This window comes from Macaca thibetana, chromosome 7 (genome assembly GCF_024542745.1).
Source record: "Macaca thibetana thibetana isolate TM-01 chromosome 7, ASM2454274v1, whole genome shotgun sequence".
Classification (NCBI taxonomy): Eukaryota; Metazoa; Chordata; class Mammalia; order Primates; family Cercopithecidae; genus Macaca; species Macaca thibetana.
Window position 1 is genome coordinate 125708597 of NC_065584.1, and position 118906 is coordinate 125827502.

The window sequence follows — 118906 nt, forward strand, 5'->3', positions numbered from 1 at the left end:
GACAAATCCTTCTCTCCTGTATTGACCAAAGCTGTAAACAGGAGGACAACGTTTGAACCCTCTAAGAGTCAAAGACAGAGACAAACTGGAACCATTACATTTTTTCTCCAGGTGTTGTGCTACCCCAGAATTAAAAGCCTGGGCACGGTGGCTCATGCCTGTAATCCCAGCACTTCGGGAGACCCAGGCGGGTGGATCACCTGAGGTCAGGAGACCAGTCTGGTCAACATAGTGAACTCTCGTCTCTACTAAAAATACAAAAATTAGCCCGGCGTGGTGGCATGCGCCTGTAGTCCCAGCTACTTGAGGGGCTGAGGCAGGAAAATCGTTTAAACCCGGGAGGCGGAGGTTGCCGTGAGACAAGATCGTGCCACTGCACTCCAGCCTGGGCGACAGAGACTCTGTATTAAAACAAAAAAAAACAAAAAACAAAAAACAAAAACAAAACCCTCGGGCCTAAGAATAAAATTATTAGTACTACAGTTTAACCTAACAGTGGCTTAAAATAGTCACGCAGCCTAGCCACACTATCTTACCACGTGGTACAGCTTCTACGCGGAAATTTTACATTCTTAATAAATGAATTACAAAAGCATTTACCGTGTTACCTCGATTCTGGGACCCAATCCGACTAAAAAGGGATCGAAAGAGTGCGGCGAGAGCTATTGATTGACGTGCATTCCAGCCAACCTACGACGCAAGGAGAGAGCGCGCGAGCAGGACGATACCCAATCATCACTCAGCTGCAGCAGCGGAGGCGGGGCTTGTGGGAACGGCCCACCGCAGGGTTGGCTGACTTGAGAAGCTGCGAAGATGGCGGAGTAAGGCGTGCCGCTGTAAACTGGCCTTTGGGCCGGGGGCGGGTAGCCCCCGGGAGGCCGAGTGCATCTGTTGGACCGTGCAAGGTGAGCCGAGAAGGCCAGTGACGGGGGGACGAGCAGGCGCCGAGGAGGTGGTGTGGCCCAGCCGGGAAGGGTACGGAAGCGCGCAGGAGCCTGTGAGTTGCGGGCAGCCGGCCTCGGCCTCGGCTGGGCGGGGGTTCCAACCTCGGCGGCTCCGGGGCGGCCGGCACCTGCCTTCTGGGTGTGTCGCACGGCCCACTCCTCAGCCCGCCTCGGTCCTTCCCAGTGCCATGCCTTTAGCCACCTTTGTGCTTTCTGCTTGCACCCCCGCGGTGCTGTATCTGGCAGCCGCTGCTTCTGCCATCGATTTATTTTTCGAGGAATATCTTTGTTTTATTGATATACTCCTCGCCTTAGGACTTCGTGCCCCCTCTTTGCCCGTCTGCGGTATCAGTTGAGGCCTGTTGTGGCTCTGAGTATTTTGTGTCCCCAGCTCGTTGACCTTGAGACTTGTAACAGGTTCCCCTTGGGAATTGCATTCGCGTGTGTTTATCGCGGACATCCTGGTGCAACCTTTACTAAATCCGTTGGCTCCCACTCCCACCTGCCAAACTTTTATGATCTGAGTAAGCGGTTCTGGCACTGATGTCCTCATAACCTTCTAATGGCGCATGAATTTTGGCTGATGGCAGGATTTTGATAGAATTCACCGTTTTTGGTTTCCGACCCAGAAGTACAGGAGTTCAGTGTACACTATTGTTTTTATAGACACAGAATGATAGGTTAATGTTATTAGAACGTAGTTTGTGTAAAGCGGTGGGGTTGCAGAGTGTCAACACCGTGAGGCATTTAGTATTCGGTTCTCTTGACTAAACGGGTTGTCTCTTTTTGTAATTTGGATTGTTGTAGCCCCTCATCCGGTCTCTCAGTTAAATTCTAGGAAAGTTCCTGTTACTAGGTTTCGAAATTGATGTGGCCTGTTTAAAACTGGCACATCAGTTCAGTTCCGATGGACACACCATTAGACAAATGAATGTTTTTGGGTATGCGCTTTGTTGGCCTTGGATTTACTAGAGCTGAAAAATAACACAGAAGGACTTCTATATGAGACCTTTTTTATCGCTTTTGTTAGTTTATTTTTTGTTTTTTTGTCTTTGTCTCATCCAGGAGAAGAAAAAAAAGAGATCGGCCAGAGGAAAGGAACTAACCAAACATTCTTCCTCCCTGCCTTACAGAGGGGAGTGGTCATCTACACTAAAGCAAAGTGTCACGCGCATCCCTGTGAAGAGACCACCAAACAGGCTTTGTGTGAGTAATAAAGCTGTTTATTTCACCTGGGTGCAGGCGGACTGAGTCCGAAAAAGGAGTCAGCAAAGGGAGTTAGGGGTGGGCAGTTCTATAGGATTTGGGTAGGTTAGTGGAAAATTACAGTCAAAGGGAGTTGTGCTCTTGTGGGCAGAGGTGGGGGGGTCACAAGGCGCTCAGTGGGGGAGCTTCTGAGCCAGGAGATGGAATTTCACAAGTTAATGTCATCAGGGAAGGCGGGAATCCAACATTTTCACTTCTTTTGTGATTCTTCAGTTGCTTCAGACCATCTGGATGTATACACGCAGGCTTGGGCTCAGAGGCCTGACACAAAGGTCTTAAGTAGGGGTTCATAAACTACTGGAAATTTTATGCACAATTACACATTTTTGTGGGAAGGAGAAGATCCATAGTATAAGATTCTCAAAGAGGACAGTGTTCCGTAAAAGCTTGAGAATCACTGCTCCAAGACTTGACATCTTTTTAAAATTAATGCCAGTGCAGGTAGAGAGTAACTGCTTTCTTATTATTCCTTTTGAATAGTTTATGATATTGATTTTTTTTTAACAATAGCTTGTTTGTTTAATATTGCACACTGAAATTACTAGCACCAGTGAGGGCTATATCCTTAATGTTCTTTTTATTTTTAGGTTCCTTATCACAGGAAGAAAATTTTCCTTGACCTTTAGGTGCTTTTATATTCATCTCAAAAACAAAATTCTCAACTCAGGACTTGGCAAGTAAGTAATTGTGGGCTAATCGTTCCAATACTGTTTAAGCAGCATGAAAACAGGTACATAGAAGTGGAACAATAAGCCGTTAGCTTCAACAGAAGATGAACATGAAAAATGACTATAAGCTATTGAAATTTAAATATTTTATTTTTCAACAAAAACATATTAAATAAAAAGGAGTAATCTTGATCATTTGCTCAAACTACCAATAATTTTTACTGTCTAAAGAAAAAAGACACATATTTAATTAGATTGAAGGAAATCAAATGATTAAAAAAATAGGCCTGGCCCGGTGGCTCAAGCCTATAATCCCAGCATTTTGGGAGGCCGATGTGGGCAGATCACTTGAGGTCAGGAGTTTGAGACCAGCCTGGCCAACATGGGGGAACCCCATCTCTACAAAAAATAAGCAGGTGTGGTGGCATACGCCTGTAATCCCGGCTACTTGGGAGGCTGAGGCAGGAGAATTGCTTGAACGTGGGAGGCAGAGGCTGCAGTGAGCTGAGATTGCGCCCCTGCCTGCGCTTCAGCCTGGGGGACAGAGACAGACTCCATCTCAAACAAAAATACAATTTAAAAAAATATATTACTGGGTGGTTTTATTTAAACAAATTTTGTGTATATTTCAGGTATACAACATGATGTTATGGGATACATATAGATAGTAAAAAGGTTTCTACAGTGAAGTAAATTAACATCCATTATCTCACATAGTTATTCTTTTGTTTTTGTGGCAACAGCTAAAATCTCATTTAGCATGGATCCTGTTTACAGTACAATTTTATTACCTATAGTTGTCATGTTGTACATTAGATCGTTAGACTTGTTCAGCCTACGTAACTGTTCCTTTGTATCCTCTGACCTATATCTCTTCCTTTACTAACTCCCTCATCACTGTTTTGTTCTCTAACTCTGTATATTTGATATTTTTTTTTAATTCACATGTAAATGAGATTGTGCAATATTTTTCTTTCTGTACTCCTGACTCATCTATGCTGTGACAAAAAAAAAAAACTTGCATACTGTTTTCCATAGTGGCTGTTCCGATCTACATTCCCACGAACAGTGAATAATCTTTTTTTCTTTTTCTTTTTTTTTTTTTTTTGAGACAGAGTCTTGCTCTGTCAGCACTTGCTCTGCATCTCTGGCTGGAGTGCAGTGGTGCTATCTCGGTTCACTGCAGCCTTTGCCTCCCTAATTCAAGCGATTCTTTTGCCTCAGCCTCCCAGGTAGCCAGGATTACAGGTGTGCGCCACCACACCTGGCTAATTTTTGTATTTTTTTAGTAGAGACAGGATTTCACCATGTTGGCCAGGCTGGTCTCAAACTCCTGGCTTTATCCCAGCATGCTGGGATTACAGGCATATACCACTGCACCTGGCCAAGAGCTCATTCTTTTTTAGGGCTGAGTAACATATTCCATCATATATATGCACTGTAGTTTCTACGGTTTATCCATTCATCCATTGATGGACAGTTAGGTTGTTTCCGTATTTTGGCTGTTGTGAATAATGTTCCACTGAATATAGGAGTGCAGACATCTTTATGAGGTGGTGATTTCATGTCTTTTGGTTATATGCCCAGCAGAGGGAGTGCTGGGTTATGTGGTGGTTCCATTTTTAATTTCTTTAGAAACTTCCCAGCTGGGCGCGGTGGCTCATGCCTGTAATCCCAGCTACTCAGGAGGCTGTGGCAGGAGACTCGCTCAAACTTGGGAGGCAGAAGTTGCCATGAGCCGAGATCACGCCACTACACTCCAGCCCGGGCTACGGACTGAGGCTCCATCTCAAAAAAAAAAAAAAAAAAAAAAAAAAAAAACAAACTTCCATACTATTTTCCATAGTGGCTGTTCCGATCTACATTCCCACGAACAGTGAATAATAATTCACTTTTCTCTTAAACCAGGCAAATTTTAGAATGAGTTTATTTATTTATTTATTTATTTATTTTGAGACACTTTTGCTCTTGTTGCCCAGGCTGGAGTGCAATGGTGCAATCTCGGCTCACTGCATCCTCCGCCTCCCGGGTTCAAGCGATTCTCCTGCCTCAGCCTCCTGAGTAGCTGGGATTACAGGCGCCCGCCACCACACCCGGCTAATTTTTATATTTTTAGTAGAGATGGGGTTTCACCATATTCAGCAGGCTCGTCTTGAACTCCCGACCTTGTGATCCACCCACCTTGGCCACCCAAAATGCTGAGATTGGAGGTGTGAACCACCACGCCTGGCCGGTATGTCCTTTCTTAATTGACAGTGACATTGTATCTGCAAAATAGGCTTCACATCTGCTGTGTTAGTTTTAGTTTCCTAGGCCTGATGTAATAAAGCACCACAAACTGGGTAGCTTAAAATAACAGAAATTGTTTCATAGTTCTAAATAAAGGTCAGATGTCTAAAACCAAAGTGTTGGCAGGGCCATCCCTCTGAATGCACTGAAAAAAATTTCCAATCCTTCTAACTTCTTGTAGTTCCTTAACTTGTGGCAGCATAACTCCAATCTTCACATGAAGTTCTTCCCGTTTGTGTATCTGAATCCTAATATAAGGACACCAGTCATACTGGATTGGTGTCCATCCTGCTCTGTTATGACCTCATCTTAGCTGCTGACTCTATTACCTGCAATGACTCTATTACCAAATAAAGTCACAGTATGAGGTACTAGGGGCTAGGACTTTTAACATGCGAATATTGGGAGGACACAGTTCAACCCATTAACGCCTACTTGTACCTTGATTATTTATATGAAACCATTCAGTGTGCAACTGCTTTGAGGATTGAAACCTTGTATGTAGTACCAGCTACTCTGGAAACTGAAGTAGTAGGATTGTTTGAGGCCAGAAGTTCAAGGCTGCAGTACGCTGATTGTGCCTGTGAGTAGCCACTGCACCCCAGCTTGGGCAGCATCAGAATTATAGAGACAGAAAGTAGAATGATGGTCGCCAGGGGCTGCAGGAAGGGCAGTGAGAGGGAATTACTGTGTAATGTGTACAAGGTTTCAGTTTGGGAAGAAGAAATGAGTCCTGGAGATGGATTATGGTGATGGTTGCACAGCAGCATGAATGTACTTAATACTACTGAATTGTATACTCGAAAGGGTTAATATGGTAAATTTTATGTGTATTTTATCACAATAAAAACATTGAAAAATAAAACAACCTTTGTATGTATATGTATATGTGTGTGTATATATGATATATATGATTGATTTTATATATATATATCAGTAGTAAGAACGGGAATAAAAACTGATGAGGCAAAATGCCCTTTAGAGTGAGGAAGGCCTTTCCACTTGGGTTTACAAGTTTAAGTTCAAGTAGATGATAATAGAAACTTGACATTGGTATAGCACAATATTTATAGTAATCTAAATACCCATCTGTAGGCTGGGTGTGTTAGCTCACACCTGTAATCCCAGCACTTTGGGATGCCAAGGCGGGTGGGTTCCTTGAGGTCAGGAGTTCGAGATGAGCCTGGCCAACATGGTGAAACCGTGTCTCTACTAAAAATACAAAAATTAGCCGGGCATAGTGGCGCTTGCCTGTAGTCTCAGCTACTCTGGAGGCTGAGGCAGGATAATTGCTTGAACCTGGGAGGTAGAGGTTGCAGTGAGCTGAGATTGCACCACTGCACTCCAACCTGGGCGACAGAGCAACACTGTCTCTGGGAAAAAAAAATATATATATATGTGTGTGTGTGTGTGTGTGTGTGTGTGTGTGTGTGTATAATTTACATATAAAATATATATATATTTTTAATATAATATGTTTATAAAATGTATATGGTGTAGAGAACTGATGTAAATAAAGTACATCAAAGGTAGTACTTTACTTACAAAGTGGTACTTTGTTCTGAAGTGGAATGATCTCTAAGATACATTAACAGAAAAAGCAAGGTACAGAACAATATATAGTGTGCTTTCATTTGTGGGAAATGTCTCTAGAGATGTTGTGTAGCCATAGAATATTCCTAAAAGGATGTGCAAGAAACACTGTTTACCCTGTTTTACCTTATCTCTTGCATATATTTATTCAAATAAGTAATTTAGAATTTTCAAAGGAAGCGCTGAATAAATATTTGATAAATGAAAACAAATTTTTGCTCAGGCAACATTTTACATTGATAAAGTATAGTATATTCCTACCTAGGGGGCAGGAATTGAGCACCTCACCTATTTTTTGTTGTTGTCTCTCGCTCTTTTGCCCAGGCTGGAGTGAAGTGGCACAATCTTGGCTCACTGTAACCTCCATCCCCCAGGTTCAAGCTATTCTGCCTCAGCCTCTTTCGTACCTGGGATCATAGGTGTCCGCCACCATACCCGGCTAATTTTTGTGTTTTTATTAGAGATGGAGTTTTGCCATGTTGGCCAGGCTGGTCTCCAACTCCTGACCTCAGGTTATCCACCCCCCTCAGCCTCCCAAAGTGCTAGGATTACAGGCGTGGGCCACCGCGCCTGGTAAGGTGTTTGGTTTTTTTTTTTTTTAATTTATTTTTTTGAGACGGAGTCTCACTCTGTTGCCCAGGCTAGAGTGCATTGGTGCTTGCTGCAACCTCCGCCTCTGGGGTTCAAGCGATTCTCCTGCGTCAGCCTCCTGAGTAGTTAGGATTACAGGTGCCTGCCACCACGCCTAGCTAGCAAGGTTTTTTTTTTAATATGACAGTTACAAACTAAATTTGATTGATAGTGATAATAGTATTCATTGTGTTTTGTGTTTAGAATATATTCTAAATTCCCTATTTACATAGCAAAGTAAAAAAGGGGCACTAACTCCCACGATACATCATTCTCTCTGTCCTTAGAGGAAGCAAAGTATATTAGTTATTGCTGTATAACAAATAACCCAAAACTTAGTGGATTAACACAGCAACAAATATCTATTACGTCTCTCAAGAATTTAGGAATAGCTTAGCTATGGGGAGGTTCTGGCTTAGGGTCTCTTAAAAGTTTGAAGTCTGGCTGGGTGCATTGGCTCACACCTGTAATCCCAGCACTATGGGAGGCCAAGGTGGGCGGATCACGAGGTCTGGAGATGGAGACCATCCTGGCTAACATGGTGAAACCCCATCTTTACTAAAAACACATACACACAAATTAGCCGGGCTTGGTGGCGGGCGCCTGTGTAGTCCCAGCTACTCAGGAGGCTGAGGCAGGAGAATGGCATGAACCTGGGAGGTGGAGCTTGCAGTGAGCCGAGATCGCGTGCCACTGTACTCCAGCCTGGGCAACAGAGCAAGGCTCCATCTCAAAAAAGAAAAAAAAAGCTTGAAGTCTGATGGAGTTCTATGGTGACATATTTACATGGCTGGCACATTCATGTTTCATTTCTTCCCAATGTAGGCCTCTTTCAGGGCTGTGTGAGCACCCTTATACGGTGGCTGGCTTCTCCCTAAACAAGCAATCTAAGAGAACAAGACAAAAACCATAGTCTACTCTATGACTTTGCCTCAGAAGTCACTCACTGTCACATCCACCTTGTTCTGGTGGTCAGTATTCTGACATCAAGTGGTACATGACAATACTTTTTTTTTTTTTTTTTTGAGATGGAGTCTCACTTTGTTCCTCAGGCTAGAGCATGGCAAGCTCTGCCTCCCGGGTTCACGCCATTCTTCTGCCTCAGCCTCCCGAGTAGCTGGGACTACAGGCGCCACCACCACGCCCGGCTAATTTTTGTATTTTTAGTGGAGACGGGGTTTCACCGTGTTGGCCAGGATGATCTCGATCTCCTGACTTCGTGATCCGCCCGCCTCGGCCTCCCAAAGTGCTGGGATTTCAGGCATGAGCCACCGCGCCCGGCCACACTTTTTTTTTGAGACAGTCTTGCTCTGTTGCTATTCTGGAGGGCAATGGCGCTATCTTGGCTCACTGCAACCTCCGCCCCCCGGGTTTCAAGTGAGCCTCTGTAATGAGGCAGCTCTGCTGCTCAGGGTTCTAAAGGTGTACCTGTGGATCTCTTTTTTTTTTTTTTTTTGAGACGGAGTCTCGCTCTGTCGCCCAGGCTGGAGTGCAGTGGCGCTATCTCAGCTCACTGCAAGCTCCACCTCCCGGGTTGACGCCATTCTTCTGCCTCAGCCTCCCGAGTAGCTGGGACTACAGGCGCCTGCCACCTCGCCCGGCTAGTTTTTTGTATTTTTTAGTAGAGACGGGGTTTCACCGTGTTAGCCAGGATGGTCTTGTTCTCCTGACCCTGTGATGCGCCCGTCTCGGCCTCCCAAAGTGCTGGGATTACAGGCTTGAGCCACTGCGCCCTGCCACCTGTGGATCTTTACTTTTTCCTCTTACATGCTGCTTTTGCAACAAGTGCAAATTCTGCACTTTTTTCCTCCTGATTTGATTCGGGATTAATATACATTTGGCTTTCCTAGGCTTTTAATAAGAACCCCATCTTGAACCAGAAGAGGTTATTTAGCTTCAATTTACAGTTGAGGTGTTTTTTAATGTATATGACAGACTGAAAATAGTGGGCTAGAAAGACTAGTTAGCTGATCGCTATTGATCATTTTTGTAAACTAAAATCATTTAAGCCTTTGACGGGCATCTGTGATGTATTATTGTAAAACTCTTAAACATTTTACAGTGTACAATTCATTGGCATTAAGTGTATTCCACATGGTTGTATAAGCATTACCATTATCTCTAGAATTTTTTCATCATTTCAAATAAACTCAGTACTCATTAATCTCCCCATCTTCCCTCCCACAGCCCCTGGTAACCTCTCTACTCTAAATCTCTATGAATTTGACTATTGTCAGTATCTCATGTAAGTGGAATTATACAATATTTGCCCTTTTGTGTCTAACATCTTTTTGCAGATTTAACAGTTTTTACATTTAGCAACAATGAACTTGATGTACTTTTTAAAAATTTTTTTCAGACAGAGTCTCACTCTTGTCACCCAGGCTGGAGTGCAGTGGCACAATCTTGGCTCACTGCAACCTCCGCCTCCAGGTTCAAGCAATTCTCCTGCCTCAGCCTCCTGAATAGCTGGGATCACAGGCACCCGCCACCACGTCCAACTAATTTTTTTGTATTTTTAATAGCCATGGGGTTTCACCATGTTGACCAGGGTGGTCTCGAACTCCTGACCTCAGGTGATCCACTCGCCTAGGCCTACCAAACTGCTGGGATTACTGGCGTGAGCCACTGCGCCCGGCCTTGATTTAGTCTTTACATGTTTACATTTGGTGATAATGAAACAGTATGTATTTTACTTACAGTTATATTTTATAAAATACCATTTATTGCTGGTAGTTGAAGGTGATTCAGAGTAAGATACGTATGGTTTTGAGTATTATATATTTAGACATCAAATTTGGAGTACAGTGCTACTTGTGTTTATTTTTGTTTCTTTTTTATTTTGATAGGAGCTGCAAGCGAAGATACACTGCTACGTTATTTTTCATTTTTATTTTTTGGAGACAGAGTCTCACTCTTGCCCAGGCTGAGTGCAGTGGTGCAATCATGGCTCACTGCAACCCCAACCTCCAGGCCTCAAGCAATGCTCCTGCTTCAGCCTCCAAAGTAGCTGGGACCACAAGAGGGCACTGCCACGCCCTGCTAATTTTTTATTTTTTCTAGAGTGGGGTCTTGCTGTGTTGCCCAGGCTGGTCTCCAACTCCTGGGCTCAAGGGATCCTCCTGCCCTCAGCCTCCCAAAGTGCTGGGATTACAGGTGAGAGCTGCTGCACCTGGCTCAGTGCTACTTTAAAACACAAATGTGGCCGGGCCCAGTGGCTCATGCCTGTAATCCCAGTACTTTGGGAGGCTGAGGCGGGTGAATCACTTGAGGTCAGGAGTTCAAACCCAGCCTGGCCAACATGGTGAAACCCCGTTTTTACTAAAAATACAAAAATTAGCCGAGTGTGGTGGTGCATGCCTGTAATCCCAGCTACTCGGGAGGCTAAGGCAGGAGAATCACTTGAACCCAGAGGGCAGAGGTTGCAGTGAGCTGAGATCATGCCACTGCACTCCAGCCTGTGCAGCAGAGTAAGACTCCGTCTCAAACAAAAAACAAAACAAAACAAAAAATGTTTTATATGCAGAAAAGTTTTTTGTATCATGCTTGTATAAATCCAGCTTTTTTTGTATCGTGCTTGTAATTTTTTTTCTGGCTATTACTGCTTTTCTGATAATAGTACTGAATTTGGTGTTATGGTTGGTCATTTTCTTTTAGATAATATGTAATCCAAAATACTCTTTTCTTTTTTGTTTGTTTGTTTGTTTGAGACAGAGTCACACTCTGTTGCCCAGGCTGGAGTACAGTGAAGCAATCTTGGCTCACTGAAATCTCTGCCTCCCAGGTTCAAGCAATTCTCCTGCCTCGGCTTCCTGAGTAGCTGGGACTATAGGCACCCGTCACCACGCCCAGCTAATTTTTGTATTTTTAGTAGAGACAGAGTTTCACCATGTTGACCAGGCTGGTCTTCAACTCCTGACCTCATGATCCACCTGCCTTGGCTTCCCAAAGTGCTAGATTTACAGATGTGAGCCACTGCGCCCGGGCTATTCTTTTCTTTATATTTTAGATATTGTTTTGAGTCAGCTTATGCAGAAGTACCTGTCCTAATCTTTCTGTTTTTATTTTGTATTTCTAGGTGTCTCTATGTTGTCTCCTAGAATGGGTAGTCCTGCTTCTTTTACCCAGTTACTTTCCCTATTCTTGAAATGTGGCTATCACTTCTCTACACATTACCTCCATGATTTGGAATGGAAAAGGCCACTTTTCTTTTTGTTCTGCCTCTCAAATTCAACACAGAGGAGCTCCTAGGATTCCAGTTATCCTGCCAACATCTCCAGGAAGAAAGAAGCAACTCGCATGGGTCTTCTGCTGTTTGCTTACTTATAAAGACATCATTTGCAAGCTGAAGGCTGAGTTTCATTTGAAACAGGTGCTTAGGTGGTGGTATTTGTGAATACTTTTCATTCCAAGCAAGAAAACTAAAGAAGTAGCAAGTATGGATGCTTCAGGGTTTTAAAAAAATGTCTTCCAGTTTCAGCCACTACCATGATAAGCACAGTTGAGACTGCAGCAGTAAATTCCAAATATGTCTTTCTAATTTGACGTGAAAGATACTAAAAATGTATGTTTGTATATTTAAATCCTGGCTCATCCTGTGACATAGATTTACTGAATAAGAACAAAGACCCAATTTTAAACAAAAACCTAGGCCGGGTTCGGTGGCTCACGCCTGTAATCCGAACACTTTGGGAGGCCGAAGCAGGCGAATCACTTGAAGTTGGGAGTTCAAGACCAGCCTGACCAACATGGAGAAACCCCATCTGTACTAAACATAGAAAATTAGCCGGGTGTGGTGGTGCATGCCTGTAATCCCAGCTACTCGGGAGGCTGAAACAGGAGAATCACTTGAACCCGGGAGACAGAGTTCGCAGTGAACCGAGATTGCACCACTGCACTCCAGCCTGGGCGACAGAGTGAGACTCCATCTCAGAAAAAAAAAAAAAAAAAAACTTTGGACATAGAGGAGTTGGGGTCAGAGAGGGGAGGATGAGAGAATTTTCCATATAACTCCTTTTCCTTAAGAAAAAGAAGCAAAAATGCCTCATGCAGTGCCATCTGACTCTATGGTGTTTCACATTATATAGTTACATTTTTTTGTAAACGCATAAGATTAACTCTTCCTGCAACCCAAGGTGGATACTTGGATGTGTGATTTTTTTTTTTTTTTTTTTTTTTTTTTTTGAGGCAGAGTCTCGCTCTGTTACCCAGGCTGGAGTGACTGGCGTGATCTCTGCTCACTGCAGTCTGTCCCACCTGGGTTCAAGCGATTCTCCTGCCTCGGCCTCCCAAGTAGCTAGGATTATAGGCGCACACCACCACTCCCAGCCTGATTTCTTACTCTAGATATTAGGTATATTGTTAGGCTGAAAAGGCTGGGACTCAGGTACTTTCCCCAGTTGGGACTGAACTTTCTCATCAGAGAATGGGCCTCAGAAGCAATGTTCCTAAACTTGTGGTTGGGTCATCGTGGAAAAGAAACCTCAAAACAAGAAAAATAATTACAATAAGACATGGATTTTCTTTTTTTCCCACAACAGTTATACATTATAAAGAACAGACTGTCGTAGAAAACTGTCCTTGCTTCCAAATCAGCAGAGGACCATTGTATGTATTGTCAGGTCTTTATATAAGAGTGAAACCTTTATTGATGCTTCTTTGTGAGTAGAGAATAAATTTTAAAACTAATTAGATGAAATTAAGAACAGAGAATACTGGAACATCTCTGTGTTTTCCAGAATGTTCACTCAGGTCCATGAATGCTGTGATGCTGGGAACTTAGGGAAGATTCACCAAAATTTGAGAGTGATAAAAATGACCCAAAATGGGAAATGTTGAGCACTCTTACTATTAGTGAGATTGGTCAATCAACCCATTTGAAATGGGTAAAAATTACTTTTAGTAAAATAATTACATGTTATATATAAAATATTTCTTTTTTTGAGACCTACTGAGTGAGTGATAAAAGCATAGTAGAAATCACTTAGGTTAAAAGTAACTCAAAATTTTCTCTAAGTTACCTACTCAAGTTTTTCTTTAATATTTTGAAATTGTTCAAGACAGAATGGAGCCCACATATATGGGTTCCACTAGTATGTTGAAAATGTCATATCATGGAGAATTTGTACCTTCCAGCTGTCTGTTAACCCATCTTCTCTGTACTTCTGGCACCATTTTTGGTAGGATCATTTGGCAGGGGTAGAGTACCTGTACTTTTGGCACCATTGAAACCAGCTCTGGCCCACTTGTTTGAATAGCTATCAGACTCAGTGTCTCTATATGTTTTATATTTTTTTCATTCCACAGTGGAGAGAACCAGTGTCTAATGCTCTTGAAATTGTTTCTGTATCTTCCATGGTTCAGACCAGATGCATTTAACAAAATGGATATATTCCAGCTGTAGTTGCCCAGTGTTTACTTAATACATCTACATTTTTTTCTTGTCTATTTTGGTCCCCTTGATAGGAAGAGCTATATTTCAGGCAGGACTATACATGGATTTGTGGCCATGCTTCCTTCCGTTCCCTTGCTCTTCCATGTTAGCTGGCAGGTTTTCTTTTGAAAAGTTAAACAACGGGGTATGTGCAATAGAAATATATATATATATGTATATTTTAATACTTGTGGACAAATGTTACAAGTTGTTTAAGAACAACAAAATCACCAATGTCTTCCATTTTGAGATGTGTATAGTTTTGTAAGCATTAGTGCTTGGTAGCATATTGTAGTGCCATGTTAGGGGTTAGTGCATGAGCCTAGTGATTTTAAACTTCAGGATGAATTATTGATAATAACAAATAGTGTAAAAAGAGTGGAAAATCCAAACCTTTTCTTTTTCCATAATGTCTAAATCTGTTATATTCTCCCTGGGGAAAAGAGATTAAGGCCCAAAAGACTCATTTATGAATAGAAATGTGGGGTCAAAATCTGAGATACTATGAGGACATTTCAGCTTTCCATAAGGTATCTGGAAACCAGCTGTCTTTGTGTCTTATGAAACCTCAAGTCAAAATCAGACCCCATTTAATTATTCTGCTTTGCTCTTTTTTCGGGGGGGTTATGGGGGGAGATAGAGTCTCACTCTGTCACCAGGCTGGAGTGCAGTGGCACAATCTCGGCTCACTGCAACCTCTGCCTCTTGGGTTCAAGTGATTCTCGTGCCTCAGCCTCCCGAGTAGCTGGGACTACAGGCACGCGCCACCACGCCCAGCCAATTTTTGTATTTTTAGTAGAGACGGGGTTTTGCCGTGTTGGCCAGGCTGGTCTCGAACTCCTGACCTCAAGTAATCCACCCGGCCTGCTCTTTTCATGTCTTAACATGGCATGTCTTTTAGGTTCATTGTTTTCCTACTCCTTGTATGTCAAGAAATTACATTTTGCATGTCTTGTGGAGATACTGTTACTTGCTTTAGTGAGTGCTTTTCTAATCTGCAGACCATTTACATTTCCTATTTACAGCATGCTGTGTGCAAACACTCCGTAATTTGGAGTATTCAATTATTTGTTAGGGCTCTTCCTATTTCCAAATGTGCTGAATTGTCTGTTGATGAGATTTTCAGACCTTTTCATGAGAACTGGAAATGTAGCTGGGTGGCACCTACCTAGGTTGCTATGTAATAAGTAGACTCTTTCTCTTGGGTATAGTAAGCCTTAGACAGCTTTCACTTTTATCTGCTTTACTTGTGGAAATAAAACAGTTGTTTTGTTCTGAAATAAGAAGATAGCTTTCTGTAGAGAAGGAATTCCTACCTCTAAAAGCTGCCTTGAAAACTCAGAAGTGGCAGTTCTCTGAGGTGATTTTTTTCAATTTCAGTATTAGGGAGAGTCTAGCATTTGCTGACACAGATTCTACATAACTAATGTATGATAGCAAATGCAAAACTATTATAATGTGGTGTATCTTGTGCAGACACAGGTTAGAACAAGTAGACTCTGGCAGCAGATCTCCAGAGACCCAAGTTTAGATTCTCATCGTATATCTGAAGTAGTTACACTCTTGACTTAAGTAGTTTAGTGCCTGGAAGAATCCATTACTGAAAAGCATTTAAATTAAAAAAAAAAAAAAAAAAACTGAAAAGGTAATGAATACAGAATAGCACAGTATATAGGAAAGGATATTTCCTGTTGCAAAAAAAAAAAAAAAAAAAAAGCCATAAAATAAATAGTAATTTTCAAGAGGTAGAATTTTAGTAGCAATAAGTTCGTGCATGTATAGTAATTTGCATTAGCAAGGTTGTACAGTAGAATAAGTGATACTGCTTGAGTTTGTGGGGCTCTGCAATCAAGAGTTGCACACAGGCCAGGTGCGGCGGCTCACACCTGTAATCCCGACACTTTGGGAGGCTGTGGCAGGCGGATCACAAGGTCACGAGATCAAGCCCATCCTGGCCAACATGGTGAAATGCCATCTCTACTAAAAATACAAAAATTAGCCGGGTGTGGTGGTGCGTGCCTGTAATCCCAGCTACTCGGGAGGCTGAAGCAGGAGAATCGCTTAAACCTGGGAGGCGGAGGTTGCAGTGAGCCGAGATCGTACCACTGTACTCCAGCCTGGTGACAGCGGGACTCCACCTCAAAAAAAAAAAAAAAATGCACAAAAGGAAAAAATGTTCTGCATAAAGAGGATATGAAAGGTACTTTCTTTTAGCAGTATGAATGTATATGAATTTATCTTTGTGTGAGAAATAATCGACTTTTGTGTAAGTTAAAGACCCTCTTTGTTTCCTAAATCAGAGGTTAGAGCTGTTGAAATTAAACCTTTATAGTGCTTAACCTGGAAACATATGTACTACAGCCCCACTGAAGCCGCTCTGTGGGTTTTTTGCTTACGATGTTTTAGCAACAGGCATTCATTTTGTAGAATGGTGTACTTTCTGCTTTGTCTCCTTATCTTTCTCCATTAGTTTCCTGGGTACATTTTTTTTAAAGGGAGAGAAGTTTGTGAGTTTAATGTTTTAAAAAACTCCCAAGAACATGGATAAGCTGGACTTCTCTCATGCTTATGATTAGGGAGTTAGGATTTAAAGATGCAAAGCAGAGGGATTGAAAGGAATAGCTAGTGAATATGTTTGGGTGGGCGGGATGTGAAACCTTGCCTAATATAGATGTGTCCTATGGCCTGTGACTGCTTATTCTTCATCAAGGAGAACCCAGCAAACTAGTTTCTTTCTTCAGCTGAGGAACCACACAGCTCACATCAGAATATAATAGTGGAACTAGGGTGACTTCACTCCCTTTCACCTGATGTCTGTCTTGGCCTTTTAGCACCTTGACTATCCCTGAAAAGACTGGGTCTACATTTCCTTGTTTTCCCAGGGGAAAAAAACTAAAAGATTAGTGATGTAGATCTAAGAAATAGTGCCTCTTGAATATTTAATTCTTACATGACAACTAACACATAGGGAAAAGGCTATGTTAAGCTGATTATAGCTCCTCTTTAAATGTCCTATGCTGTCAGTTGGTCTTAGAGACATTGGAATAACCAAGCAATATTCAGGCATCTGCACTCTCTGGGGACAGCGCTACATATTACATGATGTCAGCAGTTCAGTTACTTGGAACAATTAAAGATTACCCTTAACAGCCATGTTAATACTTCTAAATGCTAAAATATACTACGAGTTTTCCATAGTCTTGAAAGTATACAGTTAATTACTTTTCAAAGTTACTGTGGTCTCATGTTTACTCTTCATGTATCTGTGATATGCAAAAATATGAAAGGACTCTTGGCCTCCAGGAGTTTACATTCTCATGGTGCTGTTGGTTCAAGCAAATTGCTTCTAGTTTATTAATGAACATTGCTAGGCTATTAATTATTTCCTATTTGGAAGTATCCCTTGGTGAACAGTTTTAAAAAGCAGAGGGCTGTGATAAAATTTCAGGGTATTGATAGCTTGAGTTTACATTGTATTAGCCCTGTTCTTTATCATTTTTTTCCCAGGGAGCTATGCAGGTAATGCTCATTAGCATGAATCAGAAAAGAAACCATTCTGCCTAAGAGCATCTTAACCATCCCCCTAAACCACCGATACTCTGGATGCTCTCCTGTTACAGTTGTCAGTAAATGGCCGAGAAAATTAACAGCTCCTTAAGACTGTACATCCCTCAATTCTCTTTGTTTGCCCAGAGTTTGTACATCATTCTGTACTCAGATGGACCAGGATTTGCATATAAGCCTTTTAAAACTGATTAGTGGTCCTAATTTTAACATTTTTGTGTATGACTCCTAACCCTGTTCTGAAGCAGCATTGTGATAGATGTGGAGCTTCTACCTGCATTTCTAAGCAATTAACCCAACTTTTGAGTTGAAACTTGCATGGATCCTTGTTATTTCCCATAATTCCTCTGAATCAAGGAGTTTATTTTGCATGCTTATTAAACTCAAACTGGGTCTGATGAAAGTGCAAGCAATAGTGGCAGGCCCTTAACTCTGATTTTAGAGTACGAACATTCTAATGCATGACTCAAAATGTCCAGTGTTGTGGTTACTAGTTATTTTTTATATATGCATTTGTTAATAATGAAGCAATAGAGACTAAAACCAATAGCTTGAATTTATTCAGATTATTTTCATGTTTTAATAAAGGATTTTTCTTCCATTGAAAATGGGAAGAAGATAAACAGGGGCAACCACAAGACATTCAAACTGTCAGGACTAGGGCATAACAGTGCCCACCCTCTAACCACTTGCCTGGTTCCATTAGTCTCCAAGCATGTTTGAAAACAAAAGACAAACTAAGCATGTTGAATAAATTAGCTGCTATATAATCAGAAAGGTGCAGAGTTTCAGAAAGTAAAGTAGAGGATGCCAGTATGGAATATGTAAAATAACTAGATGTGGATATGGGGCTTATGATATGGTTTATGTAGACAAAGTTTGAGGTCTTTTAAAACTGGGATTTGAGTTTAAAAGAGTAAGGGTGCACATATTTCCATTATTTCAGAATTTTCAGATGACTAGGCACATGTTGTGGATGATACTGGTACCAACTAACAATAACCAACTACCAATAACCAACTATAAAGTGCCCCTGCGACAAGGGAGACTTCCTTTTTGTAGAATAGTCCTGAAAATACTGACAGATCTGTGGTTAGTTTGTTATTTTATTGCATAAAAAACAGTTTAAACAAATTTTATAGCCAAAGTTTTATCCTTGATGGGTTTGGCCAGACTACAATTTCTTGCCTAAAGCTTTTAATGCCAGGTTTAACAGGAGAAAATGTTTCCACTTTAAAAGAAGAAAATCCTTGCCATTTATTTGATGAATAAACAAATTTATTGCAGTAGCTTAAAATTTTTTTTATTTTTTTATTATTATTATTTTTTTTTTGAGACGGAGCCTTGCTCTGTCGCCCAGGCTGGAGTGCAGTGGCGCAATCTCCACTCATTGCAAGCTCCACTTCCTGGGTTCACGCCATTCTCCTGCCTCAGCCTCCCGTGGAGCTGGGACTACAGGCGCCCGCCACCGTGCCCGGCTAATTTTTTTTTGTATTTTTAGTAGAGACGGGGTTTCACCGTGTTAGCCAGGATGGTCTCGATCTCCTGACCTCGTGATCCGCCCGTCTCGGCCTCCCAAAGTGCTGGGATTACAGGCTTGAGCCACGGCACCCAGCCTCTTTTTTTTTTTTTTTTTTTTTTTAAACAGTCTCACTCTGTCGCCTAGGCTGGAGTGCAGTGATGTGATCTCAGCTCACTGCAACCTCCACCTCCCGAGGAGCTGGGATTATAGACATACACCTACCCTCAGCTAATTTTTGATTTTTTTTTTTTTTTTTTTTTTTGTTGTTGTTGAGACAGAGTCTCGCTTTGTCGCCCAGACTGGAGTGCAGTGGCCGGATCTCAGCTCACTGCAAGCTCCGCCTCCCGGGTTCACGCCATTCTCCTGCCTCAGCCTCCCGAGTAGCTGGGACTACAGGCGCCCGCCACCTCGCCCAGCTAGGTTTTTGTATTTTTTAGTAGAGACGGGGTTTCACCGTGTTAGCCAGGATGGTCTCGATCTCCTGACCTTGTGATCCGCCCGTCTCGGCCTCCCAAAGTGCTGGGATTACAGGCTTGAGCCACCGCGCCCAGCCCAATTTTTGTATTTTTAATAGAGACAGAGTTTCGCCATGTTGGCCAGGCTGGTCTCGAACTCCTGGCCTTATGTGATCCGCCCCCCCTTAGCCTCCCAAAGTGCCGGGATTATAGGTGTGAGCCACTGCACCCGGCCTGTAGTAGCTTAAAATTTTCTTTGAGAAAATTCCTTATTTTTAAAATAACCCTTGTATAAATACAAGTGATTATGACAAATGATGTAAAAATGGCATTCATGATGTCTGAAACAAGCCTAAATAGAATTCAAGATTAAACTAAATGATTTTCACTGGGCACATTCAAGGTTTTACATTCTATGATTGAAAAAAAATTTGTTTTGAAAACTTTATTTCATATTCTTTCCTGTAGGATTTTGCTACAGATAACTTTGGGAATGAATAAAGTGGAATGGTAACTTTTCAGTGGTTCAGAACTGAATTAGACTTCTTGTGATTGTGATGTTTGGTTTCCATTCAAATATATGAAGTGAGATGTCATATCCTGAATATAGTTTCTCTTCCCCAATTACTGATACCATGTCTGTCAGCCAGTAAAGATTAAGAACAGAGTTTCTCTAAATTCCTCTCATTATTCCACTAAGGCACATTAAAATAATTTTGGGAAACCAGACATCACAGATTTTTCCATGAAGTCCTAAATCTTTAAAGTCAGAATAGGTATCTTAGTTACTGACAGTATTCAGGTTTTTTCCTCCCTTGGTGATATGTCATTGCATCAGTGAAAAAACATATTTCTCCCAGGGGTAAGAAAGGTATTCTGGTAATACATTATCATCAATCCTTAAACAGTAACAGTGTTGGTACTTATCATAAAACCGACTCATCTCTTAAAACCAGAAAGATTATCTTAGACTGTCCTTCACATTATACTTTACTTACTGCCTTGTAAGAATAAGAGTTGCTCACTGTGTTTATTTGCTGTCCTCCATATTCTCTGTTGCACCATTGGTGTATAATGTTGAGTTTCATTGAATATTATTTGAAGTATTACAGAAGGCAGCTTGCTGCTTAATCTATGCATCTTTGGGGTTTCTGAAGAAATTTAATTCTTTGATGTAAAAAGGAACGGTTAAAAGAGTTGGAAACTCTGCACCTGTGTATATATATATTTTTAGCAATAAAGCAGCATGGGCTGAGAATGCACTGAAATCTCATTGCGTGTCGTTACTTGAAATGGGTAATTTTAAATAATGCAGTACATGCTGACGATGGGAGAAGGAGTCTTTCCAAAGACCTGTGCCAAAGTACTCTTCAGATGTCAAAGAACAAAGGACCAGGTTATTCGAGACATAGTTGTAGCAGTTTCCAGTGTGTTGTACAATGGAACAGGCAGCCATTCAAACCTCAGTATGTAATGTTGCTTTTGTAGCCACAGTTTTGGAATACTTTTTCCAACATATATGTAATTGCCTTTATTTTGTGTCTCTATGTGTGTATCCACATACGTGGAGTTTAATAGTATTCATTGAGCACCAACTATGTGATAAGCACTGCTCTAATTACATTAGATGCATTAATTAACTCATTTAATGCTCACTACAGCTCTACAGTTTAATGCTCACTACAGCACTATAGTTTTTATCCCTATTTTACATAGAAGGAACTTAAAACAGATACATTGTTCCAGTTCATGGCTAGTAAGTACCCAAGCCACGGTTTGGTTCCAGAGCCTTCTCACTTACCAGGATGCTATATTGTGCCTCAAAAAAATAGAAAGGGAAGAAGTATACTTTCACTCTGTATTTTGTCACACATCTCTTTTTTCTAGAGTGAGCATGTAATCTGAAAAAAATCTATTTAAAGCTCTCCAGTTTAATTTGATGTAAAGGTCAAGCATTTAATTTTTTTTTTTTTTTTTTTTTTTTGAGACAGAGTCTCGCTCTGTCGCCCAGCCTGTGGAGTGCAGTGGTGCGATCTTGGCTCACTGCAAGCTCCACCTCCCGGGTTCATGCCATTCTCCTGCCTCAGCCTCCCAAGTAGCTGAGACTACAGGTGACCATAACCATACCTGGCTAATTTTTTTTTTCCTGTGTTTTTAGTAGAGGGGTTTCACCGTGTTAGCCAGGATGGTCTCGATCTCTTGACCTCATGATCTGCCCGCCTCAGCCTCCCAAAGTGCTGGGATTACAGGTGTGAGCCACAGCACCTGGTCCAAATATTCCTATGTAAGAAAAGTTTAAAGAAAGGAAATATATTGAGGTGAACATACCCACACATATATTTAAAAACTCCTGGATGAGATGGGTGTGGTGGTTCATGCCTGTAATCCCAGCACTTTGGGAGGCCAAGGCAGGTGGATCACCTGAGGTCAGGAGTTCAAGACCAGCCTGGCCAACATGGTGAAACCTCGTCGCTACTAAAAGTACAAAAGCTAGCCAGGCATGGTGGCGGGCGCCTGTAATCCCAGCTACGCGGGAGGCTGAGGCAGGAGAATTGGGCAGAGGTTGTGGTGAGCCAAGATCGTGCCATTGTACTCCAGCCTGGGCGACAGAGTGAGACTCCCATCTCAAAAAATTAAAAAAATTTTAAAAACAAACAAAAACCAAGGACGACTCACTGTGGTATTTATTAGGTCTTTTTTTTTTTTTTTTTTTTTTTTTGAGACAGAGTGTCGCTCTGTCACCCAGGCTGGCGTGCAGTAGCATGATCTTGGCTCACCACAACCTCTGCCTCCCAGGTTCAAGCAGTTCTCCTGCCTCAGCCTCCCCAGTAGCTGGGACTACAGACGCATGCCACCATGCTCAGCTAGTTTTTGTTTTTTTGTTTTTTGAGACGGAGTCTTGCTCTGTCCCCCAGGCTGGAGTGCGGTGGCCGGATCTCAGCTCACTGCAAGCTCCACCTCCCAGGCTCACACCATTCTCCTGCCTCAGCCTCCCGAGTAGCTGGGACTAGAGGCGCCTGCCACCACGCCCAGCTAGTTTTTTTTTGTATTTTTTTAGTAGAGACGGGGTTTCACCGTGTTAGCCAGGATGGTCTCCATCTCCTGACCTTGTGATCCGCCCGTCTCGGCCTCCCAAAGTGCTGGGATTACAGGCTTGAGCCACCGCGCCCGGCCTAACTTTTGTATTTTTAGTAGACGGGGTTTCACTGTGTTGGGCAGGCTGCTCTCGAACTCCTGACCTCGTGATCCGACCACCTCAGCCTCTCAAAGTGCTGGTATTACAGGCGTGAGCCACTGCGCCCGGCCTATATTAGGTCTTACTTAAAAAGTAAAAGCTTTTATTGTGCTGGTTTTTGCCAGAAAGCATCAACCTTGCTTATAGGACCAAATTTTTGTAACTCTACACATAATCAGACCTGGCACAATGGCTCACAGCTGTAATTCCAACACTTCAGGAGGCTGAAATGAGAGGATCCCTTGAGCCCAGTTTGAGCTCATAGCAAGGCCTTGTCTCTACAATTTTTTTTTTTTTTTTTTTAATTAGCCAGGCGTGGTGACACAAACCTGTGGTGCCAGCTATTCATGATACAGTTGGGAGGATCACTTGAGACCAGGAAGTTGAGGCTGCAGTGGGCCATGTTCACACCTCTGCACTCAGGCCTGGGTGACAGAGTGAGACCCTGTCTCACCACCCTCCCCTCAAAAAAAGCATAAGCAGGCCAGGCACAGTGCTCAAGACTGTTATCCTAGCAGTTCAGGAGGCCAAGGCGGGTAGATCTGCCTGAGCTCAGGAGTTTGAGATCACCCTGGGCAACATGGTGAAACCCCATCTCTACTAAAATAAAAATCAGCCGGGTGTGGCGGCATGCACCTATAATCCCAGCTACTCAGGAGGCTGAGACAGAAGAATCGCTTCAACACCCAGGAGATGGCAGCTGCAGAGATTAGGCCACTGCACTCCAGCCTCGGCAACAGAGCGAGACTCCATCTCGAAAAAATAGAAAAAATATTCTGCTATTATTAGCTTCTGTATCCTCCACCACTCGGATATGTAATTTCTTGACTGTGCTAGTGCCAAAGGCTCTCCTTAGTGGTCTGCTTGCGGCCTTTCCCACCCGTTTTCCACAGGACAACCACAGTGACATTCTGAAAAAGTAAATTTGATTAGGCAGGCCTTCTTTTAAGGACCTCATAGGGCCTTTGTATATATGCCATCCTTTATTAATTCCTATTCATCTTTCAGACCACTGCTGAAACTTCACTTCTACTTCTACTACAGAGGCTTTCTTTCCCTGAACCCCAGACCAGATCAGTTACCTGCTTTATGTGCGTGTATCCCTATGTTCCCTTACTTTAAAACCCTTACTAGAGTCATAATGTTACGTATCTTTTTTTTTTTTAAGATGGAGCCTCGGTCGGGCGCAGTGGCTCAAGCCTGTAATCCCAGCACTTTGGGAGGCCGAGACGGGCGGATCACGAGGTCAGAAGATCAAGACCATCCTGGCTAACACGGTGAAACCCTGTCTCTACTAAAACATACAAAAAAATAGCCGGGCAAGGTGGCGGGCGCCTGTAGTCCCACCTACTCGGGAGGCTGAGGCAGGAGAATGGCGTAAACCTGGGAGGCGGAGCTTGCAGTGAGCTGAGATCCGGCCACTGCACTCCAGCCTGGGGGACAGAGCGAGATTCCGTCTCAAAAAAAAAAAAAAAAAAAAAAAAGATGGAGTCTCACTCTGTCCCCCAGGCTGGAGTGCAAGTGGCACGATAGCTCGCTGCAGCCTCCACCTGCTGGGTTCAAGCAATTCTCCTGCCTCAGCTTCCTGAGTAGCTGGGATTACAGGTGCACATCACCATGCTTGGCTAATTTTTCTAATTTTTGTATTTTTAGTAGAGACAAGGTTTCACCACGTTGGCTAGGCTGGTCTTGAACTCCTGAACTCAAGTGATCCACCCGCCTCGGCCTCTGAAAATGCTGGAATTACAGATGGGAGCCACCGCACCAGGCTTGTAATTTTACATATCTTCATGTGATTATTTGAATGTCTGTCTCTGACTAGATTATAAACTCTAAGGATAACAGTGTGTCTGTTTTTGCTTACCTTTTATCCCCAGCACCTAGCCTAATACTTTATAAATATTTATTAAATTAATATTTTGATAAGTTACTCGAAGTGCTACATAAAACAAAATTAGAGAAAACAGTACTTTGGTGACTGTTTGATGTTTTATCATTCATTATTCCTGTTAACCTCAGTTTACAACCAAAAAAGAGACAAATTGTATATTATTCAGGCAGTTTATTAAACATTACCTATAGAATATTATGATCTGTATTTTACATAAGTTAAAAAATGATTTATTAATATTCATAACAACTGCTCCATTCAGGAGTACTAGAACTCAACATTAAGCCCAACTCTATTTTCAGACCAACCATGCAACTTTAGATCAGAGGACACATGGGACTTTGCATCTTAATTCCTAAATTTACAGTCAAAGACATCTTCAGAAATAAGTATTATGAATTCAATCAGAATCTAAGTTCTTAAGGCAAATAGCTATAAAACAGAAGAATCCTTAGTTTCTCATCTTCTAAAAACAGCTTCACAAATCATTTGGACAATCAGCGTAATGGTAGATAGAAACTGCATTTCCCAAAGCCAGTCTTTCTGAGAAATGACTAAACAGCACCTGTTGTTGAAGACAGCAATAAAGCCTGAACCTGACACTCAAGCTTTGGTACAAGATCAGTTTTCTGGCTTGGACTGGTCAGGAGTCACTTCACTCAGAATCTTCATTAGTGATTTTAAGCGAGTGTGCGTTAGCACTATCTTCTCTTTCAGCTAGGAAGAAAAATAGACATATATATATATCAGGGCTTCTTTTTTTATTTTTATTTTAAGAGACAGGGTCTCACTCTGTTGCCTGAGCTAGAGTACAGTGGCACAATCATAGCTCACTGCAGCCTCAAGCTCCTGGGCTCAAGTGATCCTCCTACTTCAGCCTCCCGATTAGCTAGGACTACAGTCATGTGTTTTAAATTTTCTTTGTAGAGATGGGGTCTTGCTTTGTTGCCCAGGCTGATGTTGAACTCTTGGCCGTCAGTGATCCTCCTGCCTTGGCCTCCCAAAGTGCTGGAATGACAGATATGAGCCACCACACCCAGCTGGATATCTGGGCATCTTAAGCTTAACTATCAATTTGCTGGTCATAAACACCATTTCAAATTTAAGCTAGTTTATATCTAGTAATTGGGAGCTGGCGATGTGTAAATGCATTTGAGGAATAAATTTCTTCTAATTCTAGAACTTTACACAACAACCTAGTGCAAAATAAGATCCTCAGATGTGGCCGGGCGCGGTGGCTCACGCCTGTAGTCCCAGCACTTTGGGAGGCTGAGTTGGGCGGATCACGAGGTCAGGAGATACAGACCATTGTAGCTAACACAGTGAAACCCAGTCTCTACCAAAAATACAAAAACAAAATTAGCTGGGCACAGTGGCGGGCGCCTGTAGTCCCAGCTACTCAGGAGGCTGAGGCAGGAGAATGGCGTGAACCCGGGAGGTGGAGCTTGCAGTGAGCTGAGATTGTGCCACTGCACTCCAGCCTGGGCGACGGAGCAAGACACCGTCTCAAAAAAAAAAAACAAAAAACAAAAAAACAAACAAGAAACAAAAGATCCTCAGATGTAAAGTTTCATGGAAAAAAAGACAAAACATTGCTGAGCAGCCCTGCTACTGTGAAGATGAATAACATGTGGTCACAGAGCTTTATGGAGAGTCTTCTTTTCCAGTGGTGAGAATTTAGCTTTTCTTTTAACCCTTTGTTAACAGTAACAAATGCCTCTCTGATTTTAATATTCTACTAATGGTCTGCAAAGTTAACTCTGGTTATTAGGTTTAGAACAGACAACTGTTGCAATTAGATAATTTTTAAAAGTTCTTACACCTTAGAACAGCTATATTTAGAACAAAATTAAGTGGTGTTACTCAGCAGGGCAAGAGCAGTGGCTTCTGATAATCTCCATTTGCCCCTCCCAGCATGGGATTTCCACCCTACAAGCAAGCTGGGGGCAAGGGCAACTGGGTTCCCAGCTACTGGGGAGGCTGAGGCAGGAGAAGCACTTGAACCTGGCACTCACACCTGTAATCCCAGCACTTTGGTAGGATCACCTGAGGTCGGGAGTTGGAGAACAGCCTAGCCAACATTTTTAGTAGAGATGGTGAAACCCCATCTCTACTAAAAAATACAAAAATTAGCCGGGCATGGTGGTGCGCACCTGTAGGCCCAGCTACTCAGGAGGCTGAGGTGGGAGAATTGCTTGAACCTGGGAGGCGTGGGGGTTGCAGTGACCTGAGACTATGCCACTGCATTCCAGCTGGAAGGCAGAGTAAGACTCTGTCTCAAAACTAAATAAATGTTTCTCTATTTGCCATATACCTTGACAAAAATTTCCAGAGACTTAAGATGGTTGTTTCCTTTATTTTTTTTAATTTTTTTTTTGTTGTTGTTGAGGCGGAGTCTCGCTCTGTCGCCCAGGCTGGAGTGCAGTGGCCGGATCTCAGCTCACTGCAAGCTCTGCCTCCCGGGTTCACGCCATTCTCCTGCCTCAGCCTCCCAAGTAGCTGGGACTACAGGCGCCGGCTGCCATGCCCGGCTAATTTTTTGCATTTTTAGTAGAGACGGGGTTTCACCCTGTTAGCCAGGATGGTCTCAATCTCCTGACCTCATGATCCGCCCGCCTCGGCCTCCCAAAGTGCTGGGATTACAGGTGTGAGCCACCGCGCCCGGCTGTTTCCTTTATAATATTCTTCCTGGATCCTATCCATGAAACTCCTGATACTGCCATTCCAAAGTCATTTCCCATACCAATTATTATTATTATTTTTGAGACAGATTCTCACTGTCACCTAGGCTAGAGTGCAGTGGCGTGATCTTGGCTTACTGCAACCTCTGCCGCCCGGGTCCAAGCGATTCTGCTTCAGCCTCTCGAGTAGCAGGGCTGGGATTACAGGTGCCTGCCACTGCACCTGGCTAATTTTTGTAGTTTTAGTAGAGACGAGGTTTCACCATCTTGGCCAGGCTGGTCTTGAACTCCTGACCTCGTGGATCCACCCACCTTGCCTTCTCAAAGTGCTGGGATTACAGGTGTGAGCCACCGCGCCCGGCCAGTAAGAATTGTTTTTTTGTCGTTTGTTTTTTTCAGATGGAGTTTCGCTCTCAATGGTGAGATCTTGGCTCACCATAACCTCTGCCTCCCAGGTCCAAGTGATTCTCCTGCCTCAGCCTCCTGAATAGCTGGGATTACAGGCATGTGCCAACACGCCAGGCTAATTTTGTATTTTTAGTAGAGACAGGGTTTCTCCATGTTGCTCAGGCTGGTCTCGAACTCCTGACCTCAGGTGATCTGCCCGCCTCAGCCTCCCAAAGTGCTGGGATTATAGGCGTGAGCCACCACACCCAGCTTGTTTTTGTTTTTGAGACGGATATTCACTTTTGTTGCTCAGGCTATAGTGCAATGGCATAGTCTCGCCTCACCGCAACCTCTGCCTCCGGGGTTCAAGCGCTTCTCCTGTCTCAGCCTCTCCCCAGTAGCTGGGATTACAGGCATGTGCCACCACGCCTGGCTAATTTTGTATATTTAGTAGAGATGGTATTTCTCCATGTTGGTAAGGCTGGTCTCGAACTCCTGATCTCAGATCATCTGTCCGCCTCAGCCTCCCAAAGAGCTGGGATTACAGGCATGAGCCGTGGTGTCCGGCCAAGAATTCTTTTTTTTGAGACGGAGTCTCTCTCTGTCGCCCAGGCTGGAGTGCAGTGGCGCAATCTCGGCTCACTGCAACCTCCGCCCACCCAGGTTCAAGTGATTCTCCTGCCTCAGCCTCCTGAGTAGCTAGGATTACAGGTGCCTGCCACCATGCCCGGCTAAATTTTTTTTTTTTTGAGACGAATCTCACTCTGTTGCCCAGGCTTGAGTGCAGTGACGTGATCTTGGCTCACTGCAACCTCCACCTCCCAGTTCAAGCCATTCTCCTGCCTCCACCTCCCAAGTAGCTGGGACTACAGGCATGTGCCATCACGCCAGGCTAATTTTTTGTATTTTTAATAGAGATGGGGTTTCACTGTATTAGCCAGCATGGTCTCAATGTCCTGACCTCACGATCTGCTCACCTTGGCCTCCCAAAGTGCTGGGATTACAGGCGTGAGCCACCGCACCCGACCAAGAATTCTTAATAACTGTTTCTTCACTCTTACAACTGAGACAGTTGAGCAATTACAAGGTGTTTGCAAGGAAGACAGCTCTATGGCAAGATGATGATATCCATTCCCAGCACAAAGGAGAACACAGGAGTGCAGCAGTTGAGCAGCTTTTCCTTTCTTCCTGAACTACACCTTACAGTGTGGTTTTAGTATTTTGCTTTTCGTTACAAATTCGATAGGGAAGGTCAAACCAAGTATAAAGGATTACTGAGCATCATACTATTTCATCATCCCCAAGTCCATTGGTAGAAGTTATCAAGAGTTGTCTGTATTTTAAAAAAGCATACAACCATCATGAAATTTTACCTCTGCAATCTTTTCTGATAGAGATACATTGTGAATATCCATCTCTGATGCATTTACTATGGCTTTTGTTTTTAAGAGATAGCTAGATAGGAAAAAAGAGAAAATATTAGTGTCATACCATGGTTAAGATTATAAATGAACCAAACTTGCCTTCTAAAGAAAATGTGTGTCAAAAAAAGCCTTCTTACTGATTTTCACTTCAAAACTCATGATGTTACAGTGGGCCCACTATATCCACGGGTACAGCATCGGATTCAAACAACCACAGACTAAAAATATTTGGGGAAAAAAACTGGTTTGTGTCTGTATTGAACAGGTACAGACTTTTTCTTGTCATCATTCCCTTAACAATACAACAACTTTGTAAATTTCCTATGCATACTTGTAATGTACATAGCATTTACATTAGCTGTCATTAAGTAATCTGGAGATTATTTTAAAGTATAAAATATGTACTTTTATACTTTAAAAAGGAGGATATCCAAAAGTAATATGCAAATATATTATTTTTTTTTTTTTTTTGAGACGGAGTCTCGCTCTGTCGCCCAGGCTAGTGCAGTGGCGCGATCTCGGCTCACTGCAAGCTCCGCCTCCCGGGTTCACGCCATTCTCCTGCCTCAGCCTCCCGAGTAGCTGGGACTACAGGCGCCCACAACCGCGCCCGGCTAATTTTTTGTATTTTTTTTAGTAGAGACGGGGTTTCACCGTGGTCTCGATTCCTGACCTTGTGAAAAGTGCTGGGATTACAGGCGTGAGCCAATATGCAAATATTATACCATTTAATATCAGAAACTTGAGTGTCCATGGATTTTGGTATCTGGTGGGGTCCTCAAACCACGGATACTGAAGGATGACTGCATTTCCTTGGAAAAACAAATTCAAAAATAAACAAATCGGAGAGGATCTCTGCCTCATCCTACCAGAGACAAAATTATCTCATGGTAAACTAAAGACAAAAACCAGGCTCATATGAATAATTATGATGATTATAAGCTTTACACTTCATCAGTGGGATCCTGTAGCACAGTTTGAAGGAAAGTAATCCCAGTGTGAGACAAAGTGTTGGTCACCTATTCCCAGTAGCTATTCCCCACTTTTTTTTTTTTGAGATGGAGTCTCGCTCTGTTGCCCAGACTAGTGTGCAGTGGCACGATCTCAGCTCACTGCAACCTCTGCCTCCCGGGTTCAAACGACTCTCCTGCCTTAGCCTCCCAAGTAGCTGGGATTATAGGCTTGCGCCACCACGCCCAGTTAATTTTTGTATTTTTAGTAGAGACGGTGTTTCACCATGTTGGCCAGGTTGGTCTCGAACTCCTGACCTCAGGTGATCCCCCCCGCCTCAGCCTCCCAAAGTGCTGGGATTATAGGCGTGAGCCACCAAGCCCAGCCTTCCTCACTTCTTTGTTGCCAACAGAATCCAGATTTTTGCCACGAGCCTCCTGTTACATATTTGCTTTCTCAAATAAAGTGATCATGTGACATAGTTCTGGCCAACAAGGATAAGAAAATTGGTTGGGTATACTGGCTTACACCTATTATCCCAGCACTTTGGGACACTGAGGCAGGCAGATGGCTTGAAACCAGAAATTCAAGACCAGCCTGGGCAACACAGCGAAACCCCATCTCTTTTTCTTTCCTTTCCTTTTTTTTTTTTTTTTTTTTTTGAGAGGGAGTCTCACTCGGTCGCTCAGGCTGGAGTGCAATGGCGTGATCTCAGCTCACTGCAACCTCTGCCTTCCAGGTTCAAGCAATTCTCCTGCCTAAGCCTCCCAAGTAGGTGGGATTACAGGTGCCCACCACCATGCCCAGCTAATTTTTGTATTTTTAGCAGAGGCAGGTTTTCACCATATTGGACAGGCTGGTCTTGAACTCCTGACTTCAGGTGGTCCGCCGCCTGCCTCAGCCTCCCAAAGTGCTGGGATTACAAGCATGAGCCACCGTGCCTCGTATAAGTGAAACCCCATCTCTACAAAAAATACAAAAATTAGCCAGATGTGGTGGCATGCTTATAGTCCCAGCTACTTGGGAGGCTGAGTTGGGAGGATCACCTGAACCCAAGAGGTTGAGGCTGCAGTGAACCATGATAGCTCCAGCCTGTGTGACAGACAGACCATGTCTCAAAAAAAAAAAAAAAAAAAAAAAGATTAAGAAAATTTATGCCGGCAGGGCGCTGTGGCTCATGAGTGTAATCCCAGCACTATGAGAGGCCAAGGTGGGCAGATTACCTGAGGTCAGGAGTTTGAGACCAGCCTGGCAAACATGGTAAAACTCCATCTCTACTAAAAAGACAAAAATTAGCCGGGCGTAGAGGAGTGCGTCTGTGGTCTGAAATACTTGGGAGGCAAGGCAAAAGAACCACTTGAACCTGGGAGGCAGAGGTTGCAATGAGCTGAGATCGCACCACTGTGCTCCAACCTGGGTGACAGAGCAAGACTCTGTCTCAAAAAAAAAAAAAGAAAGAAAATTTATGCTGATGAAAAGGGGGAATTTTCTTGTGTTCCCATACTCTCCATATCCTTTTCCTTCATGTTTAGAATGCTATCATCAATAGATGTAATGACTGTAATTGCAGCAGCCATCCTGAATCCAAGAGGAAAAGGCCAAAATTTCTATTTAATTGAAAAGAATGTCCTGACCTTTTATCCAACTCATTTTAAATATTAAGAAATTAACCAAAATCTCATAATGCTTTTTCAAATTTATGTTAAAAATATGTTACTAAAAGCTTACTACCCTAGCAAAAATGCAATTATTGCTCCTCTAGAACATTTACTTTTGTACTGATTTCTAGAAAAGATATGGGATTACTAACAGCACACATTTACAGGTTTTTTTTTTTTTTTCCTGCTTTAAAGTTAATTCTAAATAGAAATTGCTTAAGAATCTAGAAATTGAGGCTGGGCATGGTGGCTAATGCCTGTAATCTTAACATTTTGGGAAGCCCAGGCAGGAGAATTGCTTGAACCCAGGAGGCGGAGGTTGCAGTAAGCTAAGATCATGCCATTGTAATTCCAGCCTGGGTGACAGAGTGAGACTCCATCTTTAAAAAATAAAAGAAGAATAAATGATCAATCCATCTCAGATATATATTTTGTGTTGGAAATTTGCAATGAAGATCAAATGGTATACCTAATACACAGTGAACAACCCATGGTAAAGGACTGGCTTTGCTAATAAGTTTTATTGTTTAGTCAACCATAACTCAGCTAGAAACATCTATCTAAGCATAAGAAATGAGAAAAAGCAGCTGGGCGTGGGGGCTCACACCTGTAATCCCAGCACTTTGGGAGGACAAAGCGGGCGGATCACGAGGTCAGTAGGTCGAGACCATCCTGGCTAACACGGTGACACCCTGTCTCTATTAAAAATACAAAAAATTAGCCACTCGTGGTGGCGGGCAACTGTAGTCCAAGCTACTTGGGAGGCTGAGGCAGGAAAATAGGAGAATGGCACGAACCCAGGGGACGAAGCTTGCAGTGAGCCAAGATCGCGCCACTGTACTCCAGCCTGGGCGACAGAGCGGGACTCCATCTCAAGAAAAAAAAAAAGAAACAAACGAGAGAAAGGAAACCTTTTAGTTTTATGAAAAATAAGCATTTGAGTTAAGATGTGCTCAAATCTCAGCTCTTCCACCTCTTTGAGCCCTAGGTTTCTTAGACTATACTAAGAACTCAGTGATATAAGCATAATGCCTACATAAACTGGGTTGTCAATGCTTGTTTTGTTTTTGTTTTTGTTTTTTAATGGTCAAGGAAAGACTTCGAAGGATGTTTCCGTTTCTTGTAATATGTAGAAAAGCTTAAAAGTGTAATTTGTTAGGAAAATAATGCAATAGCCAATGTAATTCATGAGAAAGGATAGCCAGTAGGGTAGTTTTTCTGATGCTATGAGGCTACATGATCATTATTTTTACTTTTCTCTGTCTGCTTCATGTTTTACTGCAGAGAAGATTTCTCAGCAGCTACATGCATCATATAGGAAATAGCTACCCCATACATACAGCTTTCACTTCCCAACTTCAACACTAGTACCATCTATATGTAACTGGTATTTCTGGGCCCTATTTCAAATTCCTAGGGTAGAAAACTGGTTGGCTTAGTTTGGATCGGGTATCCGTTTTTCTCTTTTTTTTTTTTTTTTTTTTTTTTTTTGAGACAGAGTCTCACTCTGTTGCCAGGCTGGAGTGCAGTGGTGCGATCTCGGCTCACTGCAACCTCTGACTCCCTGGTTCAAGTGATTATCCTGCCTCAGCCTCCCAAGTAGCTGGGATTACAGGCACACGCCACCACACCCAGCTAATTTTTTTGTATTTTTTAGTAGAGACGGGGTTTCCCCATGTTGACCAGGATGGTCTTGATCTCCTGACCTCATGATCTGCCTGCCTCAGCCTCCCAAAGTGCTGGAATTACTGGCATGAGCTACCATGCCCAGCACCGTTTTTCTTTTCTAAGAGACAGGGTCTTGCTCTGCTCCGCATGCTAGAATACAGTGACACAATCATAGCTCACTGTAACCTTGAATTCCTGGGCTGTAGCTATCCTCCTACCTTAGCCTCCTGAGTAGCTAGGACTACAGGCATACACCACCACACACAGCTAATAGTTTAAATTTTTTGTAGAGACAGAGTCTTGCTATGTTGCCTAGGCTATTCTCAAACTCCTAAGCTCAAAACAATCCTCCAACTCAGTCTTCCAAAGCGCTGACATTACAGGCATGACCCACCATGCCTGGCCAGGTATTCATTCTTGATCCAGTACCTGGGAGTGGGAATCACACATGATATAAATATACAAGGCCCCCCCATTAGAGGGAGACAGAGGCTGGGCACAAACCCAAAAGGTATCTACTACAACATTATTTTGCAAAAGCTTACTTTCTAGAATGATCTTTTTATCTTTTATTTATTTATTTTTATTTTTTCTGAGACGGAGTCTCACTCTGTCACCCAGGCTGAAGTGCAGTGACTCGATCTTGGCTCACTGCAACCTCCACCTCCTGGGTTCAAGCAATTCTCCTGCCTCACCTCCCGAGTAGCTGGGACCACAGGCGGGCACCACCACACTTGGCTTATTTTTGTATTTTTAAAGGAGATGGGGTTTCACTATGTTGGCCAAGCTGGTCTCGAACTCCTGACCTCAGATGAACCCCCGACCTTGGCCTCCCAAAGTGCTGGGATTACAGGCGTGAGCCACTGCGCCTGGTCATACAATGTTCTTTTTATTTATTTATTTTTTTTAAGGGGGCAGTTTGAGATAGGAGGCTTCACTATGTTGCCTAGGCTGATCTCAAACACCTTCAAGATTCAAGGGATCCTCCTGCCTCAGCCTCCTGGGTAACTAGAATTATAGGCACACACCACCACATCTGGCAAAAAGTTTATTTAATGAAAGACTACCCTCTGAATTCTTCCATGGATGCTTCTTAAGATGTGGTATAAGAAGACATGGAAGATAATCATAATGTTATAAGATTATATTTTGGTCCCACTGCTATCTTTTTATTTTTTTTAAGAGATGGAGTCTCATTTTGTCACCCAAAATGGAATGCAGTGGTGTGATCACAGCAAACTGTAACCTTGAACTCTTGGGCTCATGTGATCCTCCCACCTCAGCCTCCCAAGTAACTGGGACTACAGGGGCAGGCCACCACCACATCCAGCTAATTTTTTTTTATTTTGTATAAAAAAATAGGGGTCTCGGCCGGGCGCGGTGGCTCAAGCCTGTAATCCCAGCACTTTGGGAGGCCGAGACGGGCGGATCACAAGGTCAGGAGATCGAGACCATCCTGGCTAACACGGTGAAACCCTGTCTCTACTAAAAATACAAAAAAACTAGCCGGGCGAGGTGGCGGGCGCCTGTGGTCCCAGCTACTCGGGAGGCTGAGGCAGGAGAATGGCGTAAACCCGGGAGGCGGAGCTTGCAGTGAGCTGAGGTCCGGCCACTGCACTCCAGCCCGGGCAACAGAGCGAGACTCCGTCTCAAAAAAAAAAAAAAAATAGGGGTCTCACTATATTGCCCATGGAGGTCTTAAACTCCTGCCCTTAAGCAGTCCTCCCACCTTGGCCTCACAAAGCACTGGCATTACAGGCGTGAGCCATCACACTTGGCCCACTGCTATCTTTTTGTCAAAGACAGTGCCTGACTTTAGCATCTTCTTTGGTACAAACGCTTTGTCTTTTTTTTTTTTTTTTTTTTTTTTTTGAGGCAGAGTCTTGCTCTGTCACCCAGGCTGGGGTATAGTGGCACGATCTCAGCTCACGGTGCAACCTCCACCTTTCAGGTTGAAGCAATTCTCCTGCCTCAGCCTCCCAAGTAGTTGGACAGAATCTCACTCTGTCTCTCAGGCTGGAGTGCAGTGGCGCAATCTCGGCTCACAGCAGCCTCCGCCTCCCAGGTTCCAACAATTCTCATGCCTCGGCCTCCTAAGCAGCTGGGATTACAGGTGTCTACCACACCTGGCTAATTTTTGTATTTTTAGTAGAGACGGGTTTCACCATGTTGGCCAGGCTGGTCTCCAACTCCTGACCTCAAGTGATCCACCCGCCTCAGCTTCCCAAAGTGCTGGAATTACAGGCATGAGCCACTGTGCTCAGCCCACTTTCTCTTTCCTGAAAAATCTTTTAAAATTTATTTGATGGACTTTGTCTCTAAATAAATAAATAAATAAATAAGTGTATTTGATGATCAATATCTAGGTCTACTCACCACACCATTTTGTCACTGGAAAGGCAGAAGTGACCTCTCAAGGCAGCCAGGGCAGCATGGGTAGAATACAGATGGAAACCAATGGGAATCCCACAGGAACCACAGAATAAAAGGTTGTAAGTACTAGGAGTAGGGAAAAACAGAATATGGGTAAGAATAAAAAAATCATGTAAGAAATAAAAAATAACTAGTCTCTGAAGCATTCCTAACACCTAAGTCAGGGTGAAAATTATATTGTAATAGGAATGAGACTGAAAGAATATCACATTCAAGAAAGGGTAACTCACGTTATAATTTAATTACATGCTGGATTGCGGATACCCTCTTATATTCTGGTCAAAGCAGTCATGGATGTATAATTGTCACTTCAGTAGAGAAAGGTAACTTACCCCTAATAAACAGAAAAAGAGCTAACTAATCTGATTAATACTAAAACATTTAAAACTACAAATCACCGTGTAAAATGGCTATCATTATATAAATTCACATTTGTTGAAAAAATAATCATGTTGACTGGGGCTTTACTAAACAAATTGTTCATAGAACTAAAGATTTGTCTTTTGCATATATAAAAAAAAGTTAATGAAAAAATGCCCAGACTAAAAGAGAAAGAAAAAGGAATCCCATTACCCTAGCAAGCCATCTATTTTGCTTTCCTTATCCTCTGAAAAGATTACTGATGAAGAGTCAGATGTTGATTTTAGTTCTCATTACAATTCTTGAGCAAGTCATCATATTTGCTGGTATATAAGACATATTTAAATATTAAAAAGGAACATTTTGGTCAGGCACAGTGGTTCACACCTACTGTAATCGCAGCACTTTCAGAGGCCAAAGTGGGCAGATAGCTAGAGCCCAGGAATTCAAGATCAGCCTAGGCAACATGGTAAAACCCCGTCTTAAAAAATAAATAAACAGCCCAGGCACGGTGGCTCACGCTTGTAATCCCAGTACTTTGGGAGGCCGAGGCTGGCAGATCACGAGGTCAGGAGATCAAGACCATCCTGGCTAACATGGTGAAATCCCGTCTCTACTAAAAATATTAAAAAATAGCTAGGTGTGGTGGCGGGCGCCTGTAGCCCCAGCTACTCGGGAGGCTGAGGCAGGAGAATGGTGTGAACCCAAGAGGCGGAGCTTGCAGTGAACCGAGATAGTGCCACTGCACTCCAGCCTTGGCAACAAAGCAACACTCCGTCTCAAAATAAAATAAAAAAATTTTCTAAAAGAAAAGCACTTTAAGAAAGTATTTCATCATGCATGTGCTAAAGGCAATTTTAAAGTGCTTTGGTAAAGGAAAAATTAATTATATTAATATAGAGTATGCTATGAAGAATTTCTTTTTTTTTTTTTAAGACAGGTTCTTGTTCTGTTGCCCAAGTCAGAACATAGTGGTACAATCATAGCTCCCTGCAGCCTTGAATTCCTGGGCTCAACTGATCCACCTGCCTCAGCTTCCCAAAGCTGGGATTACAGGTGCATGCTACCATGCCCTACTAATTTTTTTTGGAAGAAATGGGGTCTTACTTCCCAGGCTAGCAGAATTCTATTAACAAAATACAACATAAAAATCACATAGCTAGCCCGGGCATGATGGCTTATGCCTGTAATCCCAGCACTTTGGGAGGCCAAGGCAGGTGGATCACCAGAGGTCAGGAGTTCAAGACCAGCCTGGCCAACATGGTGAAACCCTGTCTCTACTAAAAATACAAAAATTAGCCAGGCATGGTGGTGGGTGCCTGTAATCCCAGCTACTCAGGAGGGTGAGGCAGGAGAATCGCTTGAACCGGGGAGGCGGAGGTTGCAGTGAGCGGAGATTGTGCCATTGCACTCCAGCCTGGGCGACAAGAGCAAAACTCCGTCTTAAAAAAGAAAAAAAAAAAAAAACACATAGCTAAAAAGAAATATTCATGTCAATGGATACTAAAAAAGAACAAATAACAAAATATATTAGGTTTATTGGTAAATGAAGTCCCACACCACACATATAGTAATCTTGTGAATATAGGTAACCAAAAAGCAAACTGTGAAATAAAGTGTCATTAATTTGAAATTCCACGTAGGAATTAATTAGTTCAGACAAAGCACAGTACTTATAAACAAATGTCTCAGTGGAAATTAATTTACTGGGCCGGGCGCAATGGCTCACGCTTATAATCTGAGCATTTTGGGAGGCGGGCAGATCACCTGAGACCAGGAGTTTGAGAACAGCCTGGTCAACATGGTGAAACTCCGTCTCTACTAAAAATACAAAATTTAGCTGGGTTTCCAGAAGGTTTTCAATTTACTTTGCCCATATCCATCAGAGGAATAACTATCTATAGTAGCTATAGATAGTAACAGTAAATGAGCATTGACTTCAACTTAAAGTCATCAGCTGCATTGGCCCCTAACAAGAGAGAAAGCCTGTCCTTTGAAGCTTTTTTTTTTTCTTTTTTTTGGATGGAGTACAGTGGTACAATCACAGCTCACTACAGCCTTGACATCCCAGACTCAAGTGATCCTCCCACCTCAGCCTTCCAATTAGCTGGACCACAGGTGCACACTATAATGCCCATCTAATTTTTAAATGTTTTGTAGAGATCGGTTCTTGCTATGTTGCCCAGGCTGGTCTTGAACTCCTATGCTCAAGCAATCCTCCCACCTTGGTCTCCCAAAGTGCTGGGATTACACGTGTGAGTCACTGTGACCAGCTCCTTTCAAGCCAGGTAATACTTCTCCTTTCTACCTATGAAAGTCTGAGATGGCATCTTCTTCCAATAGAAGGCTGTTTCGGCCGGGCGCGGTGGCTCAAGCCTGTAATCCCAGCACTTTGGGAGGCCGAGACGGGCGGATCACGAGGTCAGGAGATCGAGACCATCCTGGCTAACACAATGAAACCCTGTCTCCACTAAAAATACAAAAAAATTAGCCGGGCGCGGTGGCAGCGCCTGTAGTCCCAGCTACTCGGGAGGCTGAGGCAGGAGAATGGCGGGAACCCGGGAGGCGGAGCTTGCAGTGAGCCGAGATCGTGCCACTGCACTCCAGCCTGGGCGACAGAGCGAGACTCAGCCTCAAAAAAAAAAAAAAAAAAAAAAAAAAAAAGAAGGCTGTTTCATCTGCACTGAAAATCTGTTGTTTAGTGTACCCACTTTCATTTTCTGCAGCTTCTGCATCAGTACTTGCTGTTTCACTTTGGACTTTTGTTATAGAGAAGGTTTCTTTCCTTAAATTTCAAGAACCAACCTCTGTTTTTTTTTTTAGATAGTCTTGCTCTGTCACCCCGGCTGGAGTGTGGTGGCACAATCACAGCTCCACTGCAGCCTCGACGTCTATGGCTCAAGCCAGCCTTCCTTCTCAGCCTCCCAAGCAGCTGGGACTATAGGTGTGCACCACCACATCCGGCTAAATTGTTTTGTATTTTGTAGAGACAGCATTTCACCATGTTGCCCAGGCTGGTCTCAAACTCCTGGGTTCAAGCAATCCACCCACCTCGGCCTCCCAAAGTGCTGGGGTTACAGGCATGAGCCATTGCACCTAGCCAACATTTGCTACTTTCAAACTTCTGCAGCTTCCTCACCTCTCAGCCTTCACAGAATTGAAGAGAGTTAGGGCCTTGTTCTGGATTAGGCTTTGGTTTAAAGGAATGCTGTGGCTGGTTTGATCTTCTACTCATACCACTCAAACTTCCTCCATATCAGCTTATAACTGGAGTAGCACTTTTAATTTCCATGTATTTGTTTGTTTGATGGAGTTTTGCTCTTGTTGCCCAAGCTGGAGTGCAATGGTGTGTTCTCAGTGCACTGCAACCTCTGCCTCCCGGGTTCAAGTGATTCTCCTGCCTCAGCCTCCCAAAGAGCTGGAATTACAGGTGTGTGCCACCATGCCCGGCTAATTTTGTATTTTTAGTAGAGATGTGGGTTCACCATGTTGGTCAGGTTGGTCTTGAACTCCTGACCTCATGTGATCCACCCACCTCAGCCTCCCAAAGTGCTGGGATTACAAGCGTGAGCCACCGCGCCCGGCCCCATTTTTTTCTTCATATTCACAATTTGGCATGACTTCACATGCCTTCCCAGCTACTCGGGAGGCTGAGGCAGAATGGTGTGAACCTGGGAGGCAGAGCTTGCAGTGAGCCGAGATCGCGCCACCGCACTCCAGCCTGGGCAACAGAGTGAGGCTCCATCTCAAAAAAAAAAAATCAAACCAACAAAAAAAAAGGAAATGCTGTCAACAGACTTGCTCAACAAGTACATGTCAGTTCCACGCTCCTCAGTCTCATAAAGTCAGGGACTAGAGACCAATCTGTAATTATCAATACGTACCTGCCTTTGAGTGAACCTTCAATGCCAACTAGGAAGGGCGCTTCCAAAACGACGTTATTTGTAACTCCTAGGAACACAAACACGGGTCAGAACTCACTCTGCGGGCCTTGAAATGGAAAATCTCTCCTCTAGACAGACTCATCCCCGCCATAAATGTCAGGAGACTCCCCAGTTCCCTGCCCCATCCCCAGGCCAAGGAGTTATGTGCTTCCAAATTTTCATTCCGTTTTCTTCCCCAGGTGGTTCTCTGCCACCCGGTGGAGAAGGCGGGAACAACCTCTCGGGCTAGCCTCTGCCTTTCCCGAACGCCTCACTGCACTCACTGGAGAAGACCACGGCCCCAAGGGACCGCGACAGGTCCCAGGCGAGGTGCACCGAGTCCGCGAGCACGGCGTGGCATTGTGCGCACTGGAAAACAGCGCACCTCTCAGGCTGCAGCCAAGACGGCAGCTGCGAGACGGCGGCCGACTCCTCAGCCCCCAGCCCTGCGGGGCCGAGCGGCGAGGACCCCTTCACCACCTGTGTATCCCACTCCATGGAGGTCGTAAAAGAAGCTTCGTCAATCGCCCTCTCAGTGCCATCACAAAAGTCACCCTGGGGCGGCGTTGCACAAGGCGAGCGATGCCGCCGCGGCTGAGCCGCCATCTTCTCTCAGCCGGCGCCGTCGTTTCGAATACACGCCAGGCCCCGCCCCAAGCACAGCTCCTGCGTCCTCATTGGACATTGTGGGCAATCCAAGCACTGGAGTCCCAGTCCGCGCACTCGTTACCTGAACCGGCCTTACAGGCCCTTCGGCGCCTGCGTATTCGTGAAGTGTGAGAAAAGCGCGCGACTGTTGGGACGGGAAATCAGCCTTTCTATTGGTCAGGGTTAGAAACCCCGCCTTTGAGGCATTTTCAACCAATGGAAGCGCGGCATTCTTCATTTAAACTGTCTATAAATTTCTGCTTAGTCAAAGTTAAGAGTGGCGCCAGGGATTTGAACCTCGCTTACGAGATTTGGTGATCCATCTTCTGAGTATCGCCGGGATTTTGAATCGCGATGATCATCCCCTCCCTAGAGGAGCTGGACTCCCTCAAGTACAGTGACCTGCAGAACTTAGCCAAGAGTCTGGGTCTCCGAGCCAACCTGCGGGTACGACGCTGGCGGGGCAGTTCCCTGGGCGGGCGCGGCGGGAGTAGCGGCCTCAGGGAGATGCGGTGCGAAGGGACCGAGCGGGAAGCCCGGGGACTGAAGCAGCCGTCCCTGCCCCTCGGCAGTAGATGTGGTTCACGGTGGTCCCAGTTAGAACTCTGATAAACGGAAGAGGAACTGTAGTTTTCACCTCATTTTGAAGCTGGCTTGTCTGGGTGCTCACATGATAAGCCTCTGTTCCGAGGGGTGGTTTGTTGTTTTTCGTTTTTTGTGGTTTTTTTTTTTTTTGAAATTACTTTATACCTCTCAGGTCATCGATTACGAAACGCAGGCCCAGAAAGCAGAAGGGGTGTCGTTAATCGTTAGACAATTAAGTAAATAATTGGCTCAGCTTCTAGAAAACCCCACACAGACTTCAGTGATTTGTAATATTGCCGATAATCTCTTGATACTTTATTGATGGACCTGTCAGGGGGAAAGAAAAAATCGACTTTTAGGGGACCACCTCCTTGGGTAAATTTTTATAACTCAGCCCTGATCTAGTATACTCATGTGCTTATTGATGACTGTTGTGGTGATGGTATCTATCAAAACCAGTAAGGTCTTTGACTCCGAGGCTACAAGATGTTAGGGGAATTGGCCGGGCGCGGTGACTTATGCCTGTAATCCCAACACTTTGGGAGGCCAAGGTAGTTGGATCACCTGAGGTCAGGATTTCGAGACCAGCCTGGCCATTAAAAAATTAGCCGGGCGTGGTGGCACACGCCTGTGATCCCAGCTACTCGCCTGTGATCCCAGCTACTCGGGAGGCTGAGGCAGGAGAATCGCCTGAACCTGGGAAGCCAAGGTGGCAGTGAGCCAAGATCGCACCCACTGCACTCCAACCTCGGTGACAGAGCGAGACTCAGTCTCAAACAAAACAAAAACAAACAAACAAACAAAAAACAAGATGTTAGAAGATTTGGGGATTCAATGTAGGATAGCGGTTTTATATATTTTGTTAATAGTTGAGACTTCCCACATAATACTGCTGTATGCTCTCTAGGTTTGTCCTGCAGGCTATGATACTGACACTGAATAAATGCCTAAATCAGTCGTCACAAATGTTTTTCTTTTCTTTTTTTTTTTTTTCTTTGAGACAGACTCTTACTCTGTCTCCCGGTCTGGAGTGCAGTGGCGCAATCTCGGCTTACCACAACCTCCACCTCCCGAGTTCAAGCGATTCTCCTGCCTCAGGCTCCTGAGTAGCTGGGATTACAGGCGCGTGTCACCATGCCCGGCTAATTTTTGTATTTTTAGTAGAGACTGGAGTTCACCATGTTGGTCAGGCTGGTCTCGAACTCCTGATCTCATGATACGCCCGCCTCAGCCCCCCAAAGTGCTGGGATTACAGGCGTGAGCCACCACGCCCGGCCTAAATTGTTTAAACAAAATAATCAGGGCCTAAGTGCCTGTTGGGGCTGAATGACCAAAGGGTTTTCCTTGTGGATATTTCTGGGCTATAGTGGTTTGTGGCTCCCCTATACTTTGTAAACAAAGCCTTAATATCTCAGCCTAAATTCCTTAGGCTTTTTTGCTGCCTAGCTAGAATCTTTTATCCACGGCTGCATCCCTGAACACTTGGAACTTTTATCTGTCTTTGTCCCATTGCTCATTTTGACCCTTTGGCCTCAGATCACCTTCTTTCTCCTTTATCTGCCTGACTCTGTGTGTGTGTGTGTATTTTTAGTAGAGATTGGGTTTCACCATCTTGCCCAGGCTGGTCTTGAACTCCTGGGCTCAAGCGATCCTCCGGCCACGGCCTCCCAAAGCCCTGGGATTATAGGCGTGACCCACCACGCCTGGCCCATATCAAGTATTTATAGGTGAAATGTTACGATACCTGTAAAATTTGCTGTAGAATACTCAAGGAAAAAGAGGGAAACTAGATGAAGTAAGAACGCAGAATGTTAATAATTACTGAAACTGCTAATAGGTACATGGGGGGATTGCACTATTCTCTCTACTTTTGTAGAAATTTTCCATAATAAGATGTTTTAAATTACAAACTCTTGGTACAACCCAGGTGCTCATTAAGTCAATTGCCTTTTGAAATTGTAGTACGTAGCAAAAAAATTTATAAATTGCTCTAATTATCAAGATTTGATTAAAATGAAACACTACAATTTAAATAAATTAAATAAATTTTACTAGTATAAATATACTAGTATAATAGTGTAAATACTATTTCAGTTTAATCAAATCTTGATAATTTTACTAGTATGATATTATTAAAAATAAATTTATGGCCGGGCATGGTGGCTTGCTCCTGTAATCCCAGCATTTGGGAGGCCGAGGCAGGTGTATCACCTGAGGTCAGGAGTTTGAGACCAGACTGGCCAACATGGCAAAACCCCATCTCTACTAAAAATACAAAAATTAGCCGGGCGTGGTGACGGGCACCTGTAATCCCAGCTACTAGGGAGGCTGAGGCAGGAGAATTGCTTGAACCCAGGGAGGCAGACGCTGCAGTGAGCCAAGATCATGCCATTGCACTCCAGCCTGGGCAACAAGAGCGAAACTCTGTCTAAAAAATAATAATAATAATAAATAAATTTATAAGAGATAATATTAGCTCTTTTGAGAGACTTCTCTTAATGGTAAAGCAAATTGAAGGAACCAGTTATTATTAGTGTGGCGACTAATTATTAGTATGGCGACTATTATTATTAGTGTGGCGACTGGTCCTTTTGTCACTCATGCCCTCACTTCCTTTCTTACCAGCTTAAATTACAAACTCTGGCACTATTTCCACTTCCTTGCACCTCCCTATACTCACCTGGCAAAACCCAAGCCTGATTAAACCCAACTATGTGCTTAATCTTTGCCTATACCTCTGTAGCTAACTCTAGCTGGAGAAAACACCTAACTTTGTTGAGTGAACTTATTTTACATATGCAACTCTAAACCTTAATGTGGGCATTTGATCTTTCTCCTTTTTTTTTTTTTTTTTTTTTTTTTTTTTTTGAGATAAAGTCTCGCTCTGTTGCCCAGGCTGCAGTGGCACAATCAGGGCTCACTGCAGCCTCAACCTCTCAGGCTCAAGGCATTCTCCCACCTCAGCCTCCCAAGCAACTGGAATTACAGGCACGTGCCACCACACCTGGCCCATTTTCTTCTTAGTCATGAACTTTCCTATTTTTGAAGATAATTACTTTTTATCATCTTGACTCAACTTGGCTCCCTTCCCTCCTTTGATGACTTTACCACATAGGTCATGGGAAAGTAGATGAAATTGATAGAAAACTGCCTGATCCTTCAACCACCAATCCCCTGCTTTTTTCCTTTTCTTTTTTCTTCTTTTTTTTTTTTTTGAGACAGAGTCTTGCTCCGTCAGCCAGGCTGGAGTTCTCTGAAGTGCAGTGGCATAATCAGGGCTCACTGCAGCCTCAACCTCCCGGGCTCAAGCAATCCTCCCAACTCAGCCCCCCTGAGTAGCTAGGACTACAGGCATGACCACCCTGCCTGGCCAATTGTTTTTAAATTTTAGTAGAGATGAGGTCTGACTATGTTGCCCTGTCTGGTCTCCAACTCCTGAAATTCAGCAATCCTTGCGCCTTTGCCTCCCAAAGTGCTGGGATTACAGGTGTGAGCCCCTAGTCTTGGCCGCACCACCAAACCTTCTAGCCACCCTGCATCTACATGCGCATACTCTGCTTCTTTGCCTGTCTAAGAGCAACCTTTCCATTTATGCTGAAGATCCTGAGCCCTCTTGCCTCCCCTAGGACTACATTCCTACAATTAGAACCTCTCTCCTGCATTAATTTCTCCACTCTGCTAGCTTATTTGCCATAAGGCATGCAATCATGTTTTAATATCACCCATCTTTCAAAAAAATAAAAAAGCCAAAATCCTCTCCTGATCCCATGTCCTCATTCCATCTACTGCCCTATTTTTCTGTTCTTTTCTACTAAAATTGCTTGTATCAAGGTCACCATCTTACAAAGTTTCCCTCTCTCCCCTCACCTGGGCCTATCAGTAGCATTTGGCATGATTGAACATTCCCCTCTGCTCCAGCCACTTTCTGTTCTAGACTTTGATATTTCACTCTGTCCTGCCTTACTAGCACTTCTTTCTGGTTTCCTTGGTTGGTTCTTCATCTGCCAGATCTCTAAATGTGGAGTGCCCCCAGGGCTCTCTTCCTCTCTCTTTTTCTCTAACTGTGCTCTATCCCTGGGTAATCTTATCCACCCCATTTTTTTTTCTTTTTCTTTTTCTTTTTCTTTTTTTTTTTTTTTTTTTTGAGATGCAATCTTGCTCAGTCACTCAGGCTGGAGTGCAGTAGCGCGATCTCGGCTCACTGCAACCTCCACTTCCCAGGTTCAAGCGATTCTCCTGCCTTAGCCACCTGAGTAGCTGGGATTACAGGTGCCCACCACCATGCCCAGCTAATTTTTTTGTATTTTTAGTAGAGACAGGATTTCACCATGTTGGCCAGGCTGGTTTTGAACTCCTGACCTCAAGTGCTCCACCTGCCTTGGCCTCCCAAAATGTTGGGTTTACAGGGATGAGCCACTGCATCCGGCCACTCCCATAAGTTAAAATTTACCCAGAAGCTAATGCCTCCCAAACCCACATCTCCAGTAGGACCTCTCTCTCCCCTAGGATGCTGACTCGTGTATTTAAGTGCATTTTCAACAACACGTTCAGGTCCAAGCATTGACAGTCTCTTCCCCCTCTCAGTACATGGGTCAGGCCCAGTTTGGATCACCCTCCTTCACCCACAGCCATCAATCCTTGTCAGCACCTCCTCATAAATAGACCTGAAGTCTGACCTCTGGGCACCATCTCCAACGCTGCAAACTTGTGCCACAGCACTCTCATCTCTTGACCACTGCCTTAGTCTCCCTACTGGGCTTCCTGCCTCAACTCTTACCTCACAGTAGTGTTCTCTTGGTAGTTGGAGTGATATTTGAAACTTAGGGAAAAGAAAAAAAAGAGAGAGCAACCAGGCACAGTGGTTCATGCCTGTACTCCCAGCACTTTGAGGGGCTGTGGTGGTTGGATCACTTGAGGCCAGGAGTTCAAAACTGGCCTGGCCAGCATGGCAAAACCCCATCTCTACTTAAAAAAAAAAAAAAAAATACAAAAATTAGCCAGGCGTGGTGGCATGTGCCTGTAATCCCAACTACTCGGGAGGATGAGGCACGAGAATCCCTGAACCCAAGAGGTGGAGGCTGCAGTGAGCCAAGATCATGGCACTGCACTCCAGCCTGGGTGACAGAGCGAGACTCTGTCTCCAAAAAAAAAAAAAACTTAGAATGTGTCTTTTTCTGATCAGTGCCATCCAGTGACTCCTCTCACATTTAAAATAAAATCTAAACTTTTTCCAGTGTAATGAGAGAAACTTAGTTTGACCCTGATTTGGAGGGAAATTTTTTTAAAAAGAAAATAGCTAAAATTGGAGAGAAGGACATTTCATCACGGGCTACATATTAGTTGATATTAGGCTTTTCCTGAGTACATGAATGCATTAGAGGTTACGTGGGAAAATCTCTTCTTATTTTTAGGAGGTGTGGCTGATATATTTAGTGGTGAAGTATCATGATGTCTGGAACTCATTTTCAAATTCTTTCACAAGAAATATATGTTAATATAGAGAAACCAAATATGAGACAATGCAAATGATTGTTGAATCTTGGTGGGAAATATGAGTGTTTATTACACTACTTTGACTTTTTTTTTTTTTTTTTGAGACAGAGTTTTGCTCAGTGGCGTGATCTCAGCTCACCGCGCAACCTCCGCCTCCTGGGTTCAAGCAATTCTCCTGCCTCAGCCTCCTAAGTAGCTGGGATTACAGGCATGCATCACCACGCCCAGCTAATTTTGTATTTTTAGTAGAGACAGGGTTTCTTCATATTGTTCAGGCTGGTCTGGAACTCCTGAACTCAGGTGATCTGACTGCCTCAGCCTCCCAAAGTGCTGGGATTACAGGCATGAGCCACCGCACCCAGCCTACTTTGACTTTTCTATAGGCCTGACTTTTTTTTCTAATAACAAGTTAGGGGAATTGTTTTTTTTGTTTGTTTGTTTGTTTTTTTTTTTTTTTTTTTTTTTTTTTTGAGACAAGAATTTCGCTCTTGTCACCTAGGCTGGAGCATAGTGGTGCAATCCTGGCTCACTGAAACCTCCACCTCCAGGGTCCAAAGGATTCTCCCGCCTCAGCCTCCTGAGTAGCTCAGACTACAGGTGCCCGCCACCATGCCCAGCTATTTTTATATTTTTTGCAGAGACAGGGTTTCACCCTGTTGGCCAGGCTGGTCTTGAACTCCTAACCTTGGGTGATCTACCCGCCTCAGCCTCCCAAAGTGCTGGGATTATAGGCATGAGTCACTGTACCTGGCCGAAATTCATAATTTTTGCTGTGGCCTTTACCTCTCTACTTGACCCAGCCTCTGGTCACCTCTCTGATCTCCCTGCCCTCCACACACCTCTGTTCACCATGCTTCTACCATAAGAGCAATTTCTGTCTTTCAACTCATGGGTCCATCTCAGGGCTCCTGTTCTTGGTGCTCACTCTGCTTGGAGTGCTCTTCACCTCCTACCTCTTTCCTCATTCACATCTCAGTTCAAGCCACCACCTCAGAGAGGCCTTTCCCAACCATCCTAATTCAGGTAGCATCCCCACCCCACCCCAGTTGCCCAGTTTTATTTTTGCATCATAATACCTGATGTCATATCATTCATTTCTAGCTTTCTTGAGTAACAGACTGTTTCACCACTGCTAGAAGATCCTGGAGGGCAATTACCTTGTCTGTTTAATTCATCACTCTGTAGTGTCTGGAACAGGGCCCAGCACAATAAATGCTTGTTGAAGGAATGCACAAATATATGCTGATAACTAACATCTGCACCTTCAGCACAACTCTTGAACACCACCTCATATCATTCACCCTCCTCACTGGGTTCTGCCGCAGGTGCCTCGCTTCATGCATTTTTGTATGTTTGGTGAAATTTTGAAGGTATATTAAGAAGGTATTAGAAAAATCAAGAATTCCTGAATTCTGCCCTGCCAATCATCCCCTTCCCAGAGAAAAAACAAGTAGAAAATAAGGTACCACTTTATTACTAGCTGAAATGGTGCCCGATGTCTTGATGCAGAGCATTCTGGTAAAGTGGATTGGAGAATGTGGCTCAGGCTTGCACCACAAGCAAAAGCTTGAGTACAAATCAAATTTCAAGATCTCTGCCATTCTTTACTGGACACATGGCCCATGATAAAAGGCATGAGAAGAATAGAGCCAAGCCTGGTGACTGGGCCCACCTTGAGAAGGATGGCTCAGGCCCTCAACTGCATGGCTGGGTAGAAGAGGAAGAAAAAGAGAACCCAGCCAAAAAACCTGACTTTTTTTTTTTTTTTTTTTTTAAATGGAGTCTTGCTCTGTCGCCCAGACTAGAGTGCAGTGGCGTGATCTCCTCAGCTCACTGCAATCTTCGCCTCCTGGGTTCAAGCAATTCTCCTGCCTTGGCCTCCCAAGTAGCTGGGACTACAGGTGCACGCCACCAATGCCCAGCTAATTTTTGTATTTTTATTAGGATGGGGTTTCCCCATGTTGGCCAGGCGGGGTTAAAACCCCTGACCTCATGATCCACCTGCCTCAGCCTCCCAAAGTGCAGGAATTACAGGCATTAGCCACTGCGCTCAACCAAACTTGACTTTTAAAGCACAGGAAAATGTAACCAATCAAATTAACATTCTCCTTTCAGGAAAGAACAAGAAGGGAAGTTTTCCTAGGCTGGGAAGAGAAGCTCCGTGTTCCCTTCCCCCCACAGAGACCTATAACCATCCCCCTAAGACCCCGTCACCTTTGGCATTCCTCATCTTAGGGACCACACCACACTTCACCAGCTGTCCAAGCCAGAAACCTCGGCATAACGAAGTTTCCCTCTTCCTCAACTCTCATGTTCACACTGATTTCACTTCCTAAGAAGGTTTTGACTTCATCCATACTGCCTTAGCCCCACTCTAGTTCAGGCCACAGCATCTCTGGCTCATCCCCATCAAATGCATCTTGCACATTGTTCAGGTAGAGTAATCATTCTGAGTAATGCAAAATTGGTTACCCACTGCCTTGCTGCAAGCTCTTCAGAGATTGCCCTTTTCTCGGAGGGTAAAATTCATACTCTTTAAAGGCTTGTAAGGCCGGGTAACATCAGGGCCCTGCTCACTTTCCCAACATTGTCTCCTACTATCTCCCACACCAGCTCCATGCTCCAACCACACTGAACTTAAGTTCTGTAAACACCCTCACTGTTGCCTTGCTGTGCCATTCCTCTACCTGTTTCTCTATGTCCAGCTCTCCCTTTCATCCTTCAGATCTCAGCAATTAGACACATCACATCTTTTATCTGAGAACTGCCCTGTGCAGACACTTGCTGAAGTCTAATCTAGCAGAGACCCATTCTTTCTAAGTTCTAGTCCTATGATCTGACCAGAGTACATTTAATGAATACAAGAACAGCAAAAAATGTTCAACGTATCTTCCTTGTTTATTTGATTTTTGACTCTAATAATAAGGTCTCTGTTACAGGCAGACAAGTTGTTAAAAGCCTTGAAAGGCCACGTTAAACATGAGGCAAGAAAAGAAAATGAGAATCAGGTGAGTAATGTTTTTCACGTTTACCTGTTAGCTAGCAAAACATTTATATTTAGTTAATGGACAATTAACACACAACTAGTGATGATTTAAGACATGCTGTTGGCTGAGTGTGGTGGCTCACGCCTATAATCCTAGCACTTTGGGAGGCTGAGGTGGGTGGATCACTTGAGACCAGGGGTTCGAGACCAGCCTGGCCAACATGGTGAAACCCCATCTCTACTAAAAATACAAAAATTAGCCAGACTTGATGGCAGGAGCCTGTAATCCCAGCTACTTGGGAGGCTGAGACAGGGAGAATTGCTTGAACCCAGTAGGCAGAGGTTGCAGTGAGCCAAGATCGCGCCACTGTACTCCAACCTGGGCAACAGAGCAAGACTCCGTCTCAAAAAAAAAAAAAGATATGCTGTTTATTAAAAAAGAGATCTTTATTGGTAATAGTGCCAAGGACTGAATCCTTTCAGATTAACTATCTGCTGTTGTGAATGGTGAAACTGTTTTGCACCAATCTGTTGAATAAGATGTTTTTACACAAATACAAACACTGAGTACTAGTTGCCAAATATTACAAGAGATGGCATGATTTGAGTAGGGAGGGAACTGGAGTTGAAATCAGAAACACCTAGGTCAAGTACCAGCTCTCATTTATTTCTCTGCAACATTAGAAAACTCAAACTCCTGGCCAGGCACAGTGGCCCATGCCTGTAATCCCAGCACTTTGGGAGGCTGAGGTGGGTGGATCACGAGGTCAGGAGATCGAGGCCATCTGGCTAAAATGGTGAAACCCTGTCTCCACTAAAAATACAAAAAATTCTCCAGGCTTGGTGGCGGGTGCCTGTAGTCGCAGCTACTCCGGAGGCTGAGGCAGGAGAATGGCGTGAACCCAGGAGGCGGAGCTTACAGTGAGCCGAGATGGCGCCACTGCAGTGCAGCCTGGGCGACAGAGCGAGTCTCCGTCTCAAAAAAAAAAAAAAACTCAAACTCCTCTTCTTTAAGATGGAAATAATATCTGTTCTGCTGAACTGAGTGTTGTGAGCATCACATGAAGTAGGGACTGTGAAAGTGACTTGTAAGCTGTAAAACAATGGCTGATGGGAGTTGTCATGGCCGCTTCAGACCCACACCAAAGATTTTTGATAAGGCATGACTCCTCAATGGATCCATGAGTGCTCCATTAGGGCCAGGATTCATTTATTCCTTTTGTTGTTATTGTTGTTGAGACAGAATCTTGCTCTGTCATCCAGGCTGGAGTACAGTGGTGTGATCTCGGCTCACTGCAACCTCCATCTCCTGGGGTCAAGCAATTCTCCTGCCTCAGCCTCCTGAGTAGCTGGGATTACAGGCATGCACCACCATGCCTGGCTAACTTTGTATTTTTAGTAGAAATAGGATTTCTCCATGTTGGTCAGGCTGGTCTTGAACTCCCGACCTTGGGTGATCCGCCCACCTCAGCCTCCCATAGTGCTGGGATTACAGGGGTGAGCCACCGTGCCCAGCTCATTTTTTGTATTTTTAGTAGAGATGAGGTTTCACCGTGTTGGCCAGGCTGGTCTCGAACTCCTGACCTCAGTTGATCTACCTGCTTCAGTCTCCCAAAGTGCTGGGATTACACGTGTGAGCCACTGCACCTGGCCTCAAATTTATTTTTGATTCCAGGCTTTAATTAACTGAAAATAGACAAGAACTATTTTTGAATTCTAGCTTTAAAAGTTTCTATATCAATAAATTTCTTTTTTATGGTTAAGGATACATGATTGTAGTGCCATTTGAAATTACAATTTTAGGCTGGGCTCAGTGACTCACACCTGTAATTCCTGCACTTTGGGAAGCTGAGGTGGGTGGATCACTTGAGGTCAGGAGTTCGAGACCAGCCTGGGCAACATGGTGAAACCCCATCTCTACTAAAATACAAAAATTAGCTGGGCGTGGTGGTGCACACCTGTAGTCCCAGCTACTCAGGAGGCTGAGGCAGGAGAATCACTTGAACCCGTGAGCCAGATGTAGTAAGCCAAGATCAAACCACTGCACTCCACCCTGGGAGGCAGAATGAGACTCCATCTCAAAACAAAACAAAGAAACAACAAAAAATTGTCTCTTTATATTCCAGCAACATGTGTAACTCAAAGGTATTGCTTCTAGGTTGGTGCAAATGTAATTGCGGTTTTTGCCATTACTTTTAAAAATGACAAAAACCAGGCCGGGCATGGTGGCTCACGTCTGTAATACTGGCACTTTGAAAGGCCAAAGTGGGTGGATCACCTGAGGCCAGGAGTTTAAGACCAGCCTGGCCAATATGGCAAAACCCCATCTCTACTAAAAAATACAAAAATTAGCCGACCACGGATGCACACAGCTGTACTCCCAGCTACTCGAGGGGATGAGTCAGGAGAATTATTTGAACCCGGGATTCGGATGTTGCAGTGAGCCAAGATTACGCCACTGCACTCCACTCCAGCCTGGACAACAAAATGAGACTCCGTCTCCAAAAAAAAAAAAGACAAAAACCGTACTTACTTTCGCACCAATCTAATACATGGAAACAGTTTCTCTTACTTTTTTTTTGAGACAGGGTCTCACTCTAACCCAGACTGTAGTGCAGTGGTGGCAGTCAGGGCTCACTGCAGCCTGGACCTCCCAGGCTCAAGCGATCCTCTTGCCTCACTCCCCTGAGTAGCTGGGACTACAGCCGTGTATCACCATTCCTGGCTATTTTTTTATTTTTAGTAGATACGGGGTTTCACAATATTGCCCAGACTGGTCTCAAACTCCTAGGGTCAAGCAATTTGCCTACCTCTGCCTCCCAAAGTGCTGGGATTACAGACACCCTGCCAGTTTCTCCTCTTTTACTTTCTTCTCCATGACTATCGGGGAGTTGGAAAGTGGGATCCAGATCACATTTTTCTATTCTCATGTAAAAACCCCTGCTCTTTTTTTAGCTCATCTTGAAAAGGCCAAAGATAAAGAAAAAAAAAAATCTCTGCTCTTTTGAAATTTATGATCACCTCTTTTCTTTCTTTCTTTCTTTCTTTTTTTTTTTTTTTTTTTGAGTTTCACTCTTGCTGCCCAGGCTGGAGTGCAATGACACGATCTCAGCTCACTGCAACCTCCACCTCCCGAGTTCAAGCGATTCTCCTGCCTCAGCCTCCTGAGTAGCTGGGATTACAGGCATGCGCCGCCACACCCAGATAATTTTGTATTTTTAGTAGAAACGGAGTTTCACCCTGTTGGTCAGGCTGGTCTCAAACTCCCGACCTCAGGTGATCCTCCCGCCTCAGCTTCCCAAAGTGCTGGGATTCCAGGGGTGAGCCACTGCACCCAGCGTATGCTTACCTATTTTAATCTCCCATCTGCTGAGCTCCTAGTTACTCTCTAGTGTTCTCTATCTCATGGTCGTCATTTCCTCGTGTCCTCATCTTATTTTGGACGAGTTCAAAGGTCCATCTGGATGTCTCTTCTTACTACTGCGGCCTCCTTGTCCTTAATGCTGGTGATCTTTGGTTTTGTGCTTGATCAGCCATCTGCTTCTCTGGGCATATCCTGGACCTTACATCACTTGGAACTATTACGCTTCTGTAATATTTCACCTCTGGTTAAGGCCTTTCATTCTCTTTTTTTTTTTTTTTTTTTTTTTTTTTTTTTTTTTGAGATGGAGTCTTGGTCTATCACCCAGGCTGGAGTACAGTGGCTTGATCTCGGCTCACTGCATCCAACTCCCCAGCTCAAGCAATTCTCCTGCCTCAGCCTCCTGAGTAACTGGCATTACAGGTGCACACCACCATGCCCAGCTAATTTTTGTGTTTTTAGTAGAGTGGAGGTTTTACCATGTGGGCCAGGCCCTCAAGTGATCTGCTCACCTTGGCCTCCCAAAGTTCTGGGATTACAGACATGAGCCACCACGCCCAGCCAGGCCTTCTATTCTTTAAGCTTTATTCTTTGATTCCCAACAGACATATTTTGTATTTTTTTTAATTTTTTTTCTTAATTAATTTTTTTTTTTTTTTTGAGACAGACTCTCGCTGTGTCACCCAGGCTGGAGTGCACTGGCGCAATCTCAGCTCATTGCAAGCTCTGCCTTCCGGGTTCACGCCATTCTCCTGCCTCAGCCTCCCGAGTAGCTGGGACTACAGGTGCCCACCACCACACCTGGCTAATTTTTTTGTTTTTTTAGTAGAGATGGGTTTCCACCGTGTTAGCCAGGATGGCCTCGATCTCCTGACCTCGTGATCTGCCCGCCTTAGCCTCCCAAAGTGCTGGGATTACAGGCGTGAGCCACCGTGCCCGGCAATTAATTATTTTTGAAATGGGTTCTCACTCTGTCACCCAGGGTGGAGTGTAGTGGCACAATCATGGCTTGCTGCAGCCTCGACCTCAAGCAATCCTCTGACTTCAGCCTCATAAGTAGCTGGAACTGCAGGCACACTCACCACACCTTGTTACTTTTTTAAAAATTTTTTTGTAGAGACTGGGGTCTCGCTATGTTGCCTAGGCTGGGGAACTTTTTTAAAATACTGACAGCTGAGTACAGTGGCTCATGCCTGTAATCCCAACACTTTGGGAGGCCGAGGCGGGTGGATCATGAGGTCAAGAGATGGAAACCATCCTGGCCAAAATGGTGAAACCCCATCTCTACTAAAAATACAAAAATTCGCCGGGCTGGTGGCACACACCTGTAGTCCCAGCTACTCGGGAGGCTGAGGCAGGAGCATCGCTTGAACTCAGGAGCTGGAGGTTGCAGTGAGCCAAGATTGTGCCATTGTATTCCATCCTGGGTGACACAGCCAGACCCTGTCTCAAAAAATAAATAAATTATATAAATAAATAAATACTAATGTATGGCCAGGCACAGTGACTCATGCTTGTAATCCCAGCACTTTGGGAGGCTGAGGTGGGTGGATCAACTGAGGTCAGGAGTTCGAGACCAGCCTGGCCAACGTGGTGAAACCCTGTCTCTACTAAAATAAAAAAATTAGCTGGGCGTGGTGGTATGTACCTGTAATCCCAGCTAGTCATAAGGTTGAGGCAGGAGAATTGCTTGAGCCTGGGAGGAGAATGTTGCAGTGAGCCAAGATCACGCCACTGCACTCTAGCCTGCGTGACAGAGCTAGACTCCGTCTCAAAAAAAAAAAAAAAAAAAAAAAAAAAAAAAACCAATGTATAGGCCTCACCAAACCCCAAGCCAAATAAATAGACTATCAAGGGGTGGCCTGTGGCCATAATAGCGAAATAGACATCTGGTAGACTGCCTGCCCTCTAAAATATTGGAAGATTTCTCATTAAGGAAATTAAATAGTTATCAGACAAATTCTTCTGCCTTTGGGCATTCAAGGAAACACCAGCATAATGGCCTCCTCCCTACCCAAGGAATCCTACCAAATAACACACTTTTCTTGCACACTCAAGCTCCTAGTGAGGTTTTTCCTGATTTGCTATGAAATATGAATAGACATGGCCAGGCACAGTGGCTCACACCTGTAATCCCAGCACTTTGGAAGGCCCAAGCTGCAGATCACCTGAGTTCAGGAGTTGGAGACCAGCCTGGCCAATATGATGAAACCCCGTCTCTATTAAAAATATAAAAATTAGCCGGGCTGTGGTGGCGGGTGCCTGTAATCCCAGCTATTCAGGAGGCGGAGGTGGGAGAATCACTTGAACCTGGGAGGCATATGTTGCAGTGAGCAGAGATTGTGCCACTGCACTCCAGCCTGGGTGACCGAGGGAGATCCTGTCTCAAAAAAAAAAAAAAAAAGAAAGAAAGAAAGAAAGAAATATGAATAAACAACCAACAACCACCCGACATTTGAGGAAAGCCTGAAGTCTGAGAGAGAATAAGATAAATAAAAAGAAAATGGACTGGGCATAGAGGCTCACGCCTGTAATCCCAACATTTTGCAAGGCCAAGGCAGGAGGATGACATCAACCTAGGAGTTCACAACCAGCCTGGGCAACATAGTGAGACCCCATTTCTACAAAATTAAAATAAGTAGCTAGGTGTGGTAACATATACCTGTAGACCCAGCTGATTGGGAGGCTGAGGCAGGAGGGTCAGTTGAGCTTGGGAAATTGAGGCTGCAGTGAGCTATGATCAAGCCACTGTAATCCAGCCTAGGCAACAGAGCAAGACTTTGTCTCTAAGAAAGAAAGAAAGAAAAAGATGACCTTAAAGGAAATGAAGATAATACAATATATAACTCCTGGCTTAGCCTCCCAAGTAAGTGGGATTACAGGCACGTGCCACCACGCCTGGCTAATTTTTGTATTTTTAGTATAGACAGGGTTTCACCATGTTGGCCAGGCTGGTCTCGAACTCCTGACCTCAGGTGATCCACCAGCCTCGGCCTCCCAAAATGCTGGGATTACAGGTGTGAGCATCCAGCTTAAATAAATTTTTAATAATTTCAAGTAGAGATGGTGTTTTGCCATGTGGCCCAGGCTGGTCTCAAAGTCCTGGGCTCAAGTGATCCATCTGCCTCAGCCTCCTAAAGTGCTGGGATTACAGGTGTGAACCACTGCACCTGTCCCAATTTCCGTATTTATTCACACTAAAATAACTTTGAATGTTTTCCTACCCTAATTTATTAATTTGGGTTGCTAAGTGTGATTATTTCTTTGTAAATACTCTAAGTTTTTTTTTTTTCTTTGTTTTTTTTATTTTTTTGAGATGGAGTTTCACTCTTGTTGCCCAGGCTGGAGTGCAATGGCACCATCTTGGCTCACTGTAACCTCCCCCTCCCGGTTCAAGTGATTATCCTGCCTCAACCTCCCAAGTGGCTGGGATTACAGGCATGCACCACCATGCCCGGGTAATTTTTAGTAGAGATGGGGTTTCACCATGAAAGCCAGGCTGGTCTTGAACTGACCCCAGGTGATCCACTCGCCTTGGTCTCCCAAAGTGCTGGGATCACAGGTGTGAGTCACCGTGTCTGTCCTAAATATAATTCTTTTTTTTTTTTTTTTTGAGACGGAGTCTTGCTCTGCCGCCCAGGCTGGAGTGCAATGGCTGGATCTCAGCTCACTGCAAGCTCCACCTCCCGGGTTCACGCCATTCTCCTGCCTCAGCCTCCCGAGTAGTTGGGACTACAGGCGCCCGCCACCGCACCCGGCTAGTTTTTTGTATCTTTTAGTAGAGACGGGGTTTCACCATGTTAGCCAGGATGGTCTCGATCTCCTGACCTCGTGATCCGCCCGTCTCGGACTCCCAAAGTGCTGGGATTACAGGCTTGAGCCACCGTGCCCGGCCCTAAATATAATTCTTGTCTTTGCCTACAATTTACTGCTAGAGAGTTTTAAATTTTTTCTTTTGCATATGTAATATGTTTTTTATTCTGTCTAAATTCTGATTCTTCCTGAGCATTATAACTGTAATGCATAGCACATAGCAGAGTAATACCTCTCTTTTCAGGATGAAAGTCAAACTTCTGCATCCTCTTGTGATGAGACTGAGATACAGATCAGCAACCAGGAACAAGCTGAGAGAGAGCCAACTGGCCATGTCACCAAAACAAGGAGAAGGCGCAGGACTGTCCGTGTGGACCCTGACTCGCAGGTGAATGGAAATATACAAATTGAAAATATAGGGCCAGGCGCAGTGGCTCAAGCCTGTAATCCCAGCACTTTGGGAGGCCGAGACGGGCGGACCACGAGGTTAGGAGATCGAGACCATCCTGGCTAACACGGTGAAACCCTGTCTCAACTAAAAAATACAAAAAACTAGCCGGGAGAGGTGGCGGGTGCCTGTAGTCCCAGCTACTAGGGAGGCTGAGGCAGGAGAATGGGGTAAACCCGGGAGGTGGAGCTTGCAGTGAGCTGAGATCCGGCCACTGCACTCCAGCCTGGGCGACGGAGCAAGACTCCGTCTCAAAAAAAAAAAAAGAAAATATACCACCACCTATGCCAAAATTGGCATACTCTTAGGGAGCTTTCTTTTTAAATTCCCATGTGATGTCATGTGTTTGTAAGCTTACTGTATGCTGTAAGCTCCATGAAAGCCCAGACCCGAGTCCAACTGCTCATCACTGCATCCCAGGGCTTGGCCCTCAGGAAGCACTTTTTAAGTATTAAGCTCACATTAAATATTTGTTGTATAAATATGAACATTCATTAAGTGTTCACTTAAGTGAGGTGTAGTAGATAGGTAGGAAAGAGAAACAAGCATTAAATGTGCTTTTTGTTGTTTTTTTCATTGGTTTGTTTAAATTCTCCTTCCTACCTTGCCCCTGGCCTGGTGATCACCCTGTACTTAGTCTTTCAGCAGTGTGATCACATGATTAGCAAGGGGCTTCCCTCGCTTGCTTTCTGTAGACTCTGGTTTTATTCTTTTATCTTATCCTTTCATTCAAATGTAATTTTTACAAAGCACAGTCTTTTTTTTTTTTTTTTGTCTTTTTTTTGAGATGGAGTTTCCACTCTTTTCCCCAATGTGGAGTGCAATGGCACCATCTCAGCTTACTGCAACCTCCACCTCCCAGGTTCAAGCAATTCTCCTGCCTCTGCCTCCTGAGTAGCTGGGATTACAGGCAGCCACCACCACACCCAGCTAATTTTTGCATTTTTAGTAGAGATGAGATTTCACTGTGTTGGCTGGGCTAATCTCGAACTCTTGACCTCTGGTGATCCACCCACCTTGGCCTCCCAAAGTGCTGGGATTACAGGTGTGAGCCACCATGCCCAGCCCCAAAACACAGTCTTAATTTTCTTTTCTATGTTCATATTGTTGCAGTAAACTGAGGAACGGAGAGACTAATACGGAGTACAGGAGGATTTGTTTGTTTTAGGCACACACCAGCTCAGAGGATTCACATCTGAAAGCTGAGCCTTTTTTTTTTTTTTTTTTTTTTTTTTTTTTTTGAGACGGAGTCTCGCTCTGTAGCCCAGGCTGGAGTGCAGTGGCCGGATCTCAGCTCACTGCAAGCTCCGCCTCCCGGGTTCACGCCATTCTCCGGCCTCAGCCTCCCCAGTAGCTGGGACTACAGGCGCCCGCCACCTCGCCCGGCTAGTTTTTTGTATTTCTTAGTAGAGATGGGGTTTCACCGTGTTAGCCAGGATGGTCTCGATCTCCTGACCTCGTGATCCACCTGTCTCGGCCTCCCAAAGTGCTGGGATTACAGGCTTGAGCCACCGCGCCCGGCCTGAAAGCTGAGCCTTGAACAAAGATAGCCAAGGTTTTTATAAGCAGCTTTACAGAAGCAAAATAAAAGCAATTAATCATACAGTAACAGGTTACATAATCTATAGCATAAAATAACTTGACTTAGCCAGTGGCCTTGTAGCTGCATTAAAAGGAAAACAAGAACTGGCTAAATACAGACATTTGTAAAACATAATCATGCTAATCATGCTTAAGAAGCCTGGGAAAAAAAAAAAAAAAAAAGAAGCCTGGGAAAAGAGTAACAGTAAAAGAACTTGTGTTTCTCTTTTTTTTTTTTTTTCTTTCAACCTTGCTCTCGAATGGGGAAGGGGTTGGGGGGAGGGTGGTGTCTGGAGCTTATTCCTTTGGCCTTGGCTATTCAGACAGCGTTATCTCTAACTGTCTTTAAAGGGAGCTGCTAGGCAGAGGAAAACTTGTTCTTTTCTTTTGAACTCTTGGCTTGCCACATTCTGGGCCTTAGCTTTTACTTTTCTTGGAGTGAATAAATGCAGCACTTTTTATTATTATTATTTAAGTTTCTGCCTCAATATAGTCACTTGCTCAGTAGACTATCTATGTTTCTTCATTTGTCCTTGCTAAGACAGTTAATCTTGCCATTTCTATTTTCCTCTTAATGTGCCCTATTATCTCCTATTCTCAAATTTACATCCTCATGACATTTGATAAGGCAGAGAACCAAATCTGCCACCAAAAATCTCATTATCCTACTTTTCTTCCTTTAACCCCTTTTCCCCCTCACTTTGGTACTTGTCTTTGGAAGGCAGCAATTATTTCTTATTTATCATCAAAATATTTTATTTTCTTTTTAAATTTGTAGCAGAATCATTCAGAGATAAAAATAAGTAATCCCACTGAATTCCAGAATCATGAAAAGCAGGAAAACCAGGATCTCAGAGCTATTGCAAATGTTCCTTCTCCACCAGATGAGCACCAAGAAGCTGAGAATGCTGTTTCCTCAGGTAAACGTGGAATAAATGGTATGTCAAGTGACTTGAGAAACCAAAATTGCTAGAAGTAGCTGGGTACATTAGTTTCCTAGGACTGTCGTGACAAAGCACCACAAACTGGACAGCTTACAAAAACAGAAATTTACTCTTTCATAGTTCTAGAGGCTGGAAGTCCAAAATCGATGTGTCAGCAGGACCATGCTTCTCTGAGACTCTGGGTGGAATCCTTCCTGACTACTCTGACTACTCTGCGATGGCTGTCGACGCCTGGTGTTCCTTGGGTTGCAGCTGCATCATGCCAGTCTCTGGCTCTGACAGTGCATGACATTCTCCCTATATGTCTCTTTAATAGGACACCAGTCATATTGGATTAGGATCCACCCAAATAGGCCAAGCATAGTGGCTGATGCCTGTAATCCCATTACTTTAGGAAGCCAAGTCAGGAGGATTGCTTGAGCCTAGGAGTTTAGGACCAGCCTGGGCAACATGGCGAGACCCTGTCTCTACAAAAAGTCAAAAGAATCAGTCAGCCATGATGGTGCACATCTGTGGTCCCAGCTACTCAGGAGGCTGAGGTGACAGGGTCGCTTGAACCCAGGAGGTTAAGGCTGCAGTGGGCCATCTTCATACCACTTCACCCCAGCGTGTACAGAGTGACACCCTATCTCAAAAAATTAAAAGAACGTCCAAATGATGTCATTTTAACCTTAATACATCTGAAAAAAATTCCTATATCTAAATAAGGTCATGTGACAGGTACCAGTGGTTAGGACTTCAACATATCTTTTAGGGGCCACAATTCAACCCATAGCACCATGTTATAGAATTTCTTTTTTTTTTTTTTTTTAGACAGAGTCTTGCTCTGTCGCCCAGGCTGGAGTGCAAAGGTGCAATCTCTGCTCACTACAACCTCCGCCTCCTGGGTTCAAGCAATTCTCCTGCCTCAGCCTCCCAAGTAGCTGGGATTACAGGTGCGTGCCACCAGGCCCAGCTAATTTTTGTATTTTTAGTAGAGATGGGCTTTCACCTCGTGATCCACCCACCTCAGCCTCCCAAAGTGCCGAGATTACAGGCATGAGCCACCGCACCTGGCCTTCCTTTCACTTCCTTTTGCTTACTAAACCTCTGCTCCTAAAAAATAAAAATAATAATAAATAAATGAAAATAAAATATCTCAGTATCAGTTTCACCTGGGCAAACCTGCTAGGGCCCTGAGCCTTGCCAGAGGAGGAGTTAGAGAGTTTGAGGGAGGATAATCCATTCCAGTATTCACCAAGCAGTTAAATCTGGAATTTCTAATCCTGAGCCTTCTCATTTTCCCTAAAACTTTGAGTGTCATACTGAATCTAGAAAATTACAGGAAAAAATGTTCTGATTCCTTGGGTCTGAGATGGGCCTGAGAATCTTCAGTTTTTAACAAGTCTCCCAGGTAATTTTTTACTTTTTATTTTTTTGAGACAGGGTCTTGCTCTGTTGCCCAGGCTGGAGTGCAATGGTGCGATTTCAGCTCACTGCAGCCTTAGCCTCCCGAGTAGCTGGGACTACAGGCATGCACTACCATGCTCAGCTAATTTTTGTAGTTTTAGTAGAGATGGGCTTTCACCATGTTGCCCAGGCTAGTCTCAAACTCCTGAGCTCCAGTAATCTGCCCACTTCAGCCTCCGAAAGTGCTGGGATTACAGGTGTGAGCCACCATGCCTGGCCAATATTTTTCAATACAGGCCAGTTTTTTGTCCTCTGAGTTGGTTTGTCTAATACGTCCTCATGTTTAGATTCAGACTAGGAACTGTTGGCAGGAATCCCACAGAGCAATGCTGTTGCTTTCTCAGTAGGCACCCTAGGAGGCACAAGTGCTGGGTGTTCCTATGACTAGTCTTGTTAACTTCCATCCGTTGGTTATGGTGGTGTCTGCTAGGTTGCTCCTTTGTGAAGTTACTCTTTTACCACTTGTAATTAATAAGTATCCTGTGGAGAGTTACTCTACATAAGTATCCTTTTTTCGTTTGTTTCATTTTGTTTTGAGACAGTATCTCTCTCTGTTGCCCAGGCGAGAGTGCAGTGACAGGATCTAGGCTCACTGCAACTTGTGCCTCCTAGTCTCAAGCAATTCTACTGCTTCAGCCTTCCGAGTAGCTGGGATTATAGGTGTGCACCACCATGCCTGGGTAGTTTTTGTCTTTTCAGTAGAGACAGGGTTTCACCATGTTGGCCAGGCTGGTCTCCAACTCCTAACCTCAGGTGATCTGCCCGCTTTGGCCTCCCAAAGTGCCAGGATTCCAGGCATGAGCCACCAAGCCCTGCCAAATACCCTGTTTCTCATGAAACTTTCACTTTCTGGTTTTATAGCCAAAGTCTAAGCAGAAGCCCCTGCAACCATTCCAACTCTGACAGAACATTGTTTTGCCTTGTTTTACGGATACATTGGGGAAACTTAAGGACGAGAACTTTAGAAATGGTATTTCTTGGAAACCTACTTGCTTATAAATCAGTGATTGAAAAAATTTTTAAAAAAATTAATAAGAGATGAAAGCTCATTGAATATTTTTAAAATAGATTACTTCAAGTTGAAAAAGATGTAAGATTGAGGCTTTCTTATATTTTAAGATTAGACTCATAGCTCTATAGCATATTATACGGGGCCCTTTATGGTTTAACCCGCTATCTGTCCTATTCCCAATGTCCTCCACTCCCTCTTATGTACCCTACACTTCAGCAATTTCAGCCTACCTCAGTTTCTCTGAATGTCATTATTTCCACTGTACTATAACCTTATATATCACTATTGTTCCCTCTGCCTGGTATGGTTCTTTTCCTTCCTTGCCTAATAAATTCCATTAAGGTCAAAAAAATAAGCGACAGAATTTGAGAAATGATTATGGTAAGTGGGAAAAATTACCTAACCTAATATATACCATAATTTCAACTGGAGTTAAATAATAATAATAATAAGCTGGCTACAGTGGCACATGCCTGTAGTCCCAGCTACTCTGGAGGCTGAAGCAGAAGTATCACTTGTGCCCAGGAGTTTGAGACTAGCTGGGCAACATAGTGAGACCCTGTCTCTTAAAACAAGCAAACAGGCCAGGTGCAGTGGCTCTCGCTTGTAATCCTTACACTTTGAGAGGCCAAGGTTGGTGGATTACCTGAAGTCAAGAGTTCAAGACCAGCCTGGCTATAAACAAACAAACAAATGACCACAACCAAAATAAGCAGAAGAAGCAGAGGACCAGAGGAAATATGCCAGATGTTCATGGTGTTTCTTTGGCTGATTGGATTACCTGACTTTTATCACATCAGTTGTAACGATATTATGTTCATAATAAAAACTGAAAAAGTTGTTTTTTAACCGATACGTATATGTTTAAATTTAATTTATATTAAATAATGTTTTAACAATAGAGACGGGGTCAGGGCCAGGCATGGTGGCTCACTCCTGTAATCCCAGCACTTTGGGAGGTCAAGGCGGGCAGATCACGAGGTCAGGAGATGGAGACCATCCTGACTAACACGGTGAAACCCCATCTCTACTAAAAATACAAAAAGTTGGCCGGGCATGGTGGCGGATGCCTGTAGTCCCAGCTACTCAGGAGGCTGAGGCAGGAGAATGGCATGAACCCAGGAGGCAGAGCTTGCGGTGAGCCGAGGTGGCGCCACTGCACTTCAGTCTAGGCGACAGAGCGAGACTCCATCTCAAAAAAAAAAAAAACACGGCCGGGCGCGGTGGCTCAAGCCTGTAATCCCAGCACTTTGGGAGGCCGAGACGGGCGGATCACGAGGTCAGGAGATCGAGACCATCCTGGCGAACACCGTGAAACCCCATCTCTACTAAAAAAATACAAAAAAAAACTAGCCGGGCGAGGTGGCGGGCGCCTGTAGTCCCAGCTACTCGGGAGGCTGAGGCAGGAGAATGGCGTAAACCTGGGAGGCAGAGCTTGCAGTGAGCTGAGATCCGGCCACTGCACTCCAGCCCGGGCTACAGAGCGAGACTCCGTCTCAAACAAAACAAAACAAAACAAAACAGAGATGGGGTCTCGCTGTGTTGCCCAGGCTCGTCTCAAACTCCTGTGCCCAAGCCATCTGCCCATCTCAGCCTCCCAAAGTGCTGGGATTACAGGCATGAGCCACTGCACCTGGCCAACTTTCTGTATTTTTATTTTATGTATTTATTTTTTTTGAGACAGAGTCTTGCTTTGTTTCCAGGCTGGAGTGCAATGGTGCAGTCTCGGCTCACTGCAACCTCCGCCTCCCGTTTTCAAGCAATTCTCCTGCCTCAGCTTCCCGAGTAGCTGGGATCACAGGCACACCCCACCTCGCCCAGCTAATTTTTGTATTTTTAGTAGAGACGGGGTTTCACCATGTTGGCCAGGATGGTCTCGATCTCTTGGACTCATGATCCACCTGCCTCAGCCTCTCAACGTGCTGGGATTACAGGTGTGAGCCACTGGGCTCCACAGGCGTCAGAAAATTTCTGAATGCCTACTTGAAGCATATGAACTGTAATCGTAGGAATGCTGTAACTAATTCTTTGTGCTCCTTATGTGCTATTTCTACAACCACCTTGGCAGAGCCTACCATGTGAAAATGCTCTGTTAACTTACACATATTTCTTTTTCCTTTCTTTTTTTTTTTTTTTTTTTTTAAAGAGATGGAGTCTCACTCTATTGCCCAGGCTGGAGTGCAGTGGTGCGATCTTGGCTCACTGCAAGCTCCGCTTCCCGGGTTCATGCCATTCTCCTACCTCAACCTCCGAAGTTGCTGGAACTACAGGCACCCGCCACTACGCCCGGCCAACTTTTTGTATTTTTAGTAGAGACGGGGTTTCACCATGTTAGCCAGGATGGTCTCAATCTCCTGACCTCGTGATCCGTCCGCCTAGACCTCCCAAAGTGCTGGGATTACAGGCGTGAGCCACCATGCCCGGCCACATATTTCTTAATGAGAACTTTTTTGATATCCTTCATTATTTCTGTGTCTTTGGATTTAGGTAACAAAGATTCAAAGGTACCTTCAAAAAGAAAGAAATCTGTCTACACGGATGAGTCATCCAAACCTGGAAAAAATAAAAGAACTGCAATCACTACTCCTACTCCAAGTAAGTTTTGTAGGCAAAGCCATAATAAGTAATGGTTGCCCCACTTCAAACTGATGTTGGACTGGAACAGCTAAAAGCATAGAGGCTGGAACCAGTTTACATTCTAGTTCTCTCATCTTTTAGGCTTAAGATCTTGGGGAAATTACTCATCTTCAATAAACTCACTTCCTCAGCGTAAAGTGGAAATAGTTATACTATAGTACCTATTTCTTTTTTTTTTTTTTTTTTTTTTTTTGAGACAGGGTCTTGCTCTCTCGCCTAGGCTAGAGTGCAGTGGCGTGATCTTGGCTCACTGCAACCTCTGCCTCCCAGGTTCAAGTGATTCTCCTGCCTCAGCCTCCCGAGTAGCTGGGACTACAGGTGCGCTCCACCACGACCAGCTGATTTTTGTATTTTCAGAAGAGACGGGGCTTCACCATGTTGGCCAGCATGGTCTCGATCTCTTGACCTCGTGATCTGCCTGCCTCAGCCTCCCAAAGTGCTGAGATTCCAGGTGTGAGCCACCCTGCCTGGCCTATAGTACCTATTTCATCAGGTTGATAGATACATAAATTGAGAATACTTTTTCCACTACTGCTTCCCTATCATGGCAAATAGCATGCAGCAAGGATTCAATAAACATCTGATGAATGAATGTACGAAGTACTTGGTACAATGCCCACCTTCTAATAAGTTTTTCATAAGTCTAAATGACTCTGTTTTTGGACATGTAATTCTTCTTCTCTCTTGTATTGTTGGAACATTGCTTGGCACATAGAATGTTGATTATTATATTTATAGTAGTTACAATGCTGCTCATCTTATATTCAAAATTCAGTAAATGTTCATATACTTAATCAGAACAGGATACAGCAGGGGTCAGCAAACTGCTGCCTCCCTTGGCCTGTCTTATATCCTTTGAGCTAATAATGGTTTTTATATTTTTTAAAGAATTTAAAAACAAGAAGAATGGCCAGGCATGGTTCTCACACCTGTAATCCCAGCACGTTGGGAGGTGCAGGGGGGTGGATCACCTGAAGTCGGGAGTTTGAGAACAGACTGGCCAGCATGGTAAAACCCCGTCTCTACTAAAAATACAAAAAAATTAGCTGGATATGGTGGCAAGTGCCTTTAACCCCAGCTACTCAGAAAACTGACGCAGGAGAATCGCTTGAACCCAGGAGGCGGAGGTTGCAGTAAGCCAAGATCACGCCATTGCACTCTAGCCTGGGTAACAGAGCAAGACTCCATCTCAAAAAAAAAAAATAAAAACAAGAAGAATAGGAGACAGAGACCATATCACATGTTGCCATAAGGCCTAAAATACTTTTTTTGTTTGTTTTCTTTTTGTTTTTGAGATGAAGGTTTGCTCTTATTGCCCAGGCTGGATACCTCCTGGGTTCAAGCGATTCTCCTGCTTCAGTGTCCTGAGTAGCTGGGATTACAGGCATGTGCCACCACACCCGGCTAATTTTTGTATTTTTAGTAGACAGGGTTTCTCCATGTTGTTCAGGCTGGTCTCGAGCTCCCGACCTCAGGTGATCTGCCCACCTTGGCCTCCCAAAGTTCTGGGATTACAGTTGGGAGCCACCATGCCCAGCCAAGCCTTAAATACTTTTATCTAGCCCTTTATAGAATAAGTTTATCAGTCGTTGACATACAGCATTATAAAATATCAAATTCATGATTAAATAAAGACCACTTGTGACTAATTGGTAAGGGAGAAGATAAATCTTCTACTGTCATCCTCTGGACTAAACCAAGATGTCAATTTAGTGAAATTTGTCAATGAGGAGATGGTGAATGTTTGATAGTTTATAAGACGAATGTGCTTTGCCCCTGAGTTTCCAAAAACTAAGTATTTTGAAATTAATGTTTTAGCAAAAATTATATTGAAGTTGAATGTCAGGGATGCAAAAAAGAGAATAAGTGTTAACGGAAAAACACAGAGAAGGTAAATGGATTTTGTTTTGTTACTAACTTTTATATTGGGGGAACATTCTAGACTTTAAGAAGCTTCATGAAGCTCATTTTAAGGAAATGGAGTCCATCGATCAATATATTGAGAGAAAAAAGAAACATTTTGAAGAACACAATTCCATGAATGATCTGAAGGTATGTAGATAAAATTATGTTCTTAATGGGACTAAACTGTTTGATTATAATTTTGAAACTATATAACACCATGGTTACAACAACTGGCTATCACTCTACCAGTAGATTTGTTTGAGTTTAATATATCTTTATCTAAAACTTGCTTTCCCCTACTCTGAGAATTTTCAAAATCCTCTGGATAAAACTGAATCCATGGCCAAGCGCAGTGTCTCATGCCTGCAATCCTAGCATTTTGGGAGGCCAAGGCAGGTGGATTACCTCAGATCAGGAGTTCAAGGCCAGCCTGGCCAACATGGTGAAACCCTGTCTCTACAAAAAAATACAAAAAATTAGCAGGGGTTGGCACACGCCTGTAATCCCAGCTACTCAGGAGGCTGAGGCAGGAGAATCACTTGAACCAGGAGGCCAAGGTTACAGTGAGCCAAGATCATGCCACTGTGCTCCAGCCTGGGTGACAGAGTGAGACTCCGTCTGAAAAAACAGAAAAGAGTGAATCCTGACTATGAGAAACTATTTCCAAAATGGCAATGTCATTCTACTTTCCATATTCAGATGTTTTGCCTATTACTTTCATTGAGGATGAACCAACTTATGGCTGAAGCCGTCTTCTTTCCCTTGTCCCTTATGTAAAGAAAAATGGGTGATTAATAGTGGCAAACCTGAAGGGTTCCTGTGGTAACAGCTCCCTCTAGGGCTTTCAGTCCAGGTCCCACAGGACTCAAAGCCTCCTCAAAGTAAGAGAAGGTGATAAAGTCAACTCTGAGACTGAGTTAGCAGAGTAGTGAGTTAATAACATTCTAGCAAGTTGATGTTATTGGTATCTGGTGTTAAGGCAGTGCCGAAGGGAGGGCAAGAAACACATTTTTAAATATTGATTGATTTATGTATTTTTCTTATAAAGTCAGGGTCTCCCTGTGATGCCCAGGCTCTCCTTGAATGCCTAGGCTCAAGTGATCCTCCCACCTCAGCCTCCCAAAGTGCTGGGATTACAGGTGTGAGCCACCAGATTATATTTATTTCTATTCGCTGTATTTAATTCTTAACCCCATGTTTATGTTACATAACTTCCCTATTTCTTAAAAATAATTTAAGGCCTATTCTCAAAATAATTTAAGTTTATGGTATTAAATATAAAATAGTATAGTCAATTTAAAAGCACTGTTAGTGGGTACAGTATTGATTACCATCAGTCTCTCAGCTGAGTTTAAGTTTTCTGGCAGCTAGGGCCAAGAGGAAAACTCACTGGGTGATAAGTTGTAAATAATTTTATTTAAGTACCTAAGCTTCTTGGTGAGAAGCTTCATTGAAATAATAAACATTCATTTTAACAATGTAAAACCACTGTTACAACAATTTTTTTTTCTTTTTTTTTTTTGAGACAGAGTTTTGCTCTTGTTGCCCAGGCTGGAGGGCAATGGTACGGTCTCAGCTCACTGCAACCACCTCTGCCTTCCTAATTCAAGCGATTCTCCTGCCTTAGCCTCCCCAGTAGCTGAGATTACGGGCACCCGCCACCACACCCAGCTAATTTTTATATTTTTAGTAGAGATGGGATTTCATTATGTTTGGCCAGGCTGGTCTCGAACTCCTGACCTTAGGTGATCAACCCACCTCCCAAAGTGCTGGTATTACAGGCATGAGCCACCGCTCCCATCCTCACTGTTACCACATTTGAAGGCCCTGTTTATCAAACTTTTTTTTTTTTTTTTTGAGATGCAGTCTCACTCTGTCACCCAGGCTGGAGTGCAGTGGTGCCATCTTGGCTAAACCTCTGCCTCCCGGGTGCAACAGATTATTTTGCCTCAGCCTACCAAGTAGTTGGGATTACGGGTGCCCACCACCACACCCGGCTAATATTTGTATTTGTAGTTTTATTTATTTATTTTTTTAGACAGAATCTCATTGTGTTGCCCAGGCTGGAATGCAGTGACACAATCTCGGCTCACTGCAAACTCTGCCTCCTGGATTCAAGTGATTCTCCCACCTCAGCCTCCCAAGTACCTGGGATTACAGGCGACCATCACCATGCCCAGCCAATTTTTGTTTGTTAGTTTGTTTTGACGCAGAGTTTCGCTCTTGTTGTCCAGCCTAGAGTGTAATGGTGCAATCTTGGCTCACCGCAACCTCCACCTCCCAGGTTCAAGCGATTCTCCTGCCTCAGCCTCCTGAGTAACTGGAATTATAGGCGCTCGCCATCACGCCTGGCTAATTTTTTGTATTTTTAGTAGAGATGGGGTTTCACTATGTTGGCCAGGCTGGTCTTGAACTCATGACCTTGTGATCCACCCACCTCAGCCTCCCAAAGTGCTAGGATCACAGGCATGAGCCACGTCCCCCAGCCCCTGCTACTTTTTATATTTTTAGTAGAGACAGGATTTCACCATGTTGGCCAGGCTGGTCTCAAACTCCTGACTTCAGGTGATCCACCCACCTCGGCCTCCCAAAGTGCTGGGATTTCAGGCATGAGCCGCCGCTCCTGTCCTCACTGTTACCACATTTGAGCATTTGAGGGCACAGTTTATCAGTCTCTCTTTTTTTTTTTTTTTTGAGACAAGTGTCACTCTGTCACCTAGGCTGGAGTGTAGTGGTGCAATCTTGGCTTACTGCAACCTGCACCTCCCGGGTTTGACAGATTTCGCCAGCATTGCAAAACCCTGTCTCTACTAAAAATACAAAAAATACCCAGCCGTGGTGGTGAGCACCTGTACTCCCAGCTACTCAGGAGGCTGAGACAGGAGAATCACTTGAACCCAGGAGGCGGAGGTTGCAGTGGGTGGAGGTCATACTATTGCACTCCAGCCTGGGCAACAGATCAAGACTCCATCTCAAAAAAACAAAAAAAATAGGCCGGGCATGGTGGCTCACACCTGTAATCCCAGCACTTTGGGAGGCTGAGGCAGGCGGATCACCTGAGGTCAGTGGTTTGAGACCAGCCTCACCAACATGGAGAATCCCCGTCTCTACTAAAAATACAAAATTACTCATCATGGTGGTGCATGCCTGTAATCCCAGCTACTCGGGAGGCTGAGGTAGGAGAATTGCTTGAACCCGGGAGTCAGAGGTTGCAGTGAGCTGAGATCATGCTATTGCACTCCAGCCTGGGCAACAAGAGTGAAATTCCACCTCAGAAAAAATAATAAATTTACTTTAATTTAATTTTAAAAAGCTTTCAGCCAGTCACAGTGGCTCACACCTGTCAATCCAGAACTTTGGGAGGGTGAGGCCGAAGGATCACGTGAACCCCGGTGTTCAAGACCAACCTGGGCAATACAGTGAGACTACATCTCTAAAGAAAAAAAAACAGTCAAGCTGCTGCTTTGTATATTTTGTAATATGGATGACATAATTTTCTAAGTAAAAGTTAAGAACAGAGCAAGAGGCCGGGCGCGGTGGCTCACGCCTGTAATCCCAGCACTTTGGGAGGCCGAGGCAGGTGGATCACAAGGTCAGGAGATCGAGACCATCCTGGCTAACACAGTGAAACCCCGTCTCTACTAAAAATACAAAAAAAAATTAGCCGGGCGCAGTGGCAGGCGCCTGTAGTCCCAGCTACTTGGGAGGCTGAGGCAGGAGAATGGCGTAAACCCGGGAGGCGGAGCTTGCAGTGAGCCGAGATCGCGCCAATGTACTCCAGCCTGGGCGACAGAGCGAGACTCCGTCTCAAAAAAAAAAAGAAGAACAGAGCAAGAACAACTGTCTCAACCATAAACTTTGAGAATTACCCTAGAAGATGTGTTGAATAAACGAATAGTTTATCTTACTTTTTAGTATAACTCCAGCCTGGTAGACCCATCTGAATGAGTTTAGTTCTAAAATGACACTGTTCACCCTGAATGTTTAAGGAATTGGCCTATCAGATGTATAACTTGGTATGATCTCTTTGGAGACTAGAGAATAAAAAAAACCAATTACAATAACTTCACCATACCTGAGATGAAGTTGCTCTTGGCACATTTGGGGTTTGATCATTTGGATGGTGATGGACAATAATAAGCAGATATCCTAAAGAGAATCATTCTGGCCATGACAGCCTCTCTTTGACTTTCATGGTAACAGAAGGCAGACTTGTTTGATCTAGTTGTCAAATGGTCTCTAAAAAGATCAGAAAACTATCTGGGTGTGGTGGCTCATGCCTATAATCCCACCTACTTGGGAGGCTGAGGTCGGAGGGTTGCTTGAGCCCAGGAGTCAAAGACCAGGCTGGGCAACATAGCACAACCCCATCTCAAATAAACAAACACCTACATACCTACGTTTAATTAATTTATTTTAATTAATTATTCTTTTTTTTTTTTTTGAGACGGAGGCTCGCTGTGTCGCCCAGGCTGGAGTGCAGTGGCCGGATCTCAGCTCACTGTAAGCGCCGCCTCCCGGGTTTACACCATTCTGCTGCCTCAGCCTCCTGAGTAGCTGGGACTACAGGCACCCGCCACCACGCCTGGCTATTTTTTTGTACTTTTAGTAGAGACGGGGTTTCACCGTGTTAGCCAGGATGGTCTCGATCTCCAAACCTCGTGATCTGCCCGTCTCGGCCTCCCAAAGTGCTGGGATTACAGGCTTGAGTCATCACGCCCGACCAATTATTCATTTATAATAAAAAGATCGAAAACTTGTATTCCAGGGTACCTTATATAGTTATAAATCTCTATACTTTATAATTGTCTATTTTTATGCAGTTTTGCTTTTTCTCAATTTTTACTTATTTATCTATATTAATGGTATATATTATCTAATTATACATATATAATATTTTTTCTTTTTTTTTGAGACAGTCTCACCCTGTCACGCAGGTGATAATTCAGTGGTGCAGTGATGGTTCACTGCAGCCTCAACCTCCTGGGCTCAGGTGATCCTCACACCTCAGCCTCCTTAGTAGCTGGGACGATAGTCATGCACTACTACACCCGGCTATTTTTCAGTATTTTGCAGAGACAGCCCTCACTGTGTTGTCCAGGCTGGTCTCAAACTCCTAGGCTCAAGCACTCCTCCCTCTTCTGCTTCCCAAAGTACTGGGATAACAGGCATGAGCCACCAGATTATATTTATTTCTAGTCCCTGTATTTAATTCTTAACCTACATTTTTACTTTTCTAAATATTAATTTCAATTGTCATATCTCAGTTGACAGGTAATAGAGTTAATTTTTTCTGCTTGCAACGGATCTTAGACCAATGATAATAAGATATTCAGTTACTCTTTGTGCCTTGACAGTATCTAAGAAAGATACCCTAAGTGAAACCCTTCAAGCATTTGTTTCCTTCCCTCTTTTTGTTTTTAGTTTTAAAGGACTTAAAAAAGCTATTGTTTGGGGATAGAGGGAGAGGGTGGAATTATTTGTAGATTCCACATGTTAAATATATAATAAGTTCTTTAAGTTTGTTTTTATAGAGACAAGATCTCCTAATGTTGCCCAGGCTGGTCATGAACTCCTGGGCTTAAGCGATCTTCCTGCCTCGGCCTCCCAAAGTGCTGAGATTGCAGGATGTGAGCCACTGCACCTGGCCTAAGTTTATATTTAATAAACTGTATATAACGTCTCAAAGCTTCTGTATTTCCAAAATAATCTCTTTTTTTCCCCCCTTTTTGACTACAAAGGACTGTTTTTCTACATTATGTCTCTAGTTAGAAAATGTCTGGCTAGGCTGGGCGTGGTGGCTTACGCCTGTAATCCTGGCAGTTTGGGAGGCTGAGACAGGCAGATCACACGGTCAGCAGTTCAAGACCAGCCTGGCCAACATAGTGAAACCCCGTTTCTACTAAAAATACAAAAATTAGCCAAGTGTGGTGGCAGACGCCTGTAGTCCTAGCTACTTGGGAGGCTGAGGTAGAAGAATTGCTTGAACCTGAGAGGTGGAAGTTGCAGTGAGCTGAGACTGTGCCATTGCACTCCAGCCTGGGTGAAAGAAACAGACTCCCTCTCAAAAAGAAAAGAAAACAAAATGCCTAGATAGCTGGGCACAGTGGCTCATGCCTGTAATCCAAACACTTTGGGAGACTAAGGCAGGCAGATCACTTGAGGTCAGGCATTTGAGACCAGCCTGGCCAACATGGCAACATCCTATCTCTAAAAATACAAAAATTAGCTGGGCATGGTGGCAGGTGCCTATAATCCCAGCTACTCAGAAGGCTAAGGTAGGAGGATTGCTTGAACCTGGAAGGTGGAGATTGCAGTGAACCCATATCGTGCCACTTCACTTCAGCCTGGGCAACAGAGCCAGACTCTGTCTCAAATTTAAAAAAAAAAGAAAGAAAATGCCTGGGTCCATAGCAGCTGGGAAAGACTTTCTTGTAACTGATTACTCAGCCACAACCAGAAATTGCTCTTTATAGCAGAATCCTCATAGCGATAAATGGCAGGTAACTGTGGAGCCAGCCAGACAGGTAGAATAGGATGAGGTGAGGTAGTGGGGAAGGGAAAGATTCCAAATGGAGTTACAAATGAGGAATGAAACAGGGATAAATGGAAATGCTCTTCTGAACTTTGCCTAGGAGACAATACTGTATCAGAGGCCAAGCCTTTTTTTTTTTTTTGAGATGTAGTCTCACTCTGTTGCCAGGCTGGAGTGCAATGGCATGAACTCGGCTCACTGCAACCTCCACCTCCTGGGTTCAAGTGATTCTCTTGCCTCAGCCTCCTGAGTAGCTGGGACTACAGGCGCGTGCCATGATGCTCAGCTAATTTTTGTATTTTGAGTAGAGAAGGGGTTTCACCATGTCGGAGGGCCAAGCTTTTAAAATGGTGCATTTTCTCTTCAGCAGCATCCCATCAATAAGGGAGGGGTCAGGACTCCAGTACCTCCAAGAGGAAGACTCTCTGTGGCTTCTACTCCCATCGGCCAACGACACTCGCAAGGCCGGTCTTGTGGCCCTGCAAGTCAGAGTACCTTGGGTCTGAAGAGGTCACTCAAGCGCTCTGCTATCTCTGCAGCTAAAACAAGTGTCAGGTAAAGAAATCACTTCAAAATGTAATCATGAACAAGATTTTACATGGATCATATAAAAAAATTTTTTTAATTGGCAAATAATATTCGTACATACTCATGGGGGTACGTAGTGATGTTTCCTCTTTTTTTGAGACAGAGTTGCGCTCTCTTGCCCAGGCTGGAGTGCAGTGGCGCGATCTCAGCTCACTGCAACCTCCGCTTCCCGGGTTCAAGCGATTCTCCTGCCTCAGCCTCCCGAGTAGCTGGGACTACAGGTATGTGTCACCATGCCCGGCTAATTTTTTGTATTTTTAGTAGAGATGGGCTTTCATCATGTTAGCCAGGATGGTTTCAATCTCCTGACCTCATGATCCACCCACCTCAGCCTCCCAAAGTGCTGGTATTACAGGCGTGAGCCACCACGCCCGGCCCATAGTGATGTTTTAATACATATATTGTATGGTAGTCAGATCAGGGTAATTAGCATATTCATCATCTCAAACAGTTATCATTTCTTTATATTTAGTATCCTCCTTCTAGCTATTTGAAACCACCATGCCCAGCTAATTTTGCAAGGTCTCACTATGTTGTCCAGTCTGGTCTTGAACTCTTGGGCTCAAGTGACCCTCCCGCCTTGGCCAACAAAAGTGCTGGGATTACAAACATGCAATTGCACCAGCCTTTTTTTTTTTTTTTTTTTTCCTCAAATGCAGTATCACTCCATTGCCCAGGACTGCAGTGGCGAGATCTGGAATCACTGTAATCTCCTCCTCCCAGGTTCAAGCGATTCTCAGCCTCCCAAGTAGCTGGGACTACAGGCACGTACCACCACAACCGGCTAAGTTTTCATTTTTAGTAGAGATAGGGTTTCACCATGTTGGCCAGGCTGGTCTCAAACTCCTGACCTCAGGTGATCCACCTGACCTCAGGTGATCCACCTGCCTCGGCCTCCCAAAGTGCTGGAATTACAGGCACGAGCCACCGCACCTGGGCACACCCGGGTATACATACCTCTTAAATTTCTCATTCAAATCATGAATTGTTTTCCTGATTTCATTGACTTGTCTGTATTATTTTGTGTGTCTCACGGAGTTGCCCTAAGATTATTATTTTGAATTCTTTTTCTGGTATTTCATATATTTCCCTATGAATTGGGTTATTGGAGAATTACCATTTTTCTTTGGAAGTGACTTGTTTCCCTACATTTTCATGGTTTATGTGTCCTTGCATTGATTTCTACACATCTGTTAGGAAAGTGACCTCTTCCAATTTTATAGAGGAGGTTTCATAGGGAAGAACATACTCATATGAATAGGTCTTGGGGTGTCAGTTAAGTGGGGTGTGTTGGCCTTGGTTCTAAGTGGGCACAGGAATATAGTCTCTGTGTAGTTTCTTCAGCTGTAGTGCATTTGAGTGGCATTTGTAAGTCTCTCAGTAGCCTAGGCTAAGAGAGTTGGTGGTGATGGTGGCTTTGCCAGGTTTGGGACCGTGGGGCTGTTTCTCAGCCCCGGTATGCAGTTGCATGGCTGCTGGGCTGACCTTGGGGCGTATCTACCAGAGGCTGCTTGCAACACTGCCTCTCAGGCCCTTAGTAGGAGTACAGGGGCGTTGGGCAGGTCAGGGGCTTCTCTGCAGGGGTGAGGCATCTCACAGCTGTTTCTCAGGCCCTAGCCACAGGCACATAGCCACTCAGTCAGCACCGGAGTACTCCCAAAGTACTGGGATTATAGGTGTGAACCATCTCACCCAGCCTGCCCATGTTTTAATCAGATTTTCTTTTCCTGTTCTCCAATGTAGTTTTTAAAACTTAAAAACTTTAAAACTTAAAACTTAAGTTTAGAAGTCTATTTATTGAATTAGCTTGGAATATGAAGTACCTATAATTGGTAGTTCTGATTTCATTTAAGAACACCATGGCCCAGGAGCGGTGGCTCATGCCTGTAATCCCAGCACTTTGGGAGCCCGAGTTGGGTGGATCACCTGAGGTCAGAAGTTCAAGACCAGCCATGACCAACATGGTGAAACCTCGTCTGTACTAAAAATACAAAATTATCAGGCCGGGCGCGGTGGCTCAAGCCTGTAATCCCAGCACTTTGGGAGGCCGAGACGGGCGGATCACAAGGTCAGGAGATCGAGACCAGCCTGGCTAATACGGTGAAACCCCGTCTCTACTAAAAAATACAAAAAAACTAGCCGGGTGAGGTGGCGGGCGCCTGTAGTCCCAGCTACTCGGGAGGCTGAGGCAGGAGAATGGCGTAGACCCGGGAGGCGGAGCTTGCAGTGAGCTGAGATGCGGCCACTGCACTCCAGCCTGGGCGACAGAGCGAGACTCCGTCTCAAAAAAAAAAAAAAAAAAAAAAAAAAATACAAAATTATCTGGGCATGGTGGTGCGCACCTGTAATCCCAGCTGCTTCGGAGGCTGAGGCAGGAGAATCGCATGAACCCAGGAGGTGGAGGTTGCAGTGAGCCAAGATCATACCATTGCACTCCAGCCTGGGCGACAGAGTGAAACGTCGTCTCAAAAAAAAAAGAACACCATGGTCAGAGGGTTGGCCCTTCACTGCAATGTACAGGTGGGTCTGGACTTCACACCATAAGATACCATTAATTGAATGAAGGCTCATTGTTATTTTATGAACCATTAAGAAAAATCAGACTAGGCTTGGTGGCTTACGCCTATAATCCCAGCACTTTGGGAGGCCAAGGCGGGCAGATCACAAGGTCAGGAGTTCAAGACCAGCCTGGCCAACATAGTGAAACCCCATCTGTACTAAAAATACAAAATTAGCCAGGCGTGGTGGTGCATGCCTGTAATCCCAGCTACTGGGGAGGCTGAGGCAGTAGAATCACTTGAACCTGGGAGGCAGAGGTTGCAGTGAGCCAAGATTGCACCATTGCACTCCAACCTGGGTGACAGAGTGAAACTCCATCTCGAAAAAAGAAAAAAATTAGCCAGGCACAGTGGCACATACCTATAGTCCCAGCTACTCAGGAGGCTGAGGCAGGAGGATGGCTTGAACCTAGGAGGCAGAGGTTGTAATGAGCTGAGATCACACCACTGCACTCCAGCCTGGGTGACAGAGCCAGAACCTGTCTCAAGAAAAAACCCTACCAATCAACTACTGACATCTTATGAATTGTAAAAACACATCCCAATTTCAGAGATGTTAAAATGTAGAAAAAATACTATCAGTGAATCAATCAAATACATTTGTGGCAATTTGCCATATGTAAAGAATGGTAAAGAATGGGTTTATTTCTCTACCACTCAAATGAATGACATTCTTTTAGGAAGATACAAGACCTGTTCTCACCACTCATCTAGCATAGCAGTCTTCTGCTCCCTGTGACTTCCCCTCACAAGGAGGAGGAGGAGGAGGAGGGAAGAGGAGAGAGGAAGGAGGAAGAAGAAGAAGAAGAAGAAGGGGAGCTTTTGGCTTGCCTCTTGGACTATAATGAGACCTCCAGGCCTATTCCTCCAGCACCATCACAGGGAGAGCAGAAAAGACAAGAACATATTTTACAAATAACGTTAGTTGATATGTGATTTACTTTAGCATTAGCCTTTTAGGAATATGTCTCTTCTGCAAAAGAGGTTCATTCCTATGACAAGTATTAATTGAGGCCCTTTTCACTGCTTGCTGATAGTCAAGTGGTTTTATTTATACGCTAGACACAAGTTACTCTTGCCACAGTACTCATGTCTTGTACTCTGCTGTCCTATTTAGGTTTTCAGCTGCTACTAAAGATAATGAGCATAAGCGTTCACTGACCAAGACTCCAGCCAGAAAGTCTGCACATGTGACCGTGTCTGGGGGCACCCCAAAAGGTGAGGCTGTGCTTGGGACACACAAAGACCACCAAGGGGAATTCTGCTGCTGGTAAAAAATAAATAAATAAATAAATCTGCTTCATTTTTAAGCCATGTAACTTCCCAAAATGATCAGGTGTATCTGTTTTCTTTTTTTCTTTTTCTTTTTTTTGAGATGGGAGTTTCACTTTTGTCACGCAGGCTAGAGAGCAATGGCGCGATCTTGGCTCACTGCAGCCTCTGCCTCCCAGGTTCAAGCAATTCTCCTGCCTCAGTTTCCTGAGTAGCTGGGATTACAGACATGCACCACCACACCCAGCTAATTTTGTATATTTAATAGAGACGGTTTCGCCATGTTGGTCAGGCTGGTCTCAAACTCCTGACCTCAGGTGATCCACCCGCCTCGGCCTCCCAAAGTGCTGGGATAACAAGAGTGAGCCACTGCACCCGTCCTGTATCTGTTTCCTTAAACTCTTTCCATTTCTATAAAATCAAAAACAAAAATTTGGCCGGGCGAGGTGGCTCAAGCCTGTAATCCCAGCACTTTGGGAGGCCGAGACGGGCGGATCACGAGGTCAGGAGATCGAGACCATCCTGGCTAACACAGTGAAACCCCGTCTCTACTAAAAATACAAAAACTTAGCCGGGCGAGGTGGCAGGCGCCTGTAGTCCCAGCTACTCGGGAGGCTGAGGCAGGAGAATGGCGTGAACCCGGGAGGCGGAGCTTGCAGTGAGCTGAGATCCGGCCACTGCACTCCAGCCTGGGCACAGAGCGAGACTCCGTCTCAAAAAAAAAAAAAAAAAATTTAACATAGTATATTTTTCATTGTGTACTAGGGAGAGAAATGCCAGAGACATAAGCAAAAACCAGATATCTGCCTGAGAGCTCTATCTAATCCTAAAATGGTGACCCTCCAGGAAGGGCACTGTGCCCCTTGTGGGACTCAGGGATTCGGAGGACAAGCACAGTATTCATTACAGCCTCGGATTGGTCCTAGAGGACTCTGACACTAACAGGATCCCAGACCACAGACTTCATGTTTCAAGATTCAACCATGTTGACTCATTTTCACTGTATTTTTCAGTGGTATGGGTATATGTCAGTTTATATATTTTACTATTCATGAACATGTGGGTGGTTCCAGCTTTCATTATTATATATGATGTTGCTATGAATACTCTTAAACATGTCTCCTGTACATCTGCAAGAGTTTCCCTAGACCTAGGAGCAGAACAGCTGGATTGGAAAATATGCAGATATTTACTGTCTTGGATGAATTGTACCAATCTATGCTTCCAGCAGCAGTGTATGGCAGCCCCTTATCCTACTCCCTGTCAGCATTTCATATTGATACAGTGGGATAGCTTGAACACAGGGTTTTGTGCTTTTTTTAACTGGGTGATCTTAGATCCTGATTGCTGTTTCACAGATGTAGGCAAGGGTTCACATCTGCCAATGACCTGTGGCTTCCCCCTGTGAAAAGAAAGGATTGGCCGGACACAGTGTCTCTTGCCTGTAATCCCAGCACTTTGGGAGGCTTAGGTGGATGGATCACTTGAGGTCAGGATTTTGAGACCAGCCTGGCCAACATGGTGAAATCTTATCTCTACTAAAAATACAAAAATTAGCCAGGCGTGGTGGCGTGCATCTATCGTCCCAGCTACTCAAGAGGCTGAGGTAGGAGAATCGCTTGTACCAGGAAGCAGAGGTTGCAGTGAGCCGAGATTGTGCTACTGTACTCCAGCCAGCCGGGGCAATACAGTGAGACCCTGTCTCAAAAAGAAGGAAAAAAAAGAGAGAGAAAGGATTAACTGATGGCCAACTGTAGCAAAAAGGCTAACTAAACTACACCATCCTTAGGCTGGGCATGGTGGCGTGGAGATCAACCTGGCCAACATGGCAAAACCTCGTCTCTACTAAAATTACGAAAATTAGCCGGGCGTGGTGGCACTTGCCTGTAATCTCAGCTACTCGCTTGAGAATCACTTGAACCCAGGAGGCGGAGGTTGCACTGAGCCGAGATCACATCACTGCACTCCAGCCTGAGACACAGAGCAAGACTCCATCTTAAAAAAATAAAAATAAACTATACCATCCCGGATATTTTTAGCTTCACAGTAGAAAAATTCATATTCTTTTTTTTCTGAGACGGAGTCTCACTCTATCATCCACACTGGAGTGCAGTGGCACCATCTCGGCTCACTGCAACCTCCGCCTCTTGGGTTCAAGCGATTCTTCTGCCTCAGTCCCCCGAGTAGCTGGGACTACAGGTGCCTGCCACCACGCCTGGCTAATTTTTGCATTTTTGGTAAAGATAGGGTGTCACCGCATTGGCCAGGTTGGTCTCGAACTCCTGACCTCATGATCTGCCCGCCTCCGCCTCCCAAAGTGCTAGGATTACAGGCGTGAGCCACCGCGCCCAGCCAAAAATTAAAATTCTGAAGTGACAAGAGCCCTTATTAATAATATTCCTGACTTTAAACAATCCTGCCTCAGCCTTCCAAAGTGCTGAGATTACAGGTGTGAGCCAACAGGCCATGAATCTTCTCAACTATGTGATTAGGTTCTTTTTATGTTTATTTATGTTAATGATAATACTATTAATAATATGTAATTTTTATGGGACTTATCAGAGAAATAAGCTGAAAAGTTACCGTTCTTTCTTTCAACAGAATTCTAAACTCCCATCTGATCTTAGGAAATGTCATGATATTCAGAACATTTACAAAGCTACTTAGCAAAGGAAACTAATCTCAATGCTTAGCTTTCCTCAATTATTGTTTTCTTCTCTTTTCTCCATTTTAACCCTTATTTCAGACTCTTTCATCTATTTCAGACAATCTATTATTGTAGATTGTCTTAGTCCTTTGGGGCTGCTATTATATAACAAAGCACCGAAGACTGTGTCTTATAAACAGCAGGAATTTCTCTCTCATAGTTCTGGAGGCTGGATGAGGGCAGATCAGGGCACTAGCATGATTCTAGTGAGGGCTCTTTTCCAGGTAGCAGACTACCAACTTCTCGTTGTATGCTCATGTGGCAGAAAGAGAGCTAGAGAAAATTCTATGGGGTATCTGAATCCCATTCATGACCTATTTACCTCCCAAAGCCCTACTTCCTTACACCAGTCGTATTGACGGTCAGGATTTCAATATGAATTTGGGGTTGCAGGAGATACAAACATTCAAGCTATAACTTTTTTTTTTTTTTTTTTTTGAGACAGAGTCTTACTCTGTTGCCAGGCTGGAGTGCTGTGGTGTGATCTCAGCTTGCTGCAACCTCCAACTTCCTGGTTCAAGGGATTCTCCTGCCTCAACCTCCTGAGTAGCTAGGATTACAGGCACGTGCCACCACACCTGGCTAATTTTTGTATTTTAGTAGAGACAGAGTTTCACTATGTTGGCCAGGATGGTCTCGATCTCCTGACCTCATGATCCGCCTGCCTCAGCCTCCCAAAGTGCTGGGATTACAGGCATGAGCCACTGCACCCGGCCTTTTTTTTTTTTTTTTTTTTTTTTTTGTGAGATGGAGTCTTGCCCTGTCGTCCAGACTGGAGTGCAATGGCGCAGTCTCAGCTCACTGCAAGCTCCACCTCCCGGGTTCGAGTGATTCTCCTACTCAGCCTCCCAAGTAGCTGGGATTACAGGCATGTGCCACCACACCTGACTAATTTTTATTTTTATTTTTTCTCTGAGATGCAGCCTTGCTCTGTCGCCAGGCTGGAGTGCAGTGGCACGATGTCGGCTCACTGCAACCTCTGCCTCCCGGGTTCAAGCGATTCCCCTGCCTCAGCCGAGTAGCTGGGACTACAGGCATGCACCACCACACCCAGCTAAGTTTTTTTTTTTTTTTTTGAAACTGAGTTTCACTCTTGTTGCCCAAGCTGGAGTGCAATGGTGCAATGTTGGCTCACTTCAACCTCCACTTTGTGGGTTCAAGCGATTCTCCTGCCTCAGCCTCCCAAGTAGCTAGGATTACAGGCATGCGCCACCACACCAGGTAATTTTGTACTTTTAGTAGAGACGGGGTTTCTCCATGTTGGTCAGGCTGGTCTTGAACTCCCGACCTCAGGTGATCCACCTGACTCGGCCTCCCAAAGTGCTGAGATTACAGGCGTGAGCCACCGCACTCCCAGATAATTTTTTGTATTTTAGTAGAGACAGCGTTTCACCATGTTGGTCAGGATGGTCTCGATCTCCTGACCTTGTGATCTGCCCACCTCAGCCTCCCAAAGTGCTGGGATTACAGGCATGAGCCCCATGCCCAGCCTATAACATGTATTTTTAAGATTGAGAAGTAACACTTTTGGCCGGGCGCGGTGGCTCAAGCCTGTAATCCCAGCACTTTGGGAGGCCGAGACGGGCGGATCACGAGGTCAGGAGATCGAGACCATCCTGGCGAACACGGTGAAACCCCGTCTCTACTAAAAAATACAAAAAACTAGCCGGGCGAGGCGGCGGGCGCCTGTAGTCCCAGCTACTCGGGAGGTTGAGGCAGGAGAATGGCGTAAACCCGGGGGGCGGAGCTTGCAGTGAGCTGAGATCCGGCCACTGCACTCCAGCTCGGGCGACAGAGCCAGACTCCGTCTCAAAAAAAAAAAAAAAAAAAGAGAAGTAACACTTTGATAAATGCTTTAACAGGTCTTTGTTTCTAATTAAGCTCTTGGGTTTCTTTGGTGTGTTTTTAGTTATTACCCCATTCAAGCTGACAACTGAGGCAACGCAGACTCCAGTCTCCAATAAGAAACCAGTGTTTGATCTTAAAGCAAGTTTGTCTCGTCCCCTCAACTATGAACCACACAAAGGTACGTGGGAGTGTTTTAAGCTACAGGGCCTATAAAATACTTAAGATTGGTGGGATGCGGTGGCTCATGCCTACTAAAAATACAAAAATTAGCCAGGCGTGGTGGCGGGCACCTGTAATCCCAGCTGCTTGGGAGGCTGAGACAGGAGAATTGCTTGAACCTGTTAGGCGGAGGTTGCAGTGAGCCGAGACCGTGCCATTGCATTCCAGCCTGGGTAACAAGAGCGAAACTCCATCTAAAAATAAAAATAAAAAATGACAACTTAAGAATGAACAAATTCTGCAGCTGGGTGCAGTGGCTCTCGCCTGTAATCCCAGCATTTCAGGAGGCTGAGGTGGGCAGATCACTTTAGTTCAGGAGTTTGCGATCAACCTGGCCAACATGGTGAAACCCCATCTCTACTGAAAAAAAATAAGAAAATTAGCCTGGCATGGTGGTGGCACCTATAATCCCAGCTACTTGGGAGGCTGAGGCAGAAGAATTGCTTGAACCTAGGAGGCAGAGGTTGCAGTGAGCCAAGATTGCACCACTGCACTCCAGCCTGGGCGACACAGTGAGACCATGCCTCAAGAAAACAAAAACAGGCCGGGCGTGGTGGCTCACACCTGTAATCCCAGCACCTTGGGAGGCCAAGGTGGGTGGATCATGAGGTCAGGAGATCGAGACCATCTTGTCTAACATGGTGAAACACCATCTCTACTAAAAATACAAAAACAAAATTAGCCGGGCATGGTGGTGGGCGCCTGTAGTCCCAGCTACTCGGGAGGCTGAGGAGGGAGAATGGCGTGAACCCGGGAGGTGGAGTTTGCAGTGAGCCAAGATCACACCACTGCACTCCAGCCTGGGGTACAGAGCAAGACTCCACCTCAAAAAAAAAAAAAAGAAAGAAAAGAAAAACAACTCTGCCTCTAAAGTTGTTTAAAAAAAAAAAAAAAAGGCCGGGCGCGGTGGCTCAAGCCTGTAATCCCAGCACTTTGGGAGGCCGAGGCGGGCGGATCACAAGGTCAGGAGATCGAGACCACAGTGAAACCCCGTCTCTACTAAAAATACAAAAAATTAGCCGGGCGCGGTGGCGGGCGCCTGTAGTCCCAGCTACTCAGGAGGCTGAGGCAGGAGAATGGCGGGAACCCGGGAGGCGGAGCTTGCAGTGAGCCGAGATCGCGCCACTGCACTCCAGCCTGGGCAACAGCGTGAGACTCCGTCTCAAAAAAAAAAAAAAAAAAAAAAAAACCCTAGTGACCCAGTGGAAGCCATATGTGACTACCTAGAATTCCTTTCCCCTGCCTCTGCTTCCACATAGACCGTGATTTAAAAGACTTTTCATTAAACAATTAATAATTACTTGATTCAGCAGGGTACAGTGGCTCATGGCTGTAATCCCAGTACTTTGGGAGGCACAGGCAAGAGGATGACTTGAGCCTGGGAGTTCAAGAGCAGCCTGGACAACTTAGCAAGACCCTATCTCTACCAAAAAATTTAAAAATTAGCTGGACATGGTGACACGTGCCTGTGATCCTAGCTATTCAGGAAGCTGGGATGTGAGGATTGCTTGAGCCAGGGAGGTTTGGGCTGCAGTAAGCCATGACTGTACCACTGCATTCCAGCCGGGGCAACAGAGTGAAACCCTATCTCAATAAAAAAAGAAAAGCAGGACATAGAGCCAGGTGTAGTAGTATGTATGCCTGTACTCCCAGCTATATGGAAGGCTGAACTGGGAAGATCACTTGCAGCCAGGAGTTCAAGGCTGCAGTGTATGCTATGACTGTGCCTATAGAGAGCCACTGAAGCCCGTCTCGACTACTAAAAATACAATAATTAGCTGGGCATGGTGGCGCGTGCCTGTAGTCCCAGCTACTCGGGAGGCTGAGGCAGGAGAATTGCACGAACCCCAGAGGCAGAGGTTGTAGTGAGCCGAGATCGTGCCAGTACACTCCAGCCTGGGCAACAGAACTCCGTCTAAAAAATTTAAAAAAAAAAAAGGCTGGGCGCGGTGGCTCACGCCTGTAATCCCAGCACTTTGAGAGGCCAAGGCGGGCAGATCACAAGGTCAGGAGATCGAGACCATCTTGGCTAACACGGTGAAACCCCGTCTCTGCTAAAAAAAAAATACAAAAAATTAGCCGGGCGCGGTGGCGGGCGCCTGTAGTCCCAGCTACTTGGGTGACTGAGACAGGAGAATGGCATGAACCCAGGAGGCGGAGCTTGCAGTGAGCCGAGATCGCGCCACTGCACCTTAGCCTGGGCGATGAGCAAGACTCCATCTCAAAAAAAAAAAAAAAATTTAAAAAAAAAAAAAAAAACTAAATTTAAATTTAAAAAACAGGCCGGGCGCGGTGGCTCAAGCCTGTAATCCCAGCACTTTGGGAGGCCGAGACTGGAGGATCACGAGGTCAGGAGATCGAGACCATCCTGGCTAACACGGTGAAACCCCGCCTCTACTAAAAAGAATACAAAAAACTAGCCGGGCGAGGTGGTGGGCGCCTGTAGTCCCAGCTACTCTGGAGGCTGAGGCAGGAGAATGGCGTGAACCCAGGAGGTGGAGCTTGCAGTGAGCCCGGATCGCGCTACTGCACTCCAGCCTGGGCGACAGAGCCAGACTCCGTCTCAAAAAAAAAAAAAAATTTAAAAAACAAAACAGGCCGGGCGCGGTGGCTCAAGCCTGTAATCCCAGCACTTTGGGAGGCCGAGACGGGCGGATCACGAGGTCAGGAGATCGAGACCATCCTGGCTAACACGGTGAAACCCCGTCTCTACTAAAAAGACAAAAAACTAGCTGGGTAAGGTGGCGGGCGCCTGTAGTCCCAGCTACTTGGGAGGCTGAGGCAGGAGAATGGCGTAAACCCAGGAGGCGGAGCTTGCAGTGAGCTGAGATCTGGCCACTGCACCCCAGCCCAGGCGACAGAGCAAGACTCCATCTCAAAAAAAAAAAAAACAAAAACAAAACCAAAAAAAAGCAACACGTAAACTTCCAGAAATTCGGTCCCAGTTCTTTTTTGTAAAATTGCAAATTGGTTGGACACAGTGGCTCACGCCTGTAATCCCAGCACTTTAGGAGGCCAAGGCAGGCAGATTGCTTGAGAACAGGAGCTCGAGACCAGCATGGGCAACATGACGAAACCTCGTCTCTACTAAAAAATACAAAAATTACCTGGGCATGGTGGCGTGTGCCTGTAGTCCCAGCTACTCATGAGTCTGAGTTGGGAGGATCACTTGAGCCCAGGAGGCGGAAGTTGTTGTGAGCTAAGATCAGATCACACCACTGCACTCCAACCTGAGCAACAGAGTGAGATTCTGTCTCAAAGAAAAAAGTATAATTGTCAATAGCAGGTAACCACAGATGAAGGGAATGAAGTTGGGAATATAAATCAAACAATCTTCTTAAAACTCTTTGTCTCTGTCCTAAACTAGGAAAGCTAAAACCATGGGGGCAATCTAAAGAAAATAATTATCTAAATCAACATGTCAACAGAATTCACTTCTACAAGAAAACTTACAAACAACCCCATCTCCAGACAAAGTAAGTACATAATTATCCAGCTTTATAATTATTTTAATTTCAAAAGCAGCACCTTGGCCGGGCGCGGTGGCTCAAGCCTGTAATCCCAGCACTTTGGGAGGCCGAGATGGGCGGATCACAAGGTCAGGAGATCGAGACCGTCCTGGCTAACATGGTGAAACCCCATCTCTACTTAAAAAAATACAAAAAATTAGCTGGGCGTGGTGGCGGGCGCCTGTAGTCCCAGCTACTCGGGAGGCTGAGGCAGGAGAATGGCGTGAACCCGGGAGGCGGAGCTTGCAGTGAGCCGAGATCCGGCCATTGCACTCCAGCCTAGGGGACAGAACGAGACTCCGCCTCAAAAAAAAAACAAAACAAAAGCAGCACCTCTGAGGGATAGAGACTCAGTAATAGTGGTGTTTTAAGGGGAGGTTAGAAGTGGTATCATGGGCCAGGCGTGGTGGCTCACACCTGTAATCCCAGCACTTTGGGAGGCTGAGGCAGGCGGATCATGAGATCAGGAGATCGAGACCATCCTGGCTAACATGGTGAAACCCTGTCTCTACTAAAAATACAAAAATGAAAATAAAAATTAGCCAGGCGTGGTGGCGGGCACCTGTGGTCCCAGCTATTCGGGAGGCTGAGGCAGGAACCCGGGAGGCAGAGCTTGCAGTGAGCCGAGATCGTGCCACTGCACTCCAGCCTGGGCAACAGAGTGAGACTCCATCTCAAAAAAAAAAGAAAAGAAAAGAAGTAGCATCATATATAGAACTTTCTGAGTACATGTTCCAGTGTAATGGACTCCAAATCAGCAGGTTTGGGGTGAGGCCCAAGCACCTGCATTGTTTCCAAAGCTCTGCAGGTGATTCAGAAGAAGACCCAGATTCAGAGCACTGCCCTTGCATGACTCATCTGCCTCAACACAGGGCATGTGGGTATCTCTCCTGATACCAATGCCCAGCAGTCCAGGGCACCTACGTATCCAGATAGACATCAATTCCTCACTCCTAAGGAAGCCAGGCTTACAAGGCATCAAGGCCCTATAAAGAGGAGCACCCAGGACGGTCCTTAGAGGCTTCCTTCAGCATGAAAACCAAGTTAAAGCCAGAGCTCATCCTGGGTTGTAGCAAATCATGGTTGGGCCCAGATTCCCTGCTTGGACCCTCATGACACAGGGTTACCTATCATTTGACTCATGGCTATACATGACTGCGCCAAGGCCTTTGCTCACTGTTATTGAGTTGGCTGAGTGAGGTGGCTCACGCCTGTAATCCCAGTACTTTGGGAGGCCAAGGCAGGTGGATTACGATGTCAGGAGTTCCAGACATGGAGAAACCCCATCTCTACTAAAAATACAAACTTAGCCAGGCGTGGTGGCGCATGCCTGTAATCTCAGCTACTCTGGAGGCTGAGGCAGGAGAATCGCTTGAACCCGGGAGGCGGAGGTTGTGGTGAGCCGAGATTGCGCCATTGCACTACAGCCCAAGCAACAAGAGCAAAACTCCGTCTCAAAAAAAAAGAAGTCAAAGGTCAAGCTCAGAATCACATAGTTTAGTGAAAGGAATAGAACTAGAATCAGGGTCTACTGAGTTAGCCATTATGCTTTTCTTTCAGAGGATTAGACAAACCAAAAAAAAGAGAAAGAAGGGGAAAAAAAAAAACACAAAAAAGCCCAAGATTATATTAACTTATCTTGGGTTTTTTTGTTTGTTTGTTTTGAGACAGAGTCTCACTCTGTTGCCTAGGCTAGAGTGTGGTGGTGCAATCTTGGCTCACTGCACCCTCTCCATCCCGGGTTCAAGTGATTTTCCTGCCTCAGCCTCCCGAGTAGCTGGGATTACAGGTGCCCACCCCTGCGTGCAGCTAATTTTTGTATTTTTAGTAGAGACGGGGTTTCACCATCTTGGCTAGGCTGGTCTCAAACTCCTGACCTCAGGTGATCCACCCACCTTGGCCTCCCAAAGTGCTGGGATTACAGGTGTGAGCCACCACGCCTTTGATTTCTAGGTGTAGACATTTCTCATTTAAAACAATTATAGGTTCTTACTTTTCTTTCTTTTTTTTTTTTTTTTTTTTTTTTTTTTTTGAGACGGAGTCTCGCTGTGTCTCCCAGGCTGGAGTGCAGTGGCGTGATCTCGGCTCACTGCAAGCTCCGCCTCCCGGGTTCACGCCATTCTCCCGCCTCAGCCTCCCAAGTAGCTGAGACTACAGGCGCCCGCCACCACGCCCGGCTAGTTTTTTGTATTTTTAGTAGAGACGGGGTTTCACCATGTTAGCCAGGATAGTCTCGATCTCCTGACCTCGTGATCCACCCGCCTCGGCCTCCCAAAGTGCTGGGATTACAGGCTTGAGCCACCGCGCCCGGCCAGGTTCTTACTTTTCTTACTTTTGCCTTGAACTCCTGGGCACAGGGAATCCTCCCACTTTGGCCTCCCAAAATGCTGGGATTATAGGTGTGAGCCACTGCATCTGGCCTAAAGCAAATTGTAAAATAATAAGAGTTGGATTCAATCACCAAGGTATCTTCTGATTCCAATTCCATGTATGATTTTATTTTTTATTTATTTATTTATTTATTTTTTTGAGACGGAGTCTCGCTCTGTCGCCCATGCTGGAGTGCAGTGGCATGATCTCAGCTCACTGCAACCTCCACCTCCTGGGTTCAAGCGATTCTCCTGCCTCAGCCTCCCAGTAGCTGGGATTATAGACATGCACAACCACACTTGGCTAACTCTTTCGTATTTTTAGTAGAGACGGGGTTTCACCATTTTGGCCAGGCTGGTCTCGAACTCCTGACCTCAAGTGATCTGCCTGCCTTGGCCTCCTAATGTGCTGGGATTACAGGCATGAGCCAATGTGCCCAGCCTCCATGCATGATTTTAGAGTGCTGAGTTAGCAAAAGGAAAATACCAGTTTCTAGCCCTTTAACACAACAATGACAAACAGGTGTTAGAAACACTAGGCGGAGCACAGTGCCTTCTAAGAGCCTGTTTTACGCAAGTATGCTGGATGTCATTGCTTGAAAGTTTGGGTGTTAGTCCAACAATAGTTGCTCTAAAGTGTCTGTTGTGGAGCCTCCCTAGAGCTTAACCTGTGACCTGTCCCCCTCAGGGAAGAGCAACGGAAGAAACGCGAGCAAGAACGAAAGGAGAAGAAAGCAAAGGTTTTGGGAATGCGAAGGGGCCTCATTTTGGCTGAAGATTAATAATTTTTTAACATCTTGTAAATATTCCTGTATTCTGAACTTTTTTCCTTTTGTAAATTTTTTTTTTTTTATGTCTTCCCTACTTTAGTCACGAGATCTTTTTCTGCTAACTGTTCATATTCTATGTAGTGTCCATGTATGTAGTGTCCGTGGGTTCTTCATGTGCTACGATCTCTGAAAAGACATTATCACCTTAAAGCTCACATTCTTTGGGATGGTTTTTACTTAAGTCCCTATACAATTCAGGTTTCTAATGAGATACATCCTAAAATTCTGTTCCTAGATTTTTTTTTTTTTTTTTTTTTTTTTTTTTTTTTTTTGAGGCGGAGTCTTGCTCTGTCGCCCAGGCTGGAGTGCAGTGGCGCCATCTCGGCTCACTGCAAGCTCCGCCTCCCGGGTTCCAGCCATTCTCCTGCCTCAGCCTCCCGCGTAGCTGGGACTACAGGCGCCGCCACCACGCCCGGCTAATTTTTTGTATTTTTAGTAGAGACGGGGTTTCACTGTGTTAGCCAGGATGGTCTCGATCTCCTGACCTTGTGATCCGCCCGTCTCGGCCTCCCAAAGTGCTGGGATTACAGGCTTGAGCCACCGCGCCCGGCCTGTGTTCCTAGATTTTTAATGTCAAGTTCCCCCTGCTGGTTCTAATATTAACAGAACCACAGTCTTCTGCCAGCCAATAGCATTTATCTAACGTCAGCTAGTTATACAAGCTTCAGGAGAATTTAAACAATAACAAGAGTAGGGTAAGCTGGGATAGAAAGGCCACCTCTTCAGTCTCTGTAGAATATAGTAACCTTTATGAAACAGGGCCATGATTTGGTTATGACATCAATATTTTACCTAGGTGAAATTGTTTAGGCTTGTGCATCTTTGTTCAAATAGCCTCATGTAATTGCCATCTGTCACTCACTATATTTGCATAAATAAAACTCTACAACTCATTCTAACATTGCTTACTTGAAAGCTACATAGTCCTATCGAAATGTGAGGATTAATGCTTTAATGCTTTTAGAGACAGGGTCTCACTATGTTGCCCAGGCTGGTCTCAAACTCCACCAAATGTACTTATTCATTTTATGGAAAAGATGAGGCTTTGCTTAGTATCATGTCCATGTTTCCTTCACCTCAGTGGAGCTTCTGAGTTTTATACTGCTCAAGATTGTCATTAATAAAATTTTTTCTCTTTGTGGTAGATTCATTCTTTGTAAACATAAGTCTTCCAAGATTTAGGTGAGCAGCTAGGCTTAACAAGAGTTTATACCCTTTGTATGCCCTTTCCTGACCACTGCTTCCACTCAAAAAAGAAACGGCGGTATGCTCCCTTTATATTCCCAGAGTACCTCTCAGGTTTTGTGTTTTTTTTTTTTTTTTTGAGACGGAGTCTCACTGTGTCTCCCAGGCTGGAGTGCAGTGGCCTGATCTCGGCTCACTGCAAGCTCTGCCTCCCGGGTTCACGCCATTCTCCCGCCTCAGCCTCCCAAGTAGCTGAGACTACAGGTGCCCGCCACCACGCCCGGCTAGTTTTTTGTATTTTTAGTAGAGACAGGGTTTCACCATGTTAGCCAGGATAGTCTCGATCTCCTGACCTCGTGATCCACCCGCCTCGGCCTCCCAAAGTGCTGGGATTACAGGCTTGAGCCACCGCGCCCGGCCTCTCAGGTTTTATTAAATGCTGTTTTGTATACATGAGGCTTTAGGACATGGCACACTCCTAAGTACTGGAAACATTCAGATTTTCCTATCAAGGGGAAGAGATCAGATCAATTTTTAAACTTTAGGGTCAAATACACATCTGATGGAAATGTAAAATGTCACAACCACTTTGGAAAACAGTTTGCTAGTGTCTTTGAAAAGTTAACAGGATGTCTACTGTGTAATCTAGCCATGCCATTAGGTAGTGAGACCCTATCTGAAAAAAGAAAAAACCACCAGGATCTTACATAGAGAAAATCCTAAGGACTTCACTAAAAAGCTCCTAGAACTAATAAATTCAGTAAGGTTGCAACATACAAGATCAATACCCAACAATTCTGGCCAGACACAGTGGCTCACACCTGTAATCCCAGCACTTTGGGAGGCCAAGGCAGGCAGATCACTTGAAGTCAGGAGTTGGAGACCAGCCTGGCCAACATGGTGAAACCACATCTCTGCTAAAAATACAAAAATTAGCCAGGCGTGGAGGTGGGCGCCTGTAATCCCATCTACTCAGGAGACTGAGGCAGGAGAATCACTTCAACCCGGGAGGTGAAGGTTGCAGTGAGCCAAGATCACACCACTGCACTCTGGCCACTGCAACAGGGTGAGACTCCATCTTGAAATAAAAAAAAAAAACATCGGGCCGGGTGCGGTGGCTCAAGCCTGTAATCCCAGCACTTTGGGAGGCCGAGACGGGCGGATCACGAGGTCAGGAGATCGAGACCATCCTGGCTAACACGGTGAAACCCCGCCTCTACTAAAAAATACAAAAAACTAGCCGGGCAAGGTGGCGGGCGCCTGTAGTCCCAGCTACTCGGGAGGCTGAGGCAGGAGAAGGGCGTAAACCCGGGAGGCGGAGCTTGCAGTGAGCTGAGATCCGGCCACTGCACTCCACCTGGGCGACAGAGCGAGACTCCGTCTCAAAAAAAAAAAAAAAAGACCCAACAATTATATTTTTGTCTTTAATCTCCGTCACCCAGCCTGGAGTGCAGTGGTGTGATCTTGGCTCACTGCAACCTCCACCTCTCTCCAAGTTCAAGCGATACTCTCTATCTCTTGACCTCGTAATGCAACAGCCTCAGCCTCCCAAAGTGCTGGGGATTACAGCTGTGAGCCACCACACCCAGCCTAATTTTTTTTTTTTTTTTAAGAGACACACTGTTGGTCTGTCACCCAGGCTGGAACGCAGTGGTAAGATCATAGCTCACTATCACCTTGACCTCATGGGCTCAAGGATCCTCCTACCGCAGTCTCCCAAGTAGCTGAGTCTACAGATGTGTGCTACCACACCTGGCTAATTTTTTTTATTTTTTTATATATTTTTTTAGAGACAGGGTCTCACTATGTTGCCCAGGCTGGTCTCAAACTCCTGGGCAAGTGATCCTCCCACGTCAGTCTCCCAAAGTGCTGGGATTATAAGTGTGAACCACTGACCCTGCCCCCTGTTTCCATATACTAGCAATGACTAGTACAAAAAAAAAATGAGGGCCGGGCGCGGTGGCTCAAGCCTGTAATCCCAGCACTTTGGGAGGTCGAGACGGGCGGATCACGAGGTCAGGAGGTCGAGACCATCCTGGCTAACACGGTGAAACCCCGCCTCTACTAAAAAATACAAAAAACTAGCCGGGTAAGGTGGCGGGCGCCTGTAGTCCCAGCTACTCGGGAGGCTGAGGCAGGAGAATGGCGTAAACCCGGGAGGCGGAGCTTGCAGTGAGCTGAGATCCGGCCACTGCACTCCAGCCTGGGCGACACAGCGAGCCTCCGTCTCAAAAAAAAAAAAAAAAAAATGAGACAACTGAATACTCAGATGCAAAAAATGAATTTGGACCTTTATACCTTTCACAAAAGTTAACTTAAAATTGATCATAGGGCTGAGCACAGTAGCGTACACTCCTGTAGTCTCAGATACTTGAGAGACTGATGTGGGAGGATCACTTTAGCCCAGGAGATCAAAGGCTGTGGTGCATTATAAGCACTCCTGTGACGAGCCCTTGCACTTCAACCTGAGCAACATAGCAAGATCCTATTTCTTAAAAAAAAATAATAGGCCAGGCACGGTGGCTCATGCCTGTTATCCCAGCACTTTGGGAGGCCAACGCGGGCGGATCACGAGGTCAGGAGATCGAGACCATCCTGGCTAACATGGTGAAACCCCATCTCTACTAAAAATGCAAAAACAAAATTAGCCGGGCGTGGTGGCGGGCGCCTGTAGTCCCAGCTACTCGGGAGGCTGAGGTAGGAGAATGGTGTGAACCCGGGACGCAGAGCTTGCAGTGAGCCGAGATCATGCCACAGCACTCGAGCCTGGATGACAGAGTGAGACTCCGTCTCAAAAAAAAAAAAAAAATGATAAAAGAGGGACTGGGTGCAGTGGCTCACACCTGTAATCCCAGCACTTTGGGAGGCTGAGGTGGGTGGATCACGAGATCAGGAGTTCAAGACTAGCCTGGCCAAAATGGTGAAACCCTGTCTCTACTAAAAATACAAAAATTAGCTGGGCGTGGTGGCGGGCACCTGTAATCTCAGCTACTCAGGAGGCTGAGGCAGAGAATCGCTTGAACCTGGGAGGTGTGGAGGTTGTAGGGAGCCGAGATCATGCCACTACACTCCAGCCTGGTGACAGAGCAAGACTCCATCACACACACACAAAAAAAATTAGCCAGGTATGGTGGCGCATGACTGTAATCCCAGCTACTCAGGAGGCTGAGGCAGGAGAATTGCTTGAACTGGGAGGCAGAGGTTGCAGTAAGGCGAGATCACACCACTGCACTCCAGCTTGGGCCACAGAGCAAGACTCCATCTCAAAAAAAAAAAAAAAAAAAAAAAAAAAAAAAACGTAGACCTAAGTGTTAGAACTAAAATTACAAAAGTCTTAGAAGAAACCACAGGAGTAAGTCTCTGTGATTTACTGAATTATTGCCTTGGGCAGATCACCTGAGGTCAGGGGTTCAGGACTAGCCTGGCCAACATGGCGAAACCCCATTTTTACTAAAAACACAAAAAAATTAGCCAGACATGGTGGTGTGTGCCTGTAATACCAGCTACTGGGGAGGCTGAGGCAAGAGAATCGCTTGAACCTGGGAGGCAGAGGTTGCAGTGAGCCGAGATTGCACCACTGCACTCCAGCCTAGGCAACAGAGCGGAACTCCATCTCAAAAAAGCAACACAAAATGAAAATAGAAAAATCTAAATGCAACAGAGTGGTAGAAGGCCATTAACGGTCATCTCAGAGATTCCTGCTTTGGAAACTACTCATGTAGGAAATGTTCCTAACAGCAACTGTTCTGAGCAAAAACACTAAATTATTTACATAGTACATTTACATCAGTACTTGCATTCTATGAGATAAAGTACACCAGAGAACCTGGTTTCATGCTGTGTTCCCCTTATCCAGTCCCTCTTAGCAACAGACTTTTTTTGTTTTTGAGACAGAGTCTCACTCTGTGGCACAAGCTGGAGTGCAGTGGCATGATCTCGGCTCACTGCAACCTCTGCCTCCCAGTTCAAGCAATTCTCCTGTCTCAGTCTCCCAAGTAGCTGGGATGACAGGCTTGTGCCACCATGCCCGGCTAACTTTTGTATTTTTAGTAGAGATGGGGTTTCACCATGCTGATCAGGCTGGTCTCGAACTCCAGACCTTAAGTGATCCTCCTGCCTCAGCCTCCCAAAGTACTGGGATTACAGGCATGAGCCACCGTGCCCGGCCAGCAACAGCATTTCAACTTGTCTTAGAGAATACATACTAGCCAGCTGGACACGGTGGCTCACGCCTGTAATCTCAGCACTTTGGAAGGCTGAAGCGGGCGGATCACCTGAGGTCAGGAGTTCGAGACCAGCCTGACCAACACGGAGAAACCCTGTCTCTACTAAAAATACAAAATTAGCCGGACGTGGTGGCGCATGCCTGTAATCCCAGCTACTCGGGAGGCTGATCAAAGGTTGCAGTGAGCCAAGATCGCACTACTGCACACCAGCATGCCAACCTGGGCAACAGAGTGGGATTCCATCTCAAAAGAGAAAAAAAAAAGAGAGAGAGAATACATACTAGCCATTGGTTGGATGCCATTAAAGAAATATTTTATTTTGTCTACATCATTATAGATGCTAGTACCCTTAGAGTAGTAAAACAAAACTACCACATAATCTTTATTTAAAAAGCCTTGGGTTAAGCTCTGGAGAATTTTCATAGGCAAATTCTTCTGTATGGGCTGGATCAGTAAACACTCCAATAAAATCTATCTCCAGAAAGAATGGACCATCCACTTTATCAGCCAAGGTGAATCCTATAGAAGAGATCTAAATTTAAAACAGAGAAATTGATTAAAATCTCATACAGTGATGTACTGATATTATTCCAGGAGTTTAAAATCCCATCAAGTGATGATTATAACTGGGTTTTAATGCTATCAGCCCTTAGGAAATACATACTAGTTCTCACATAGCATACCGTAAGAGGAAATACAAGACTGTTTTTCTTTCCCCATTCAACTTCCTTCCCTCTCCTCATTAGGTAGCGCCACTTAAGACTAGGAAGGACGGCCAGGTGCGGTGGCTCAGGCCTGTAACCCCAACACTGGGAGGCCAAGGTGTGCAGATCATGAGGTCAAGAATTCGAGACCAGCCTGGCCAACATGGTGAAACCTCGTCTCTACTAAGAATACAAAAATTAGCCAAGTGAGGTGACAAGCACCTGTTAATTCCAGCTACTCGGGAGACTGAGGCAGGAGAATTGCTTGAACCAAGGAGGTGGAATTTGCGGTGAGCCGAGATCATGCCACTACACTCCAGCCTAGGTGACAAAGCAAGACTCTTATCTCAAAAAAAAAAAAAAAAAAAAAAAGACTAGTAAGGACAACATGAATGCCTAATGGAGGTTCCTTGAAGTGTTCATAAACTCTTATTTTAAAGCTAAATTAGGAGGGAGGGGACAGGGGAAAAATAGCTAAAGTAAAATGTACGCATGCTAAAAATGATCATTCTAAAATTCCTTCAGGATGGGGTATAGTTCATAGGGGAGGTCTGAGTCAGCCTCTGGCTAGGTTTAAGAGCAGTGGCCCTGAGAAGAAATTTTCATCTGCCAGCTTTCTCAAATGAACTCAGTCTCACCAGAGTTTCAATTCATTAAAAATGATACAGTTCTGAGTGAAAAATACAGGAATATATTACCTTGTCAAGCAGAAGCTCATGCTGAACATCCCGGATTCTTCCTCGATTAGAGAAGAAAAATTTGGAAAAAGGAATCTGAAAGAAGAAACCATTTACTTCATAACTGAAATGTAAGCAATTGAGGCATCTACATGTAATGATAAAACAAGAATTTACATTTATTCTAAAATTATTTAATATATGTATTATGACAAATGGCTAGCCATTTGGATCAAAGATGTAACTCAGGCCAAACAATAAAGGGTTAACTATGAAAAAAATATTTGTAACATTTGTGGAAAAAAGACTAGTACCTAAACACAGCTTTTCTTTTTTCCTGTGGAGAATGGGGTCTCACTTTGTTGCCTGAACCCGGGAGGCAGAAGTTGCAGTAAGCCAAGATCGTGCCATTGCACTCCAGCCTGGCCTCTGTCTCAGGAAAAAAAAAAAAAAAAAAGCAAAAAGAATTGTAATATGTTTCCCTTTCTTCCTACATTAGAAACGGAAGAAAAAGAAATGTCCTATTCCTTCTACTCTTGAACTTTTCAAGTGTGCCTTTTTATTCATCAACTTTATTTTCATATTTCTTCTTTATGTAATTTACTTATTATTAAGCACGATCTTTTAAAACTATATCTGGCTTTGTTTGTTTTTTGTTTTGTTTTGTTTTTGTTTTGAGATAGGGTCTCACTCTGTTACCCAGGCTGGAGTGCAGTGGTGCAATCTTGGCTCACTGCAACTTTTGCCTCCCAGGTTCAAGTGATTCTCCCACCTCAGCCTCCTGAGTAGCTGGGACTATAGGCGCCCACCACCACACCCGGCTAATTTTTTTTTTTTTTTTTGATAGAGACGGTGTTTCACCATGTTGACCAGGCTGGTCTTAAACTCCTGAGCTCAAGTAATCTGCCAACCTTGGCCTACAAGCATGAACCACCACACTCTGCCTAAATAATTATACAGAAGCTCTCCAGGATATATTCCTAAATTTTAAAAACACAAACCATAGGTACAGATTATGCTAATTTTATTTTTTGAGTTTAACAAAGGAAGAAAATGGCTGGGCCTGGTTGTGCATGCCTGTAATCCCAGCACTTTGGGAGGCCAACACAGTAGGATCACTTGAGCCCAGGAGTTCAAGACCAGCCTGGGCAACATGGTGAAACCAAGACTCTACTAAAAAAGCAGAAAACTTATCCAGCCATAGTGGTGCATCCTTGTAGTCCTGGCTATTTAGGAGGCTAAGGTGGGAGGATCACCTGAGGCCAGGAGGTTGGGGCTGCAGCGAGCGCATGTTGCACTCCAGCATGGGCAACAGAAGTGAGACCCTGTCTCAAATAAACAAATTTTAATGAACATAAATAAAAATAAATTATACATATTAATATTTATTCCAGTAATTTTATCTCTAGGAATATAGCCTATGAAAATAGTTAAGGATGTTTACCTCAGAGTTTGTTCCCACAGTAGAAAATTCTGAAAACAATCTAAATCTACACGTACATAATGAAGAACAAGTTAAGAAAAAAAAAATTTTTTTTTTGAGACAGGGTCTTACTCTGTCACCCAGGCTGGAGTGCATGCAGTAGGGTGATCTTAGCTCACGCAGCCTCAACCTCCCAGGCTCAAGCAATCCTCCCACCTCAGCCTCCTGAGTAGGTGGGACTAAAGGCACATGCCACCACACTGGGCTAATTTTTGTATTTTTTGTAGAGACAGGGTTTTGCCATGTTGCTCAGGCTTGTCTTAGACTCCTAGCTTCAAATGATCCACCGCCTCAGCCTCCCAAAGTGCTAGGATTACAGGTGTGAGCCACTGGACCCAGCCAAAATTATTTTCTACTTATATAATATCATGTAGACATTAAAAATGATGTAGAAATATATTTGAAAACAAAGTGGTAAACAATAGTTCAGGGAAAATACTGTATACATGTTATAAAACACCACTGGAAGGGAAAAGTGTGACTAGAAAAGTCTGGAAGATACACGTCAAAAATAGTATTTCATCTCTGGATAGTGGTAGTACAAGATTTTTTTCTGTATTTGCCAAATTTTTTTATAATGAAGTAGTTATTTTGTATAATAATTCATTTTATATATATTACTTAAATACAAGTATATATAATTTGTGTTATATATCTATATTAGTGCATATATATGTACTATGTATTGAATGCTTATTTTGTGCTAGACACTAAGACAAAACTCTAGGTACAGAGGAAACTGGTAGGAACAATATAAGCAAGATTTCTGCTCTCACAGAATTTACGGAATTTAGGGCCAGGTATGGTGGTTCACGCCTATAATCCCAGAACCTTGGGAGGCCGAGGCGGGTGGATCACTTGAGGTCAGGAGTTTGAAACCAGCCTGGCCAACTTGGTGAATGAAACCCCATCTCTACTAAAAATACAAAAATTAGCTGGGTGTTGTGGCACACGCCCGTAGTCCCAGCTACTCGGGAGACTGAGGCAGAAAGATCTCTTGAACCTGGAAGGCAGAGGTTGCCGTGAGCTGAGATCGCGCCACTGCACTCCAGCCTGGGCGATAAGAGTGAGACTCCATCTCAAAAAAAAAGAATTTATATAATTTATGTTCCAGGGAAGGCAGTAGAGTGACAATAAACAGATGAATTAATGAACAAAGTAATTTTAGTTAGTGATAAGTTCTATGAAGAAAGTTATAGGATGGTGGTGTTGAAAGTAACTGGATTAGAGGGTCCGATTTTACTTACAGGAATCAGGAAAGGCCTCTCTGAGGCAACTTTTGAGCCACGAGGTGAATGACAGGAAAGAGAAAGCAGGTGAAGACATGGGGGCAAAGCATTACAGCAGAGCAACACTACGTGCAAAGCTCTGAGATGGAAATGAGGTTGTTGAATCTGACAGACAGAAAAGGGGCTGGTGTGGAGGAGGGAGGTAGGAGGAGAGATGGAAGATGAAGACGGGGGTCCGATATTGTAGGCCCATAGGTCATGTTCAGGAGTTTGGACTTAAGTCTTTTTGTTTTTGTTTTTGTTTTTTTGAGATGGAGTCCCTCTCTGTCGCCCAGGCTGGAGTGCAGTGGCACGATCTTGACTCACTGCAACTTCCACCTCTCAGGTTCAAGCGATTCTCCTGCCTCAGCCTCCTGAGGAGCTGAGACTACAGGCGTGTGCCACCACCTGCAGCTAATTTTTTGTATTTTTAGTAGACACAAGATTTCACCATGTAGGCCAGGCTGGCCTCAAACTCCTGACCTCAAGTGATCTGCCCGTCTCAGCCTCCCAAAGTGCTCAGATTAAAAGTATGAACCACCTAGCCCGGCCTGGACTTTATTCAAATTGTGATGGTTTATTCAAACCACTGAAGGGTCCTGATATGGTTTGGCTGTGTTCCCACCCAAAATCTCATCTTGAATTGTAATAATCCCGGTGTGTCAAGGGAGGGACCAGGTGAAGTTAACTGAACCATGGGGGTCGTTTCCCCGATACTGTCCTGGTGATAGTGAATTCTCACAAGATCTGATGGTTTTATAAGGGGATTTACCCCCTCACTCAGCTCATTCTCCTTCCTGCCATCATGTGAAGAAGGATGTGTTTACTTCCCCTTCTGCCATGATTGTAAGTTACCTAAGGCCTCCCCAGCCCTGCAGAACTGTGTGAGTCAATTAAATCGCTTTCCTTTATAAATTACCCAGTCTCAGGTATTTCTTCATAGTAGCAGCACAAGAACAGACTAACACAGACAGGTTACATGCTTAGGAGGTACATTTACATGCTTAGAAGCATGTAAATGATGTCATCTGAACTATGTTTCAGAAAGATCACTCTGGCTGCTGTGGAGCCAGGATTTTAGTGGGGCAAGAAGACAAACAGGGAAATCAATAATGAAGCTGCTGCAATAATCCAATCACCTGGACCAGGGTGGGAGTAGAAGAGATGGCTAGAAAGGTCAGCTGCTGAGTGTATTTTGCAAGCAGAGGTGACGGGACTCGCTAATAGACTGGATGTGGGGCGAAGGAGAAGAATTCAGGATGACCCGCAAGTATACGACATGAGCAAAATGGGGGCTTTGTGAGATTTTTTTTTTTTTTTTTTTTTTTGAGACGGAGTCTCGCTCTGTAGCCCAGGCTGGAGTGCAGTGGCCGGATCTCAGCTCACTGCAAGCTCCGCCTCCCGGGTTCACGCCATTCTCCGGCCTCAGCCTCCCGAGTAGCTGGGACTACAGGCGCTGCCACCTTGCCCGGCTATTTTTTGTATTTCTTAGTAGAGACGGGGTTTCACCGTGTTAGCCAGGATGGTCTCGATCTCCTGACCTCGTGATCCGCCCATCTCAGCCTCCCAAAGTGCTGGGATTACAGGCTTGAGCCACCGCGCCCAGCCTTTTTTTTTTTTTTTTTTTTTTTTTGAGACGGAGTCTCACTCTGTTGCCCAGGCTGGAGTGCAGTGGCGCAATCTCACTCAGCTCACTGCAAGCTCCGCCTCCCAGGTTCAAGCGATCCTCCTGCCTCAGCCCCTCTATTAGCTGGGATTACAGGCATGCGCCACCATGCCCAGCTAATTTTTTTTTTTTTTTTTTTTGAGACGGAGTCTTGCTCTGTCGCCCAGGCTGGAGTGCAGTGGCTAGATCTCAGCTCACTGCAAGCTCTGCCTCCCGAGTTTACCTCACTCTCCTGCCTCAGCCTCCCAAGCAGCTGGGACTACAGGCGCCTGCCACCACGCCCGGCTAGTTTTTTGTATTTTTTAGTACAGACGGGGTTTCACTGGGTTAGCCAGGATGGTCTCGATCTCCTGACCTCGTGATCCGCCTGCCTCAGCCTCCAAAAGTGCTAGGATTACAGGCGTGAGCCACTACGCCCGGCCTTTATTTATTTATTTATTTATTTATTTATTTTATTTTTTTTTTTTTTTTGAGACAGAGTCTTGCTCTGTCGCCCAGGCTGGAGCGCAGTGGCCGGATCTCGGCTCACTGCAAGCTCCGCCCCCCGGGTTTACGCCATTCTCCTGCCTCAGCCTCCCGAGTAGCTGGGACTACAGGCGCCCGCCACCTCGCCCGGCTAGTTTTTTGTATTTTTTAGTAGAGACGGGGTTTCACTGTGTTAGCCAGGATGATCTCGATCTCCTGACCTCGTGATCCGCCCCTCTCGGCCTCCCAAAGTGCTGGGATTACAGGCTTGAGCCACCGCGCCCGGCCTATTTTTATTTTTTTTGAGATGGAGTCTCGCTCTGTTGCTAGGCTGGAGTGCAGTGGCACCATCTTGGCTCACTGCAACCTCTGCCTCCCAGGTTCAAGCAATTCTCCTGCCTCAGCCTTCTGAGTTCTGGGACTACAGGCGCGCGCCACCATACCCAACTAATTTTTGTATTTTTAGTAGAGACAGAGTTTCACCATGTTGGCCAGGATGGTCTCAATCTCTTGAGCTCATGATCTGCCCACCTCGTCCTCCCAAAGTGCTGGGATTACAGGCGTGCGCCATGGCGCCTGGCCTCTAATTTTTGTATTTTTAGTAGACACAGGGTTTTGCCATGTTAGCCAGGCTGGTCTCGAACTCCTGATCTCAGATGATCACCCACCTTGGCCTCCCAAAGTGCTGGGATTATAGACATGAGCCACCACACCTGGCCTAGGACACCAACTTTTTTTTTTTTTTTTTTTTTTTGAGACAGAGTTTGGCTCTTGTTGCCCAGGCTGGAGTGCAATGGCAAAATCTTGGCTCACCGAAACCTCCGCCTCCCGGGTTCAAGCAATTCTCCTGCCTCAGCCTCCCAAGTAGCTGGGATTACAGGCATGTGCCACCACGCCCAGCTAATTTTGTATTTTTTTCAGTAGAGACAGGGTTTCTCCATGTTGGTCAGGCTGATGTCGAACTCCCGACCTCAGGTGATCCACCTGCCTGGGCCTCCTAAATTGCTAGGATTATAGGCGTGAGCCACCATGCCCGGCCAAGACCTCATTTTTTTAAACAATGAAGACTTATGCTGTACCTTGACCTCCTGCCAGTAGGGTCCACCACGGGTGAACATGAAGTAACTATACATCTGATTCGTCCTCTGGAAGAAATCTGTGTCCTCCTTGATATTCACCATCCAAGGCCGACCATCCCCACGTACACGGAGATACAGAGTATTGAACTGCGACCAATCATAAGACAACTTCCTCTCAAAAGCACCCTACGATATTGAAAGGAAAGTTAATTGCACCTCTTTCTCCACTATCAGCAAAATGTGAGTCATCACCAAGTCAGCATCATCAACAGGATTCACTAACCATTTTTCTGACTTTCTGCCCCATAAGAAGGCAGATAAACCCAGTGATTATTATTTTAGCACAAAATACTGACTTAGTTATATGTTTCTAAGGTAATGTTCAACACACAACTGGCCCAGGACAGTGTTTACATGGGGTAGGCACTCACCTGTGTTCACTGAATGGAAATGAATGTATTTCCTTTACCTGGTCCTATGGAGCAATGACTTTTTTCTCTTTTTCTTTTTTTGAGACGAAGTTTCGCTCTTGTTACCCAGGCTGGAGTGCAATGGCACGATCTCAGCTTACCACAACCTCTGCCTCCCGAGTTCAAGTAATTCTGCTGCAGCCTCCCGAGTAGCTGGAATTACAGGCATGCACCACCATGCCCAGCTAATTTTTTGTATTTTTAGTAGAAACGGGGTTTCTCCATGTTGGTCAGGCTGGTCTCGAACTCCCGACCTCAGGTGATCCACCCGCCTCGGCCTCCCAAAGTGCTGGGATTACAGGCATGAGCCACCGCGCCCGGCCAAGGAGCGGTGATTTCTGAGTGGCCTATTTTATGACAACTGCCTTTCCACAAGTCAGAAAACTATAGAGAAAAGAGCTTAAGTTTTAAAAGTGATATTTAACAACAGTGGCTAGCATCCATTGAATATGTGCATTAAATAATTTGCATGCATAATTTAATCCTCACAACAGTGCTATGATAGGTTATTAGCATCTTACCCCGTTTTACAGATAAACAAACTAAGCACTCAGCTAATAAGTGGTATATCCAATGCTGTTTAACTCCAAAATCTGTGTGCTTAACAACTATCTATACTGCCTCTCTCTTCAAAAGTGGAATTTAGTTCATTTCCAAAGGCATTTAGTTACAGCAATCTCAAGGGTACTCTGATGTCGAGAACACCAAAGTCTAGATATAAACTAATATTTATTATCCGTGTAACTTTGGACAAGTTACTAAATCTATCCAACTCTGTTTCCTCATCCATAAACCTGGGATGATCTTACCTCAGGAGACTGTTGTGAGGAATAAATGGGATAATATAAAGTGCTTAGCACAAGGACTGGCACGTCACGCTTAATAAATGTTATCTACTATTTTCATTATTCCAAAATGAATATTTGGGCCAGGCACAGTGGCTCACACCTGTAATCCCAGCACTCTGGGAGGCCAAGCGGGGGGGGGCGTGGATCACCCGAGGTCAGGAGTTCAAGACCAGCCTGGCCAACATGGTGAAACCCTGTCTGTACTAAAAATACAAAAAATTAGCCAGGCATGGTGGCATGCACCAGTAGTCCCAGCTACTCAGGAGGCTGAGGCAGGAGAATCACTTGAACCTGGAGAGCAGAAGTTGCAGTGAGCCAAGATCATGCCACTGCACTCCAGGCTGGGTGACAGAGCAAGACTCCGTTTCAAAAAAAAAAAAGCCACAGGCTGACCCTACATCAACTCTATAAAACCCCCGGCCATTACAGAGGCTGTGGTCTTTGTTAGAGGAGATGAAAATCTCTCCAAAAATCTTTCAAATGTCTAACCGCTCAGGATTCCTGAAACATAACAATGCTGGTTCCTGGCCCAAAGCAATTCCCAGAAACAAGTAACTCCTCCTCCTCAGAAACCACTTCCCCCTTGTGCTTCCACTTTACACTTGTGCCAATACTTATCTCCAAACACAGGTGAGGCGCCAAATATAACATGCCAGGTGTTTTCATTTATAGAAACAAAAGCTATCTTCTTTTTTTTTTTTTTGAGACGGAGTCTTGCTCTGTCGCCCAGGCTGGAGTGCAGTGGCGCGATCTCGGCTCACTGCAAGCTCCGCCTCCCGGGTTCACGCCATTCTCCTGCCTCAGCCTCCCGAGTAGCTGGGACTACAGGCGCCCACAACTGCGCCCGGCTAATTTTTTTGTATTTTTAGTAGAGACGGGGTTTCACCGTGGTCTCGATCTCCTGACCTTGTGATCCGCCCGCCTCGGCCTCCCAAAGTGCTGGGATTACAGGCGTGAGCCACCGCGCCCGGCCACAAAAGCTATCTTCTATAGTTTATGCTACAATGAAGTTCACCCCTGTTCACTAGAAAATGATGCCGCCTGGGCCTCACCTACCCTTGGAATCCTGGATATCATTGCACAGTACCCACTGCGGGCAGACTCCCCGTCCTGAGGTGCCTCAGAGCTCAGAGTTCCATAGAGCAGTGCACTTTGGTTATTCTTGCCCATTTTCAAAAACACTTCACTTCTGCCTCCAATCGTCTTATCAGAAGTCACTCTCCACTTATCCAAATCTTCTTTCCCGCGGAACTGCCAGACAACCTTGGCTTGTTCCAGCAAGGCCTCTTGCAGAGGGCGGCCTTCCGGTCCCTTCCAATGATTCACAATTTCATCCTTCAAACGCCTAAAATGGTCCATTGCTTCATCTCTAATTGCTTTATCGAAACTAACATCAGGTTTCTCCTCAGGACAAGTTATATCCAAAGCAACTTCTTTCTGGTGATGTCCTTGCAAACCCCCTTCAGTCTTCCTCTGTGAGGAGGCTTTGCCAGGAGAAGCCACTGGTTTCTGAAGACTACTGGAATAGTCTGCAAAGCGAATACCCAAAAGTGGATGCAAGGCAGAAGTTGGCTTAGAGCATTTTCTGAGAATATAAGTACCACGCAGCACTTTGTGAAACAAAGCCATGGTACAAAAAAATCAAAACATAAGTTTCTTCCTGGGCTACCAAGGGCTACGAAGAAGCTTCAGCAAATAGCCCAATTCTACCTGTAACAGAAGAGACATTGAAGAATTATCAGTATAGCAATGAACGCATCACAATTTCAAATTCAACAGAAATCAGGTATTTTGAAATTTGTTAACTTATTTTGTTTATTATTATTATTATCATCATTATTATTTGAGACAAGGTCTTGCTCTGTGGCCCAGGCTGGAGTGCAGTGGCACAATCACAGCTCATTTTAGCCTCTCTACTTTCTGGAGTCAAGTGATCCTCCCATCTCAGCCTCCCAAGTAGCTGGGATTACAAGCACACACCACCACACCCACCTAATTTTTAAATTTTTTGTAGAAATGGATCTCCCTGTCCAGGCGCAGTGGCTCACACTTGTAATCCCAGCACTTTGGGAGGCTGACGCGGGTAGATCACGAGGTCAAGAGATCAAGACCATCCTGGCCAACATGGTGAAACCCTGTCTCTACTAAAAACACAAAAATTAGCTGGGTGTGGTGGTGCGTGCCTGTAATCCCAGCTACTAAGGAGGCTGGGGCAGGAGAATTTCTTGAACCTGGGAGGAGGAGGTTGCAGTAAGCCAAGATCGTGCCACTGCACACTCCAGCCTGGCAACAGAGTGAGACTTTGTCCCCCAAAAAAAAAAAAGAAAAGAAAAAGAAATGGATCTCCCTGTGTTGCCCATGATGGTTTTGAACTCCTGGGATCCAGTGATTCTCCCCTCAGCTTCCCAAAGTGCTGGGTTGCAGGAATGACGCACCATCCCCGATCTTTTTTTTTTTTTTTCTCTTTTCACAAAAGAGTGGGTCAGGCCGGGTGCGGTGGCTCACGCCTGTAATCTCTACACTTTGGGAGGCCGAGGCGGATGGATCACCTGAGGTCAGGAGTTCAAGACCAGCCTTGACAACATGGTGAAACCCCATCTCTACTAAAAATAATCCAGGCGTGGTGGCAGACGCCTATAATCCCAGCTACTCGGGAGCCTTAGGCAAGAGAATCACTTGAACCCGGGAGGCAGAGGTTGCAGTAAGCCGAGATCGCACCACTGCACTCTAGCCTGGACAACAAGAGCAAAATTCCATGTGAAAAAAAAAAAAAGAGAGAGAGACAGGGTCTTGCTCTGTCACCCAGGCTGCCACGCTGTGGCAAGATCAATAGCTCATTGTATCCCTGAACTCCTGGGCCCTGGGCTGAAATGATCCTCCCACCTCAGCCTCCAAGGTAACTGAGACAACAGGTGCACACCACCATGCCCAGCTAATTTTTTAAAAAAATGTTGGCCAGGCGCGGTGGCTCACGCCTATAATCCCAGCACTTTGGGAGTCCAAGGTGGGCAGATCACTTGAGGTCAGGAGTTCAAGACCAGCCTGGCCAACCTGGTGAAACCCCATCTCTACTAAAAATACAAAAATGAGTTGGGCGTTGTGGAGAGCGCCTGTAATCCCAGCTACTGGGGAGGCTGAGGCAGGAGAATCACTTGTACCCAGGAGGCAGAGGTTGCAATGAGCTGAGATCACACCATTGCACTCCAGCCTAGGCAACAAGAGTGAAACTCCATCTCAAAAAAAAAAAAAAATTGTAGCCCACCACGGCGGCTCACACCTGTAATCCCAGCACTCCGAGAATCTGAGGCAGGCAGATGACTTGTCAGGAGTTGGAGACCAGCCTGCCCAACATGGTAAAACCCCATCTCCACTAAAAATACAGAAATTGGCCCAGTGTGCTGGCTCATGGCTGTAATCCCAACACTTTGGGAGGCCAAGGCAGGCAGACCACCTGAGGTCAGGAGTTCAAGACCAGCCTGACCAACATGGTGAAACCCCTACAGAAAATACAAACAATTAGCTGGGAATGGTGGCCCATGCCTGTAATCCCAGCTACTTGGGAGGCCTAGGCATGAGAATTGCTTGAACCCAGGAGGCAGAGGTTGCAGTGAGCGGAGATCGTGCCACTGCACTCCAGCCTGGGTGACAGAGTAAGACTTCACCTCAAAAAAAAAAAAAAAAAAAAAAAAAAAAATTAGCTGGGAATGGTGCTGGGCACCTGTAACCCCACCTACTCGGAAGGCGGAGGCAGGAGAATCACTTGAACCTGGGAGGCAGAGGCTGCAATGAGCCAAGACTGCGCCATCGCACTCCAGCCTGGGCAACCAAAGTGAAACTCCATCTCAAAAAAATACATATACAAAAATTAGCTGGGTGTGGTGGCAGGTACCTATAGCATGGTGGCAGGCACCTATAATCCCAGCTACTTGGGAGGCTGAAGCAGGAGAATCGCTTGAACCCAGGAGTGGGAGGTTGCAGTGAGCCAAGATCAGGTCACTGCACTCCAGCCTGGGTGACAGAGCAAGACTCTGTCTAAAAAATAAATAAATAAATAAATAAATAAAAATAAAAAATTGTAAGACCAGGCGCAGTGGCTTATGCCTGTAATCCCGACACTTTGGGAGGCCAAGGCGGGTGGATGACAAGGTCAGGAGTTCGAGGCCAGCTTGACCAACATGGAGAAACCCCATCTCTACTAAAAATACAAAATTAGCCGGGTGTGGTGGTGCATGACTGTAATCCCAGCTACTCAGGAGGCTGAGGCAGGAGAATCGCATGAACCCAGGAGGTGGAGGTTGTGGTGAGCCAAGATCACGCCATTGCACTCCAGCCTGGACCACAAGAGCAAAACTCCATCTAAAAAAAAAAAAAAGATAGAGATGAGGTCTTGCTAGGTTGCTCAGACTGGTCTCCAGCTCCTGGGTTCAAGTGATCCTCCTGCCTCAGCCTCTGGAGTACCTGGGATTACAGGCATGAGCCACTGCACCTGATGAATACTACTCCCAATACTTTTTTTTTTTTTTTTTTTTTTTGAGACAGAGTCTCACTCTGTAACCCAGGCTGGAGTGCGGTGGCACGATCTCAGCTCACTGAAGCTCCACCTCCCGGGTTCACGCCATTCTCCTGCCTCAGCCTCCCAAGTAGCTGAGACTACAGGTACCCAACACCACGCCTGGCTAATTTTTTTTTTCTTTTTTGTATTTTTAGTAGAGACGGGGTTTCACCGTGTTAGCCAGGATGGTCTCAATCTCCTGACCACGTGATCCGCCTGCCTTGGCCTCCCAAAGTGTTGGGATTACAGGCGTGAGCCATAGCGCCCAGCCCACTCCTAATACTTTCAAATCACCCTGATATATATTATCTCATGCCATCCACACACAAATCCTATGAAGTCAGGTAGATATTTCCTTTCTATAGGATACAGACACCAATAGGTAAAATGACATTATCCATTTTTTTTTTTTTTTTTTGAGACAGAGTCTTGCTCTGTCACCAGGCTAGATATCTTGGCTCACCACAATCTCCGCCTCCTGGGTTCAAGCAATTCTCTTGTCTCAGCCTCCAGAGTAGCAGGGATTACAGACCGGCGCCACCATGCCCGGCTAATTTTAATTTTGTTTTTGTTTTTTGTTTTTTTTTCAGTAGAGATGAGGTTTCGCCGTGTTGGCCAGACTGGTCTTGAACTCCTGACCTCAGGTGATGCGCCCATGTGGGCCTCCCAAACTGCTGGGATTACAGGCATCAGCCACCACGCCCGACCTTTTTTTTTTTTTTTTTTGAGATGGAGTCTGGCTCTGTCACCCAGGCTGGAGTGCAATGGCACGATCTTGGCTCACTGCAACCTCTGCCTCCCGGGTTCAAGTGCTTCTCCTGCCTCTGCTTCCCGAGTAGCTGAGATTACAGGTGCCCACCACCACGACCAGCTTTTTTTTTTTTTTTTAAGACAGAGTCCAGCTTTGTCACCCAAGTTGGAGTGCAGTTGCGCGATCTCGGCTCACTGTAACCTCCACCTCCTGGTTTCAAGCAATTCTCTTGCCTGAGCCGCTGGAATTACAGGTGTGCGCCACCACTCCCAGCTAATTTTTGTATTTTTAGTAGAGACAGGGTTTCACCATGTTGGCCAAGCTGGTCTCGAACTCCTGACCTCAAGTGATCCGCCCACCTTGGCCTCCCAAAGTGCTGGGATTACAGGCGTGAGCCACCGCGCCCAGCCGACATTATCAATAAGGTTTGCTAATAAATCAAAATCATGTAAACAGTATGTTTTCACATGTATTATAAACGTAAAGGAACCAGGAAAAATTAACAGTTGATCTGAGATCCTGCAATTATGGATAATATTTAAATTCCCCCGCGCCGGTTGCACTTAAATGATTTACACATTTAAGTTACAAAATTATTTACCTCTACACATACAGAAATTTTAGAAACAAATGATAGCTCATAAAATATTTTGCAAACCCTCCGTAGTGTTATTTCTCTAGTAATATAACTTTAATTATAAATGCTTTGTTTCATTTTTTTTTTCTACCAGTAAATAGAAAATCTAACCTATTAACTGAACAATACCGCCCTGAGGTTGACGGTGGGTTTTGACAACATAATCCACGCAGCTAGAAGTGAGTCGAATTAGTAAAGCTATCCATGGCTTACCATGTGCCAGAAACTGCTCTAAGGGTTTCACTGACGGCTCACAACAATCCTCAGAGAGGAACTATTATTATTTCAATTATGGAGACGAGGAAACCGACGTTCCAAGACTAATTTACCCGAGGTCACTGAGGTAGTGAGTGGCAAAACTCTTCCGCCTTGGCGTTTACCTCCGGCACTCACGGCCTGGCCTCCGAAGGCTAGACCTTCGCCGCGGTGGGGAGGCCCCGCAAACCTCAACTGCCAGGGCTCTGTCGCCTCCCCACACCCGGGACACATCAAACACCGACCTACCACCGCTTACCTCCCCGAGCCTATAGTGTGGCTTCCAACCAGAAGCCACTTTTCACTTATAGGTCCATCTGTTTTTCCCTTCCGATGCCAAACAAGGCGTCAGAACACTAAAGTTCCGGCCGGGTACAGAAGCCCAGGAAGGAGAGCAAGGACCCGGTAGTCCAGCCAACTGAGGTTTTTGGAGGTTTTTGGTCCACTTGGTCGCCAGTTGTAAGGAAGTAGTGAGGATTCGGATAAGTTTTTCGCCTCTCCTTTCTGTATCCTTTCGGGCGGCAACTCTATCTCTGCGTCTTTTTTTTTTGAGACGGAGTCTCTGTCGCTAGGCTGAGTGCAGTGGCACCGTCTCGGCTCACTACAACTTCCGCCTCCCGGGGTCGAGCGATTCTCCTGCCTCAACCTCCCGAGTAGTTGGGATTACAGGTGTACGCCATCAAGCCCGGCTAATTTTTTTATTTTTAGTAGAGGCGGGGTTTCACCATGTTGGCCAGGATCACCTGACCTCGATCACCTGACCTCGTGATCCACCCGCCTCAGCCTCCCAAAGTGCTGAGATTACAGGCGTGAGCCACCGCGCCCCGCCTCCTATAGAACCCAGTTATTGCTAACGCACCTGCGCCCCCACTTGGCGCCTGTATCCCTTCTTTCCTTATCTGTCCCCTCAGTCTCCTCAAGAACTACCTGAGACCTCAAGAGGCCGGTTCTACTGGAATTGCCCCCATGAATTCTTGAGGACCCACCATGCACCTGGACAGCAGCACCTCCTACCTGCCCTTCCCCAGTCCTGCCCCACAGGGTCGCCAGTTCCTCAGGGCATCTGTTTGTACCTTGTGCACACCTCTGGTAAAGCACTTTCTTTTTTTTTTTTTTTTTTTTTTTTTTTTTTTTTTTTTTTGAGACGGTGGAGCCTCACTCTGCTGCCCAGGCTGGAGTGCAGTGGCGCGATCTGCAACCTCCGACTCCTGGGTTGGAACAATTCTCCTGCCTCAGCCTCCCGAGTAGCTGGGATTACAGGTGTGTGCCACCACACCTGGCTAATTTTTGTATTTTTAGTAAAGACAGGGTTTCGCCATGTTGGCCAGGCTGGTCTTGAACTCCTGACCTCATGATCCACCCACCTCGGCCTCCCAAAGTGCTGGTATTACAGGCGTAAGCCACCGTGCCAGGCCAAAGCACTTAAACATTGTTTGTTTGGTTTTTTTTCTTGCTGCCAGGGAAGACAGAATCAACACTGTAGCTTAATTATTCACTCACTTCTCACTTCCTCCGCCACGCTGTGAGCTTTCTTGGGTCCAGACTGCGCTGTTTTTCCTTAACCAGAATGTCCCATAGCGGCGGGAATTTAGTGCTCAGTGTGAATTTGAGAGCATGTACTTCGGTAACACCTTTGTTCTCTAAGGTTCCAAAGGAGCTCACCAAATACAATAGCCCTTTCCATGTTTTCTCCATCACTAGTTTCTGGGCCGCCTCCTCTTCCTCAAATTCTGCTTGGCTTCTCTAGACTCTACAGTTGCTTCCTCAAACCTTGCCTTTCTGCCCCCATCACTGACTCTTCTATTATCTTCCCACAACCTTTAATGCGGGCTGTCTCCATGGCCCATCCTGCACCTACTTGTTTTCTAGTTTGAAAAATATAAGTTATCGGCCAGGCGCGATGGCTCACGCCTGTAATCCCAGCACTTTGGGAGGCCGAGGCGGGCGGATTGCAAGGTCAGGAGATCGAGACCATCCTGGCTAACACGATGAAACCCCGTCTCTACTAAAAATACAAAAATTAGCTGGGCGTGGTGGCGGGCGCCTGTAGTCCCAGCTACTCAGGAGGCTGAGGCAGGAGAATGGTGTGAACCCGGAAGATGGAGCTTGCAGTGAGCGAGATCATGCCACTGCACTCCAGCCTGAGCACACAGAGCGTGACTCCGTCTCAACAACACCACCAACAACAAAAACTCGAAATGTCTTTTTGTTGTTGTTTTTTAGGAAACGCCCTTGAGTAATAAAAAAAACTAAATGTCTAAAACTAAATGTGTCATTTTTCCTCATACTAATTCCTCCTCTTATCTCCCTATTTCTGTAAATGGCCACATCCTTCTAGGCTGGAAATCCTTGACTGTCCTTGGCTCCTCTCCTTAAAATCTTCTCTTATTGATTCTAAATCCTGTTGCACTCTCTTGCTGTTTTTGATGTTTGATCTCTTCACGCCTTCTTTCCAAACCCACTGACACGTTTCTTGTTTTTTTGGTTTTTAAAATATAGTAGCCATCCTAATGAGTGTGAAGTGGTATCTCATTTTGATTTTGATTTGCATTTCTCTAATAATTAGTTGTTTGCTGCTTTTTTTTTTTTTTTTTTTTTTTTTTTTTTTGAGCCACAGTCTTCCTCCCTCACCCAGGCTGGAGTGCAGTGGCGCAGTCTCGGCTCACTGCAACCCCCGCCTCCCAGGTTCAAGTGATTCTCCTGCCTCAGCCTCCCAAGTAGCTGGGATTAGAGGTGCATGCCACCACACCGAGCTAATTATTGTATTTTTAGTAGAGACAGGGTTTCGCCATGTTGGCCAGGATGGTCTCAAACTTCTGACCTCAGTTGATCCACCCACCTCAGCCATCCAAAGTGCTGGGATCACAGGTGTGAACCACTGTGCCCAACCTGTTTTTTGTTTTTTTGAGACAGAGTCTTGCTCTGTCGCCCAGGCCAAGGTGCAGTGGCCCGATCTTGGCTCACTGCAACCTCTGCCTCCCAGGTTCAAGCGATTCTCCTGCCTCAGCCTCCTGAGTAGCTGGAACTACAGGCATGCACCACCACACCCAGCTAAGTTTTGTCATTTTAGTAGAGACAGGGTTTTACCATGTTGGCCAGGCTGGTCTTGAATGCCTGACCTCAGGTGATCCACCCACCTTGGCCTCCCAAAGTGCTGGGATTACAGGTGTGAGTCACTGCGCCCCGCCAGGATAGGTTTTTATTTTATTTTATTTTATTTTTTTAAGCTGCTGAGTTTGTGTTAAGCAGGATCCTGTCATTTCCAATCAATATTAAATGAAATAATATATATAAAATGTTTGCATAATTCTTGAAATTATTTGGTAAATGTGCAAAAAAGCTAGCTATTATCGCTGCACTCTAGGACAGTGTTCAACAAGTACACAGTCCAGTAGAGGCATGTCATCAAACAAATAACTGCAGCACAGTTAGAAACTATAGTAGAGGGAGGTATTAGGTACAAGACTGGCCCAGGCCGGGCGCGGTGGCTCAAGCCTGTAATCCCAGCACTTTGGGAGGCCGAGACGGGCGGATCACAAGGTCAGGAGATCGAGACCATCCTGGCTAACACGGCGAAACCCCGTCTCTACTAAAAACACAAAAAATTAGCCGGGCGAGGTGGCGGTGCCTGTGGTCCCAGCTACTCGGGAGGCTGAGGCAGGAGAATGGCGGGAACCCGGGAGGCGGAGCTTGCAGTGAGCTGAGATCTGGCCACTGCACTCCAGCCTGGGCGACAGAGCCAGACTCCGTCTCAAAAAAAAAAAAAAAAAAAAGACTGGCCCAAAGAAGGGTGTAATGAGTACTTATGGGCTAGACATTGAGTTTAACACTTCTCAGGCATTTTCTCTTTTCATTCTCAGAACAATTCTGTGAAGTAGGTACTCATATTACACCTATTTCCCAAGTAAGAAAACAGATGTTAAGTAACATGCTAGTCACATGCTTGTCACAGCTGTTGAAGTGGCAGAGCTGGGATTCAAACCATGTCTGTCTGCTAAATCCAGGATACATGCTCATTATTCATTACATTGTATCATGTCTGCTTCTCTGAGTTAGCTAGTAGTTCCTAGAGGAAGAACATGAACTGAGCATTGAAGGATAAGGCATTTAACAGACAGATGGGAGGCAGAAGGGCACTCCAGGTGAGGGAACATGTATATGCAAAGGCAGGGAGTTACGAAACAGACCGTGTGCCCGCAGAAATGGAAGACTGCCGCTTGTCAGAATAGTGATGATTTCTACTGTCTCTCTTTTTTTTTTTTCCCCCAGACGGAATCTCCCTCTGTCGCCAGACTGGAGTGCAGTGGCACAATCTCAGCTCACTGCAACCTCTGCCTTCCAGGTTCAAATGATTCTCCTGCCTCCTGAGTAACTGGGACTACAGGGGCGTGCCATCATGCCCAGCTAATTTTTGTATTTTTAGTAGAGACAGGGTTTCACCATGTTGGTCAGGATGGTCTCCATCTCTTGACCTCATAATCTGCCCACCTCGGCCTCCCAAGTGCTGGGATTCCAGGCGTGAGCCATCGCACCAGCCCGATGTCTACTGTCTAAAAGCAACATAGAGTCAAGCCCAGGGATATGCACTTACAATACCATATCTCTTAAGACTTACCATGGGCTGGCCGGGCACGGTGGCTCACGCCTGTAATCCCGGCACTTTGGGAGGCCAAGGCAGATGACTCACCTGAGTTCAGGAGTTTGACACCAACCTGACCAACATGGAAAAACCCCGTCTCTACTCATACAAAATTAGCCGGGCATGGGGGCGCACGCCTGTAATCCCAGCTACTTGGGAGGCTGAGGCAGGATAATTGCTTGAACCCAGGAGGCGGAGCTTGCAGTGAGCCGAGATCGTGCCACTGGACTCCAGCCTGGGCGACAGAGCGAGACTCCGTCTCAAAAAACAAAAAAAAAATCACCACAATCTTGTAAGACAGATGTTATTTCCCTCCTTTACCCCTGAAGGGAATGAAACTCAGAGAGGTTAGGTGACCCAACCGAGTTCACAGAGATAAGCAAGTGGCCTCTGAATGCAGGTCTGGTAAGCTCTATGCACCAATTTGGATTGAAGGATGAGGTGAGAGCAGGAGAGGGAAGCAGGATAGCAGTTTCTCAACTATTTTTTGCTGTGACCCACAACGAGAAACGTAATTTACTATGATCTAGTGTATACATACATATATATGTGGTGGCATTTTCTAGCACTCACCCACATCCACTTAGTCTGTACTTCTGGGCATATTGGAGGATAATACTTCTCTGCAATTAGGCAGTCACATGACTAGCTCTGGCCAATAGATTATGAGCAGAAGCGACATTTATCATTCCTGGCCAAAGCATTTCATTTCACGTTCAAGAGCATCCAGTGAAGCCGGGCCCGGTGGCTCATATCTGCGATCCCAACACTTTGGGAGACCAAGGCAGGCGGATCATTTCAGGTCAGGAGTTCGAGACCAGCCTGGCCAACATGGGCAAAACCCCGTCTCTACTAAAAATACAAAAATTAGCTGAGCATGGTGGCAGGCGCCTGTAACCCCAGCTACTTGGGAGTCTGAGGCAGAAGAATTGCTTGAACTTGGAAGACAGAGGGTGCAATGTGCCAAGATCACACCACTACACTCCAGCCTGGGCGACAGAATGAAATTGTCTCAAAAAAGAAAAAAAAAAAAAGATGATCCAGTGTTCTCTTTCCCTGTAGCAGTTATTGTGAAAGCATATATTGAGACTGATGCGCCACAAGACTGAAACACCCTGCATCAATAAAGCAACAAGAAGAGAACAGTTACATCTCTGAGATTTGCAGTAGACTTTGTATGAGTGAAAAATAAGTTTTGCTCTGTTACCCTACTGAGATTTTTGGTACTATTTGTTACTGCAGCAAAACTTAGCCTATCCTGATTTACACAATATATAAATGAAACATACAGGCCAGGCACGGTGGCTCATGCCTGTAATCCCAGTACTTTGGGAGGCCGAGGCAGGTGGATCACCTGAGATCAGGAGTTTGAGACAAGCCTGACCAACATGGAGAAAACCTGTCTCTACTAAAAATACAAAATTAGCTGGGTGTGGTGGCACATGCCTGTAATCCCAGCTACTGGGGAGGCTGAGGCAGGAGAATAGCTTGAACATGGGAGGCAGAGGTTGCTGTGAGCCAAGATTGTGCCATTGCACTCCAGCCTGGGCAAGAAGAGCAAAACTCCGTCCCCCCCGCAAAAAAAAAAGAAATGAAACATACAATACTTCCATTAATCTATGTAATATACTCCAATAGTTTCAATTATATTATATTACTTTTGTTTGTTTGTTTTTGAGACAGGGTCTCACTCTGTTGCCCAGGCCAAAGTGCAGTGGCTTGATCTCAGCTCACTGCAACCTCTACCTCCCAGGTTCAAGAAATTCTCCTGCCTCAGCTTCCCAAGTAGCTGGGATTACAGGCATGTGCCACCATGCCCAGCTAATTGTTGTATTTTTAGTAAAGATGGGGTTTCACCATGTTGGTCAAACTCCTGACCTCAGGTGATGCACCCACCTTGGCCTCCGAACTTGCTAGGATTACAGGCATGAGCCACCAAGCCCAACCTATTATGTTACAATTTAATCATGGTTATTTGGCTGGGTGTGGCGGCTCACGCCTATAATCCTAGCACTTTGGGTCACTAAGGGAAGCAGGTCACTTGAGCCCAGGAGTTCAAGACCAGCCTGGGCTACGTAGCAAGACTCAGTCTCTACAATAAAGTAAAATAAAATTTGCCAGGCATGGTGGAACACACCTGTGGCTCCAGCTACTCGGGAGGCTAAGGAGGGAGGATCACTTGAGCCCAAGAGGTCAAGGCTACAGTGAGCCATGACCCCACAACTGAGACCCAGACCCAGACTCTGTCTCAAAAACAAACAAATAAACAAACAAAAAATATGGTTACCTGTGACCACGAAATGTATTTCATGACCTGCAAATCGGTCACCACTCACAGTTTGAAAATAACTATTATAGAGGTGGTCTGGGCCAGACCACAACACAAAGTATATTATACACCAAACCCAAGTTTTTATTTTATCCTGTGGACAAAGGGGTGCTCATGGAAAGGAGAAATACAAACCAGGTTATTTTTAAAATATTCTCTAAGAAGAAGTCACATGATGGCTTTAGGGGATGAAGATGGCATAGAAACTGGGAAGACAGAAAGGACCAAGTGCAGTGGCTCATGCCTGTAATCCAGCAGTTTGGGAGCCTGAGGCAGGAGGATCTTTGAGCCCAGGAGTTCAAGACCAGCCTGAAAAAAAAAAAAAACATGTATGTGTGTGTGTGTGTGTATATAATATATCCAAGTGTGATGGAACATGCCTATAGTTTTAGCTACTCCAGAAGCTTAAGATCGAAGGATCACTTGAATCCAGGAGGTCAAGGCTGCAGTGAGCTATGATCCTGTCACTGCACTCCAGTCTAGGCAAAAGAGCAAGACACTGTCTCTAAAAAACAAAAAAAAAAAAAAAAAAAAAAAAAAAAAAAAAAAGAAGAAAGAAAAAGGAAAAGAAAGAAAGAAAAAGAAGGTAAGGAGACTAATGCAATACTAATACTATAGATTAAAGTATTAAAGAGGCCAGGCGTGGTGGCTCATACCTGTAATCCCAGCACTTTGGGAGGTCAAGGTGGGTGGATCACTTGAGGTCAGGAGTTAGAGACCAGTCTGGCCAACGTGGTGAAACCCCTCTCTACTAAAAATACAAAAATTAGCCGAGTGTGGTGGTGGGCACTTGTAATCCCAGTTACTCCAGAAGCTGAGGCATAAGAATCACTTGAACCCAAGAGGTGGAGGTCGCAGTGAGCCAGGATCGCACCACTGTACTCTACCCTGGGCGACAGAGAAAGACTCTATCTCAAAAAAGTAAAAAATAAAAATAAATAAATAAATAAATAAATAAATAAAAATAAAGCATTAAAGAGGCAGCAGCAGTGGGGATAAATAAAGGGGATAGTGAGATGTATTAAGAAGACAGAATCATGGCCCGGCACAGTGGCTCATGCCTGTAATCCCAGCACTTTGGGAGGCCGAGGCCAGTGGATCATGAGGTCACGAGTTCGAGACCAGACTGAGCAACATGGTGAAACCTTGTCTCTACTTAAAAATACAAAAATTAGCCAGGCTTGGTAGCATGTACCTGTAATCCCAGCTACTCAGGAGGCTGAGGCCGGAGAATTGCTTGAACCTGGGAGGCAGAGGTTGCAGTGAGCCAAGATCATGCCACTGCACTCCAGCCTGGGCGACAGAGCAAGACTCTGTCTCAAAAAAAAAAGAAGATAGGCTGGGCGCGGTGGCTCATGCCTGTAATCCCAGCACTTAGGGAGGCCGAGGCGGGCGGATCACAAGGTCAGGAGATCGAGACCACGGTGAAACCCCGTCTCTACTAAAAATACAAAAAAAAAACTAGCCGGGCGAGGTGGCAGGCGCCTGTAGTCCCAGCTACTCCGGAGGCTGAGGCGGGAGAATGGCGTAAACCTGGGAGGCGGAGCTTGCAGTGAGCCGAGATCGTGCCACTGCACTCCAGCCTGGGTGACAGAGCGAGACTCCGTCTCAAAAAAAAAAAAAAAAAAAAAAAAAAGAAGATAGAATCATGAGGCTTAGGAAGCTTAGTAGGCTTAAGAGGGGGAGTTCTGAGGAAGGTTAACAGGGGGCAGGTTTAGATAACAAAATGGACAGTGATTGCATCAATTAACATAGGCCAGGTGGGGTGGCTCACACCTGTAATCCCAGCAATTTGGGAGGCTGAGGTGGGCGGATCACCTCAGGTCAGGAGTTCCAGACCAGCTTGCCCAACATGGTAAAAACCCGTCTCTACTAAAAATACAAAAATTACCTGGGCATAGTGGTGTGCACCTGCAGTCCCAGCTACTCAGAAGGCTGAGGTGAGATAATCACTTGAACCAGGGAGGTGAAGGTTGTAGTGAGCTGAGATCACGCCACTGTGCTCTAGCCTGGGTGACAGAGCAAGACTCCATCTCAAAAAATAGTAATAATAATATAGGGAGTAATAAAGGAAGAACAAGTTCAGAGATAAGGATAAGGAGGTTAGTTTATACTTTTTTTTTTAATACTGAGTCTCGCTGTGTCGCCCAGGCTGGAGGGCAGTGGCGTAATCTTGGCTTACTGCAAGCTCCGCCTCCCGGGTTCATGCCGTTCTCCCACCTCAGCCTCCTGAGTAGCTGGGACTACAGGTGCCCACCACCATGCCCGGCTAATTTTTTATGTATTTTTAGTAGAGACGGGGTTTCACCTCCCAAAGTGCTGTGATTACAGGCGTGAGCCACCGTGCCCAGCCTTTTTTTTTTTTTTTTTTTTTTTTTTTTTTTGGAGACAGAGTCTTGC

At 45.0% G+C, this 118906-nt stretch overlaps 3 protein-coding genes and 1 long non-coding RNA gene across 12 annotated transcripts; 2 read left to right on the plus strand and 2 right to left on the minus strand.

Moving 5' to 3' along the window:
* Window positions 1-753: 753 nt before the first annotated feature.
* LOC126959898 (uncharacterized) lies at window positions 754-19023 on the plus strand. The gene is made up of 4 exons (XR_007727659.1): window positions 754-905; window positions 2010-2150; window positions 2798-2887; window positions 11469-19023. It is a non-coding gene; the product is annotated as an uncharacterized LOC126959898 (long non-coding RNA).
* Window positions 19024-24641: 5618 nt separating this feature from the next.
* On the minus strand, window positions 24642-40641 carry OIP5 (Opa interacting protein 5). Of its 2 annotated transcripts, XM_050799576.1 has the most exons (5): window positions 40260-40641; window positions 39937-40003; window positions 35636-35758; window positions 28932-29013; window positions 24642-25207 (listed from the first exon to the last, which is right to left on the minus strand). In XM_050799576.1, exons 1-5 carry the CDS (start codon window positions 40579-40581, stop codon window positions 25112-25114), a joined length of 690 nt encoding a protein of 229 aa, XP_050655533.1. In that variant the 5' UTR covers window positions 40582-40641; the 3' UTR covers window positions 24642-25111. The 2 variants fall into 2 exon arrangements, with proteins under 2 accessions (XP_050655533.1, XP_050655534.1); XM_050799577.1 differs by lacking the exon at window positions 35636-35758 and having other exon boundaries at window positions 40260-40632.
* A 77-nt stretch (window positions 40642-40718) lies between these two features.
* Window positions 40719-90412, plus strand: NUSAP1 (nucleolar and spindle associated protein 1). 7 transcript variants are annotated; one of them, XM_050799529.1, is made up of 11 exons: window positions 40719-41070; window positions 49641-49709; window positions 57106-57249; window positions 59669-59810; window positions 64783-64890; window positions 66875-66984; window positions 73740-73927; window positions 77636-77736; window positions 82407-82523; window positions 85932-86040; window positions 89131-90412. In XM_050799529.1, the coding sequence occupies exons 1-11, from the start codon at window positions 40978-40980 to the stop codon at window positions 89222-89224; spliced, it is 1275 nt and encodes a 424-aa protein (XP_050655486.1). In that variant the 5' UTR covers window positions 40719-40977; the 3' UTR covers window positions 89225-90412. The 7 variants fall into 7 exon arrangements, with proteins under 7 accessions (XP_050655486.1, XP_050655487.1, XP_050655488.1 ...); XM_050799530.1 differs by having other exon boundaries at window positions 73743-73927; XM_050799531.1 differs by having other exon boundaries at window positions 59672-59810.
* Window positions 90413-94974: 4562 nt separating this feature from the next.
* On the minus strand, window positions 94975-110221 carry NDUFAF1 (NADH:ubiquinone oxidoreductase complex assembly factor 1). 2 transcript variants are annotated; one of them, XM_050799561.1, is made up of 5 exons: window positions 109798-110221; window positions 104400-105053; window positions 102026-102211; window positions 96086-96160; window positions 94975-95215 (listed from the first exon to the last, which is right to left on the minus strand). In XM_050799561.1, the coding sequence occupies exons 2-5, from the start codon at window positions 104970-104972 to the stop codon at window positions 95066-95068; spliced, it is 984 nt and encodes a 327-aa protein (XP_050655518.1). In that variant the 5' UTR covers window positions 104973-105053; window positions 109798-110221; the 3' UTR covers window positions 94975-95065. The 2 variants fall into 2 exon arrangements, with proteins under 2 accessions (XP_050655518.1, XP_050655517.1); XM_050799560.1 differs by having other exon boundaries at window positions 109497-110221.
* Window positions 110222-118906: the final 8685 nt, after the last annotated feature.

Excerpts from the sequence above, each read along its gene's own strand:
- NDUFAF1 (XM_050799561.1), bottom strand. The coding sequence starts at position 104,972 with ATGGCTTTGTTTCACAAAGTGCTGCGTGGTACTTATATTCTCAGAAAA. Across the intron at positions 96,161-102,025 it reads CCTACTGGCAGGAGGTCAAG|ATTCCTTTTTCCAAATTTTT; the intron begins GTACAGCATAAG and ends TTCTTCTTTCAG. Across the intron at positions 95,216-96,085 it reads ATGAGCTTCTGCTTGACAAG|ATCTCTTCTATAGGATTCAC; the intron begins GTAATATATTCC and ends TTTTAAATTTAG.
- NUSAP1 (XM_050799529.1), top strand. The coding sequence starts at position 40,978 with ATGATCATCCCCTCCCTAGAGGAGCTGGACTCCCTCAAGTACAGTGAC. Across the intron at positions 57,250-59,668 it reads GTGTGGACCCTGACTCGCAG|CAGAATCATTCAGAGATAAA; the intron begins GTGAATGGAAAT and ends TTAAATTTGTAG. Across the intron at positions 64,891-66,874 it reads AATCACTACTCCTACTCCAA|ACTTTAAGAAGCTTCATGAA; the intron begins GTAAGTTTTGTA and ends GGAACATTCTAG.
- OIP5 (XM_050799576.1), bottom strand. The coding sequence starts at position 40,581 with ATGGCGGCTCAGCCGCGGCGGCATCGCTCGCCTTGTGCAACGCCGCCC. Across the intron at positions 29,014-35,635 it reads TCCAGTGACAAAATGGTGTG|CTATCTCTTAAAAACAAAAG; the intron begins GTGAGTAGACCT and ends TTTCCTATCTAG. Across the intron at positions 25,208-28,931 it reads TATCAGAAAAGATTGCAGAG|CTGAAAGAGAAGATAGTGCT; the intron begins GTAAAATTTCAT and ends TTTTCTTCCTAG.